Source organism: Dufourea novaeangliae, unplaced genomic scaffold (genome assembly GCF_001272555.1).
Source record: "Dufourea novaeangliae isolate 0120121106 unplaced genomic scaffold, ASM127255v1 scaffold162, whole genome shotgun sequence".
NCBI lineage: Eukaryota > Metazoa > Arthropoda > Insecta > Hymenoptera > Halictidae > Dufourea > Dufourea novaeangliae.
Genome location: NW_015374046.1, coordinates 1,298,917 through 1,441,893, shown reverse-complemented (window position 1 = coordinate 1,441,893; position 142,977 = coordinate 1,298,917). Strand labels below are relative to the sequence as shown.

Here is a 142,977-nt window from a genome sequence, read left to right as displayed (position 1 = left end):
TGCATAGTATATGTGCAATATGTATGCAAAATATATACTGGATGAATTTGATAAATACACACTTATGTAGAAACTCAAAAATTCGTATAATTGTGTTTAATCAATGTATTTAACACCTCTGCATTACACAAATTTTAAAAAACTAATTGTGTTATACTTGTCATATTATACCATTAAATTGTTAAATTTTTTAACATACACAACACAAGGTAACATCAAAATTAAACTATTAAACTGTATTACCATTAAATTATACATATATAGTATAATATTTTATTGGTAATACAGTTTAATAGTTTAATAATTGAAATGCTTAATATTGATGTTATATTGTGTTTTGTATGTTACAAAATTTAATAATTTAATGTTTTCAGATATAATGCTAAATACATTAATTAAACACTATTGTACAATTTTTCTAGTCATTACACAAACGTATATTTATCAAATTTATCCTGCATATTTACTCCATATTGTAATTGCAGCAATTCCCACAGTTTAAATTAATGAGATTGAGCATGTTTTGACAATTACTCAAAGTAATTTGTAAACAAATTCTGTATATGTAAGAAATATGTGCAATATGTAAAATATAAAAATATATTTTGTAAATCCTCTAATAATGAAACATATTTCTGCCAAAGTCCCATTTTATTAATCCATTTCTTTAAAATATGCATTCGCATAAACGTACGCAGTCTACTTGTTACTTGTACTTGTTACTTTGTACTATTAGCAAAAGTTAATAATCCATGCAGATGTTTAAAAATTAAATATTTGTAAAAATTTAATTCTGCAAATATTGCTGACTATAACGTTAGAGATATGATAATACTAATACGTTAATTTATACCACCATATACCATTTGCAAATTAAGTACACACTTACTTATTTTATAGAATTGATAAAAATTAATAGGTACCTTCTACGCTTGGTAGACAATGGATCCAAACTTGCTGACTCAATAGGTATATTTAAGAATCCATCATTAGCATGTGAAAATCCATGATTTATATTCGAAGGAGTTGGAATATCCATAATTTGCGTTCTTTAAAACAAGCAGGTTAACTTAACGTAAACAAATGATTATGACTATGTATAAATAAATTACGTCATTGTAGATATAAAACTATTATATTAACAACTGAGCGCATAACTTGGTAATGCAAGTATTATTTCTATTATTATTTGATATTCCTTTCAATAAAAGAATTTTTACATTCATGTATTCTATATAAGTATTTATGTTTCGACTGCAAAAACAACACAAGCAAACACAAATGGGCACAAGGACTATGTGCATACATTGTATGTACACTCACGAGCAAATTCGATATCCGTTGGGGGAAAAGCGGCGTAGGGAAGGGCCTCCCACCACTTGGCCACAAAAGTCACTAAACTTGTGCCACATTTACATGAGAGACCCACTTCGGTTAGGGTTGAATTGATACCGCCAAGGTATCGATACTTTTACCACCGAATAGGTGTAGGATAGACCTATCATCTTATGGGACTTCGTGTCTCATGTTCTGAAATACCGTTAGTGTAAAAAGTCAGGGATTTTCTGCTGCCCTCTACGTTATGAGATGGTGAATTTGTAAATTACGTTAAATCTAAGAAGGGACCATGGTCGTGAACGGATTCTCTTCCGTCCGTTCGCTATAAAGTAGACGTATTAGAAAGGAGTCTTGGGTTCTGATCCCGACGGACCTATATTAGTTTTTCTTCGCGTACAAAAAAGTTATTGCGCTTAATATTGTTTTTATGGATATGTATATGTATTATTATGTACATTTGAGTAAATTATTTTATTATTCCATTGTTATTACAACAGTTTAACAGCGACAACGAACGCATGCATATTTTCAAATATCGGACTAATAGTATATTTTTATTCTATATTATTACATATAAGTGAGTAATACGTATCAAGAACGTAATAGAATTTCTTATCTTGAGTGAATTTGCTCACTGCGATCGTAAGTCCTTGATCTTTAAACAGAAAAACGTATTCAATATGATTTTATGATGAATTACATTACTATTCGTGTTTGTAAAAATCAGTAGAAAAAACAAGAAATTCTAAAAGAATGATTTGCTAGGTAACATATAGATTATAATTTATAATTATTAATTTATTCATTATTCTTCATTGTTTCTAATTATTCCTTCACTGTATACGATATAACTCGAATTTTTATTTTGATGTTGTTAATATAAAATATACAGATTATGTGTCGCGTGTAAAGAACTGTTAGGTTTCTCCACCAATCAGAAACGATCACGAGAAATTACGAATCACTGTGAAAAATCACCGTGATTGGGAACGAACGTGATCGAATCACGAGTGATTCACAAGTAGCAGATCACGCCATATCTAATTGCTAGTATGAAAGTATCGATACCTACTCGGTATCGAAACAAAACTATCGATACCTACTTGTATTGAATTATATTTTCCTAACCTTGATACCTGACACAAAAGTTGTTTATAGCTTGTGAGGAAATAAAATAGAATACTATACTTTATAAATTTATTTAAATATTTAATATGAAACATACATATGTTTAAACCAGAGGTGGGCACATTCGCGAATTTTTTATTTTATACGTGACGCGTGCCTTAACCGTTGTAAATGTGTCGTAATGTCGTATATCTGGAATGAAAATATCTGTAACTTGTTTTTAACCTATAAAACGTTTTTCGTATCGGTTATAATGTGTCAATATTAACAATCATAATTCTGATTAAAAACAATTGAATTAAATTCGATTATATTGATGAAGAATTGATATTGAAAGGTTCCAAAAAAAATGGGTATAGAATAATTAATATAATTTGTTTAGATTTAAAATTATGTTAATAAAAGCTTTGCTTTATTTTGGACGGAATCAGATTGATCAGTTACTAGAAAATTCCTTTTGTTTTGATATAATATATACACTTATGGACGGGTGGCGGGAAGAACTAAGGGGAGCCGCAGGAAGCTGTTCAGCCGCCATGAGAGGGACGACTAGTAGTGCCATCTATGCCGTACCAATTTCTTGCGGAACATAGTTTAAATTTGATCATTCGTGCTTACATTTTTATAACAATTTTTCGCCTTCAAATATAATATTTTCATTACTTTACTTGGAACTACAATAATATACATAACTATACACGTGAGTTTCTGTCCAATGGTTTCACACAATAGCGTCACCAGGATCATTACAAAGGACGCCACTCTGAATAATTATACTCTGCTGTAGAGGACACCATCAGTAGTCCCTCTCATAGTGGCCGAAAGCCGATCCTCCTTTCGTCTTTCGGCCTGCCCCCACAGAACTATGCACCGTCCTTCAGGTCCATGGGTTCGACGCCCAAAATTGGTGCCTAAAGTAAATGTCCCAGTGGTTGGATGTTTAAGGCGAAGATTGTGGTTATGACTTTTACATATTAAAATAATATAGATTGGCAAAAAAGTACATTCAATCGATAGAGCAGAACTTCTTCTTCCAGACAAGTCGTTATTAACAAAAATTCATGATAGTGTCCAATCGCCAGGACGTGTCCAACCACTGGGACATTTACCTTAGTCCAACAACTCGGTGCTCGGTTCGCTGTCCATATCAGCGGCATGTTCATTTCTTCGACGCGTGTCCGGCGCTCGTTCGGTGCTTATTCGGGACCGAGTGCTCAGATAAATACGCGGCTTAACTTGGATACAATTTTCTGACCGTTTCATTCGTTGGCATCTTGTTTATTCTGCAGACTGACAAAGAGAGATAATGTTTGGATGTGATAGAACTGTCGATACCGTTATAATTTATTATTAGCAAGTTCCCAGTCAGCCAAACCTGCACAGTCAAATTTTGCCCAATGCCTGTTATAAAGTTATGGCTACAGGTTTTATGCAAGATTTGCTATAAACACCTTGCGCGCACATTGGCAGCAACATAGGCAACAACATATGCAGCAAATTGGTTTCCGCAAACCTTGTTTCGGTTTTGCCCTCAATTTGATATAGATCATGTTGCAAGACTTTTCGCCATTTTGCTTTGCTATGTTGTTAGCTAGCGTTGCTTACAAAACCCAAGTCAAATGCGGAAATAGATGGCTATGGTTTTTTAGACAACTTTTGTACTTTATTCCTGGCAATTTGCTCGGAATTTGTACACAACTGGTTATCAGTGTTTTTAGTTCATTCAATATAATCCGCCAACATTAAGTCTGCTTTTCAATTAAAATTAAGCTTTTTAAACTGGTATTTTAAAATTCCTGTTGATGGGATAAACAACAATTGAGCCCTTGAAAGTATTAATAGTATATGTACAATTTTTTTTTTAATTTTAGTTAACATGATATGTCTGGTATCATTAATAATTCAGCAGGGGACGTTGAGTATATTATCGTAACACGAGATTTTTTTAAATCCCTAAATGTGCCAATTGTTTCATTTATTGCCTCCTATAGAATTTGTTTTATATTATGTCTACCAATAATAGCACTTTTATAACCGCAAGATTAATAAATTCGAGAAAAATTAGAACCACGTTATTCTTCTTTCCCTTTCTTTATAAAAAAATATTTGAACCTTTTCATGTAGCAAACATTTTTAACTATTCTAAATAACGCTCCATACGTAGATAGAACATATTATACTCGGATAAACGAATAAAGTGGAAAAATGGAAAAAACGGTCTGCGATATTGCAGACAAATTACTTTTGTTTAAAAGTTATTTAATAATTGTGGAGAGACACGATATTACAAAAGTAGCAGTAGTTTACTGATTTTGGAATTTCCATAAGTGAATTTGGAAACTAGTTGCGTGTTCACCACCAACCACCTCTTCCATACCATCCTCTTCCTCCCCAACCACCTCCTCGCCAACCGCCCCATCCACCCCAGCCGCCGCTTTTCCAGCCATAGCGCCACGGTCTGGAATATCTTAAAACAGCATCAAGAAAGTGTAATTAATTAATAAATTAAAATATGCAATTTTCGTACTACATTCGACAAAATTGTTCTACAGAGGATGAGTCATTTAAATCGATCACCTCGAATATTTTCAAAATTGTTTAAAATAAAAGATATCTAAAATAAAAGTTGAATGGTTTTGGGGGGGAAAGTAATTTGATGTGAGTTTGTTTTTTGTAGGTGGGCGCGTGGATGATATCTATATGGAATGTTATATTTTTTAATGCAGTAGTCGATGGGGCTCGTCATTTCCTAGAAAAAGTATTAAACTATTTACGCTGAAAAACCATTGGTTCAGGAGATACATTAATTTCATAATTGTAAAGTGGTACTAGTAATACGACGTTAACCATTCAACATTTTGACCGAAACATTTTTCGATATCACCAACGGTTTCGTAGATATTCGAGGGGATCGATTTAAATGACTCATCCTGTATAAGCAACAAACATACACCCACATTCTGAGTCATCATATTTTTTAACTAAACAGGTTTTTATTTGTTATTGGGTTTATTCATATGTGTATATGTGTTTTACAATACAATTTCAAAAAGTTTTTTCAACAATATTTGATTCACCTTCATTTCTAAAACATGAGATGCACCATTATGCAAAAGAATCAACTCGCAAGTCAACCTTCCAGAGTTTTTTCGTTGATTTTAAATTTCTTTACTAAACGACACTCCTTTCTAGTCCAAAAAGTTGTAAAAAAGTAGAATTGAACGTGGTTAAACTAGTTTTTGTCACATCATAAATATTATATAAGACATACGACATTTCATATGCAACAATAGTAATAGTAGAAAACATATTCGTTTAAAAAACACGAAACTGTCTGAAATATATTGTTTTATATGTACATTGTTTCAAGTAGAAATATTTGGCATAAGATTTTTTAGAACATTTATCGAAAATTTACTGTACATAAAATGCAACTATCTACGTCCATACGGATAGATCGGCGGTTGTCGCGTCGTAGCTTTTGTCGTTCGTCTCCGTTGCACGAATGTCAACCGCGAACATATTAAGGACAATTTATATTATCCGCATAAACACGGAACATATCCGATCAGACAAGTATTCGTCAATGCATTTGAATATAGGTGTTTATAGGTACCGTATCGCATCGGCACAAATATGTACCGACATAACATAATAGAAACTATTTTTTTTTGTAACTGAAGTATAATGAACCTCCGTTAGGTGGTGCTGTAATTGTGGCATATTTACCGTCGAGTGACTTTCTGTTGATTGACTAATCAGATGTCACCGTCCGACGAACGTATAACATAAATACTCGTGTCTGTGTAGATGTTGCCGATACGGAACCGTTAAGGCAGGTCCAGCCACGTGTTTGCCCCGCGGGCGCGCGAGTTTTTGGGGTCACTGCCGAGGTGCCCCCTCGCGCTGCCCGTGGGGCAACCAGGGCCGAGGGGTGGTACCTGGAGACTGGTACTGGCCCATATGGAGGCAGTGTCGAGTGGTGACCCCTCGACGCTGTAGGTAGGAGGAGGAGTGACGGCAAGAAAGTCGTCCCAGGGGGGTGGGGGCAATCGCCACAGAAGAGCCCCTCCCTCATTTGAGGGGGGTGGGGCATGGGCGGGGTAGATCGCGGAAGTGTGCTTCGGCGTTCCCGCGGTAACGTTGCCTACGCGCTGCGATTGGTAACCAACGTTACCGCGGGAACTTAGCCGGCAGACTCGCGCTCAGATTGGTCGATGTTTTCCGTTAATATCTCGTTAACAAAGCCTCGAATAACAGTTTTGTCAAGGAAAAACTTGTTCCAAATCGCCTCACGAGTGTCCCATTTCAAGGACCTGCAACTTTTTTGTTACACCTTGTATACCTCGGCATTTTCTCCAAGTTTCCCGGCATTTTCAGTATCTTCCCCTATGTCGTGTATCTTTTTCTTTACACTGTCTATCCTTTTCTTTTTCGCCCTTCCTCAAGCTGACGCGAACCAACGGAACGGTCTTGTAAAACTTTTTCTAGATGAATAATTTGAGTGTTGTCAAAACGCATGGATTATTATTACACCCCAGTCACCTCATCATCAATCAACACCTCTTTAATGCCTTTCTTTACGAGAACAGATTAAAAATTTTCTACATTAAGTTTCAGCCACGCTGTGTTAGCCTTCACCAATAATTGCAGGGGAACGACTTCATGAATCGCGATGAATTTTGTCGATGGGCTAAACATCAGATCCAAAACAATTACTTATTTCTTAATACCGTATTATTTACTAATGAGGCAACATTCACAAATCACGGTAATGTTAATTTGCATAATATGCATTTATGGGCAGCAGAAAAGCAGGTTGAACACCAGAGACAATGGTCTGTGAATGTATGGTGCGGTATCACAGGTGATAAAATTATTGATCCTCGTGTTATCAATAGAAATTCGAATGGCAACATCTACGCTAATTTTATTAAGGATACATTGGGTCCTTTGTTAGAATAATTGCCTTTATTTACACGACAAACCATGTGGTATCAACATGATGGATGCCCAGCACATTATTCATTGATTGTGCAATATCGCGGCCAGCTCGTTCACCAGACTGTACACCTCTAGATTTCTTTCTATGGGGAACATTAACACGTTCACGCCGGCGCGGGCCACCGGTGGCCCGTATATACCCGTATTATAATCGGCCCCGGCGTGAACGTGTTAAAAGATAAAGTGTACAAAGAAGTACCAACTACACCACAATACATGCAACAGCGAATTATTGCAGCCTGTATGTCAATAAGTTATGACGTTATAAGACTTGCACGTCAATCAGTCATAAAAAGAATCTTGTGTTGCATTGATAGTGATGGTCATCATTTCGAACACCTACTATGATCTTATGTAATAGGTCGTTGAACTCGTTTTAAGCTCCTCTATTATTCTACGGAAACAAAAACATACCGATCCACTTTAAAAACAATAGAGGTGACCTTGAAATATCCAAAGTTCCTCCACCTGCAAAAAAACTATTCGCGCCCTCTGATGGCTTTCTTCGTACTGTGCAATTGTGGTTAAACAAATGTTTCTGTGAACCTTATAGTTTCGAAGATATCTGATATGGGAGTACTTATTGCCCCACTCTGCATAAGTGAATGACGAATATAGTAGCATAAATACTTAAAATTTTGTCTCTTTCTATTGTTCGGTATTTAAACAAATATAAATTGGCTTTCATATTCGGTGCCGTTACCCTATGCTTAATTATACATATTAATATGTAACATAATTCTGACACAAAATATTAAAGATAATAAATATTATTCATTGAAGCTAACTAAATAAGTAGCAAGTAACTAAGAAGTTTGGTCATTATTTCTGAATTTTATTATAACAAAAGTCTCCTTAAAACGAAGAAATAGGATGTAATAAAATAAGTATAACGAGCAATGTTAAACAATTTTCTCTTTGGGTTCGTAATATTGAACAATCATAAATTTAAAATCATTTTTTGGAATTCAAATAACTGGAGTTATAATAATTAAATTTTTTTATTTATCTGTCTCTCTCGTGTCGACTTCAGCCCTACCATAAGACTGTGTAGTCTATTGTATATGTCTATGTTGTCATTACTTTACTTTCCCCCGCTAGCATGATAGTACAATCCGCCATTTTTTATCGTTGAGGGATTTTGCTGATAATACCCAAAGACACTTAAATCCTAATGATCGTTAAAGAGTAATGATTTAACCGTAATATATTTCTTAATTTAAATTTAAAAACGTACACTATTATACATATTATAACTTAGCTCTTGTACGTCTCCTCTGCATTACAACAAAAATGTTCGGCAAATGCAATGTTTATATTATATGTTAAAACAATTACAATTGTACAAGGTGCAGCATTATTTGTGATAAAACTGAGAAAGAGGTAATTTTACGTGCAAAAACATATGGAAATAAACAATTCTGTGAAATTCGGACATGAAATGTATCGAATACGCTTGCAACCGAATGCAATTGTCTACTGTTAGTTCATCAGTGATTATTCCTGTTCGTATCGTTGCATACGAATATTCGCAGCGATATTGTATTACTTATTTCTCAGAATAATTTAATATAAATATATAAGTAAAATATATTAAAATCATTCCAGAACAGACAGCTTCTGTGTTCTTTACTAACAGTAGAAATAATGAATAGCAAGCCGACACATTAAGTAGTTATTAAATTGTACGTATAATTACCATATTTTCGAATACATTTTCTTAAAAATTATTCCATATATTCAATTTGTTTTTCGATTAAATCACGAATATGATTCACCTTGTACACAAAGAAATTTTCTTTCTTTACAATATTTAGATTCCTTTTCTACAAATTACCTATGAAGAGTTCGATTTTTGTAAAGTTTTATTTTCTTTTCATGATATCTTTCCATACGAGTTTTTGTAATTTATTAATTATTTTAGTAAGACGTACCCCCAAGAAGACGCATCAGCTTCTAAATCGTTGACATTGTCTGGGGACTGTTCGATTTCCATTTGAGCAGCATCTGGTGGACCTTCCAAAGATGCCACCAAAACGACCATCAACAGAAAAATAGCCTAAGCGTAAAAAAGTATACATTATTTTATTTGACTGAAAATTTTTATGTCAATCATCAGTATTATATAAAATTATACAATAAATATTTACATGTAGTATTAAACCAAAGAAATTTGATAGTGGTTAACTAAGTATTTAATTTAGGAAGTTTCCGAAAACACCTTTTCAGTCGCATGTGACTAAGAGACAAAAATTAATGATATATCAATCGATTGTTTAAAACCACTTCATGCAATTAATTTATTAATGGCTTTTTCCAAGCAACTAGGATTATTCTTTTATTAACTCAGTCATTATTAAGCGTGTAATAGAATAATTACTGGTAGTAACAATTTCTTAGAACTTAACAATGCGAAAAGTACGATTTTTCTGCTCTAAAGTTCAATTGACATTTGTACGCTTCGTAAAGATACAACACATTGACGTATAATTGCAACATTCTTCCGGAAAAATGAAAATTCGACAAAATTATGTGATTTCTCGCGAAAGTTTGTGAATACAAATCTTCAATCGTATTTTGTCAAGGAACCATGTTTTAGAAGTTAGGAGACACGAAATCTAAAAAATGTTTGCACTTCTTTAAACTTGGACAATATATTTTCCAAACAATTGGTATTGATTTAAATTTAACTATAATTTATGGTTGCATGAAATTTCTCAAGGATTGATAGTACACTCCATGAAGGCTAGTTTTTCAACATCAAAGTGTACAAAGTATTTCAGGTCGAGTAGTAAACCCACGCAGGAAGTGAGTAGAATATATAAGTCGAAAAACGGAATAAATTTCCTTTGTTTGAGGTTTCGTTGATGAGAAAATTGGATTTGAAAATATTTGTACTGCAATGAACAGACGCATTCGCAAAGTCTTATTCCAATGGTACTTTTCGAAATCACGACAAATTTTGAATATAAGAAAAATTCAGAGAACACCAAAATCACTAAGCCTTATGCTAAGCTTCATCCAGGCGAAGACATTCAGTTTCATAATTTCGCGGGACACTAGTGTTCTAAGGAACCTTGGTTAAGAACCACTGTCTTATTCTATTGCTTGCGTATCCAACAAATCTTCAAATTCGACATCACCCGAAAAAATTTTATTCCATTTTTTGACGTATTTTTTCTTATAAAATCACCTCCTGCCCGGTTACGTACACTACCCGACCAAAGACACCCTGTATAAACGTCGTTATACACCAATTTTATAATTATAAACATTAAAAAACGTAATTATATATAACTAAGTAGAAATATTTGTAATACAATCTTTTGAAAAATAGACCACTTTTGCAAAGCCTAAACATAGGGAAATCCTTTGGTACTCAAAGATAAGGGGATTTCAAACCTCCAACGCATACATGCGCAAATGATTGTTCTTGAAGAAATCATTGCAGATTGTTAACTCACCAAGTGCACTGGTCGCAGCATGTTGAGTGTGAGAACTGACTGAGATCTGATCGGTCAGAACAGGGCTTATATATGTCTTCAAGCACAAAAAATTACAAGGATACGCTGGGTTGGGACCACGCATCAACTTACGAATACATTAAAAAAACAGCATCAATAAATGCCAATTAATGTCAGTCGATAGTTGATATATAATATTAACATTTTAAAAAGTGGCTGCATCTTTAGTAATTAATTAGTATTGTTTTATTATTATTATTATTTGTAATTTTTTTCTTTATTATTTATACATAATTACTTGTCGTAGTATTACTTATTAGTAGATTGTCCAATTTATTTAACTTGAAGCCTCCCAGAAACCTTCAATTTTTATTTAATTCCAGTTTCTTTAAATTAGTCCACAAAAAGTTATATAGTTGGATGCGTAATATTTATTCAATTAGTCCTCTTAAATTTCGATGTTCTATTGAATACGTGTCTATGTATCGTATATACGTACCTATATACCAGAAGTTTTTGCCTATCTTAATCATGTCAAATCAGCCAGAAATAATTCATCTTATAAAAAAATTGGTTCAAATGAAAGTTACATAATTTCAAGAACGTCTTACGCGTCCGTAGATATGTACTTCATGTCTTTTATGCCATTTACGATGTAAAAGAAAAAGTATATTTACACACGCAGATCACTTATACTAAATACATTGAACAGAATAGCAAGTATGTAACGATAAATAATATATTGTTTGAATGTTATATATAATTGAAAAGAGGTAGAGTAATACTAATTTTTGTAACCCAATCTAAGAATCTATAAAATCACACTATCCATCAAATTAAAATTTTTTCTCTAATCTGGAATGTCCACTAAGTGATTATTGTACAGTTTCTCGACCCAAACACGAATCCGCAAGCAAAATTGCATCATCACCCTCAGTTTTTGAAAAACATGAATATTCGTAAAAATCCACGATTATAGGTAAAAATGAGTTATTACAGAAAACTAAAACGCTAGAAAGTTTAGTTTAGTCTTAAAAGACAGAGCAGTGTGTCCTCAATGTATCAGTGGATATAGTGATTACATTTCGCCGTTTTGGATAATTGTAAGTTCTCGTGGTATGTACTCAGACGTATCGAGTTTTCGAATAATTTGAAACTGAAGAATTTTAAACAAAGGCAGGGTCAATATATTAAGCGAGTACGCATGAGTTTTCAAGGCAGGCTGGTTACATTCCGGTTCTCTTGAAGCACAACACGTTTTCTTTTTAAGGGGTAGGTGTAAGGTTATAGGTATAACTATATTTATAGTATATATGCTCTTTTTCAATAGCGACTAAACATTATATTGTGAACCCCAGTGATTTGATTATCTAGGGATGCTTAGCCTCGTTCTACCAAATCGACAAGAAATAAACAAAACACTCGAAATGAGAAAGCAAAAATAATTACTATTCATATAATAAATATTATAAAAGAAGTTTTCTCCGTCTGTTTAATCATTTCTGAATATCATTGTATGTGATACACCCCAGTCAGTCAAACCTGCATAGCCAAATTTTATCCAATGCCTATTATAAAGTTATGGCCCACAAGTTTGATGCAAGATTTGCTATAACCAACTTTCGCGCACATTGGCAGCAACATAGGCAGCAAATGGGCAGCCCACATATGCAGCAAATTGCCTCACGCAGATTCTGTTCCGCTTTTGGCCCCAATTTGACACAGGTCATGTTGCAAGACTTGCTGCCAATTTGCTTTACCATTTTGTCAACTGGCGTTGCTTGCAAAACCCAAGCAAAATACGGATAACAGATGGCTATAGGATTTTAGACAACTTTTGTCATTATTTGCTGGCAATTTGATCAAAACTTGTACACAACTGGTTATCAGGGAATATTTATACAGGTATCCAAGAAATTATTATTCCAACAGACTTTTCAAATAGGTATATCGTTGAATTCGTCGTGAAATACTTAATAACCTGGCAATAATAAAAATAAGTAGTCCCATTTATAAAAATTACATTGCCATTACAATGTCTGTAAATAACAATTAAAAAAAATTCAAATATTCTATTAAGTTTGCTCCATGAAATCAAACAACTTTCATGTGAACCATTTTTTCGCATTTCTAATAGTTAGAGTTAGACAATGATAGCGTGTATACACTTAAACCGGGCATACTGTACATCATGATGTGCGCAAAAGCGGCTTCGAGGGAAAAATAAACGAAGACCTCAAGGTTGGACACTTTTCCTCATTGGAATTTATTACAAAGTATATTCGCATCAATTTTTAACCGTTTTAAAACGTAGTTTACGGTAAACATATTGGAATGTACCTATTAAAAAATGTACATCTTATTACTACTTAATGTTTCATTTAATTAAGTGTTATACTGAATATCTTATTAACACCTATTAATCTTATAACTTATTTATGTACAACTTATAATTATAATTCAGTAGTTTTTTCTATCATAAAGGATTCAATTTTGATGATCAATTAAAGCAAGACATCAATCAGTTTAACTGAAACATGTATACATATTTGTGTGATAAATAAAAAGCACTGAAAGTTTTGTCTAAAGTTTTCAGTTTTATCACTTAAATTATTTATTTTATAAAGAAGTTGTCACAATTTTTCTTCAACACTTTGAATATTTAATTTATGAAGTAACTGAACGCATATAATGCACGTACATACAACGCACTAGTTCGTAAATCCTTAACTGTTATACAGAAATCGAAACACAGTCTGGTATTTTCAAACAAATACAACACTCTAAGGAGACATCCTAAAGTGTATAGTGTGTATTTGGAAATTGGAATAAAAGATACAAATTCCGAATACATATTTACTGTAAAAAAAGGTACAAATAAATGATTCTTTCATCCAATTTATTAAATATTTTTTGCCAATTTCTATGATAATTTCTATTTACAATTTTATTACAAATTGATTTTTATTATATCAATATAATTTATTTTAAATGATATAATTACAATTATAATTGTAGTCCTATGGTTCCTTAGACAACTTTTGTCATTTATTGCTGAGAATTTGCTCGAAACCTGTACACAATTGGTTATCAAGGTTGATCAAAATAAAATAAAATATAATTCAGGGAAAATTACTAAATTATTATGGTAGATATTTTTATATAGAGATATATGAACAGAAGTACAACCTAAAAAAGGTACATTAAAAATTAGGAAGGTAAGGTAAATAAGGAAAAGTAAAATGTTCGATGAAGCGTAAAAACAAAACAGAAAAATCTTTCCTCTTCTGAGAAAACTGTTCCGATGAAATGGACAAAATCAAGAACTGAAAAACGACGAAGAAAACATGGGAAAAGAGAAAAAGTTAGAAGCTCTGAATAACAGCAGTTTGCTGGGAACGAAATAGTTTTAGAAACATGAAATAATGATGAAATCTGCACATTTTGTTAATTAAAAAATCCCTCGTTTAAATCAATAAATTTATTTATCTTAAAATATCATTTTTTAAATCCTAATTCTTAATACAAATAGGCACAAAGATTTATCATTCCATGTTTACAAGCGGATTGTTTACATAGCTTACAGTCACTATAAATGAATGAAAAAACAATTTGCAGTTAATAAGTAATTAGGAAATAAATATATATGGATATAAAACAAAGACTGTAAAGAATTTCAAAGTAATTGATAAATTCTTCTTTATGTATTTATTTATAAATAAGTAGCATATAATCTAAAAATAGTTATTGTACATTTTTCTAAAAATCATGATATTAATAAGATAAGGTATACAGGTAGCTATAACTATTCATGGGAGTATTTATGGGCATACCCCAAAATATAGAAATGTGTTTCAGGAACTTATTTTTAATTTATATGGTATTAATATTAGTTTTAAAACAGTTTTTTATAATAATATAAGTATTTTTATAATAAATAAAAATGTATAACACTAGTAATTTAGAAAACTGTAACATGAAAGTTCAGGATTAACAAGAACTACTCACTTGGCACTACGCGTTGGCGAATTAATACCGTCGAGCTCGTTGAAAGATGGTGTATAGTGATATGGTGTGATTTGAATAATTTAACACTGCTTTAAACACACCTAAAATTTAAGAGGGCCTCTTAGTGTGACGGGTGCAAAAACCTTACTCTTTCGGGAATTTAAAAAAAGAAAAATGTGCTTAAAGTTTCAATTACAGTTTAAGGCTATATAAAAAGCGAAATATCACACTTACAGCTACTCAGTTATTCTGAGATAATAGAGTACTCCTTCCACTTATTCGTAAAAAAGAATTAAAAGCCAAATTTTCTTTTCTGCGAGATATCCTTGCCTCCTTTAGCGCTACATGGTGCCTTATCTCGGTGACCAAAATCCGGTTGGTGTCACGTTCCATTGCGAAATTCGAAGCAACAAGACCAATCAGTAGCCTTTATTAAAAATACCCACAGCTAAGAAATTAGCAATTTATACACATGCTTTGGTGCGAAGTGTCATAGTAAGCCGTTGTAACTCAAAAACCAAGGTACATAGGACATATATTCGTATGACGTTTTTTTACTTATATTGGTGCGCAGACTTACTCCCTGAAGGGTTGACATGTATGTGTACGTAAAGAACAATATGTATAATATAATATAATACATGTATGTGGGATCGGACCTCCATACCCAACAAAAAGAGCATTAACATCAAGGAACAGTAGGAGGGCTACGTGGAGAAGGGTGTAGAGTCTCGGCTTTCAGCGCCGGGGGTCGTGGTTTCTCGAATCCCACTTGGGCCATCATTTTTTCGAACGCTCCTACATATAATATAATATAAAGTTGCTCTAACTGTTCAATTTACTAGAATGAAGATCAAATTTTCGAAAAAGAATACTCAAATGAAGTCAATTGAGTATTTACTTTGAGATAATGCAAAGAGAGTAATAATGATAGAAAAAAAATTGAGAGAAAGGCAACGAAATGTAAAGAAGAGACAAAAATGAAAGTGGGTTATTGAATAAGAAAACTAACATGTAAATTAAGTATATGTTTAATTTAACATTCTAACAGATTCAAATAAACATATTCGTTAAATAGATAATATGTCCCTACTTTTAAGAGATGAATGATGTGGTTGGAAAAATAAAATATGGTAAACAGTGTAAAACAGAAAAGATAAACTTTTATTGCATAGATATAAATCTATATACAATAATTAATATTGTTCTAAGGATATTCTCTACCTAATAAAATACAACATAATAGTTTACATAACTGGTATGTGGATTTAACATATACAAATTACAAATTTATATTAAGAATTTATGTAACTGTACTACTAAGAAACAATGCACAATTGAAAATAAAATAAATTCAAATTAAACTGAAGTATTAAACATCACTGTAAAACTCAGGCCAGTTTTGAATTTGTCCGAAAAGTTCATTTCCTGGACTTGTAGTACTTACAACTTGTCGCGCTCCAATTACACGAACATCGTCCCTAAGTATTCCTTGTGATTTGCCACAAAGAATTAATTTATGTGCTACTTCAAGCATTTTGTCACTTGCAAGTTTGTCTACAATTTAAGAAATTATAAAATAAAATAATAATATGAAAATAAATTATTTAACAGAAAAAAGGTATGATTATAAAATATACAGAATGCTTGCTCTAAAATATTTTCGGGAACTAAAGAAAATAATAAAACTTGTTCTTCTACGAATTTATGATACGTTTTAGTATCCTTAGGACAGATGAAGCATTATACGTGGACTGCCAAATACAATAAAAAGGTTGTCTATGTCATTCGAATTGGTTTAACAATGCGCGCCAATAGTTTACGAGCCACAAACGTATTCATTTCATTTCTACTGACCTTCCGAACAATTTCATGCAAAAACATAGCTAATTAGAATTATTTTTTAAAATGGAGGTTTCGAAGTCTAATTCGACTGGTCTATCGGCAACGAGCGGTCCGCCGAGGCGTTGGCAACGAGTGAAGGTGTGATGAGGATAAGGAAAAGCGAGGGAAGGGCTTTTCTTTAAAAAAGGAGTCGTTGGGATAGACCGGGATTGTTGTGATAGGGCCGAGGGGTGGTACTGGGGTTAGCATCCCTATCGCGGTCGACCCAAACCAGTCGTCCCAGGTTGGAAGCAGCCCCCTCTCCAAAGAGAAAATCCCCTCCCCCAAAGAAGAGAGGGGGGGCAAGGGCGGGGCTGGTCGCGGAAGTATGCTTCGGCGTTCCCGTAACCAGCCCTCACGCCTGAGAGCACCTGAGACGGCCACAGGGGAGTTTTTAGTACCATTAAAAAAAAAAAAAAAGGTTAAGGAGTAGGATAAGGAATAGATGAATATATAAGTTAAGATTGATGAAAAAAGGTAAGTTGAACATAAGAAAAAGATGCTTCAAAAGCATCATTAACTACCTTGAAAATTTCCTATGAAGGCAATACCAACAGATTTTGTATTATATCCGAATGTATGAGCTCCTTCTCGATTCCACCCACAGCCCTCATATACAGTTCCATCACCACCAATTAAAAAGCTGTTAATAGAACATAAATTAATAAATTAATTTTTTTACCAATTACTACCATGTACAATAGGGTGGCCGTTGTTTATACGTGACGAAAATCTTTTTTTTGTATTTCTTTGCTCTCATCCCCTAGAATGTTTCCATTTTATAAGAAAATAATCCCTAAAAAAGTTTATTGTAATCAGACTACAGAAAAGGGTGCCGCCCAGGCTGTTAACTTTAAGTTATCCATGTTTTTGGAGTTTTTAAAGAATTTCTCAAAACTATTAAGTCGTATCAAAATTTTGTTCAAACAATATTACAAGAGCATTCAGTTTTCTATAATTTCTGCTTATACAATTTTGTTGTGTTTCCAACTACTTTTTAGATAATAGCATTTGAATATTGAGAGGTCCGCACTATGCGCGTGTAGACAATACGCCACGCCAATACCTTAAGTGGAGATAAAGGTTCTTTTACCAATATCATTTTCGTTGCCAATCATGGTTATTCGCAACTAAAAAAAATTTCCGTCATCGATAATTATTATTGGTAACCACCAAAAATTTTGATCATCTATAATAGTTATTCGTAACCAGAATAGTTAAAAATCCATGTTTTTTAATCACGTTATTTTTTGAAAAATTTCTTCGAGATATTTATTAATATCTGGTTTTCATTTAAATAAACATTACTTTTTGCTTAATGATTTTTTTCCAAAAAATGTTTCAAATAACTGTTATTTTTGGTCTCTGTAATAAATTATAGTGAAACAAAGAAGTAATAAAAGTTTATTGTTTATACATTACAGTTATTTATGTAAAACTTTTTAATGGATTTCAATTACCACAAATTATGATTTTATTTTGCAAATTATACAATTATATAAGTTTTGCATAAAGAAGATACTTACGAATATCCTATGTCATGCCATTGCAAAATATCCATATGGTAAGAGCGAATACTTTCAACTCTGGTACTACACTGTGCCTTAGTGTTACATTCAGGAGTAACTGTATGTACAATTACAACATAAGGAATAGGAACAATCAAGTAATTCACACTACTTGCTTTTTTACCACCCCATTGACTTCGTTTGATGATTGTGGGACAATCTTCATCTCCATCTATAAAATATAAAAGTAATTATAATTTCCACATACAAATCATAATAATCTATTAAACTGATTACAATGAATCTGTTATAAATTGAAATATCATTCTTCCTATTTCTAATGAATACAAAAGCAAAAATTGCATTTTATTATATTTGATTATTTTAATAATATATTAGTACATATGTAGAAGCAAAAATAAAATCTTCTATTAAGAAAGTACAATGAATAGAAATACTTTTAAAAGCTTTAAGATCAGTTATATTTTTCTCTTTAAACTGAAATGTATGTTTTTGTTAATATATATATATTGTTTTAAATGTTTTCTAAGCTAACATTAAATCTCAAAATGATTCGTTAGTTCCTTCATTCATAATTTAATAGTTTGTTTCTACTTCAAATATTAAAGTAGGTACTGTACATTAAGAGATCATACACTGGCTAATGTATAACAAAAATGTAGTTTCTCCATATAAACATAAATAGTTTTAAAATCTACAAAATCATAAATTATTACAATACATTTCTCCTAAAAGTGCAAAATATTTCTTCCTCTCACATTTTTTATATAAACTGTATTTATATAAACTGTTTCTATATGATAGAACGAACATTCTTATCATTTGTTAGAACACATAAATTATAACACTTTACAAGGTAACACATGCTAATGTATTTCAATTAATATAATACAATAATATAATTTCATTATATTAACCCTTTGCACCCTACTGGCGCTACTACGAGAACAAACATATATAATACATACACCGTGCACTCAACAATACACTGTGTACATCACCGTAAACTGCAAAACTCGGAGTGCAAAGGGTTAAGTAAAAAACATACCTACATTACAAACACGAAAAATTAGAAAAATAATCGTCACTATTTTGCCTAACATTTTTTTAAACTTCGGATAAATTTGATTCAATTATTTGTAAAAATAGAAAACTATATTATTTCTCTTTCAAAATACTAATGTATGAAATAAATCAATTCAGATATAAATAAAACTGTTCAATAATTATACATGCTACAAACTACAAGTAACTTGATTATATAAGTTCACGGTGCCAAAGAGCCTTGACCTTTTCATTTATTCTTGTCTTTTTAATCATTTTGAATGCACACAGCATATTATCTTATGAGCAAACTGACGGCAGATGAGTATTAAGCTGCGTCTCCATTATGCCGATCGATAAAACCCAAGAAAACCGAACATATGGGGATAATGTCATCAGCACGTAGGGATGAATCGATACAAGGAAATACGAGTACATTACTCCATACTTTTGTTTCGATACCGAGTACTTTTGGTCGGTACCTGCGGTTGCGATAGCAAGTAGGTATCAAACAAAAGTACTCGTATCGAACAATATCGAACGGAGTGAGTATCGATCACGGTCGTATATACAGGTCTGAAAACTCCCGTGATGGGGGTGATCGTGGGTGATCCCTTAAGGAAGACCGAAAGTTTTATGAATATTCCGCTAGCCACACAGCGCTGCAATCGATGTGTCCGTACAAGAACGCATGCTGATGCAGCGCACGGTCGTATACACAGTCGTATACACCGTGTGCATGCGGACCATGGGCATACATGCTATAATGCGGAACACAAGTATGCCGTATTCTATTACATTCGTTTAAGAATGCGGCAGTTCACGTACCAAGAAAACAAAAAAGTTCAAAAAGTATCATGTATTAGGAGAAAATGATCAAAATTGACCAATGTGTGAATTTCACTAATCTATAAATGTAAATAAATACTTTATATTTATCTATTATTTTATTTTATTCTATATATTGCAAAGTACTGTTTTTAAATAACATGTATAGAGAACTAATTAAAAAAGTGTTCCAAAGTAAACTGTAATAATGTTTTTTATTTCGAGTAATATGTTAATCTTAATTTAATTCGTTGCAATATTATTTTAACTTTCATTCAAAATATACAAATATTTTTCATTAGAATGTTTGACTTATATCCCTCAGATATTATTTTCTTTAATTAAAAGTTAAGAATGTCCTACTGTCAAAGCGTTTAGTTGTCATTTATTCGTCATTCATGTTTTAAAAGCAAGAATAAGCGCATGCGCCACAAGGAATGTATACCACAACTGAACCCATGAACCCCTGCGAGCAAACTCTGCTTCCGCTAGGGGAAAAAGTTGACGTAGGAGAAGGACCTCCTACCGCGCTACTACCTGTTGGTATTTGGAATTACTGAAATTTATGCCTAATTAACATTCGATTTAACATTAATTTCAGTACCTGGAATAAATTTACCAAGTGGTAGGAGACTTTTCTTCTACGCCGCTTTTTCCCTTAGTGGAAGCCGAGTTTGCTCGCGGGTGGACAAAGGAATTAGAAAACGGAGCGCAAGGTCCCATTCCTAGATCCATGCTGGTCCATGCCATGACTGGATGGAAAGACTGTAGTGCGGCACTACAGTGCCCTCGCTTCGTGACAAAGTTCGAAAGTACACTTTGTTTCCTTAAGGGATCACCCCCACCACGGGAGTTTTCGGACCTGTGTATACTGGTATATACGACCGTGTCCTAAAGTAACCCGTCTCTTTCTAAAGTTGGGATGCCGGCCCAGCTTGATGCGCAGTTTATATTTCTATGTCTACGCTCTTATCTGAATATATAATAAATAAAAAAATACAAAATGCAATCTAGGGGATTTCTGATAATGAATTGGCAATTGCATATTCCTAAATAACGTAGTTGATGGTGCAGCCATCTGGAAATGTCGGCTACCGACGTCCGCCGCAGCGGCGACAGAGTCAACATCCGGCGACGCAGAGATGCGCACGTTTCGGCGCTCGCCGAGGGAAAAGGGACGCCGCGATCGTGACTTTGGGACATGAGAGCGACGATGAAGCCCGCCAGCCTGCAAAGCAGCACCTGAGAAGCACGCTAGCGTGTAACAGTACGCACAACACCGGATTCGGCTAGTTCGCGCATATTTTACATAGGATCAATCTCTGATTATAACGTTGATCCTGAAACGATTGGAAAGCTACTCTTTCTATCATCGAGGTAACACACCTCTTCCTCTCGATCGTGTACAGTTCTATAGTCGCCTTTTTAAAACAGAAATGATTGATAATTATCAATTACTCAATCCTTTTTTTCGTTAGAGATAACATCTTCCAAGAAACTTGTATGGATTATTATTATTTTTCACATTTTCATTTTAAATGTGTCATGTTATTTCAATAAAATAAGTCATTATAAATCTTCCTTAATTTTTTGTATTGGAAATTGTCTGTTGTCCATGTTTGACATCAATTAAATTGTTCCAGACCGATTTCTTTTTGTTTAATTTACTTAATTATTTCAGTTTTTATTTTGAGAAATGAAGTTAATTTATATATGTGTGCATGATTATTTGGTTGACTTCAAGTTTATATAGGTGTTGTGTATATTGTTCTGTGTATTGATATCAACAATCTAACTTTTACTATCAATAAATATTTGTAATAAATAATATAACCATATTGTATATATACTTTTGTAAATATAGAGGTTTCAGTAACATTGATTTGTTATCAACAACTTTCTGAATATAAAAGACAAACATTAAGTGTTGATTATTCTGTGTATATACCTACTATGTGTTTTTGTCAATAGCATGTTAAAGTTTATTATTTTCTGTTGAAAGCAACAAATATATATTATTATATCGGAAACGCAGTTCTATTATTTTCACAAATCCACCATCTTTTATATTTTGATTCTAGGGGAGTGAATTGTGCATTTATTAGTCCCTGTTGGGAATACTCTATCACTACCTGTAATAGCACTTCTTGTGCAGCGCCCTAAGAGGTTCTCGAGGTCCATAATATAGGACACGAGGTATGTTCAAATCTTTCATGTTTTATTTATGTATTAACGTTTCATTGAATTCTTACTAATAACATGTGCTTTACAATCGTATTTCATAGATATAGCTTATTATTTTAAAATTCATATTTAATTTTGTAATATCATGTAAATTGTGATAGGGCCATGTCATCGGGCGCAGGTTCAAGTGGAACTGGCCGAGGGCGTGGTTCATCAGTAGCAGATAATAAACCAGAAAACAAGGAACCGAAGCCAAATCCAAAGATGTCAAAAGCTTTAGGAACATCTGCCAAAAGGTATCACAATTACAATAGAAACTAAAAAAGCTGTTATAGAGATTTGTAATTGCATGATTACTGTTTTGATTGCAGGATACAGAAAGAGTTGGCAGAGATCACATTAGACCCTCCACCAAACTGCAGGTTTATAGTTTTTAATTAACTTGTAATTAATGTTCATTTTATTATGCTTAGAAATAATGAGCAATTCTTAGAAAATTTGAGAATCTAGTTGATGTGCATCCTAATAGTTTATAGTAACACTCATAATAAGTAGCTCCATAATTTCCAAGATACATCATGTCTCATGTTATATTATGTTGAAGTTTTAGTAGTTCTAGAAGACTAGTGCTTAAATTATTGTAGTCAATTGCTTTATATTAAGAATCATAGGAGAAAAGAAATTTCTGAATAAGTTATATTGTTTGCTTCTAAATTATCACTATTCATTTACCTCTCTTTTTATATATTTTATTTTATTTTTTTATAAAAATAGTACAATTAAAGTAATACGAAGTTTGAAGTTCTGGTTGTTATAAATTCCTCAATTGCTAAAAATTGTATACTATTTGGTTTTTCTTATTGCTATATAATAAACAGTTCTATTTTATGTTTTACAGTGCAGGACCTAAGGGAGATAATTTATACGAATGGGTATCCACTATACTTGGACCTCCTGGTTCAGTTTACGAAGGAGGAGTATTCTTCTTAGACATACATTTTTCTCCGGAATATCCTTTTAAACCGCCAAAGGTACCGTACTAGCATAATTTTTACAATTATGTATAAAGTCTTACTTTATAATGAAAATACAAATTAAACTTTACAAAAATGTTATTGATTTTTATAGACACAGCATTGTGTACATTTATATATAACTCTGTTTGCACTACATGGGATATCAATTATTATAGCTAGTAAATTATAAAAGTTAGCAATATATAATTTTTAAACTTCATAATATTATATATTGCTATTATTAAAGAAGAAAAGAGATTTTAAAATGTTACTTCATACTTAAGTATTATTATTTTAAAACAACAACTAAAAAAGGAGAAAAGATCCGTGTTAATTCTTAGAGAGCATGTTGGACTTAAGTGTGCACCATTTTCTACTTACATCTTCCTGTCTCACCTTGAAAAAAGTAGTGAAAAAGTTTCCACTTATATTTTCTAGATTATTGCTTTCCCACTTAACTATGCTTCAAGTCCGTCATAATATTCTCACTTGAAGTTTTTGATAATTGCAGTACCAATTGTTCTGAAATTATGAACTTTGAGTTCATTTTTTAAGATGATCCCGTCTGGTTAGTGGGTTAAAATTGTGTGTGTGCATGCGTACGTGCGTTTTCAATTTGTCATAATCGAAGCTTTCTGTTGTTTCTATACAGACTGTTCACGCTATTAGTTCACTGCGTTTTTCTCGTGAGTGATAGATTTGTGAGAAAAATGGAACAGAACAAGGTTTAACCATTTTTTATGCGCAACACGATGGCTTGAATAGGTTCTTTAAATGTGTAATGATTTTTGCGTAATAGCGATACTAAAAAGTCTTAAATTGACAGTTATCTTTCTTGTATTAAATGAAAACGGTTGTCAAGACGAATTCAATGACCTACAGTCATTGAACTTTACATACCTGGAACGATAACAGAGTACGGTAAGCTAGGGTTTTTATCTAGGGATGAGCCGAGGCCGAGGAAGATAGTTGTTTCGAAAGTATCTTTCAGTACCTTTCCTTTCCTCTACTTATTATCTTGTAGCAAATTTGGGTATAGGCAAATATAGATGCGACTGTACGTCCAGGAAAGATCTGTGTAAGAGTGAAATAAGGATACCTCTGACACAGTATTCTCTGTCTAACAAGCCGACGACATCTCCAATACTCATAGTTATCATTTCAGGTATAGAGTTCAATGCTTACAACACAATAGTATTCAAGGTTATTACCTTGATATACATAGTATATTCAATATAATTCCCTTTTGTTTTAAAACGTTTTTTGACCGAAACAAACTGTTTTTCGCTTGGGTGCGCTTTGTCGGGATATCTTTCTTTATACAATAATACATTTGTTCTGTTATCACATTCGTAATAAATATCTAACATGCCTACTTTTTCTTCAATCGAATAATGATACATACATTGTTCAACGGTATTATTTTAATAAATAAGCAAAAATACAATTAAATTGACACAACTTATCACATTGTTTTTTCTACAGACATCTTTCCAGTCGTGAATATTCGCGATGTGTTAACCATCACAGGCGGTACTCCGATATGAAATTAACTTTGGTCTTTAAAGTGAATGGGCAGGCAGTTCTCCATAAAGGTAATAGTAAATAAGTAGTAGCGTTATAAATTTTCCAAAATACTGCATCCATTTTTGTATTTCAGTGACCATGAACACTATTATGTTGTACGTCATTGAACTCATTTCGACAACTATTTTTATATAATACAAAGGCCATGCCGCTCTAAAGAACTGCGCTGTGAAAGCAGTGTCGGCGCGTGTAAATCTGTCAACGGGCCCTCACTATCGATGTCGCAGGGGCGATAATATAGTCGTCTCCGCTACAGCGGTTCTTTAGAGCGGCCACGGCCATTGATTTACGCAGCGAAGGGATCACCCCGTATAAAAGATTGATAGCTACCGATTTAAAAAAAATTCACGATATTACCATTCCGTGAAAACTACAGTAAATTAAAAATATCTAACCAGAAGTATTATATTACGTATAAAAAATAGTGAAACTGTGTCTTCTTCTAGTTTACTCACAAATCTACTACTTACGAGAAAAATACAGGGAACTAAGGAATTAATAGCGTGAACACCATGTAGATACCTTTTAACAAAAGGAATTTCTCAAGTGTAACCCTCATTTTATAATACACTATCGAGTGGTCATTTAAAATTAGTTGTGATAATTGCCGTATACGACCGCTTGTCTCGAAATAGATGTTTTGAACTCACGGACGGTCTATCTGTAGTAAAATTATCTTAAACGTGAACCCGACAAACTTTCTGAACATTATTAAACGTATTTAATAGTATAAACAATTATAAATATATAATACTTGTGTAACATTTTTCCCCAAAATGGAAAGTCATAAACACAACAGTTTGCACAGAGAGTAGCAGACCGGGTATAGCAGTCTACGCATAGTAGTCCCCGCCCGATAGTGTGTTAATGAGCTTTTGCCAGTTTGTAGTACTCGTCGAGTTGAACACGCTAATACCCTATATTGGACGAAGACTGCTAATGGTTTACGAAATATTAACAGTTAAAGTTAATTCGTGTGCGTTATATACTTAATTACGGGCAACGCTTTCGACAACATGTTTGGCGCAACGGTTAAGTGTCGGATAGTGATACGTGTGTTCGAATACCGGTGTGTTTAATTGTTTATGTTTATTATCTATGTATATTTTTTAATTCCTACTTTACTTACAATTAACAATATTTGTTTGTTGTATAGATAATAAGTATTGAAAATATTTTTGCTTAAAATATATTTGAAAATTTACGATTCTAGGATTATATGCGGTAGGATATTTATTCTATCTGTAATTTACGTGCAGATATAGTCAAAATTCATGCATATATACTCTGACCTCTATTAAATTATTGCTACGAAGCCTGACCCATCTTTGAAACACCACAAACATCTTATGAAGGTTCTATAAAACTGGCAAAACCTCATTAAACAACAACGGTTACATTTGCAGGGGTTCCCCTCGTAAGAGTTAGCATAATTCTTTTTTAATGCAATCATTAGTGTCCTAATTTGTTATAATTTTTTTTTTGTATTCAAGCACCTTATTTCTTGAATTTCTTTATAACCCAGTATTTTAACCCCTTCGATACGGTCACATCTGCCGCGAAATGTGTCGCAGGATACGGCTGTACGGTCCGCATCTATACTTTTTCGGAGCAATACAAAAACCGGTAATGCTTCTAAATAGTTATCCATAGTACATGGAGGTCGCTTCGTGTCGGGCGACTATAGTTAGTGATGGATCCGTGAACAAACAGCCCAAACGTATTTGGATATTTTCACAGACAAGATGTTCGAACAGTGTCCGGTCTTTTGAAACGTTTCAAACAGTTCGAACGTATCAAGCCTTCGGTCGGTCAAACCGTTCGTCGCCGATTATCGACCCAATCCTTGCCCGGCGACCTACTCTCGACCTGCAATATGAACATACAGAATGAATCACGTATGATTTAAACGCAGATTTAAGCTTTTACTCTTCTTATTGTACGCTAATGCTCCTCTAAACGGCCCATAGACGATGCGATTTATCGTACAACTGATTGTATAACATTTAGTGGACCCTTGATATATTGCCGCGGCTGGGGCTGTAGGAGAGTGGTACTACTAGAGTACTACAGGGTGAATCGCTCGCTGCTAGGATCAAGAGGCAGAGATGGGCACAATTTTATTCGAATAATACACAGTGAAAAACAGCAATATCTAAGGGTGTTGTTCTGAGCTTTGAACAATTAATAAGATTGCATAATTGTTTGACAAATGTCGATTCATTCACAAAGAAGTATTATTTTATTATAAAAATTGAAATTTCCATGTTTAAACAATTAAAAATGACAAAATACTTTTTTTTTTATCTTTTATTCGTTATTCAAAACTTTTTATCTAGATAATTAGTTTGCCTATCTCTATTTACTACTCTGACACCATTGTAATTCGAATCGTAACACTACGTACTTGTAAAAATTATTCGATTACATTCGAGTTTAAACTTATTTCCACCGGGAAAAACTCCTCAATGTATTTATAACACTTTTATGAAAGTACATTGAAAAGAAAAAAAGTTTAAATTATCGTTCTGTCATTTTACATTGTGGTATCCATCTAAGCTCGAGCGATTTTGCCGTCCAGGTGCTTGAAATGTTTCCAGCTGTTTCAAATATTGAGTTTTCAATGCTAACTGGAAAGTGAACTCCTGTGGGAAGGAGTAAAGGCGACAGCGATCCGAAAGAAATGGAAAATACAAGTAGACATTCAATTCACGCACGACTCGAGGCTGTAAGGGCCAAATTTCCAGGAACTGTGCGTGAACAGGAGGCTAATTACATGCGCGCTTTCCCCACTGATCGTCTGTTCACTTTTGCGGTGTAGTTTTATACAGGGTGGGCTGGATATACGCACTTTACGGTCATCTTAATTATCTCCGTTATTTTTAGAGATATCAGAAAAATTTATTCAGAAAATTTGTTTAGTATGAATTGAGCTATTACTTAGCAGTAACAATTTTTTCGTAGGCGGAGGATCTTCTGAGATTTCAAGGTTAATTTTTTTTTTTTTAATAGTACTGAAATATTACGAATGAAAATATTTTTTTTTTTACACAAATCGATTCTTTTAAACATTTTGTATAATAAAGTATTAAGGTATTATGTGAAAAAGGTAATAATTCGTGACACATTTTGTATAAAAAGTTTGAAAAATGTCACGAATTGTTCATTTTTTCTCGACTTACAAGAAAATGATTACTGTTATGTTATAGCCTGTCTGATAGCATATAACTTATAATAATATTAATGTATAGCTCGATTAGCGCCTTTTACCCAGTACTATGATCCGTAAGACAAGAAACAATGAAATTGTTAACAATATTCATACAGTTAATCGAAAAATTGTTGTTCAAATAGAAATAATAGAGTGTATACAGCAGAGATGGTCATTATCTAGATAAAAAATTATTTAAATAACTGTTTGAATAAAGGATACTTTATCTTTATTCGTTATTCGAAGCTCGAATAAAATTTGCATCTTTTATCTATATCTTTTATTCGAAGGCTTCAATAAACCTTCGAATAACTTTGGCCAGCCAGGCCAGCTCAAATAAATGCGCTGGTGGGGGTCGAGCGTCGAACGTCGAATGTCGGCGACTGACCACCCGTCAGAGATGGGTAAATTCATTATCTAAATAAAAAGTTTCGAATAACGAATAAAAGATGAAAAAAATATTTCGTCATTTTTACTTGATTGAACGGGGTAATTCCAATTATTATCATAAAATAATATTTCTTCCTGAATTAGTAGACACTTTGCAAACAATTATTTATTCTCATGAACTGTTTAAAGGTCAGGATGACGATCTTAACTACTGCTGTTTCTCACTATGTATTATTCGAATAAAATTGTGCCCATCTCTGCCCCTCACTAATTACAGTCGCCCATAGTATCGAAAAGGTTAAACATTTCCTTTTTTCATTAACATTTAATAAATTTACATTTCGCTTTATATAAATAATTATCTCTTCCGAATTATTGGGTTAAATAAAATGTTTTTGGTAAAAATATTGTTTATTTAAGTTTAGTCATATTTTATTGGGACTAACAAAGAACTAAATCCTTAAATACCAAAAGGAACCGACTGTGTTCGTATCTTTTTTTAAAACAATTGGAAATCTAATTTAGAGAAGCAGTGTAAAAATATAGTTTCAACTTTTTTCTACTTTTCCAGTATCATGCCCCTAATAATAATATAGTTTACTTGAAAACCGTAGTAGTGATTTTTTAGTTGCTTGCAGCATTTTTTTCAGGAATTATCCCATTATGTGGTGCAAACGAAAAATTTATTGTGGGTTTTCTATGATCCATGTTGTACTACAAAAATAACGAACGTTTCATTACTAATACATAATTAATTGTTAACGTGACGTTTTTAGGTCATATTCCGAACTCGCATCTATCATTGTAATATAAACAGTCAAGGAGTCATTTGCTTGGACATACTAAAGGACAATTGGTCGCCTGCACTCACTATTTCCAAGGTCTTACTGTCTATTTGTTCACTTTTGACAGACTGCAATCCAGGTAAAGTAAAATATATAATTGGAATGCTGCTAATCTCTGAATAATACTAAACAGCATTATAAGTACTTTTAACGCTAAAAAGGTGGCTTCGAGCCGTCGCATCTAAAGCTATCTACACCCACGAGCAAACTCGGCTTCCACTAGAAGAAAGAGTGACATAGGGGAAGGACCTTCTGCTATTTGGTTTTCAGAAATTATTGAAATATATCAAATTAATATTCAATTTAACGTTTATTTCAGAAAAAGCGGAGTAGAAGAAAAGTCTTTTACCACTTGGTAAATTTATTCCAGGTAGTGAAATAAATGTTAAATCGAATGTTAATTTGGCATACGTATCAGTAATTCCAAATACCAAATGGTAGGAGGCTCTTCCCCTACGTTACTTTTTCCCCTAGTGGAAGCTGAGTTTGCTCGTCGGTGTATAAAACGCCCGTGTAATCCTGGCCTTAGAGATTGTGAAATAAGTATTAATGAGAATAAACGCTCCGGTAAAATCGAACCATTCGGTCATACCCAGAGTTGGGCACAATTTTATTTGAATAATACATAGTGAAAGGTAACAGTATCCAAAAGTATCATCCTGACCTTTAAACAGATAATGAGATTAAATAATTGTTTACCAAGTGTCTACTCGTAGAAGAAGAAGTATAATTTCAGTATAAAAATTGCAATTACCACGTTTTATCAATTACAAATGGCGAAATACTCTTCTTTTTATCTTTTATTCGTTATTCGAGACTCCTTATTTAGAATCTATATAATGAATGTGTCCATCCCTGGTCTTTCTTCAAGCGTTTCTTGAACTTCACTGCTGACCTGAACGTATAAACCATTGCTCTTATAAGTACAGGGACCTTGCGATTATTGTCCAGGCGTCAACCCCACCACTGGGGGGGGGGGGGTGAAACCTGTCAAGCGCATACTTTGTTGCCCCGACGCACGGAGGCGGCTTCCCGTTCACGAGCCGACGACTGAACGTTGGGAGCCCACAAAAAGGTTACATTCCCGGGTGTCGGCGAGACAATACTAATGCACCGATAAAACTTTTTTATTTTTAGTTCTTTATTAATGAAAGTTTTATAAACATATTGGTGAGATTTTTCTGATTAAAATGATACCAAACACGACACAATTTGGGTCATATTTACTTATGATTTAGCAGAATCGATAATGGACTGATATGAACTATTAACAGTTTCTATATGAGGAACTATGATCGAAATTATGACATATTTGGTATCATTTTAAAAATGAAAAATTTCATCGTTCCATTAGCGTTGCCTCGCGCGCCGGGCAACAATGTATGCGACCGATTGACTCGACGGACGAAGCGGTGGAATATACGATGATTAGTCGAAGCGGGGGAGTGTACGACGATTAGTCGAAGCGTTCAATCGTCGGCGACTGCCCAGAGGGCTGCCGACGAATTAAATATAGCTGAATCACCTCCAGTCACACGTATTTTTATTATTAGCCGAAACGTTACACGCACAATCGAACTGTGTGGTTGGCTATAATGTAACCATTTGTCGGTGAGAGCGTCGCAAACGGGCCACGCAGTCGAGTCGAGTGGAAATAGAAGCTTTCTCTCTGTTTTTCAATCGCTTGTCCTTTTCTATATTCGGAATACTACAAAGGCGAGTTGCCGAGGCTCGAGCTTCGGGCAAAAAACGTATTCACAAGGGTCAGAAACGTTTCGCGTAGTCCACGATTATTGTCCCGGCGCGGACCCGAGTTCGGGACAATAATCGCGAGACCCCTGTACAGGCTTCTCTTGATTATTGTCTGGCTTGTTCTACACGATTATTGTCCAGGCGTTATCCCCACCACTTTGTTGCCACCCCCCCCCCCCCCCGCTTTTGTTTGCCGAGGCTCGGGCTTCGGGCAGAAAACGAATTCACAAGGGTCTGAAGAATTTCTCCCTATAAGATTATTGTCCTGGTGCGGACCCGAATTCGGGACGATAATCGAGAGGTGTCTGTACATAGAAACTCGCATTATATATTTTTAAAAGCCGAAGACTATAGGGGAAAATAAGGATTAGTCGCCGTTGTAGTCTGAAGTAGGTTTTATTCTACGAAATCTTAGCTCCTAAATGTTTCAAATAAATAAATAAATAGGTGTATACCACAAAGGAAATATGTATAAAAGAAATTCGTTGTTGCATGTTTCAGCGGATCCCCTTGTGGGAAGTATAGCAACACAGTATCTTCAGAATAGAGAAGAGCACGATCGTATAGCACGGCTTTGGACTAAGCGTTATGCAACATGAACGACTTTTCAAAAAGAGCTGCCCTTTTCATTCCTTCGAAACGAAGAACGGCCACTTAAGGGAGCCCATCTAACTATATTCAAATTCTGATTATTCGAATCAATCAGTTGTTTCTAATAAATTACTTGTGTGATCAACTTTTTTTCTCTCGATGAATTAATCGTTACTTCTTAAATGTTACATTTAGGAAAATTTTTTATTTCAAACTAGTAACGATGAAAATTAAAAAAAATCTTAATTTTTAGAATTTACTAATGAAGACAACTAAATCGGAAAGTAGTTGTTAGCTTCATCCTTTTGTACGATCAACAATAATATTTGTTTCATTGGACGCCCTCCTTGAAAAGTATAAATGTCTATAATGTGTTTCGTTATTTAAAACAATACCATCAATTAATGTCTTATTAACATTAAATCACACGTCACACAGCAACTATACTTAATTCAGTAAAATTGTTCATTCGAATAGTCACAATTTTGGCTCTCCGCACCTTCGCGAAACTTATTGTATGTATATGTATATCGATCGAAGGATCGCTTTAAACGAAAGACTCTTCAAGATCGTCGATTCGATCATTGTGATGTGCTTTTATATCGAGTATGTAAATGTGCCTAAGATGAATGAATGTGCGTGTATGTGCAACCAATACTCTGGTTTTCATTCTATGACTCTTGAGACAGAATATAAATCTTTCAGAATTTATTTTTACGTATGTTGAATTGCCTCCTCGCTTTATCGGTTGTGTTATCATAGATTCCATGCGACATATATTTATTGTTTAATGATAAATGTACATTCTTTAAATTATTGGAAAGGCTACAGAAGGAAGATTCTCATATTTACTTATTTTTTTTAGCGATAGATCCAAATCTGTGTACGATAAATTCAAAATATTGAAAAAATATGTCACAAATTTTGGTAAACAATGTATCTTAAAGGAATTAACTGTGTTTACTATAGATGTTAATTCATTTCACGTTAATGATACGTATAATTGGGAAGAAATATTTTTTACGTTAAGATAAAACTTTATCAACTAGTAACACTTTGACGCTCTTTAAGCAAAAATTATTACAGAACGTCTTCCAAAAACAGAAATAGTTTGATTTTCAAATTTTCCTTAAATCATAAGTGCTGATTTTACGTGTTATCAATTATGCTGTTGATGATACTAAGTAACTTTTAGTTTTTTTCTACTCTAAAAAATCTGACTCGAGAGTAAAAGGGTGAAAAGCGAGGGTCCTCGGTTTTTTCTTTTGTCCTTTGTTTGATTTGTTCATCTGGTTGTTTTAAGAACTCGTGATGAAATAGTATTTGAAGGGTATGTCCTTCGACAGTACCAGATAATATTGATAGTTTAGGCAATACTACGATCAATATGAATAATCCGAATGTAAGTAATTAGGCTGCTAACTAAAGAGCCCAAATCAGTTTTAAATTTTTTATAAATTTACTTTCGCATAGTATATAAATCGTAAATTTTTATCACAAAATAATATTTATTCTACTTAAAAAAATAACAAAATAAAAAAGAAACTGAATTCTTCGCATAAATTGTTCATGTGGACCTGAATTCGTTTGATACATACAAGCTAACCGTAGTTACATTTATTCAATAATAATAGTAATGATAATAATAATAAATTACTTTCTACTGATCTATTACGAATTTAGTGTTAAATAATACACGAGTGATCATTGTAATTAATTAGATGTAGCCCTTTTGACTAATCAAACAAAATTGGAATTCTATTCACTTGGAATTCCTTTTCCGTATCATGTGTTTATCGGGCCCATAATATATAAATTGCTGCGATTGTAAATAAACATAACTTTCTATATATTAGTAAGAAGTCATAAACCACGATTGTCATCAAATTTGTATCGACCACAATATTGACAAAGTAACTAAGAAAACAGAAACGATGTCTTCTGAAAGTCTTCTTACAGAATAATCCCTTCTGTTAAAAACACGTTACATGAAGAAATTATCTATTTAAATTAAAAAGCTAATGAAATTCTATGCTAATTCTTAATTTAGATGTTTTTAGAAGATTACGAAACATCAATGATGGTTCCTTCTGGTGAAAAATAAATCACCGGGACAAAGTGTTTGTCGATCAATATAATACTGTATCACAAACAGAATTAATAATTATAAAAGTTATAAAAATCCAGGATTACCTAAGCATCGAGAAGGATTTACGATTTTAATTAATAAATTACTTGTACAGTTCATGTCGCGCAAAAAACATTAAACTTTTATTTGATTTCAATTACTATCGTTAAGATTATTGTAAATATATTCTGTGAAGTTCTCGAAGAAACGATCTATAGATCTTTTGGACACCTGGAACTGTATATAAATTGCACGTAGAATCTGTTCTTTTGTAATTAAACGTATAAAACAAAAAAAAAAGAAGTTTTTTAACCAGACGGCGTTTCATCGAAATATTTATGTGAGGGAAATTGTTTAAACGATTCTTCGAATCGCTCTAACAGTCAAAACATTACCTAATTATAATAGTATCAGAAATATTACAAATTTGGACAAAATATTAATGTTGGCAAACAAAAGTAATGTAAACGAAATATTTTGTAATTGTAAAAACTGGTTCAAAAATTATTCAAAAGTATTTTTAAATAATGCGTTATGATGTACTAAAGATCGTTTAAACGAAGTCCTACCCTCTTATTTTTGCGAATTTATTTCTGTTCTGATTCCTTTCATCGACGAATAGTTGTAGGACTGTGCAAGAGAGCATCCTAATATGATTAATGAATGTTAGTCTGCTAATCCTATAAGTGAATATAGAGCGAAATAAAAAAAAACTGATTGTACAGAGTTTGTACTGTTCTTTTTTACTTCCAATTCAATTTTGCTCACATCAAACATATTTTCGATTAAAAACTTGAAACTATTTCTTCAATGATGATTGTTTGAAATATTACACCATAATATTAATACAGTATAATATTTACACAGTACCACTAATTTAAATCCATAAAACAGAATATTTACATTAAATTACAGAATTCATGTACCAGTGCTTAGAAGCTTCTTGTAAATAGTAGATGCATAAAAGAATGTTTTCTTACTCATTGTTACCAACAGAATGGCATAAACTATTTCTAAATCCTTCCTATAAATTTTTGGAGAATGTGACAGTTACTTTAATTATTCTTTGAAATACAAAATGTTGAAAGTACTTTTTCCCATCATGGACCGTGTGTGACTTTTAAAATCGTTGTATCCCATACACTAATCATCTCAATAAACTGTTGTGTAATAAAACAAACTGTAGCTGTTTATATATTTCAAATTATCGTTACCTTGATTCCTTACAATTTATCACAAGAAAAAAATTTTGCCACCACTATGTTATCTGTAAAAAAAAAGGGAATGAAATCTTTTGCTCGATTTCTTTCATACATTTGCAATTTACAAGAAAACTACTGAAAATATTAATATGAATAGTTTACATGCAAATGTAAATAAAAGAAGGCGAAGGAGTTTTGTTATGAATGTAAAACTTTTAAGATCCGAATTAGTGCAACAACATAAGTGATCAATACAACTTTAAATTGGCAATTGATACTGCAGGTCTTTCAAGTTAGTTGAACAAAGTATATAAATAAACCAGATACACTGGAAAAGATCTAGTTATGAGCAAATAATACATAAAGTAAAACCGTTACACTAATTCGGTCTTTACTGATATTAACTTAAACCACGGCCATGGCCAAATTTAAACAAATGCAATATTTACTTAATATATTTTATTAATATAGATAAAAGCTATACGACAAGATGTGCTAAAGTGATCAGCTCCTAAAGGACGTTAATAATATATTCATTAATTAATTAAATTACAAGTAGAAAAATATCGTAATAGACTAAACGCCACAAAAGCAATTGTTTCTTTCTCATTTAATACTGATTCCGTTTTTTCTTTTTCTTACGTTATCATCAGTCTTTTCTTATTAGCCGATTATCAAAAGTAACATTCGTACAAGATTTTTGTTTCCCTTACTCTTCGCATTGTATAAAATTTCTTCCACAAAATTACATAAATTAACATTGGTCAGATTTTTCCCATTAAATGAGAATATTCGCTATCACATATAAAAATTCTATAATTTAACAATGTGTAAAATCTGATATAGTTTAAAATTAAATGCATGTACATCAAAATTAATTTTACATAGACATCCTATATGTGTATAAGTTTATATGACTTAAGACTACACTGTAAAATATTATATTAGATTAGAAAGGAGAGAGAACGCTCGAGAGGTATATAAAAACAACAAAAATTACGGAACAATGGGAGACGTAACCGCGTGAATGGTTGGAAAGAAATTCAAAAAACTAAACGATATTACAAGTTACAAAAATTATACTAATTTTCTAGTAATTTCGTAACTAAAGAATGAATATACTGGAAACAAAATAATTTAAAGGAACGAATACTTTCAAGAGCCAGACTTTAAATAAATTAATTGTTCAGATCTTTACTAACTGATCAATGCTTCTAATTGTTGATTAACAATTAAGACACATCGCTAAACATTAGGCATACTTTAATGTCTCGGTATTATCTATTGAGTATATTCATACAAATTATGTTTCCTCTTGCAAATTATTATCCTTAAATCATTGAAACCTCGCTTATTTCTTCGTATACTGCACAAGAATTACCCTTCTAAACTGGTTATATTTATTCATTAAATACTATTGAATTATCACATTTGAAATTTTTCGTCTTACCAATCATTACTCTCAGCTATTAACCACCAGTTAAATTAAATATGTACATAAAAATTGCCTGATTAATTACAAATAGAAAACCTAATCATAGTATGACTATTTCTGCAAATATTAAATATGGAAAACTAAACGAAATTTTGAATATTAGTCCAATAGAATGTAAATCTGCAACTACTGTATTATAACCAATAAAAAGAGTAATCAGTGATTACTAAACACTGTTCCCGTTAAAGATTCGAATTACATTCAACGTAGATATACGGTAAATAACATTTTTATTCGTTCCTAAGTAATTTGGTGGATCAAAATATGCGAGATTTCAAAACAAGAGTCCAATAAGATAGTCCAACTATAATTGCAATCGTTACAATAAAATTCATTAAATCGACGCAATGCCATAAGCTTGAAATTTTATATTGTGTGTTTTGGGAAACTGTTACGCATGAATGATAACGAAAATCTGTCGTCGCAAAATTTCGGTTCTTTCGTGCCAGTCGATTGCTCGATAAATTTTCCAAGTAACCTTCTTTGCAAACATGTAAACAATGTTTGGCCCCAACATATTTTACTAAAGGATATTTCCTGTGTACCTTACAATGTCTGCGCGTGAAATTATAATAATTCATTCTATTAAAAATATCGTACATCGTAAAATTCTTTCTTTTGTAACACTTTATCGAATTTTTAAATGCTTTCAGAGAATGAAAAGCAATCTCTCTGACTTAATACCCAATTAATATATATTGTATGCAGTATATCTCTAAAATGATAATTAGAACTACCATGAGGAATTTACTTGAACATGTTTTAATATATCTTTTGTTATGTGCAACGAATTCGTAAACCTTTCTTATGATTATTGTGCAAGGTATGAATTAATTTGTAATAGAAACTGTTTACATTAACTTTTAAATTACCAGTATCCAACTAGGGTTGGATAACAGTATTGTTAACACTAGAACTACCGGACCCGTCGAAATGATGGATGCCAAATTTTTTATTTTGCAATTATTGAAATCCTAGAGATACTTTCATCGGAATTTATGTTAACCTCTAATTTCTTATACACTTTATATTATATTATATACTATGCTAAGCTATTTTCCATTGTATATTACACGTATTAATATATTACACTATTGAACTTTGAATACATTCAATGCTGGTAGTTCTGGCGTTAATACAAGCTTATGTGAACTGTGAGTAAGTATGAAGAAATATTTAACTGTCGCAATTAATCTATGTTTAGCACCTCAGTATTGAAATGCATTACTTGTGTTTACGATTTATTTCGAAATCAAATTCATATTATAGATAGATACAGGTTGTTTAACAGTGATCCTCACGATTGTTCAGCCGGTTCCGACAATATTATTTAAAAAAGTCATTAACCGAGAGTTGTTTGTCTTAAGTGGACAATATAAGTACAACGATAACAAATACATTTTTCTCCTAGTCAACTCCAGGTCATAATGATCCTTTCTTAAATAGAACCATACATTGTTTTCCATTATATTGTAAGGTACATTAAGACGAAATCAACCAATACAAAATATGACAATTTTGTACAGAAATTACTAAATTTAGAGAAGTAAATTTCCAGTTTAAGTGTCATATTCCTACATAATCAGTACATATTTTTTACTGGTTGAATTCGTCTTAATGTCCCCCACAATATTATAGAAAAAAATATACGGTTCTATTTAAAACAAAAACTCAAGATAGCTGTTATGCATACTCGAAATGTATGTTACATAGTGTTGTATGTTGTCCACTGAAAACAGATAAATTTTGGTTAATAACTTGTTCTTATTACATTGTTGCAAAAGCCTGACAGATCGTGCGACCCGCCAGTGTAAACACCCTGTATATTCCACTTATAATACAGATGAATATCATTTATAATTTCAGAAAAGGACGGAATAATATTTCATTTTTGTTTAGGTACTGGCCATACAAGAAAGAATCTCGTTGTATATTGTAACACTAATGAAATTTGTTCGTAAAACAAAACGAATGCTAAAGACACATTGCACTGTTCGACAAATTGTAACCTTTTTTTTCGATTTTGTAACCTTCATATTTGTTATAGATCTTTATGAGCCGAATAGGAATCTGCAAACAGTTTTTTCTCTGCAACGCACCATTTTTGAACAGAATCAATTTTTTTTAAACGATTAAATTGCAAATTTTTGAACTTTCACGATGGTTTGTGTTTTTACAGCAACAGTTATACAGGTGCTTTTGACAGAAAATAATTCCGTAGGCTCTCTTGAATAAAATAATGTAAATTGTTAATATATTATAAACATCTGAATATGTTTAAATAATAATCAAAGTGAAAAAGACACCTAAAACGCACCAACTTTTGCTGACATTTTTCAATTTATTTTAAAAACTAAGGGACTAGAATCAAAATCTAACTATAGCATGCAAAAGAGCAAACCCTTCTACTAAGGAAGGCGTCACAGAAAGCTCCAAAATTACGTTCTGTTTTCAACATAGAAGCGAAATAGTTTAGCAAAGTGGTTCCCAAACTTTTCGAATCCGCGGCCTCATTTTGGACAAATCTTTTGCTCAGAAAATCGAAAACAATGATAATTTTATTCAAACCAGTGGATAACATCATAAAAACGACCAGAAATAGAAGTTTCTTGCAAAAATGACACGAAATTATCCGTCTTTATTCAAATTGACGCACTTATATTTCGCAAGTTGACAATATTGTTTCGTAGTACGAACACGAATTTTTGACCTTCTGTATCTTCTGACATTGTTTACATTATATGGGATCAATATCTCATTATTCCAGTAAGTATCGAAGCGAAAGCACTCCGTACATTAAAATAATAGTGAGTTTGTGAAATTACATCCGAAATTTGCCCGGACGGAAAGTAAGTTGACATGAATAATTTCTCATTTTATAAATATGAATTTCCAATTAAACTACTTAGTAATGTACCTAGTCGCTTATGGCATGTTTTCTAGTTATTGTTACGAATTGTTTACTTGCAGAATGCCGAAAATACGACACATCAATGGAAGGGATACGAAAAATTTGTCAAAAATAGATACTCAAAACTGGGAAGCCCGAAACTTCAATTGAAACGGATGGAAAAATAAAAACGTCGTTACGTCAGGATAGTGAAATTACCAAATTAATCAAAAACGAACCATTTATCCAATACTAAACAGATAAAAGAAGAGTTAAAACTGCCAATAGGGATCACTCAAATAAAATCACGGTTATATGAAGCTGGATTATATGATAGAATATCTAGGAAGAAACTACAAATTTCAGAAACAAATGCTCGGAAACGCTTAAATTTTGCTAAACAATACTATACTAAACCGACTCCATTCTGGGAGTCTATAATTTGGAGTGATGGGTCCAAGTTCGAATGACAATCAAACAAACGAAGGAAGTATGTATGGAAAAAGGAGGGATACGCTTTTAAGGTAGTTCTTAGCCAACTGTGTTAGTCAAATTCGAGTTCGTTGATAAATAATAAATATAAACGTGGTATGATACTATGAGAATGATGATAATAATTTTCAACATTATGTATATATATTTTAAAAAGTTAAATATTAATATAAAGAATTGAAATACGAAAATAGAATATTACATTGATTAGCGTAGTTAATTGAACAGCAGATCTGACAACGTCGACGCTACAGCTTATAAAGGTAAGTTACTTATTATTATTATACTAGCTTATAAAGGTAAATTTGTTAAAAAGAAAGTGTTGAATAAGAACGTAAAATGTCAAGTTGGAATTGCTAAAAAAATACAGGGCAATGTGAACAATTTGTTCATGTCAAATGTGGAATACGTTCGGGAAATCGAATTCTGGATTTGGAGTATCTCGGTGAACAATTATGGTGTAAGATACGATACCGAAAATGGTGTTACAGAAGATATTTTATTTTGTAAACCGCTAGAAACCAACACTAGCGGAAAATATCTACTCGACACTTTTATTGAAAGTGCTAGTTACGATATTGACTGGACGAAGTATATTGGAATATCCATCGATGGCGCCAAGGTAATGATGGGACATCGAAGTGGTTTCATTGTGAAAGTACAAGAGATTATGCCCTATGATACATGGCTACACTATTTTTAGTGTTTCCCGGAAGAAACTCAAAACAATTACGACAGTCACAGATGGGTACTGAATCCGTTTTTAGGCAGTTGCGTTTAATTGACGGAAATTCCAACAAATATGAAGGAAAATCTCATTGGACTCATTGCTGACGGAATGTTGAAACAAGAACTTTTTCCCAGTGTGCAGATCAGTTTTGGATAAAAAGAAAGCAAGAGTACCCCGAGCTTGTAAGTCTGTGTGTTTCGAATACAGAGCCCAGATTTGAGAAACTTGTTTCTGAAAAGCAAGCACATGTTACACATTAATTAATTTATTTTGTAAAACTTTCAGACCCCCCCTCCTGGCTCTTCTCGCGACCGTCCAGGAGACACACACTTTGGGAACCCTAATTTAGCAGAACACGCTAAACGCAAACGGCTGTCTTTATCTTGTCACAGCACAAAACATCGTGAAAGTTGAAAATTTGCAAATATTGTTAATTGATTTTGTCGGAAACTGTACGTTCTTGAAAAAAAAAAAATTGTTTGCAGATTCGTATTCCATTCATAAAGATCTATCAGAGTTCCCTATTGAAGGTTACAAAATTAAGTACGTGTCGAACCAATTGGTTACTGATTAAATAAAAATATCCAAAATAGCATACACTTATCCCAGTACTGCTATGGAAAATGTTTCACGGTTTGAAATTGTAAGAAATAATTAATATTCTTTGGAATAAATCGGGGCACTAAAAGAACCGTTTGGACTGCGACAAACATTCAAAGCCAAATCTACAATCGTCCAATCTCCTAGGCAAACATTATTGTACCACAAGCTTGAATAATTCCACATAAAGCGCAGTCTAATAACGAAAGGTTTGGTTTCAACCATTTGGCAGATAATGGCAGTAAATTGAATTAGATTCCCCAATGGTTTGCTTTCTTCTTAAGCTAGACTGCAGATGAATGTCGATTAGTCTGCGGCCAGGTTCTAAGTAAATGGTCTTGCGACGACTCTAGAATTATTCTCTTAATGAATTCACGACGAACAATACTTATAATGCCTCCTAACTGGTGTCACATCAGTGCGCTGCGGTCTCGCTGGAAGTATAAATTAATTAAATCGCCCGTAACAGATCACCGTGACAGTTTCTGATACATACACCAAGTGTCGCATATGGCAAAGCAAGGAGGTGCATACAGTTTACGCTTTCCATAATAAGACAATGTCACATAGAATCATTAACATCACATCAAGAATAGTGCATCGTTCGTATTTTCGTTCTTCTGTTAATAGTAAAAGTTGTACATACGTGATTGTATGTAATTAAATTTGAAACTGACTACATGGTATAAGTGTATCTTACAAGGGAAGGTTCCGAACCCGAAAATTCTGATTTTAATGAAACTTCGCAAGACTATGCTGCATATTGAACTTTTTACTCTGAAGGGGTGAAATCAGCCCTTAAAATTTTCGCGTTTTTTTGTTTTCTTGATACAACTTTGAAAGAGAATTTTCTACGATGTGTAATTTATGAAGAAAATGATTTTTTTGTTATTTTACGTATAAATTATTAATCGTGAGAGACAGGGGTAGTCATTGCATGCTAAGAATGTGCATTTATCAATGATTTCTTGAATTATGAAAGCATGTAATTTTTATACAATTTTTTTATTTGCAAAAACAGTTTTCCACTTTTGTACTTATATGCTTATGCATATATGTGATATCTTGTTATTCATATTTTGTAACTTACAGAAAGTTTTACATGTAGGCTTCTATTAACCGACTTATAAAATAATTACAAAAAAATATAAACGTCATGACAGTGGAGCCTTCTCTCGCGACGGCATGATCAACATGCTAACGGAAAATTCAGTAAAGATATTTTTGCATCTGTGACTGACTTATGCATATATAAGTGTCATGAGCATAATTTACAATTGGAATACATTGGAATAGTATTTCTGCAATATGTTTCACGCTTCTGAAAATTCTTCGTGACAGTAAATAAAACTTATAGATCATAAAAACTTGTTGCACCATGAACCACGAATTAAAATTACCAATAATAATGGCGTTTTTGTTCAAAAATTCATGTTGCTAACTTTAATGTTTTAATTAAAACTGTATTTGTAATTTTTAGCCTCCTCAGGTTTATAAGGCACCCACGTTCTTCGTTCTTTGTTGTCCTGATTTGACACTAATGGGAGTGTGTATTAAAATATCTTTACTTAATTTTCCATTAGCACGTTTGTAATTACTTTATAAGTCGATTAATAGAACCCCACATGTAAAACTTTCGGTAAGTTACAAAATATGAATGACACAAGATATCACATATATGCATAAGCATATGAATACAGAAGTGGAAAACTGGTTTTGCAAATAAAAAAATTTATAAAAATTATATGCTTTCATAATTCAATAAACCATTGATAAATACACATTTTTTACATGCAATGACTACCTCTGTCCCTTACGGTTAATAATTTATATGTAAATTAACAAAAAAATTATTTTCTTTATAAATAACACATCGTAGAAAATTCTTCTTCAAAGTTATATCAAGAAAACGAAAAAACGCGAAAACTTTAAGGGCCGATTTCACTCCTTCAAAGTAAAAACGGGACCGAAAAAAAAATTGCTCCAAGCATAGTGTTCAATATGCTCTATATTCATTAAAATCAGAATTTTCGGGTTCGGAACCTTCCCTTGTTAGAAATACAGATATGATGTACAGCATGTTTCATGTCACTATGTTACTTTAAATATTCAGATTCTTTAATTAACATAAAAAACTTTATATTTTTTTTACTTTTCCATAATGTGATATGAAAAGATGTATATGTATGTATAACTGCTCATACATTTAAATCAAAGATTTATACTTATTACAGATTCCACTATATAATTGGTAAATTCAAATAGAACGCTTTGGATATTAAAGTTACACAAAACATGTTCTACAATCTATATGTATATTTCAACTGAGCAATTTTTTACTGAATTTAAAATTAAATGTAATTAGTAAAGTATATGATCACATTTTATAAATTCTCACAAATTTTTAACTAATCAAATTGTATTAAATCATACCGTTTATAGTTTGTTAACGACGTTTAAACGACGAAAATCTTTGAAAAATATTATAGTAACTGAACATGTTGCCACAGTTACTCATGAAATTGAGCGTACGCTTACGTAAGCAGTAGAAATTCTCGGGAGAATGAATAGAAACATCCCTAAATACATATTCGAGAGTAAAAATATGACACATATTGTATTCGCATACGTATTTATACATATTTTGGCAATTGAGCATTAGCAGCGTAATGGCTAACAAAAGGAAAGAAACAAATATTTCAACGTGAAATGAATCAACATTTCTCAAACAATTATTTAATCTCATTAACTGTTTAAAGCTCAGGACGACACCTTTAATACTACTGTTTTTCACTGTGTATTATTCGAATAAAATTCTGCCGAACTCTGCCATAGACATTTAAAGAAAATGGAAATTGTACCGAAGCTGTAAGTATGACGTAGAAGAACAACTGTTAAATCATTTGGTGGCCGAGGACGAAAGGTAAATTCCATATGACAACCCCCAAAGGAAACGATACTGGACCAAAAAAAGAAGATCCACCACAACAATGGCTGTGTTCAACGGACTCAACTGTTGAGTGATTTCACTAGATTTTACGCTAAAGCGTAGCCCGCTCACTTACTAATTTCTCAACATATTTAGTGATCGGTCACCATGTTTTGTAACGGAAATAAACTATGCTACCTCTGCTCAACGTGTTGTGATTCAATATGGCGAAACCTAGTGAACCTTTAAATGTAAACAACATAACGCATATACGAGACTCAATACAGCCGCAACGGCATTTTACGTACAAAACAAGATACTGTATTTTCTACATCTGTTTATTAGTATCTATGATTCACAAATTTCTGTTCTTTATTTAATCTTCTTTTACAATGAAATGTCCAATAATACATATAATTTATACATGTATTTTATTCATTGTATGCACTTTGAAGCTATCACTGTATAAAGAAATTTATACTTCAATACTTATGAGTAACATCCGAAAATGTTCTTTAAAGAAATTATTAGTGTATAACGGAATTATACTTTCAGCACAGTTTTCATTTTTTGATGTAATTCTGCGCTTTGTTGTTAAATGATTTATAGGTTGCCCTAAATCGTCCAATAATATTTTCATTACATCTACATCCAACCCATCCGAGCAATTAGCAAAGCTGCATTCATTTTTTTATATTTTATTATTATTTTGTTAGAAGACAATATTGTTCACGTATGTTGTAACAACTGTTTAAATTTAGTGCCACAAGCTGCTACAAATGTATCACACTCACACTACCCCAACCCCAAATATTGTTCAAGAAAATAGAAGGACTGATCAGTGATGGATTCGCAACGATTGAGTCCGCTGAACGCAGCTAATGTGCAAAAGCAGCTGTACACCCTCGCAAAATTATTCCGTATATTTGGTGAAATTATTAAAGAATTTTGTATTTCGAGTTAGTCCCAAAAAGTGAAAACATTAATTTCGACGTGTATTGTACTCGGATGCAATAGCAGTAAAACGTCCTGGACACTTGCAATTAGAAGAAAGCGATCATTCATCACAGTAATGCTAGACCATTTATATACAGCGCGGTTTCAATTAAGCTAATTCGATTTCTACAATAATTTATATACTGTTTTACTGCGTATGGAAATACTTGAAACCGTATAATATACTTACTTAATAAAGGAAATATAAATATTCAAAGTATAGGTTACTTTTTCACGGAAAAAACGTTCAAAACAATCGGTTTTTGATTTTTAAAACCGCGGCGCACTCTACTAAAAAGATCTTCAAAAAATTAAGGACACTACTTATGATAATATGTCGCTACTGTGAAATGATAAATGTGGTGCCTTTGAAACTTCAATAAGAGAAAAACCTTTTTTAGCGTTTTATACTATCTATCAGAGTTTTTACAGAATTTTTGCACGTCATTAAGCAGAAAAAATAGAGGAAAAACGGAAAATCCAAATTGTCCTTATTACTACCATCCTGGTCGAGATACAGGGTTGAGACTTGGCACAAACTGTTTTTTCTTGACAAGTTATCGAATGGTACATCACAAGTTCAAATCAGTCTAAGAGCACTTGAATACCTTATCCTGCTATACGCTTTTGATTGAGGAATTTCACCACACCCGCCACTCTTCAGACAAGGCCCCATCAGACTACAACCTATTTCGTGTGTTACAGCATTTCTTAATACGCAAAAAATGTAACAGTATCGACTCTATAAAAAGCAGCATTGAAATATATTTTAATAAAAAGAACCGAAGTTTTATAGTGACGGCATAATGTTTTTACGAAGAAAGTGGTAAGAAGTTGTGGAACGAAGGGGTGATTACGTTTTTTCATAGCACTCGAAAGTATGTTTGAAATTATGATCAAATATCACTACAATAATCAGCACATTAGGATATAATATATTAAATCATATATTATAATCCTGTAAATATCGACATGTACGCTCAATTTTGTGTACGTAAAATACTGGTACTTTTATATTTCCACTTAAATATAAACACATATTTCACTTTATTTTTTAATCTTTTTACTAATTGTTCATTAAAGTATACGAATATAATATGTATTGTGTTTTTACTTCCAAATATGTATATTTGTATTCATTCTCTCGATAATTTCTACTGCTTATGTAAGTGTATGCTCAATTTTGTAAATATGTAACTGTGTATACATCCACTTATGATATTCTATATTTTAATTTTGACAGCAAAATTTTGTAAATCGAGTCAAAATATGATTGTTTCATTCAATATTCACTTTTAGATCACTGTCCAAATTAAGGAAAACGTAGATATAAAAGTTAAGTTTTCAAAGAATTAAACAGAATTATTGTTAATCGAACACAATTATTTAATAATTATGTTGAACTTGCACAGTGCAAAAGACACATTGTTCCACATGGGTATGTAGAATACAGAACTGACTTTGAAAATTTTCCAACATAAAATCGTGCAATCTTGTAGTCATGTTATGAAATTTACAAATTTAATAATAATTTATTGTATCAACACTATGTAAAATTTGTATGAACAATAGAACGCTTTCTTATTTCTTAGATAAATAGAGACTTCTCAAAGTATCTTTATGCGTTGATTATTTGTCTACATTTTTCAAACAAAATTCATTACCTGAATTAAAGGCATAATGGTATATAAGCATCATTTTAAAAATATTAATAATATTCTAAATGGATTGAAAAATATTACAGACAAAGTACAAATATATTACAACTATTTTATTCCAAATACTTTTAATTTATCTGATGATTATACCATAATGCCCTACAAATATATTATGTTTATTTACGTTTAAATCTTCATTTCATTGTAATCTTTGTATGGTACTTTTTTCTAATTGTATGTGTAATTTATAAAACAGTAGTATAAAAAAATACCATACAAAATCTGAAAAACATAACACTCGATCATTTTTAAAAAAATTGCAAAGAAGCTTGTAAGCTAAGCTCAATAAAGAAAGCTAAAATATTAAATATTGAAAGCATAATACTTTTAACAATTACAATTATTCTTTGTTTGAACTGAAATAAAATGTGAATGAAATAACATACGTTGACATTAAAGATCATTTTTCACAAAACGAAGCTACGATAAAACGTAGTTATAATGAAGTAGGTGTTAATGTTTTTGTATATAACAGTGAAATCTTAACATAAATGTATTACTTTCGCTTTATAATTCTTGTATCTCCGCGTGCAGTTGATTAACAAAGTACAAAATCTGTTTCCATTAATATAGTATAAAAGTGATCAGTCTTAAAGAAACAGTCATAAAGACATCATACTGCACAAAAATACTGTGTGTTGTTATACTAAATTTTTAATACCAAATTAGAAAGTATTCAAATAAAATCCAAAATGTGTAATATTAATACTACAGTTTCTTTACTGTTGCTCCTAGAACTAACAATAACAATATCGAAAGTACTAATAGTAAAAGTACAGATAAAAGAGAAAGCATATATTTATACGAGTATCATAAGATAAAAAATAATTTTATCACTCATCTGTTGATAGTTTTATAGAGGTGTAGATTTTTATATCGTACCATTTTTGTGCAGTATGCTAAATAAAGTATACAATGTGCAGTTTGTGCAATATTCTGTTACTTAAAGAAGAAGATAAGGAAATTGATATATGAATGTGTAACAGCGAAAGACAGAGAGTACATTTTTGAATTTGAGTGCAATTTTTAGGCATTAAAATTGTAGGTAACTGTCTGCTTACACAGTCTCGTACTCGCGGCGAATCGAACGTGCCAGACAACATGCAAAGATTACTCCAATTAACTGAAATCAGAAAATTTTATCATGTTGTTTAGGTTTAGATAAGGCTTTTAATAATGTCTTCATTAAATATAATATTATTTTTCTTTCCAATTTAATATCAAATTTTAAAAACAATTTATTTGAAGTTCAATTAATTATTCAAGTGTAGATAAAATTTTTATTCTACGCTTTCTATTTGTTTCTACAAATAGAATCATCTCCTTTTCGATTGTACTTTCAATGAAAGTCTATTTTAATGACAGTAACATAGTAAATAGAGTTCATTCTATCCCTTTGCGCCCCAACTTCCAGTGTAGCTGGCACAGCAAGTAATGACGATCTACTGAAACTATCAAGCGCTTTAATAGAAAATGATTAGTCGAAAAACTGGTCCATTTTCTGTAAAGTATTGTAATTTACAAAATATCATCTAAAAATCCCTGGAGTAGACTACTTACCGGCACAAAAACTGCATGGAGCGCAAAGGGTTAATGTTCAGACATCTCATTATTTTTTCCTTTGTTACTTTATACAGGGAAAGATTGCTAATGATGTAAAATCTTTCTTGAAAAAAATATCTTTACTCTGGTTATAACAGCATAATCAATTTTCTTTCACGAAATTAACAAATGTTTTTGTAAAACATTAGAAAGAGTATATTATGTAAATAATACATAATTATATAAAAAAATACTTAATCAAGAAGTTACTTCGTATATTTTACACGAGTTGCTACCAATTAAAAAGAACAATTATATGAACCAGAGGAAATTCAGATCTAACAATAAACAAAAAGTATACAAGTATGAATTACCTGAATAATAGCAATGCCAATGCCTACACCACCCAAAATCAATGCATTACGCTCAATAGCACCTTGAAGACTGTTCATACATCCCTCTTCATAGATATGAATTGAGTTTAAGTCGCATTTACTTCCTTTTGGTACTTCTTTACAACAGGAATTGGGTACAGTATTATCTGAGAAGCCTACATGAACCCAATCATTTGGACCAACCATTCCACAACATTGCAACTGTAATTTAATAGTAGTTTTTTTTATTACATACATGTATTATATATTCAATTAAATAGTAATCGTTAATTAGCTCTTCAGTGGTATTTGTGCACTATATTAATCCATATGTATGTTTTGTTAATTTATAGAAACATTATTCCCACATACATATAACTTATGAACCACTGATTAAGTTGATAGAAAATTTGTTTCTACAAAAAAGAAAAGTGTAAAATGTATGCTTACATCATGTTGCATAATATCCCAAGACCTACGGACATTTGCATCGCTCGAATATTGCTCCACAGTGCTAGTCATTCTATTTTCTAACATTTGCCGAACTTCACCTCGCATCATATATCCAGAGATACCAGCACCAAGTTCCAATGCAAAGATTAGAAGAAGTAATACTGAAAACTATATAGCAAAAATATTAAATGTTATGTATTCTTTAAAGTTATATTTAATCAACATATTATATTGAAACATTAAAAGTTTCATAAATTTGTATTGAATAAAAGTTCTTCAATGTAAGTTTGTTAAATATAATTAACCCAGCAGCACACACATGGGAGTCTAGTGCAACCCCCATCTTGTATTTCTTTAGCTATCGTTTTACCACTCAGTATAACTTCTTAATACATTGTTAGCATTCAATTTCGATTGAGGTTTCTCCACAGCTATATCGAATTTCCGTGTGTCTGCACAGTGTTGTCAGTTGTTTGTGTTTTATATATTAATCCTCATTGTATTTTCCTCATACTTTTGTAAGAATTTCTTTCATATTAGATTGTGTGTGTGTATGTGTGTGTGTGTGTGTGTGTGTTGTTTATTTTATTTTTTTTCTATGAGCATTATGAAAATTGTGTTCTATTAGGCTGTTACGTATTGTCTGAAGAAAATGAATAATTGTATGAGAGAACAGATTAGAAAAATTCTTCAGGATCAGTCCACAGATGAAATTATTAGACATGAAATTTCAAATTCAGAGTTTTTTGAAGTTTTGGACAACGATAGTACATCAGCTACATTTGATTTTTCAGTATCCAATAATGAAGACTCTCGAGGCTGATTCTGCCAGTTATTATACAGGGAAGGATATAGTCACCAAATAGTGAAAAGAACCAATCAACAGGAGGATCAGAAGATCCAGGCAAAATATTGTTAGTTAATTGGCAGGGGTAAAAACTGAATTATATATTGCGAAACAATATGTGCGAAACATGTTTTGTGTATGATCCAGCAGAAGAAATGGATGACTGGTTCAATTATTAGATTTTAAGTTGTTTAACTATTTATATTTTTTCTTGTATTCTATGAGGTAATGTTAATGTCTGTCCTATAGGTCTGTATATATGTTATTTTAATAAAAAAAAACAAAACATATAGATATTCATATATTATGGACAATAAATGTTACTTTTTAGATAGGGGGCTGTGAGTACCCCATGTGGGTATTTGTGTTTCACAAGTCCACCTGTGTGCTGTCAGGTTAAAAGAACAACTTACAGCTACTTAGTACTTGTATTTCAAAATTAAATTGGAAGCATTATTTTTATTTTAGATTAAAACAAGGATTATTTTAAAATATCTTGGAAGCAATTTTTTTAGGCATTTTAAAATATTTAAAGAAGTATTGTAAAGCATACTTATTCAACTAGAAAGTAAAATAAAACATATTTTATTATTAGCTAAGTAAAAAATAAAATCAAAAATAAACTATTTGTTTTATGAAATAATTTGAAAATTATTTGCAATTATATAAGTTAATGTTTCAAGTAAATCATTCTTTTTTTTTAAAGTATTTCTTTTCTCATAATGCCCAAGTTGGGGTATACTACATTTAAATAAAATCAATATATGCATTGCCCTATAATTGTAAAGTGATTCTTACTGTTATTATCATGCAATGGTTCTCTTTTACTGCCCCACAGCAGCCGAAGAATGATACAATAAACACTACAGCACCTACTACGATCATTAACACTGGTGCTGCGAAGAACCAACTGTCCATAAAATTATTATAACCACTGTAAACTATAAGGATTACAGTGCCAACTGTAACGAATATAATTCCTGTTATCTGCAAACAAAAAGAAATTTGATAGCTTTTTTTATAAATTATAATTTATATAAAAAACACTTACAGTAAATGAGAATAACATTTAATACTTAATAATCTTCTGTTATTATTAAATCTACCAACAAGTAATTAACCACTTTCTATAATAAAATGTATACTAGCTTAAATTTACAATATTTTTTTAATATTCTGATTCATAAAAATGATACGACTCGTCAGAGAACACTCAACAAATGATCCTACAACAAAGTACGATCTTCATTTCCCAAGAGATAAAAAATAGTGCATTACTTATTGATACATCTAATCTAATGACACAAATACAGTAACACATTTATAGTTAAGTAAATACTTTATTTCTTATAAAATCACATTATTTAAGAAAAATATGTGACGGTCACAGGGGAAACATATATGGTATGTCCATTTTTGTTGATTTTCTAAAAATAAAATAAAACAACTTAAAAGCTTTTATATTATTTTTAATCTAATACAATTTTTAATACGCCGAAAAGTATTCTGTTTAATATTCGCTTTGGTAAATTAATTCGTAACAATGTGATTTTACATAAATACCCAGTCTGTGAATAACATACTTCGATAAACAGGAACATTAAGACAAATTTTTAATACATACTCGTTACTAATTTATTTACAATACTTTCTAAAAACTGACAAAATAAATATTTGAAATTATTTCTATTCTAAATAGTAATTAAATTGTACAATAATATATGTAAACAAGAAAGAGCGACGTACGATATTCAATTTTTTCTACCCATCCAGAAACACAAAGGAAGAATTTGATTATAAAATACAGATGAATATGAAGGTGTAATTCACGGATTGTGAATAGAGAGACACGAATTGACGTATATACGTATTACACATGTAAAGTATGACATACACATGAAGCACTACCCACGCAGTCTACGCTGCTTTCGTAATCCGCACGTACGATATGCATATGTAATCTAATACATATCAATGAAAATAGCGATTGTTTACCTTAACAATTCTAATTTAACGATTGACTGACAGCGAAACGAAAAGTGACGATATATATTTTATTTCGATTAAAAAGGACATAGACTCAATATAAAATTGACTATATTACTCCTACCTATGCCAAGTTTGGTTTAATTATTTTCGTCAACATGGTCAAAGGGAATTAAACACAAAATTACATGTGAGACTTTTTAATTCAAAAAGTAGCATAAAACGTGCAATTTCTTTGTAAACATGATTTTTACAAAAATGTTTGTAATTAAGAAACAAATTTACAATTTTATTAATGTACCGAACAAAATTTTAATTCGAATAAATAAACTGGTATAATGTTTGACGTACCCTGTAATGGCTACATTCAGTCGTATTTTTTGAACATTTTTTTTATTTCTAGTTACTCGAATATGTACAGCAACGAATGGAAAGCAATACCATATAAAATTAAGATTGCGGAAGGCGCGAACACAACATGGAGTACTTACTGCGAATATCAAGTTGAAGAGAAACGTCAGGTATTTGACGCAAGTCATTTTACCGGACACCATTTTTCCACTCACTGTTCACTACTTTCAAAAAAGTCGAAATAGAATACAAAAGGTATCGTATCGAAAAAGGAGGAGTTAAACGATAATTGTACGCGTCGTTTCAATGATCGAAGAAGCTTCTTACGCTTGGAGGGCTTGCTAAGGAATAGTCGTATTTTCATCGGTCCTCCCAGGCTGACTTGACTGCGTGCGCACCTTTCCCGTACTTTACGCAGAACCGAACATATGTATCATGGAACCATGGGGTTTCACATTTTTTTATACTGTATAGAGCATTTTTTATATTCTTGATTAGAATGTTTAGACACATTTATTGTACAATGGTCAAAAAATGTATTTACTGGATTAATATTTCCTCAATTTAATCAATACTTATACCCTGTACATGTGATTAAAACATATGAATAAAACAGATACGTGCGTGAATAAAAACGGTAAAAGGGTAAAAAAATATAAAATTTTTAGTATAATCTAGAATTTATCAAATTATTTTTCAGTTCTCTTAAAATGTATTTTACTCGCTGTACGTTTATTCTCACTAACTTATACATTACAGGAATAAAACTAGAAATATGTGCAATGTATTGTTTTGTCAAGAATTTTACTATTTTACAAAAAAAATAAATCGAAGGCTCAGTGAAATATCATTAAAGCTTTTTTTTTACTTTGTTTTGCTAGTGTATATAATGTATACCATAAATGTCGGATTGCGGATGATTCGTCTAAGAACAATTTTTTTAATACCCTAATATTGTAGTTTATAATACAATCTGTGAGGTATGTCTGATATATTGACGTTTAATTGTTCTCGAGTAAAGCAAATTATATGCAAGGGAGAAAAAAATCATAGACCCTTCTATATACACCCATGAGCAAACTCGGCTACCACTAAGGGAGAAAGTGGCGTAGGTGAAGGGCCTCCGACCACTTGGTAAATTTATTTCAAGTATTGAAATGAATGTTAAACTGAATGTTAATTTGGCATAAATTCTAATAACTCCCGAGACCAAGTTGTAGGAGGCCCTTCCTCTACGTCGTTTATTCCCATAGCGGAAGCCGAGTTTGCTCGTGAGGGTATTTCTGTGTGTAAAATGCATATCCGAATGGACATTTATTTTATATTTAAATAACTAAAATAAACTTTGTAGTTGACTTTCAAAGACAAATATTTTGGAAACTAATTTCATATATGCTTAATTTTACATTATCAGTTTACGATTTTACTTCTTTGATATAAGGATTCCAGAATTACGTATTTTTGTAATGAACAATCAGTAATAGAAAAGGAAGTTAGGAAGAAAGGAATAGTAATAGAAAATATCAAATCAATAAAAACAATTTCCTTTATTTGCAATCACATTTTAGCAACTATTTTAAAAAATGATAATTCTTATAAATCGTACAATACGAATAAGTTAAAATGTTATTATTTTGTATGACAGATAATTTATAATTTGTTTTAATAAAGGCAATATTTAGTCTACACTATTAGAATAAACATAAGCTTACTACATTCTCGTTGTTCTATTAAAAATATTCTCCGATTTTACACAATTGAAACAATCAAATATTTTTCTTATTTTCTGGAAGCACAAAATAAATAAAATGTAATTGCAGAACTATATTGAAAAGGTTTAAAAACGAAGTGATTTTGAATGAGATGCATTGCATGTGTAAATAAAGTTTTTGAACTAAAAAGAAGTTTGAGACTGTGTATCGGGCATATTTAGTATATTCTTTCGAAATGTAAATAAAATATGTAATAAGAATTCTTTAACAAGACAGAATGCTTTTTCGGATAGTATTTCTCTATGTTGGCGTTGCATCATGGTAAACAATAATGTAATTTAACCAACAGTCGCTTCATCATTATTATATAAACTTTTATTGTGCATTGAAATCTGTAATATATTGTAAAAGTAGATATTATGTCAATGTGAAGGGAAACGAGCTCTAATTCTTTAAAATTATTGCAATTTCCATGGTACATCTATAATATTCATAATCAACATATTATATTTATACTATAAAAATATATAGTCAATGAAATGATCAGTAGAATTTCGATTTATTAAAAGTTTCACCTTTATACTTTTATAATTTGAAATACATTGAAAACTAATTATATACTACTTCATTTTTTTCGTATAAATATTCCATTGCAATCTGAATTTTTCGACAAGAAAACGAGGAAGTCTTTTAAAACCGCTTTACTTTAATTCTGAAATCGAACGCTGAAAAGAAATGTTTTCGTAGGTATGGTATACTGTTCTATATTTAGGTTTGTCCTTATATGATCTGTTAACATTGATTCTCTACGTTGTAATAGGGACGATGCACTGCACGTCACCTGTTCCAGTTCAACACATCGCTTGTCTTATATCTGTTAACGATTCAAAATTATTTTATTTTTATTGTTTATGTTACCCGTAAACCATTAATTATTACAAAAATTATGTAAATGAAATGAATATTTTTTTGTTGTATACATTATTACTATAAACTGTCAATTTCATACGTTTATGGGAATGTGCAGAATGTAATGAAATAAATATTTGTTTGCATATAGTTTAATAAATACCTATGTATTTATAAATATAAATATTTCATAAAGATTTCAATTTACAAAAATATCTACTAATCTAGTTCTTACTACTCGATTATTACTTTATTTCTGTATAATTATTGTATGAGAGCTATACAAACATGAACGCAAATCATATTGAAAAGTAAAAGAAACAAACAGTGGCTGTCTGTACATTCAAATCCATACCTGTTGTGGATTTTATCAAGATCAAAATACAAAACGCATTTCATTATACTGTATTTTACACATTCCCATAAATATGCATATACTATTATCATATGTATAGTATCATTAACGGTTTGGAAGATATTCATACATATATCCTGTATACAGGGTGTCCCAAAATAGCTTCGACTCACGGAAATTAGGGGTTCCTGGGATGTTTTGAAACAATTTTTTCCTTAGCGCAAATGGTATTCGAGGCTTTATTAACGAGATATTAACGAAACACCCCGACCAATCAAAGCGCGAGTTATAATATTGTATAATAATACTAATATTAGTATTTTCTGATCGAATTAAACAACACATGCAAAGCTCTTCTTATAGACCTTTATAAACTGATTACGAATCTGCGAACCATTTTTTCCAGAACGCACAGTTTTTGAAAAAACCGATTTTTAAAAAAATTCAAAATTTTCAACGTTCACGATGGGTTGTGTTTATATAGTAACAGTTATTCAATTGTTTTCGATACGAAATAATTCCGTGGACTCTCTCGTTTGTTATATCATAAACATCTGAATATGTTTAAATAATGCTCAAAGTCAAAAGGACACCAAAAACGCGCCAAATTTTTCTAATAGTATACAATTTATTTCAAAAACTAAGGATCTAGAAAAAAATTTAACTATACTATGCGATAGATCAAACCCTTCTGCTAAGAAAGGAGTCCACGAAAGCTTCAAAATTATGTTCTGTTTTCAATATAGAGACGAAATAGTTGAGCAAAGCACGTTGCGGCGGCAGTGGTATACATACATATACCTATAATACCTACTCAATAATGGCGCGCGTCTCCTTGCCGACCGTTCAGCGTAACGGAATTCCTAAACGCGGACGGCTATGTTCTCTTATTGCTTCAATACTATATTTAAATTACATATGTATTTATTTGAAAATATTATGTAATTACTCATGAACTGTTATTTAACTAACGTGAAAACACTGATGTTGATATACACACCTAAATGTACTTTTTGCTTGATGACGTTTATATAATAATTCTTTTGCTTGTGAAAATGTGGACAAATATTATTGTGTGATAGGAGATATTATACTCCAATTCATGGTTTCACTACTGTTTACGAATAACAAATACAATATTGGAGCAAGATACATAGTCATGTGCGTTTTGCGATTCGATTACACTGAGCAGCAGGTAAGGCGACCGCCGTCATTGAGTACCACTGCCGTCGTCGCGTGTTCTGCTAAATTATTTCGCTTCTATATTGAAAACAGAACGTGATTTTGTAGTTTCCCGCGACGCTTTCCGTAGCAGAAGGGTTTGCTCTATCGCATGCTATAGTTAGATTATTTTCCTAGACTCTTAGTTTTTAAAATAAATTGAAAAATATCAGCAAAAGTTGGTACCTTTTGGGTGTCCTTTTCCCTTTGATTATCATTTAAGTATATTCAAATGTTTTTAATATAATAACAATTTACATCATTTTATTCAGGAGAGTGCACGAAATTATTGCGTGTTAAAAGCAATTGAATAACCGTTACTGTAAAGGCACAAACCGATAATTATTTACAAAACGGACATCATCGATTTTAACGCTTTGGAAATATGTTATAGAGGACAACATTGTAAATAAATTTTCCCTGTATGTATACATAAACGTAGTCAGGTTATCAGTCAGGAAGGGGGGAATTTACTTCTTTTCCTTTGAGAAGGGGAGGGGAGCAGGGAGCAAAATCCAATTCCTTTCTTCTACGGTAGGCCAAAGCCACTTTTCTCCGTCCAGGGGGGGGGGGCATTTGCTGTTGCTACGCTCATGCCTATATACATATGTATGTATGTTACCGTTGCTTGGGTTTAGTTTGCGAGATATTTAATAAAAACCGAAATCTAGGAAGTTCTCTCACTACTGACATCCTTTCTAATTGTAAGTGCTAAACGCTCACGCGACCTGAGCATTTAGAATATAATAATACAACATCCCCAGACGACTGAACCACCTCAAGTTGATATCACTTTCTATGTTGACAGTGTTCCAAGTTATACACATTGGGTGGTGTGCGTGGAATAACAATAATGTTTGTAGCTCAAACTAATTTGTTACTTGGAATATGAGGAACATTTATAATGTACATGTTAGAAGTATTAGTCCGAGGTCTTTGATGTTTAAAAGAACTACGCTCTTCGAGATTCTGGGGTAAGTGCCGTACGGTCAATCACAGTCCTCTTACCAAAAGGCATTTGGTCGAAATGATTACACATACAGTATAAAAATTTCTAGAACTATCGTGTCCTTATAAGGGTTCGCTGAATGTGCTTAAGCTGTTAAGTATTTTTTGTTGTACGATATTGCTTGGGCGTTTGAACAAACTTCACTTATAGAATTACATAAATAATTAATATAACATTACAATCACGTTTCATAACTCCAAGTGATAAGAGTTGAAATAATGACGAATCGAGAGCAGATTTTACTATGTACGACTGAAAACTGGAAATCCTATTTTAAAGGATTGGCTTGAAATTCAGACAAAATCTCTTTCTAGGGTTCATTGGAACCGCGGATAGAATATTGGAATAGGTAGTCTTACATGATTACAATAGGAACGCAATGCAGTTTTAAACGCTGAAGCATGAAAAATCATAGGATAAACAAGGAATTTGTTTTATCGAGCCAGTGATAGAGACGCTGTTGCGCTTAAGAACAGGAGACACGCTATTGTTTCACAATCTGACAACGTCGCATGAAATACCGACGCAGCGCGCGTTGGGTCCCCCCTACAGTACGCGCCTGCCAGCGAGTATCTTCTTTGGACAAACGGACTTTATTTAATACATATATGTACGGAAATATACCTTGTTTAACTTTTTCCTTTGTTATTTTCGTTTTAAGCATGATCAATAATATGGCTAACATAAAAAATGCGCAACGTTTAATATTAACAGTTTTATATTATCATGATAATATTAAAGATTATCGAGTATGTAACTTCTGCTTCATAATTTCTAATAAAATAAGTATTAAGATTTAGAAGAATAAGAATTGTGATACAAAAAAATGAAAATAAATTTGCAGTTGGTAATCTTTGAAGTTTCGTAACCTTGATGGAGAATTTGGTGCCGCGCATGCGCGCGATCACGCAGCCACGCGATAACTGTCTGCAAGCAGTGAATCGTCGCTCCAATGTTCTCGGCCGGTCTCTGAGTTTTCTGTTAACGTTCGGAAAGCGCGAAAAAGCTCAACACATCGTCACGTTTTTGTATCTTTTTTACGATCAGTAAATAGTATCTTGTTTGCTCGCTAATAAAAGATGGTTAACGTCATGAAATTGTCTCTCGGTTCGAAATGTGTTAAATATTTAATGTTCGTGTTCAATCTACTCTTTGTTGTAAGTAATTTTTATTTATTTCCACAATTTGTCTTTCCGGTCATTTTTAAAAATTAGTCATATATTTTTATACGCAGATCTAGAAAATTGTGAATACATATGTCAGTCAAGTTTCTGTTTTGCACTTACTTTTATAAACAAGAGAACGTCACTCTTGTCAAATTTTTTATTTTATGTGTCTTCTAATTGGAAATCCACGTGGAAAGATAATGAATGTCTTATAATGATTCACGAATGCTGCTTAAATAATACAATATAACTTTTTCCGATTTTTTTTCGTTTTGTTCAAGTTTTTCCGAAATGAACGTGTGCCAATTTAATTTACGTAGAAGTTGCTTTTATAATATAACGCAATCAATGAGTTTCAAATTAGATTCATAATAGTTAGACGAGTTTATTGATTTAAACTTCAGACAATTCAACATTACACTAACCAGTGTATAACCTAAATATCGAAGCAAATATCATGTTATGGTACATTTTGTCGTTTCTGCTGAATCGATTTATATATACTATTATACAAAATAAACAGCCGAATGCAAATTTAACCACTGACAGATGTTCGATGTGGTGAAATAATCCATTTGCCACCACAGATCACTCGATGCGTCATACATTTTCCGATATATCGATGCAAGTTACATACATATATACATATATGCATGTGTAGGTATGGATTTGCGTCTTGTTTTCATGTTCTTCAGTTACAGAAAGATGTTTCTGACACAAATAAACGGCAAACGTATTACATATAGACAATAATAATTACTGGAATATGAGTAGATAATAGATTATATTTTTTTGTAATGTCTGTCGCTTAGGTACATTTTCTTCTATACTTGAGAAAACTATAAAACATATGTAAAATTAATTTTGTGTCTGTATAAGTGTTTATTGCGTCGCATTTTAACAAGCAAGTAGAGAGCACGCTTATACAACCATTAATTAATAGGGTAAATAAAAAATAATAGCGACTAAAAAAGATGTCAAATCTATGTCATATATTTAAGATATTACTACTTCTTTTTTTTTTTTTTTAATTGAAATCTGTCACCCTAAAGGAAAAAACAATGATACGCAATAACAATTGAAGAATCTATAATGTATTTATTCAATGTATTTTCTTTGTATTGTATGTACGTTATTATTAGAATAATGTTAAATGAGATGGATGTAAAAAAAAAAGTACATCTTATAACAGTAGTATGCATACGTTAGTAAGGTTATTGTGGATTGGTGAAAGTTACATTTGTTACGATAAAAAAATTAAATCGCTGCGGACAGGATTCGAACCTGCGCGGGTAGAACCCAATGGATTTCAAATCCATCTCCTTAACCGCTCGGACACCGCAGCAGTTGCAGTTCTATATTCTTTTTTAGGTATATGTACTGTTCATTTGAAATTCGATTTCAATATTCAAGCATTATATTACGTTGCTATATAAATTTGTATTATTTCACCCTCGCAGAAAATAATAATCTTTTTTTGATGTGAACGGTTCATATAATGACCGAATATTCTTCTTAACAAAGTAGAAAATTAAGGGTTTATGTATGAAATGAGTTTATACATAATTCCTGTCCTTTTTAATTATACTGTGAAATTCTAAATTTGCGTAAACATTCACAGTTTACTAACAATTGAAGAATGTATAAAGTAATGCTAAATGTACATTCTTCATTCAGGAATAATTAATATTTCAAATGTTTTGTTATTTGTATTTTAAAAATATAAAGGAAGGAAAAGTTGTTTTAGAAATAAGTACTTATTTCAGATATTATAATAGGTATTTAAGAATTCTAGACATCTATAAAAAAAATTACAAATTTGAACGTGTATGTCGCATAAATTTCTTTTTGGTTTAAGACAAAAACACGAAAAATTATTTGCAAAATTATTATAGAAAGGTAAAATCTAAATAACAAAATAGTTCAAGATGAAATCGTTTACTTTATCGAATGAATTAACGTATAGTACTACTTATAATTATTTGTTATCAAATTAACCGTTTAATCTTCGTATATTCGCTTTAACATAATTACGTTTAATTAATGCTAAGTTCGAATTTGTAGTAACCTTATTTTCTTTCACATACCTCCGTTTCAGCCTCATTTTTGCCGTTAGTAATTGGATTTAAAGAACTTGCAATCTCATTTCCCATCGATCCAATTTGCGATGTAAGCTCTACTGGGAACATTTTAGAATAAAACGATCAAAATAGTTTTCCACTTAAATTGACATAAATAAATGTCAACTCAGAGCGGAGAGGGGATAGAGATATTTAATCGGGCGGCATATAATTCTATCCCAAACTACTCTTTAATGATTTTAGATTTTACAATCTTTTCCTAATAACATAAATTAAAAGAAGTCTTAGGCTGAACTTTGGCAGAGCCGACCCACCTAAGCTTTTTGCACGTAATGCACATCATTCCAGAAATGGGACTTTTATCTAGATAAAACCGAATAAAAAATAATTTACTTTTATTCGAAACATCGAATAACTCGATTTATCTTTATTCAAACACCATGGATAAATAAATGTTTCGAAGTGAATTTATTCGACCACGAAAGATAATTTTTTTATTCAAAAGAAAGGTTATAGCCGAATAAGGGGGTCAAATGTGCCCCTAAACCAAATTCAACTTCCGATGGCTCATTCGATTGCTTATAAAAGAAGCCATGTGTGCCAAGTTTCAGCTTTGTATCGAAGCAAATGGAGAACTATAATGCCATATTTACAGTAAGTACGTATTGTTATTACTATAGTCCTGGAATTACTTAAATTTTTCGGTTCGGTGCGCCATAAGTAAAAAAAATTTTAAATCAATTTCATCGACATTTTTTCTCTTGAAATGGTATCTTATACTTTGAATTTTGTGTATTTTCGTCATTAAATTATTTTATCATACAATCGTAAATATTTATACATTCAGCAAAACAACATAGAAATTACAGAAAATAAATAGACTCAATCAATTGAAACTATGTCGTGCGCATTGTATTTTAAATTATCGACCGTTTTCTCATCAGCGCCGATAGCGTAGCGAGTACATAGGATATAGAGTATATGTAGAGTCATAGAGCGTCTCGGACTCGTAACCGCTGCGAACTTTTTGAACGTTGGTTTCAAGCCCCCCTCGAGCTCATTTTTTTTTCTTTACTAAATATATATTTTTTCAGTTCCTAACTATGTGACAATGATTAATATATATTTACAAATGTTTTAAGAATATTTAAAAAATATTTTAACCTGAAATATTTGTACAAATGATTTTGGAGCGCTTTTTATTTATTATTATTGCTTATTGATTCGACATTTTTTACGTCATATTAATATATCAAACTGGTTTCTAAATCTCGTACTTTTGACAGTTGTTGATAAATTGCAGTAAAAATCTAGTATAATGTCTTCAATCTTCGTCATTGTTTTCGTTAATTATTGGTGTCACCTGTTTGGCATTCAATTAGGCTTACTGAGAGTTTCTGCAGGCCTAAAATTTTTGAAAAATACCGAGCATGCAATAATTAATACATTATTGCATTTACGTGTGAACAGCACCCGACGGCACTAAATAATAGCGTTTAATTCCGGAATAATCTTTTGAATTTGGTGTACAATAAATATAACATTATTTTCTGTAATTCCTATATTGTTTTGCTGAATCTATAAACATTTGCGATGGTATAATAAAGTCATTTAATGAAGAAAATACAGAAAATTCAAAGTATAAAATATCTTCACGGAAAATAACGTCGACAAAATCGGTTTTTAATTTTTTAACTATGGCGCACCAAACCGAAAAATCTGAAATAATTCCAGGATAATAGTAATAACAATACCTACTTACTGTAAAAATGGCATTATGGTTATGTATCATTTAATCGATGAGAATTATCTGACGAATAAAACATACTTTTTTCATTCGAAGCGTTTTATTCATAGCGGCGAATAAAATGTTCATCTTTTATCTTTATCTTTTATTCGAAAGCTTCGAATAACTTCGGCCAGCTCGAATAAACGCGCTGACGAGCGTCGAGTATCAAACGTCAGACACCAGCGACAAGGGGAAAAGGAGCACCTGGACCCTTAAACACTTAAATAATTGCTTAAACGCATGCAAAGTCAATTTTATTCGATTATTGATTATATCAGAAAACATATCAGACAAAACTTGTAGATCTAGACAAGGAGTATCTTGTACATTCTGCTACTCTTTTCGTGCGATGCCTGGTTTTCGAAAAAAAATAAGAAAAATCCTGGAAAAAATTGTAAAAGTTTTTGTATATTTTAAAAATTCAATGCGCAAGTAGAACATAAAAGATGCTCATTGTCTAGATCTACAACTTTTGCCTGATTTGTTTTCTGATATAATCAATACATAGGTACTTTAGAAGAGGATAATCGAGTAAAATCGACTTTGTGTGCGTTTAAGTAATTACTCAAATGTTTAAGGGCCAGGGACTCCTTTTCCCCTTATCCGATCGATTTTAAATTTCATACAGATTATTTTCTTTAAAAATCTATGAAAAATGGCTAATATTGTTAGAAGTCCATGCGGCTGTTGGACAGTGTTATACACGGTGGAGCGAGCTTGGTGGTCCAACCGTGCTGGGGGCAATTCTACGTGTAAAAAAACCCCGAAGAGACAGTAATATTTTTTCATTCAATGTTTCGTTTTCGAAGCAGTTGAATTAAAAGATTCGTTGAGCACACGAGTATTCGACTATCTCTCGGCTTTATGTTTGCGCTAATAAGCGATACCAATGTCATGGAAAATACTGATAATACATTTATTAACGAAATGTGACATTATCACTATTTATCAGCGTAAAATTATGAACGGAAGCAACAGTTTGTAGCTATATCTATTAAGTGGAAAAATAGTCAAGTACACGCGTACCCAACGAATCTTTAAACTCAAATTCCTTGGAAGCTAAGTTTCGTATGAAAAAATTATATTGGATAATAAATTCAGTTTTGCTAATAACGAAATGCTAACAGTAATATTTAAATACTACGAAAATATCCACGATGAAATTTTTCATGTGAAGTCATGTGAAGTAACAAAGCATAAAGTAATAAATATGAATTAAATATTCAAAATGAACAATTTTATAAAATAATAATACAATAGTAATATTACCAGAATTAGTTTCAGCCGTAATCAAATGACGTAAGGGTATTGTAATTTTTTTACAACCTTAACACTATAATGTCGCCAAACACAACGTGTCCAAGCTGCCAGACTACGATTTTCTCATTTCTGATTAAGTTAACTAAAGCCTCACAAATTTTCAGCATTAATCAAATAACGTAAGAAAAAAGTTCACGAGGGGGCTCCAAACTCATTGCGATTTTACTCCCCTACAGCCCCGACTATGGCAATATACAGACTCCTCTCGATTATCGTCTGGCTTGTTCTACACGATTATTGTCCAGGCGTTATCCCTCCACTGCAGGGGGGAGGCAGTGGAATCTCTCAAGCGCATACTTTGTTGCCCCTCCGCTTTTATTCAGGGTTTGGTAAAAGAACGAATTTACGAGGGTCTGAAGCATTTACTATTATTGTACCGGCGCGGACCCGAGTTTGGGACGATAATCGAGAGGAGTCTGTAGTTAGAGTCCACTGTATATGTAAAATGGTTGTCGCATTCAAGTTGGTGTTGGGATTATATTTTATCGACGCGTAATTCAACCCAAACAATAATTGGAACGGTAGAAATGGTTGAAATGGTGTGAAGTGTACAAAAGAGGTTGGAACTATTTTGCCTAACAAATATTGTAGCGATTCATCAATACGTATTAATAAATATTTTTTACGAAAAAACAGCCAGTAATTTTGCGTACACTTAATACTTTAACGATTTACGATGTATTACAATAGCGTATAATATTACATCAGTATTGCATGCATCTACGCTTGTTGGCCAAGAATTTGGAATCGTGTGCGGAATTTTGTTATCACATCATATGGCATATTCTCTTAATAATACAACAGTCGCTTTTGCTCTTTTAAGAATACAATTATAAATATAATACCGAATTATGTATTAAAATGGAATTAATTATATAAAATGATATTGATGCATGTGTTAGAATGAAAACCGGAGAATACTCTGGGCCGCAAAAGGGTGTAATATTGAACGCTTATATGTTGTATTTTCAACACGAAGAGGGGCTTTCAGTTTTACTTACAAGACCGAATATTGTTGATTTCAGATAACGGGAGTAATTTTGTTATCCATTGGCCTGGTAATTCACGGAGTTTACCACAGTTATCAACATTTCTTGGACAATAAGTTCTTGTCAGTACCGTCACTCCTCATTGCAATTGGGGCGATTATTTTCTTCATCGCCTTTTTCGGATGTTGCGGTGCCGTTCGTGAAAACTATTGCATGATAATTACGGTAACGTATCACTTAATAACATTAATTATCGTTACTACTTAATTCTTGGTATAATTGGAAGTGTGTTAATTAGTCGTGGGAATCGAATCTGTAGAGCAAAATCACATACGAGACATTGATCATAGGATGAACAAGAAAAACCACTTTGTTCTTATCGGAAAATTGTTACAATTTCAATGTTTATCACAAGAAAATTATTCAAGAATACAATACTGAACAAATCACATAGTTGTGGCGACTGATAACTTCTGTTTCATTGAAGATAATTCATCAATTGTTTTTGTGCCCTTAAAAGTTGCGTACGTTTTGATGATGTATCTGGTAAATATAACTGCACTTCCTTCAACATAATTCGATTCATTACTCTACAAACACGAGTATTTGAGCAGGATTAAAAGAAACAAGTACTTTAAATTCAATATGAGAAATATGAACCAATAGCTTTGAAAATATTTTTTATGGAATGGCGGCACACTCGAATTGTCTTGAGATCGAAACGTGTGTTATCATCGAAGTATAACATAAGGTATGAGTACAACTAAAAATACAAATAACCAAAATTACAGCAGTAAGAGTTCAACTAGCTATGTACAGGTCAGTTACGCTAGACAAATCAAATAAATAGTACTAAGTATATAAATAAAAAAATAAAGAATTAATAGCGTCTGAATGAGAAAAATAAGAACTACAAGTATAAATAATAATAAATAACTAATGGGACAAAAAAATGTATTTGAGAGCAGAACGTAAAATGAACAAGATGTGTACATAAATGTTACGAGCCAGGGCTAAGCGGCTGCAAGAGCCGAGGAAATGGTGAGTTTATTTTTTAGAGTTTGTTATGTGGACGAACCTGTGCCTATTTCATCACAGGGAGCCATTGGGATAGGTTGTCGTGGACGAACCTGAGCCTATTTCATCTCAGGGAGCCACTAGGATGGTTTAGACGTCGTGGACGAACCTGATGCTATTTCATCTCACGCGTCCCTTTTTATACCCCAAAAATTCAGTTTAAAAGTAGTGGGGGACACGCTTGTTCCTCAAAGGAAACTGTTTTCCAAGAAAATCTGGTCATGCCATAACACCCCGTGGGCACTTACGTAATCTGGCCGGATGCATTCCAACTCCCGATAGGGTTAACCCCTTGTCCTACCAGCTAACTCCCGATTGCTCGGGCCACAATAAACAAGACGGTCGGTCATGCGTCGAGCCATTTAGCTGTTTAGCCGAATTTTCCCGAACGAAGTACCACGAGTCAGGCTCGTGCTTATTGTTTTTGGCCCAAATTTCTTACCACGAGTCTCACTCGTTGTTACAGGACAAGGGGTTAAGAGGTCACGAGAGTGTCTTCGTACGTAACATAAATAAGAAATAATTACCGTACAATTAAAACTAAACGAGTAAACTAGTAACGTAATAGGATATGTTATTTATGACAGAAACGTTTTATGTATGACAAGGAACATGTTTAACTTCCAACTTTTTAGAAGAAACACAGGTTTGTTCAACTTTTATTTTTGTAAGTTTGTGTAGAAAAATATGAATTTAGAAATATCTGCAATTGTAGTTATTAGTTAGAAATACCTATGATATTTATTAACTTTTATACGAGATATTAATTTTCAATTGTACCACGAATTATGTACGCTGTATACGTCTTTTGATTTGAAACGAATCAAATATTTGCATACAAATCAACAATTTTATGATAGTTTAAAAGCACTTTAAAATTAAAAGTAATTTTAAACTGAACTACAAAAATGTATCAGATATTCATGTTGCATAAAACAATAACTACAAAAATATTTGATCAATCGATTAAGTGATCCTTGAATTCACGTGTTTATGAATTATACCGGTGTTTATAAAAATGGTGTATGTCATGTATTTTTTGTTTTAAAAATTCTTTCGTAATATTAAAATATAAATCGACGTAACATAAAATAAGGGAAAAACTCCATTTTTTTGTTTCTTTGACTAACACCACTTTCATAATCAAGGGTACTTTTTCATTGTGCTTTCAGATCTTTCATTTATGAACATTTTTAACTTTCTAATGATTTTCAATCGAAAAAGGTTTTTTCGGTAGAATATCTAATTTTTACACAATATAGCTAAATTCTCTCTGAAAGTAATTTTAATATCCGATTATACCTAACACTCTACACAAACGAATTTTCGAATTTGTACATTTTATTTACTTTGTTTTTTGTTCATAGTTTACCTCCTTGTTGGTCATTGTTTTTATTTTGGAACTGTCAGGCGGTATTTCTGGATATGTTTTGAGAGCCAGGGCATCGACGATCATTCAGGACAAAATGATTGATACGATGAAGATGTACCGAAACAGTACAGAAATTGCTCTCGTTTGGGATAAGCTTCAACGTGAGGTAAAGTTTTTTGTCTTACACATTGCATTTTGTAGCACTGTAGGGACCCCGTTCACAGACCGCCGACTCGTGTCCGCCAACAATTGTCGTAGGTGTAGACGGTCCTTAAGGGGTTATGCCTACCTGCGAGCTCGAAAAAAGACATGTACTTTCGGAATTTATTTTTAAAAAACTTGAAGACTTTTTGTAAACATACGTCATTGTATTTGAAAGTGTACATGTTAAAGTGCTTATAGTAATTTCTTCAATGCAAAATATGAATAAATAGGGGAAATATCAGCGATCTCCCGGCGGCGTTTTTATTTCAGGCGTTTTGCGGTGATCACTGTAACGTTTTTAGTTAATATAGTAATTTATCTAGTGCCGGATCATTCATTATCCTGAAAAATTAATTTACGACAAAATGGCGGCTGTTCAAAATCGAAGTATCGATTTTCGCCAAAAAAATCGTTCATTTTTTATCTATAAAATAAAAACTACGCAATGAAATACAAAAAGCCATGATCAGACATTAGATTTTTACGTATATGTAGAATGAGTCCACCAAAGCTAAATCAGAATGATTTTTTAATATATATCCATAACTTTTGGACGGGGGGGGGGGGCAGTCCATATTCTACCTAGTTACGCCAATGTAGGAATTATGGCTCTTTTTGTCTCGACATTTTTACTATACGAATACATTTTTCTCTCGTTGTACGTTAACATATTATTAATAAGTGTTAAATAAAACATCAATTGTTTTAGTTTGATTGTTGCGGAACCGTTAACGCGACTGACTGGAACGACAGTTTGAATGCTATGCCGGTTTCGTGCTGTGATAATCAAGTGGGTGCCATAGGAACGACAAATTGTACCCTTTCCTCATCGACTCTACATCACGAGGGCTGTTACCACAAGTTCCTTTCTTTCATCGGCTCTCACGCTTTACAACTCGGTGGTGTTGGCATTGGCATTGCCATTGTTCAGGTAATTCGCCTGACATATTTATTCGGAATGAAATTTCAGATAAACATAAAATATATACGTTTCTCTCCATTTTTGTTTTCTTTGTAATTACACTTTTTCTTTAGCATCATTAACTTCAATAAGTGCGTTATTAAATCTGATTTATTTCTGTTTCTTTTGCAGGCAGTCGGAATTTGGTTCTCGATTTACTTGGCGCGGTCGATTAAAAACAGTTACGAAAGCGTTTAAAATTTTCAATGAGTTTTACGAATAATCTGTTCACCAAACAAATATAATTGGACAATATTGAGGGGATTTGAAAAATTACTATCCGCGAAGGATAACTTGGAGAAGTGATATGAATATGTTTAGTTACGAAACATTGTATATTACGAATAAGAGATTTTGTATTTCGAAATAAAGGAAATGGCAATCGTGGGTCGTCCGTATAATAAAATATGAAAGACAAATGTTTTTTTTGTCGGAGCAAAGTGTGGTAAAAGAATTTGTATCTAATAAAAGATTTGAAACTTATTCGATACGTTTTGTCAGAGAAATGCATCTTGTGTGAAATTGAGTGAATATGAATGACTATCATCAATACTTTCTTCTCTATTTTCCATTCATCAATAAAAACAGAAATGTTATATCTATTTATTTATCTTCACAACTATTTTGACTAATTGATGAGACATTTCTGATGAAAATAAGTGAAAGCATTTCAACAATTTACTAGGCACCGTGAAAAGGTTTTGTATTGTTTACTAAAGTGCAATAAAGAAATTTATTATAACAAAATAATTGTAATGGTTAAAATAGTTTATATTGTACTAAAAAAATTAAAGAGGATATGAAGAATGCTTTAAAAATTATTATTCGTAGCTTTCCTCAATTGCCATATTGGTAGTAGTTTTTATGAAATAACCCTTCAAAATATTTCAATTATTTCTTTCAATTATGCATATAATTGATAAACTATAATTCAAACACCCTCAGATATATAGATATAATATTAGTCTAAAAACCTTTTACAGCTGCGATTCGGCTATTGAAGTAGTTTACTTTATTCTAGTACTGTAAGGAATGACTAAGTTACTGAATTTTTATTATTAGATAAATACAAAACAGATTAGACTCTTGATACATGTATTGCCGCGGCCGGAGTGGTAGGTCCGGCCCCAGTGTCTGCGCAAGACCTCGATCCTGTTGGTGGGCATGCTGCCCGTACGGGCAAATGGCGGGTAGCCGCGGATTCCTGTGCAGGCAATGCGAGGCAGAAAACGTCAGGATATATGATTTCTTGATACTTCCCGCACATTTTAATCTAAACTAGAGTATTACTCGTATAGATTAATAATCATTTATGTTTCTTTTTATTCAAAAAAGATAGAGGCAACCTGATCGTGTGTCAGCCACGCAAAAACAGTGCCTTGATATTAAAAAATATTATATGTAAGTGGTATTTAAGGGAATTGTTATTAAATTTATAGAAATACCATTGTAACTTGTATGTTTTTCTACGATCTTTCAGTAAAAAACAGTTAATTATCTACACTCCTATTCCTAATTTTAATTTACCAAAAAAATAATAATAAACAATAAATAATAGCAAAATAATACATTCTCAAAATTGTTAAAAAAGTGCGGGAGACTTGAAAAATCGATTTTTGCCAAAATTACGGTAGCTACCCGGTGGCAGAAATTGAAACTACTTTTAGAATTTTAACAAAAAGGTCGGGAAACTGCAAAAACTAACATGTGGTGCCGTTTGGTGGCGATTTCGGGAACTAAACTAAGAAGTTTTGGATTTAGTTCCAATTTCCGCCACCAGGTGACTACCATAATTTTAGTAAATCCCCGATTTTGTAGTTTTCCCACGCTTTTTCAAACTCAAATTTCGCGCTAAATTCAACATCAAATTTGTTGTAATGCCATTTTAACTAAGTTTACCAATTCCTATTTATTTATTTATGGAAAATATGAGATAGTCGTAGTGATAGGCTTAATAAACAACACATATGTACCACTTAACTGTTTCTTATGGAAAAAATCTGAAGAAAATACATAATTTACAATAGTATTTGAATAAATTTCACAGCAATTGCCATAAATACTACTTATATATACGCGTTTACAATATATTTGTAACAAGATGTGCATAAATTCCGTAAAACATGGCTTAAATATTATTCAGACTTATAACAATAAAAATAATCCCTTTTTGGTAACTTGTAAATCTTCCGTACAATGTTCAGAGCTTCATATGTAATAGTTTCATACGTTTGTCGTTTAAATTTTCATTCTTTGAGACATACGATAGATGTCGGACTCCTGTGGAGGGGTTACGAGGCAGGACACATCACGAGTTGTGATTCACGACATATTTGTCTGCGAAGTAAATGATAGATCACTCCACATTTCACTCACCACTGCCATATGCCCGCACGCTGCATGCCGTTGCCCGCCAGTCAGTTTAGTGGGCGCTGAGTTGCCCACCACTGCTCTACGCAATCAATATGTATACATATATGAATTAGAAAGATTCAACATACCCAGCAAGAAATAATATTTTTGAGAAATGTAAAATACGTAAAAATAAAGAATGGAACGAATAATTACACACACTGCTTCTGCCGCTTGGTTTTTTCCCGCTTACTTATTTCATACCATTTAATACTCTTTGAGTAGCCGTTATTTGACGTCACTTTACTGCCAATCCTTTTTCTGTCCCTAAAATATCTTCAACCATCTCTACGAGGGAGCAGAGGTGTTATTTAACACGTATCTGACATTATCCGAATGATATCCCTTTAGTAACTTTTTTCGGATATCTTTTCAATTACTTTTTTCAGATGTCTTACGGATATCTGCAGATAACTCTGGTTAACTGGGTAAACGATCTATCAGCCTTTTCTAGAATTTTATTCAAAATTTGTTGACATGCCATACATATAAGCATAAGATGTCAGATGTTACGCGTACTAGTTGTATTGAAATTGAGTACCACCTCAAAATATTAAAATTGAAATATCTTCCAAACTGATGGTTCTTTGGTACAGAAAGCTTCATATTTTTTTATAGGAATTTTTTAAAGGAGACATGATTCCATTCGAAAATATATAATGGAATCGATTTAAATGACTCACACTATATAACGCTCAATACTTGAATAACACTGTTCAACACGTAAAAAATTTTGTAACTTTCAATATGTGTTTCTGAAATATGAATACGAATCTGTAAAGCGTTATTTCCAAAATGCATAGTTATAGAAAAAATTAATTTAAAAAAATTACAATTGGAGATGTTTCGTGGTTTCACAGTACAGTGGACTCTAACTATATTGCCACTAAACATATTGCCGCGCGAGGCACTTCCCCCTCACACGTACTTTCGACCACGTAAATACGCTCTCCCCCCGCGTTCCGTACGCCATTTATAAGAATCTGTACTTTAATCAAGCCTCGTTTGTCTAAAATCTAATAACATTCCAAAAAACTAAGCGTCAGTTTCGATTTCAATTGACACTTCTAATTTGACTTAACAAATAATACTTTAAAATTGTTGAGCGCAATAAATAATTAACAAAGTAATCGTAATTTTTAGTTGCTGTTTGGACGAAATTTTGAAGAACGCAAAGAGAAAAACAATGCGTCTTTTGTAGAAATACGTAATCAGTCGAGCGTTACGTGTACTGTTGGTGTGTGTCGTCTTTATCAGTAGATAATGCGATATATCGAATCGCGTTTAGGTGTTTTCCACGTTCAGTCGGTTCTTCCTCGCGGCTCGAGAGAGAGAAGGAGCAGTGTTGTTCAGTAGTGCACCTGCGTACAAGAGGATTCCCGGAGAACGTGCACCAAAATGGCTGCCACTCACCTCGACGTTGGCCTACGTTGCATCAAATACCTACTATGCGCAGTCAACTCTCTCTTTGCGGTCTGTAGTCGCATTCGTTAATTTTCTTTCCGCTTGTCTTTCATATTTCATCACGTGTTATTTCTTACCAACGTCTTTTTTGCAATATATTCGTACATGGAAACAAGCGTTGCTTCGTTCGACAATTTTGATATTCACGTACATTGTCAGTCTTATTGTAAATCAATTTTTGACAAAGCTCATGTATTCTATTACCGATTTATTGAGTTTTATTGTACCATAGAATATAGAACATCGAATCGTTTCGTCGACGTTACATCGTCATCAGTCTTGTCGATTGTCACCGTATCAAGATAACAGCTCCTACGTATGACTAATAATCAAAGTTCAATTTTCGTGCATGCAACAGTCGGTTGCACCTATCATTTTCTTGGCCGTTTCCTAATACATTACCTTTCATATATTCACAACATATAGTGATGGTCGAGGGAAATTACGAAATAGATATTTTTAGATATAAATTACTTAACTACTATTTATAAGGCTACAATTGCCGCATTGGTCCAGCTGATTTTATCCGAGGAGTTCCATTCTCATTCACATTCACGAACACTTATTTCTAAAACATTTGTAAAATACAAAACTACGTTCAAATTAAGAAATAAATAAATAATAAATATTAATATATTATCTTTCTCAGATCTGGTATCCTCTCGAGCAAACTGGACTTCCACTAGAGGAAAAAGTGGCGTAGAAGAAAAGTTTCCTACCACTTAGTAAATTTATTTCACGTACTGAAATAAATGTTAAACCGAATGTTAATTTGGCATAAAATTCAGTAACTCCGAAAGCTAAATGGTAGGAGGCCCTTCACCTACCTTACTTTTCCCTCAGCGGAAACCGAGTTTGCTTGTCGATGTACAATAGTGTATCTAATGTAAGTGTTGCAAGTTGCAATAGGAAATACAGAAATCATAATAACGAAAAATAATTAAAAATGAATAAATCGTTTATATCCGTTCTTATCGTTTCCATCATTTCGTATAATGTACATCTTCACGATAAATTGATTACACTTTCAAATAACATTTGCTTTTCTTACTGCGTTCATGTTACAAGCATCATTTTGACAACCACTGTGTTTTTTACTTCCGTTACTCCTTGCATTTATTTACAGACGTCTACTATATATACTGTCGTGATGTTTATTCGATTTACGTGTTCGTAGTGTACTTACCTACGAGAGACTCGAGGTCAAACAATACAAACACACGATTGAACGATTATTACACGAGTACAATGACTCGACATACATACTATACGACATACGTACTATGTAGCTCGTAAGTACGTCGCAATATATTTACAATACTCGTGAAATGTCTCATTTGAACAGATAAATGTATTGATAAGAGGTAGATAAACGTGCTATTTGATAAACGATAAGCCCGCGTACCTATAAATGAATGCATCCGTAGATGGGTCTATGACAGTGCAGGTGAATGTACGCACATATATTTCCAGACACGCATGAAAATGATTTTAAAAACTTTAATTCCACGCAACAAACGAACGTACAGTCGATGTCAAAAGTATTCGTACACACTTTAAAACGAAACAACTTTTTTCAGATTGGTCCAAAAGTTCTTTTGTGAAGTTGGAGACATTAGTTTACTAAATGATGTGTAAAAAAAATTGAAAAGGTTACAATTGGTTGAAATCGCGAAGAAAATAGTGAAGGTCATTTTTTACAACCTTTTAATCTGAGGCTATAATGACAATTTAATAAATACGTATCGAAGATTTATGTTAGTTATATACATACCGAAACTTTCAATGAAATCGGTTAGTACGAAAACGAGTAACAGGCATCGAAAGATGCAAAAATATTTAGATATGCTAGTTGTAGGTCAAAAGTCGCGAAAAACTACGATTTTCAACATTTTTAATCGTTTGTATCTCCTAGCAATGTTAACCGATTTTTATGAAATTTTCACTCACTTTTGTTTGTGAGTGTAATAAAGAGTGCTTTCTCAGAGTGCCCGCAGTAGTGAATTTTTGTCGAGCATTAACCGAGACATAATCTGGTTTATATAGATTTGTCTAATTATTCAAGATATTTCTGATTGTGTTGTACGTTTTCAGAATGACTGGTTTTAATATTGTGTTTTATACTGTTTGGTAGAAATGGAGTTGTTTTAGATTTCACAATAGCTATATCTATTAGATATGTTATTACTTCTGCTTTATGTTGAAGTCTGTTACCTTGGTTCAAATCTTCAAATGCAGGTGGTCTGTCATTTGCTATTGTTTCATCTATATGTAAAGGTAAATCCCAATATAGTTTATATTCCGGATTTTCTAATATGCTTGTGGGCGTGTGTGTATAGTATGGTGTGTTGTCTGGTGCATAAGGCGACGATTACGTGCTATTTCTTGCATAATTTTGACTACAGTCTAGTAGAGTATTTTGCATCCCCCTGTTGTTTGTATTTGTGGCACATTCGTTTCGCACATTGATATCTATAAGAATATATTTTTTTGTAATTTCTGGTTGCTACAATTTGATCTGGGATTGCTATTGTAAAGCTTTGCGCTTTAGGAAACAAGTGTCCGTTCTTTAACCAATTGTATGTGTATTTTTTGTTTATGCATTCACTATTGACTTTATTGTGTAGTTGTTTTTGAGCCCATGCATTTTCCGATTGACATAGACGGTTTATCCGAAAAGTTTCCAAATTGTAGTTCGAACAGCAATTTTTTTGTATGGTATGCATGCTTTTCATCAACAATTATTCGAAGTAATTTTCTTCTCAAGTGGTATATGGTTCATGATAATTGTACAAACACTCGAAGTAGTTTTGGTAATTCTTCTTTAGTATGCTGGAAAAAGTAGTCATCGAAGAAGCCCTATGAATTTCAAAATGATTTTAGATTGTTGTTTCTTTGTCTTCGTTTCCAATTTAAGAGTTTGCTGTAGTTGTATTAGACCAGCCGTCGGCAACCTATGACCCGCGGGGTCAATGTTAATCTATTATTTATATTTTCCCAAAGTGTTTGTTTCATGTTTATGTTTTATAATTCATTTTTATATATTATACATACTTTATTTGCGGAACTCAACTGAGTCATTTGAAATTATCAAATGGATCATTTGGTGACCCGCAGGTCATAGGTTGCCGACGCCTGTATTAGGTGAACACGATGGATAATCAAACTATGAGATACCTTTTGCGTGTTGGATAAACTCATGACTCGTGATACAAAAAGTTTCGACCGTGGTCGGTTTCACCATCTCGAAGAAGAGTGATCAGTGCGATTTCTAGAATATCTATCGTTATTGCGAACAGTATATATTTTTAAAAGAAAATTATTTTTTGATTTTAATGTTGAATAGCATCATCATTTTACCGAAAACTGCTGTTTTAATTTCAATTCGGAAACTTTTGGAACAGCCTGTAAGTATAGTAAAAGAAACGACAACGATCTGCAATTAAAAACAGCTTTGGCTTATTTCTTTTCAAAATTGGACTTACGCCACATTCGAGAAAAAAACGAACGACTTGATACATTGTTCAAGTGTAACAAAGAAAACGAGGACAATAAATGCGGTCGAGGTCGACGGCGACGATAACCTAAACAACGTGAATTTTTTCTGCTGGCCGAATGCAGAAAGGTGACGAGAATAACCACACTCGCCCCTGAGATTCAACAAGTTAGGTCAACCCTCAATATGGACGTGGATCATAGTTCTACGGCGTCGTTCGGACAACCGGTAGGATCGATATCGGCTGGGCGAGGTCGACCCCGTTGAATTATTACCGTGCAGATTATTACAGCTTGCAACGTCGCAACTCATCGATACCTTCCACCCGTTTTACCCACATTTTCATTCTTTCCTATTTCCAATCGTTTCGAAGAAAACAGGCGGCCAATTAACCCATTCCTATCGCGAGTTTTCGTTGTGAGCCCAAGCAAATTTTTTCGAAATCGCCCTCAGGGGTGCCAAAGTGGAACACTCACAAGATCTTAGTTAACACGGTCGACTACCAAAATTCTCATAATCGCCACGGTATAAATCATCATCTTTCGAAGCTATACTGATTCTGAACATTTGCATTGGTTAATATGCGTACCAATTCCTAAAGGTATTTCTTCTGCCATCTACTAGATATTGAGGAATTCGTATAGCTTGTGGGTTTTAACACCTGAGAATAAGAGCAATAACTTTAGAAAAATACCGTTTCGAAATGTCTGAATCACTATTTCTGCTATTTAACTGGACTTTTTTCGCAAATTGTCGATTCTGGGGACTCTGTGATTACGTTGGTTATGAGTGTAATATGATAAAGAAAGGAGTTTAACGCGTTTCGCACACAAAGTGCAGTTTTATCGAGGAAGGTGTGATTTCCCGTGAACAACATAAATCGAAAATTAAGAATTTTTGTATTATTCACTTCCTTCTTGTGCAACCTATCAAGGGAAAATATTAAACATCAAGCGTCACAAAGCGATGCCGATTTACATATTAATCTGTTACATTAAGTCATTAAGTGAACCTAGTTGGTAGATATAAAAAGTGATATCCACGCAGTTTGTATTCTTCGTTAGAATGGTGTGTCAGATTCGTTGCTAGACAGTTTTTGTGGGTTTCAAGTCTTTTGTGATATCAATTGCTGATATGTGCTATTTCTTCTCTAACAGGTAATATTCCGGTTTCTTTAAGGGGTTATGCCTACCTGCAACCACGAAAAAAGACATGTACTTTCGGAATTTATTTTTAAAAAACTTGAAGACTTTTTTAAATGTACGTCATTGTATTCGAAAATGTACATTTTAAAGTGCTTATAGTAATTTCGTCAATGCAAAATATGTATAAATAGGGTAAATATCAGCGATCTCCCGGCAGCGTTTTTATTTTAGGCGTTTTGCGGTGACCACTGCAACTTCGAGTTCGTTTATCTAAAATAAACAATCCGTGCAAATTTAGTTAGTTATTAAATTATCTAATGCCCGATCGTTCATTATCCTGAAAAATTAATTACGACAAAATGGTGGCTGTTCAAGTATCGATTTTCGCCTAAAAAATCGTTCATTTTTTATCTATAAAATAAAAACTACGCAATGAAATACAAAAAGCCACGATCAGGCATTAGATTTTTATACATTTGTATACATTTTGTATATAAAATGAGTCTACCAAAGCTGAATCAGTTCGGTGCAGCCGTTCTGGAGATATTTTGGTCACCGATTTTGAAAATGTGGTTTTGAGAAAAACACGTTTAAATTTTCAAGTCAGGTTTACAACCGAATCAATACAAATTTTGTATATATAGTTATACTTACAAGGAGTGTATTTTAGGTGTCCGCCTCCGATTGCTTTGGTTTTCGGATATGTTTTAGAGGACCGAAAAATAAGATATACGTATTTTTTTATAGCGGCCCGTTTTCATATTTAGGGGGTGAAACCACCCCTCAAAGTTTCGACCCGGAAGTACTATCTCGAAAACCAGAGGAGATACATGAAAACTTTCAATTGGTGGCTTTCATGGTTTTTTATGTACAATAAACTGGTGTTAACAAATTGTCAAAAATACAATTTGTTTATAACAAAAAAATTTGTTATAACTTTATTTTACAACTTATTGAAATTTGCGTAATGACATAAAATAACGAGCACTTAATTCCAAATCCATTGGTATATTTATTTGTCGAAACTTTGAGGGGTGGTTTCACCCCCTAAATATGAAAACGGGCCGCTATAAAAAAATACATGTCTCTTATTTTTCGGTCCTCTAAAACGTATCCGAAAACCAAAGCAATCGGAGGCGGACACCTAAAATACACTCCTTGTTAGTATTACGGCTTCATATAACACTCGACGCTGTCTTCTTGTGGGCCGACCGCGAAAGGAGGTGGTACCCCCAGTACCACCCCCTCGGCCCGCTTGTCACGCGGGTGACGCGACGGTCATTGCGGCTGTGACCCTATGAATCGCGCCACCCGCGGGGCAACCCCTTGTCTTACAGCGGTGCAACCTGCACCGCTGTATGTAGAAGAGGAATGAGGCGGTTTAGGGTGCCCGAGGGCCCCCCGTTTCGATCCCACCTCCGAGAAGGGGGACAGCCGCGAGGGCAGCAACTTGCCGCCTTCGCGCCCGCCTCACTTTTAAGAAATCTTTACAGCAATTGCTTCAAGCAGAACCTGCTCTTCAAAAAGCTCATCCGTGAGAAATTATTACATGAGCCTATCGAATATTGCCGCGATAGACAAAATAATTGTTCTACTGGTGTGGAAGATGGAAGAGGGGTGTTACTCTTCAGGCAAAAGGCCAATAAACCAAACTCAGACCTAGTCACCTGATATAATTTGGAAGAACAATTTCACAATTATTTCAAATGATTAGAAAATAAAATAACAAGATATTTGAAATAATATTTCGAATAATGTTATTTCAGTCGTGATCACAGGCATGGCAATAATTATGAAATAAAGTAACATGTTATTTGAAATAATATTTCAAATGAAATAGTTTCAGAAGTGCCCAGGTTTGGAATATATACCGAAATTCCCCGTGTGTTTTTACGTGGAATGGCTCGTACTTGTGTATTTCAATACTCGTGTACCCCTGTAATTCAGTACATACCCGTGTACCCATGGATTAGACTACCCGTGTACCCGTGTACTAAAAACTACACGGACTGAAACACGGGTATATTAATTACACGTGTACACATCTTTATAGCCTTACATTGCTTTCTTTTCAAACAGTATTAAGGTATATTGCAACAAATTAAATGAAAAATCTTGAATTTAGCCCAAAGTAGTTGTTACATTGGATTTGCCGTTTTGAATTATGTAATTTTCACCTCAGAATCGTAATCAGCAACCCCAAAAACCTATAGATGGCCTATGATTTTAATGTTTCATTCGGCAGAAAAATGTTTCCCTAAAGAGGGGGTGAACCTTAGGGGTGGTTGGTGTGTGAGAACCACCACAGTCGTTTTTCTAGGATATCGGAGAATATTAATACCAAATTTAATGCGGATAGGTGGAGCGGTATAGAAGCCTTTACGTAACAGACATATACATACATATTTTAACTTAATCTTTTATATACATATATAAATTAAATCGTTTCGAAAGAATTACAGAAGCGATCAAAAAACCGTATCGTCTGAACTGGCTGTTACAGTTTTTAACCGATTCACCTGACGTTTTTGCTGAATACTCTTTGATACATTCTGCTGTGAACTATGTAGGATTTTGCAAAATATTGAAAACTCTTTTTGCAATTAACATTGTTATACGTAAATTTTAGGGAAATATGCTAAGTTTTGTAAGAATTACTTACCTGTAATAAATACTCAAAGTTGAATGATTTTAGGGCCTCAAGGGTGGCCTAACCCCTTAACTATTTCAATTCTTGCTACTCGAAAAGAAACGGTCAACGCACAGTTCACACATACCGAGAATCAGATTTGTAGAACCGCCAGACAGGTGACCAGGATCAAAAACTCCGAAAAACCTCTTCTAGTATCGGATACATTACCGGTTCTAAGATTAGCATTTAAAGGCAGAGCCGGTTCTCACAAACGAACCAACAGTAAGTTCTTAGAGCGGTACTCTTCTGGAAGCGGTTCGGTTCTTTTATCATCCCTGGTTGAAAACTTACTTGTTTACATCATTATTGTTATTATACCATTCACACAAAATACTGATGTTCTTGTATTATATAGATTATTAAAATTTTATGTACCATTTTCTATAAATCTATTATCTCTAAGCTTCATAAAATTCTTATTAAAAAAATAAAAAAATAAAAATGATAACAGTTTTGCATTCATTTAATTGCATAGTTTATATGTAAAATATTCTTTCAAAAAATGTTTATTTTCTTGTTTTACCATTTTCGTTTACCGCTACATTCGCTAAACGAATATGTCATTCATTTTCAAAGTAATGTCGTATGCTCATATAGTTATTAATATTACAGTTGACTGGGATCATGATAATATCAGTTGGAACAACAATTTACGCAGTTTATGAAGACTTCTCTCATTTTCTCGATCCAAAATACTTTTCTCCAGCAACTCTTCTAATCGTAGTAGGAATCCTAGTATTTGTGATAGCTTTTCTAGGATGTTGCGGAGCTCTTAAAGAAAGTACCTGTATGGTTCTTGTGGTAGGTATCCTGCAATTAATTTTAATATCTGATGTATAACTATTGCAAAATATTTTATGTAGAAATTGATTTCAAACGCATATTATTTCTCTACTTCTTATTTAAGTAAATGCATTGTTCCTTTTAATTTGCTATTAAATTGTGTTTTGTGGTGGTAAAATACAACATACCTTGCATGGCTTATTACATAAAAAATCTGTAAAAATAAATACATTTCCAGTTTGCAGTATCGCTTTCTGTAATTCTCATATTGGAGTTAGCTGCTGCAATTGCAGCTTATGCCCTTCAGGATGACATAAAAGGTCTCCTAGCTGAAAATATTAATGCAACCATGCATCAATATGGAACTAATGCAGAAGCCACAGATGCCATTGATTTTCTACAGTCCAGGGTAACATTTAAGATCTAATCAAAACTACTAATAAGAATTTTTTATTTTAGCATACTATTTTATAATATCGACATTATTCATAAAAATTATTGTATTAGTATACATTTTATGTAATTCAATCTCTCATATAATTGTAGCTTTACTGCTGTGGATACAATGGATATACAGACTGGGATGAAATTATGAAGGAGAAAAACATTGACCTACCAAAATCTTGTCGACCTTGGGCGGACGTTAATGAAAACGTTACATGCATTTCTAATAGTTATGATATTACATGTACTCCTCATCAGACTGGCTGTATCAGGCATCTTTCAGTTATCATTCATAGAAGTGCACTTTACATTGCTACTGGAGCTGTGGCCATTGCTCTCATTCAGGTATGATTTCTGTTTTATTCCCTCTTACTGTAACAACACAAGATTTAAGAAAAAAACTCAACGTTTCCATTTTTTGTTCAATAATTTAACATTTAATACACCTATTCTTCAAATTAACAAAATAATTAGTTCCCCTTTTTACCCTTACTTCGTATCTGCTGCTTATTATACTGTTACTTCTTCAAAATATTTTACAAAATTTAATAAATTTCTACTACTTCAAAATTGAAAAATTAATTCTGACCATTCTTACTTTCAGTTGACTGGAATAATGTTTGCCTGCATGTTAGGCAAATCAATTAGAAAACAGAAAACAGAAAGAGAACGACGTAGATGGGAACTAAGAGAAAGTTTAGTTAATGGATATCAACCATTAGGAAAAGCAGACCCTTTTACCACTTTCCCTGTTGTTTATATGTCTTCTGATCCTTTAAAAAATACCGTATAATATTGTCCTTCATATTGTAAATTTTTTACTATTCTGTTATTTAATTATTCCTCATAATCCTACTTTATTGTGTATTTAAATTTCATAAGTATAAACATTATTCTATATATCTTTCTGGACTTCTAAAATACAGTACAGTAAATTCTCTATAAATGTTCGGAAAGATCCCTACGTTAAATGCTTCCGCTTTATCCCTACTACTGAACGGATACCTTCTTGGAAGCAGCCAAGATAGTTTATGTAACACGCTACCGGCTTTTCTTTCACGAACCGATGACGGAAAGTTTAGGAGTCGAAAAAGGATAAATAGCCTTCGTATCGGTAACATAATAATGCCGCAATACAAATTTTTTATTTTTGGTTCTTTCTTAATGATAATTTTATTAAAATATTGATGAGATTTTTCTAGTTAAAATAAGACCAAACGTGACACAATTTGAATTATATTTACTTATTTAATATGTAAGTATAAAAGTATCAGTTTCAGTTCGTTACCGCTTCTCATAAGTTATAATATTAACACGGATTGTTAGACACATTTAAAATAATAACACTGTAGTATCTCTAGTGCGTTATAAATTAGAGTAATATGAAGGAGTACAATATTGTAAATTATTTATAATAGTAATTACTTGAGGTCATGTTCACACTAATATGATATTTACTTATTTTAAACATTACATTTGCATTACAATAATTACACATGTCACAGAAAAATTGTGTGTATTCTTCGTGGGTCCTTCAATTTTAGAAACGCGCTAAATAACAAGTAACTAACGTGCGTATTTTCAAAGAACGTTTTCGAGCGTTCGTTGGTTCCTCGACATGGGAGTTTGATCGATCATTTATAATTTATCAGAAGCAATAATGAAAGAAAATGAGACATGAAATACATAAATGTGATCTAAATTTCTTTGGTATTATTTTAATCAGAAAAATCTCACATACGTGGCAATGAAATTTTCATTAACAAAAAACCAAACATAAAAAAATTTCATCGTTGTATTAACGTTGTTTCACCGATACGCAGGTTTTTAATCTTTGTCGGCTGTCTCGACCATCGTTGCCGGCAAAATATAAAGACAAGCTACCGAGTCTTGGTCCCAAATTTATGAAGTGCAGAACTCGTGTCTCTATACGATAACTACTCCAAAGCGGCCACGAGTTTCGAGCATTTGCGAAGAATGTACTCTACCTATTTTAACCGTTTGAGTGCCAGGGGTCATTGCAGAAACTTTGTTGAAAAGTGCCAAGCGGCGCGATCGCGCTTGTTTCGTTTCGTATAAACTAGTGCTAAGATGTTGTTTTTTTATAATATACCTGCCGAAATCGAAAACAAAAAAATTTAGTGCAGTGGCATTTGTCAACATGGAATCTGACCAACGCGATCACGCTGCGTGGCACTCAAATGTTTTAAGGAAAAATACCTCTTTTATATTTAACTTTTATTTTATCATGTGAAATTAACTTTGACCATATTCTGTTTGTAATTCACGTTCTGTTTATTTTAACTTTTACAAATTTCTTAAAGACCTTTCTACCTCCAAGATTCAAACTTTCAAATTTCAATTTCAGATATGTTATAATTGTATAAATTTATGTTTGTAGATAATGTGCATGAGATTAAATATATTTCTATAATATACAATAGTAAATGTAATTAAATGTCTTTTAATATTCTATCATTGTACATTTCTTTGGAAAAAATTATAATTACATTTTACTTTCCAATTTCATCGAAAGATCGAAACTCTTTGTAAAAGTTTCTTGACTTCTTCGTGATTCGACGAATTATTTAAATAAGGAGGCGTTAGTTCACGATAGGCTAAACAAATTCGCCGAGATTTTACATCTTCCCTCAAGACACAATGTTCCCATTTATACCTATAAAAAGAACTGGAGTTTTAGTATTTATTTAACCAATGTACCAATTACTTACAGATAACAATCAAACAATGAGTTCTCGTCAATTTTTCACTTCATGAATTTTGTAAAATACTTCTTTTAAATTTTCTGCACAGAATTTAAATTAAATACTTATCTGGATATTTATCACTTATACAAGATATTTATTTTAGGTAGTAAGAATAAGTACATAAAACTACCCACATTAAGTTATCACTAGGCAAAGAATTTTATATTATATGCAAATATGTAAAGCACAGGAAAACGTAAACTTAACTGATAATTGTATTGCATATTTAATATAATAAAACGCATAATAGAATAAATAAATTACTATTTAAATATCGTTTCCGTATATTATTCTAAAAGAATAAAAAATTGCATAAATATTTAGTTTAGGTATTTACCTTGAAGCACCACAAAGAACCAAAAGAGATCCCTCTGGCATTGGTAACCTTACAGATATATTTGGCACATCTCCATTTTCACTGTTTTCAATAAATCTCAAGTCATTGTATGCTGTTGAATATTCAGCAACGTATTTTAAATTATATTTTGTATCTGGACCAAGGTAAGGAGTCATTGTTAAAACTGAATCACCCATAACATTGACAGTAACTATTCTTTCACCCCAGATCCAACAATCATCAATATGTGGATCTATTGAGGCTCCTCGTAATGGATCGTACTCTAGAGTACATTGCTCTACTGTTTGAAAATCCTGAAGTATAGCAATTTCTGAGAACTTCTGTTGTACAAAGTGAGTAGATTGTGGAAAACCATTAAAGGAACCCAATCGTAGCTTTTTCCTCTTGAAATTACATTTTGGACCGAAGTTCTAAACTCAGTAAATTAAACAATTGTTTTATCTTCTCTTCTTTAATGCTAATTTCATTAATTTTGTTATGATTTTCAAATTTCATAAATTAATTTAATAATAAATACATGTAAATTACTGTAATAGAAATACCTGTTTCCTACGTCCACTTTGTGAAGCTTCCCAAGGTATATCATCCAGTGCTTTCATCAGTACAGCAATATCATCAGAATTTAAGAAATTCAACTATTTATAAAATTCAAAAAATGGATGTAATAACGTATTAAATATGCCGAAAATAATTCTACACTAATCTCCATATCCTTCCAAATAATGGAATTATTAATGTGCATATTTACTTGAAGATAATTATGAGGATAATTAATAAACACAATAGGAAAAATGAGTAGAAATTGGAATATTACTATTATTGGCATCGGCACTAATACAAAAAAAAGAAAAGAAAGCACTTAAATAATTCTTTGAAAGAAAATTTTATTTTAAGCAGTACCTGAGATTAAAATTTTTATTCAAAAATTTAAATTTTCTTTTTATAATAATCATCTGTTTCTCTATGATATTACCAAGAAATACCATCATACATTATAATTAATAGTATTTTCAGACAATTTTTTGAATTTATAAAAGTGATTAATTACCTTTATATAAACACCAGAAAATTGTATAGAATTTCCCTGGTGATATGGATGCTTTTTATATACATCAATATCCCACCCAGGCCATGCTTTATCACAATGTGGACAGTAGACATAACTTGAATATTTCTAGAATATGATAGAATGTACATTATTAATGATGTCTAGACTACGGATTTTATGCATTTATAGATTCTAGAGCTCTGTGAAATACAATAAAAGACAAAACTTTCATCAAATGCAACAACTTCTATATTTTAATCATCACTAAATAACATACTTAAGCGAAGATACAAATTCCTACTTTTGTTCTTGTCTTCAAGAATTACTTTATAGAATTTTATTTTGCATAAAACTCCGCAGTCTAATGATGTGTATCAACAGCAGCTTTAAAATAATTTCATTCAGTTTTATTAATAAATAAAGAATACATGAAAATATTGAATGTAGTATTGATATTTTAAATTCTTTGGATGATTATGTAAAAAATGCTTGTATTTGACTATATTATTAACTGAATATGTTCATATATGCCTTTTACTCAGGTGAATAAGATAATAATACTTTAGTATTTATATTTTACTGATGAATGTGACTTATTGTTTACTGTTGCCTTAATGTACAACAATGAAACATGAATGGCCTAAAAATAATTTCATATTCGATATATCGTTATATGAAAATTAGATTCAGCTGAACATTAAATGTAAAAATTCTTTGTTACGCAGTCAATAAGAAAATGAATATATTCTAAAGATTCGTTTTTACTCTTAGAAGATATTTTATGTATATATCTTTCTTATAAAATATTTACACACATGAATTATAAATGTTCTACGTCCAATAAAAATAAAGTTTTTAACTGGGAATAAACTTTCTACAATTCATTTAATACAAAAAGTACTGTAAATTCTTAGTTAATTATAACCTCTAACTGAAGTTTCAAATCGGGTTTTGCTATGTTATACTCCTTTTCACAAAGAAGACACGATCTTATTCCTTTGCAACCGCACGGTCGCACAGTATCCATCCTTTGAAATAATTAATCAATAATTCAATTATATTGTCAAAGAAAACTTCACAAAGCCACACAAGTTACCACACTTATCACGGTTATCACAATCATCACGGAATACACCTGAATCGCTGAATATACCTGTGACACTTCCGTGTTAACGAATCGAACAGTGTTCTTGGCGCCGCCACAGTTAATTTGCGAAAATGGGACACTTAAAATTCAATATGGCGTACTATGGCGGGTGTTTTAAATAAAAAATGAATACTTACAAAGTCAATCAATATTCATAGAGAAAATATGAAAAATGTCTTTGTTTTTTCATATTTTCTCAATGAAATCAGATAATATGAGATGTCATGAGAAAATTTTCACCAAAGATATAAGAAAATTTTTATGTATTGGAAAGATCAATGGGTTATGAAAAATCTTATTGTGTAATTAAGGAAATTTATAAAAGGTGAAAGAAAAGATTGTATACCATTTATGTGGGATACTAAATGAATGTGTCATATACAATAACAAAAATTTTCTCATTTCCCATAAGAAATATATTTAAAAAAAGGACTTTACTTATTTTTAATAATTTTTATTAGGTACCCGTATGTCTCCACTGTAAGCACACATCAAGTTAGTTTTCAACAGTTTATTAGTCCAACAGTTATGATTTATTGGAAAAGATTAACACTACAGTAATGTCTCGATGAATGCGACGTACTCTGTTTCCCTTCGGAGCATTCATGGCAAAGCGGGAAGGTTTTCAGCTTCCCTCATAAATTTATTTTTTACCCGAAGCTGAGCCTCTACTTAGCTTTCGCTTACTCTGATTTGATTGATTACCAGTGGCGGGAATAACGCCGTTGCTCGTGTCGTATTCATCGAGGAATCACTGTATATTACACACAACTTTAAAATCAACAATTTAACAAATTTTCAAACATCTTTAATGATGCATTTATATATCACTAAGAAGTGTGTCCGATTTTATATGGAATGACCCGTACTGCTCTGCAAGAATGCCAATCATTGGATTCAATACATATTATGTCAATTTTTTATCCAATATTAATAATCTAAGATTGATAAACTATAAACCATATTAACATAAAAGAGTTACTTGTAAATTTGTATTCAATAATCAATAACTTTTCACTTTCTTTACACTATACAAACAACTGTACATACATAGGATACACGAATGGCACTGTATTTTATTTTTTCTCAAGGTATAAATAACTTTTGTGTTAGGTATCAAGGTTAGAAAAATATAATGCGATACCCGTAGGTATCGATACTTCTCTTTCGATACCTTCATACAATTCCAGCAATGAGTAAAAGTATCGATACCTTGGCGGTATCGATTCAACCCTAGGTATACCAATAACTTTCTATGATACTATGCTACTTGGTAAGATGGGAACGTTGTGATTATAGCTATAAAGGTAGGAGCGGGATTGTTGCGAGTTACTCGTTTGCGCGTTTGTTTGTAAGGATTATAGAATAGTCCGGCGTGTTGTCTGGCACTTAATTTGTGACAATTTTATTATTAATCATTGATACGACAGTATATTTGTCGTAAATTGTGAACATGTCTGACGAGAAAAAGGTAACACTTTATAACCTCACAACCAATGTTGCGATGATGAGTGATAGTTTAAGATTATACTTCTTTACAGGAAACTAAAACAGAGTCAGAGCACATAAATTTAAAAGTATTGGGACAGGATAGTGCAGTGGTTCAATTTAAAATTAAGAAACACACACCACTCAGAAAATTAATGAATGCCTACTGTGATCGGGTGGTAAGTATCATTGTCTGATGTATTTTTATTGTTATATTCTTGGCAACTTGAGATTGTATAATTCTGCACTTAGTAAAAGTAACAACATAACAATTCTTTCTTTGTATGTTTTTTTAAATTTTTATTTTTGTAATGAAGATCTTGCATTTGAATAGGGTTTGGCAATTGCAGCAGTAAGATTTAGATTTGATGGACAACCTATAAATGAATTAGATACCCCAACAACTCTTGAAATGGAAGAAGGAGACACAATAGAAGTTTATCAGCAACAAACAGGAGGATTGTGTTGAGATTTAACATTATCTATCATTAGTTTAAGTAAAAAAATTTCTGTTCCAATACTTACTTCAAAAAAAAAAAAAGAACATGAATTTCTATCTTTTTTGACACAACAAAATACTTTGTTCCATGATATAATGAAGAGAAGTTATTTACACTTTTTATATATATGTCAAACTAAGTTTGCATGCATTTCAATCGATTTCTTTGTTTCATTTGAACAGTAATTTTCATGCACATTTTATACTGTTTTATATTATAGAATTTCTTTACAATTTTTATATTTTTCGCATTATGTCATCACATAGAGTTGATTGAATTTGATTATTTTTGCTTTTGTCCACTTACACATATTGATAAATTCTATTACTATTATAATTTTTTTTTTATTTTGGTAGTTTGGCTGGAAACAAAACTGCAGGGTTACTGTTACATTACTCTTAGCGATACACATTGTAAATTAAGACACATCACTTGTCAATTTTGCATTTTGCCCTACATAGACGAAAAAACATTCACATCATACACGTACATATAGCTTGTGAAATATGAAATTCTGTATAAATGATTTTCACAAAAGGCTACAGTGTAAAGTCTCAGGTTGACTTAATAGACTTCATCCGTTTAGTACTTTCATTTCTTATAATAATGTACAGATAGAAAAGTGACAAATAGCATTGTTAACAAGTTTTGTTGATATTTAATAATGTAGCTACATCTAAAACATTCGTGAAAATTTTACTTCCATTTTATAATTCAACCTTAGTATTAACATTACACTTACTTTTACCTTTCATGAAATTAACGTTACTTTGTATATGAACAAAAATAAATTGTGTCTTATCTTTTCTACAAGAAACTCTTGATTGTTATTACTTTAGATTCTCATGAATTCCAGCATAACAGTATAAATTAAATATCTAGTAACATGATATACTAAATACATGTATTAACATACGAGATATTCATTACTAAATATTTTTATTTAATGCGAAGTAAATGAATTTGCAGTTTGTCGATATAAAAATTACTTGTACATTTATGGTTTGTCGCATATATGAGTAAAAGTATATCGCAAGGCAACTACAATTTTATATGAACAAACAATATAAAATTTCAGTTTCATTATTATAGTTGAACGTCGGTGGTAATAGTTGTCCATCCCACTCCGACTATCAAGTAGACTTTTTGAAATAGTCACTAGCCAAAACGAGAGAACTTTCTGAGTTCATTATACTCTATGATCAGTTTACAGCATAGACTAGGATGACCATTATTTCTGCGGTGCAATCCCGGGACATTGAGCCTGTTAAGAAGGGGGAGCGAAAATTTTACAAAAAAAAAATTACACTTAATGAAACAAATACAACTACAATTAAAAAATGCGTATCTATGCGGAACGTAAAACTGGAATCCGGGACTGTCCCGAAAAATCCAGAACGAATGGTCATCCTAGTATACACATACAGGGTGAATCGCTCGTTGCTAGGGTCAAGAGATAAGCCGCCTGCTTTGTCATTTAAAGAGTCGCTAGCTACTCCTGCTGAGCAATCTATTTAATTGGCTCTATTAGCGAATTCGGCAAATATATACGCACAGACTCCGTGCAGCTCTGTACTTCAGGAGCAAAAGTTATTCAGCTCTGATACTCTGTTATATGTCTATACCCTGTATATGATGGTATATTAGAGGGCATCACCATCGGCTCTATCACGTCCAGAGATTTGTTCAATTTCCAAAGGAAGGATGGGTCATATCCTGTATTTATTTGGGTTACTTAAAGGGAAGTGTACACTTACATAGGACTTTGTAAATACGAGATAATAACTTTTTATTCTAAGTAATAAACATTCGAAAAGTATATTTAACCTATGAATTCTATACTGTGTATATAACATGCTTTTATAAGCATTATAATGTAAATAGACAGTGTTGGTTTAAAAAGGTAGTGAAGCGTGAATAGGTATAATAAAATACCATAATTGTAATAAAACTATAACAAACTGTTACAATTATGACTGAGGAGTGTAACTCTGTTGTGATAGTTAAAGCAAAGTCACTTCGTAAAGTTTTTAAAGCACCAGTTAAAGTAAATAAGATTCCACAGGAAATCTTGAATCATCCATTATTAAACGCAGCTATTGCTGCATTACCTAGTAACTATAATTTTGAAATCCACAAATCAGTATGGAGAATCAAAGAAGCAAAAGCCAGAAGAGTTGCATTACAAATGCCGGAAGGATTGTTAATGTATGCGACAACAATAGCTGATATTATAGAGGAGTTTACAAGTGCTGAAACTGTCATTATGGGCGATGTGACTTATGGTAAAGAATTTCTTATGTTATATGATATGAATATAGTGGTAAATTAGTGATTAGACAAAATATTGCACAGATATATAAATTTTTGTTGATAATAAGAGCATTTTTCACATCTTAAATCTATTGTAAATATTATCTCAATGTTTCACCAGCATTATAGCTAACTCGTTAGGAGTTACATGACACACCGATGCATGTTGCTTGGTACTTCACTATTAAAATATATCCCACTCATATTTCAATTCATAGTCAATAACCAAAAACTTTAACTGGTAAGCCTAACGATTAAGAAATTAAGAATGACTGACCACACCACACAGACCAGTACCAGTGTAGAAACTACCATACCAATAATAATAGAATTGGGCATAATTTTATTCATATAATACATATTGAGAAGCATCAGTATCTAAAAGCGTTATTCTGACCTTTAAACAGTTAATGAGACTAAATAATTGTTTGTTAAGTGACTATTCATGCAAGAAGAAGTTATTACTTCATTATAGAAATTAGAATTTCCACGTTTAAACAATTAAAAATGACTAAGTACTTTTTCATCTTTTATTCGTTATTCAAAACTCTTTATCTACGTAATGAATTTGTCCATCCCTGAATAATAGTATAATGCCATTAAAGACCTCAAATTCAATATTCACAAAAGTTTGAAATGGGAAAATCTGTGAGCCCATTCATAGGACTATAGAGAATGTTTAAAATTAAACTCGATTTTCATTATATTCTCTATGATCAGTGCTTTTAACACTATGCCATCCGGTGGCACCATATTGTTGTCACGAACAAAACCATCGGGTAAATGCCGCTTGCACTAAGTGTTAAGAATGCTACGTAGGCTTGTGTCTTATCCTAATCGTGTATAACGTCTATATAAATCTTACAAGGAATCTTCGTTAACTCAAAAAGTTCAATCTTTTTTTTTAAACTTTGTAGGTTTGTAAGGGACCTCAGTAGAAGTATTAGGTAATTTTCTGGTTACTTTTGGATTCTTTAGGGTAAAAATACCCTTAAAGATTAATATGGTTTTCCTATTTTCCTGCCTTGAAAATAATAGTAGATACAAAGAAATTGTTAGAGGAAATTTAATGGCTTTTAATGCTTCATACACTGTACAATAAAATTATTAAAAATTTCTTCATTTATGTATTTAAACAAGAAATTATTAACAATTTCATTCCACAAACCTGTCAAGTTTCACGAACATCAGAATTTTTGGGTTATCGAAATTCTCTTGTTAGTTCATCAAAGGGTGTTCATCCTCAGGATATTAGTTTTATAATTTTGCTATATCTTGTCCAGCAAGCATGTATAATAACAATGCACTATAATTAAAATGTAATTGTTGATATGTATATAATAAATTGCTATCTTATAGGGGCATGTTGTATAGATGATTACACTGCAAAAGCACTAGATGCAGATTTTTTAATTCACTATGGACATTCTTGTTTGATACCCATTGATCAAACAGTTGGAATTAAAGTACTTTATGTATTTGTAAATATCAAAATTGATACTTCGCATTGTATTGAATGTTTGCAAACTACACTACCAATCACAACAAAAATAGCCCTTGTAAGCACTATTCAGTTTGCTGGAACACTACAAGCAATTGCATTAGAAATGAAGAAAAACGGCTATGAAGTATCTACACCACAAAGTAAACCGTTAAGTCCTGGGGAGGTATTTATGATTTCCTGTGTCACTAAAATGAAGTAAATTGTATACAGTGTTGCAAAACTTATTGTAAATTTGTACATTGAAGATTATTCATACTTTTATGTAGATTTTAGGTTGCACAGCACCACAAATTCGATGCGCTGATGTGGTTATTTATGTTGGGGATGGTCGGTTTCACTTAGAAGCAGTAATGATTGCTAATCCAAAACTAAGGGCGTTTCGATATGATCCATATGAGAAAAAACTAACTGAAGAATTCTATAATCATGAAGGAATGCTGAATACTAGATTAATGGCTATAGACAATGCAAAAGAGTCTGGCACATTTGGACTGATACTTGGCACTTTGGGGAGACAAGGAAATTCTAATGTTTTGAAAAATTTAGAAAATAAAATTAATACATTGGGAAAGAAAAATGTCATTATATTAGTATCAGAAATATTTCCAGATAAAATTAAACTCTTTAACGGTATCGATGCCTTTATACAGGTAATACTATTTTGTATCCATAAACTTTCATTTTTTAACTAAAATTATGACAGTATTTAATATTAAAAATAATCCAATAGGTTGCATGTCCGCGATTAAGTATAGACTGGGGTACAGCTTTTGAAAAACCATTTCTTACACCTTATGAGGGAGCAGTGGCTTTAAACATGATAAAATTCAACATTGATAAACCGTACCCTATGGACTTTTATGCTTCTGCTAGCCTTGGACCATGGACTCCAAATCATAATGAATCTGAATTAGAAAAACAGTCTGGTACTTGTTGTGGCAAATGTAAGGATAAAACATAGACAATAAAGATCAACTTGTACTTAACTTCATATTGTTGAAAAATTTTTTATTAAAAAATTCGTAAGTTTTTTGTTTTAGGTTTTATGACTCTTAATTTTATTGAATATATAAAATTTGAAATATTTTTTTATTATAGTCTAAAAATTAGTCAACAAGGATTTCGAACATTTTTTAAATTATTGATTTTTTTTATGTGTGAATATTTTATGAAATTATTATTAACAAGAAAAAAGATTACTTAAAAATGAAATATATTAAATACATTCTGCTTTACACGTAATGGAATTTAAATGTGATCGGGGGTGAAGAATATGTGCCGAATACTTTGTAGGATATTCTACGCTGCCATGATCGGGGGTTGTGTGATTATAGAAAGATAGAAAGGACCGCGTGGGCGAATTACGTCATACGCCCACCTGTAGCCGCGCATACGTACCAAGCATCGTATGTACTGCATAATAGGTGTGCATTAAAACAAGGAAATCTTTAAGTGTAGTCTGAATCTTGCTGTATGAAAATTTACTAAAAATTGACAAATTTGTATTAAATGTAAGTAAATTCTTTTTATTAAATAGTAAAATTTTTTGTTTGTAAAATTAATGAAATGTTGAATAATACACGTGAATGTTTGAAAAAACGTTATTCAATAATTTTGTTAATGTTATATTTGAGTAAAATTACTTAAACCTATCGACTTCTTCAGTAGAACTATTTACCTGTAAATTCATTTTATTTAGATGAATTGAAATTTGAGATTAATGAAGTACCATGAAAAGATATTAAGAAAAGGTCACAGGGTAGATTGCATAGTTCCCGGGGGTGGAAGGCTGTTTCGGCCGCACCCCGGCAACGCGACGTCAGTCGTCGTTCCAACGTGGCTCAACAAGTACACGCGGCATCGTGCAGTTAGTTCAAATATTCAAAAATGTATTGCAACATTTAAGTTATCATTACTTTATTTTATTTAAGACTACATCGAAATCAGGCGCAACGAAATCTTGCGTTTTGAACTTATTAAGAAATTAACATATACAACTAGATCTGCAACTTATTTATTCATTGATTAGGTGCCAGTTAAAATTATACGAGTAAATTGTAAGTATGTACACAGATCCCACTAATACATTTAACTTTGAGTTATCTGCTTCTCATATGGAATTATTTAAAATTTTTGTGATTTTTTAATGAAATTATTAACTATAATTACAAAGAAAGAAGTAAATTAACAATGATAAAATTTTATATTATAACAAGAATTATAATATCATTAATTGTAAAAGGAATATTTTCGAATGAAATCCAAAGTAATGAACAGCGATAATTGGGAAGGAAACTGGCCTAAACAGCAATCACAAGCTAGAAAAACAGTACGTCGAAATAACAAAAAAACTGAGAAATCAGGCTTAAAATTGTCAAAGCCATCTAGAGGATCTACACCTAGAGAAAGGACTTTAAGAAGATTAGAAAGTAATGAAAGAGAAAGAATGAGAATGCACAGCTTAAATGATGCTTTTCAGGTAAAAATATATGTAATGTTTATTTTTTGGAATTATTTCCTTTGAAAGAGAGAGTTTAAATTATTATATTTTGTAGTCTTTACGTGAAGTAATTCCACATGTAAGCAAGAAAAGACAACTATCGAAAATTGAAACCTTAACTTTAGCAAAGAATTACATAGTTGCCCTCACAGATGCCATATGTGCAATGAGAACTGAAGAAAAAACAATGGATCAACAACATGAAGTTTTGGAATCTCAAGAATCATCAAATAATATGAATATTTGCCTCAATATGAATATACCAATTCCTTCAAAGTCCTGTAGTTAGGGAAGTTTTAATTTATATCTAGAAGATCTTAATAATATATTACAATTCTAAAAAAAAGAATGTGCAGGCCTCTGAAATGACGATAATCACTATTTAACATTTAAATGAGTGTTAGTATTATGATTATTTGAAAGGTATATAACTTAAATTTGTGATGAAATTCTAGTCTGAAGTACCTTATAAATATGCATAAAGTTAATACCAAAGTACTCAAAACTATTAACAAATCAATACTAAATGTCAACATTATTTATCCTAATTTTATTAAAATTGAATGATACTATAGTAACTATTGTGCCAAAAAATAACTCATATTTTCATAAAAAAAAGAAAGAAACAGTATTTTACTATTAAATGATGTCAGTATTATATTACTCATATATATGATATCTGAATTAATTTGTAAATATAAAGTACATGTTATATTCTTCCAAATAACAAAGTAAATATTATTGATACAGTACCTACAATCTATAATGAAATTTTATTGATGTAAAGATATGTTTTATCAGATAATGTTTGTTTATTCATACATACATGTAATAGAAAAATAGTACAGTATTTCTTACTTTTCATTTATAGATCTAGATAAATATCATTAAAGAAACTACTGTTTTGTTATTAAGGAAAGACTATGCGCACAGATAGAGAAGGTATGAAAGAAATGAATCCATTGTTCATTAAAATAAATAATATATTTATATATACAAACTATAATAAAATTATGTAAGGAAATGTTTTAATTGTTACTTTCTTTTGCAAATTAATTATTATATATTATAATTTCATGTGAAAGTTTAAAAATATATTTAATTAATTAATGCTAAAAGAAACAGGCTGACTTCTTAAATCCTGTAAATCAACCAACACTGCTGTTTGTGTTTCGGAAAATTTTGGAATGCAAATTACTCTTATTGTCTGTCCTTCATTTGCTGCGAATAAATAATCTACTTCACCATTTTCTTCACCACATTGTAAAAATTAAAAACACTTAATACGTTGGTACCCGTTGACGCGGATTTGCGTCACGAGTACGGGCTTAAGCCATAGAGAAAGAAAGTCGGGCGCCAACGTGTTAAGAATCTTCTTACCTGTTACTAATTTGGTGTCATACTTGTCCATATTACCAGCAAAGTATATGTCAGGATATTCCGTTATAATGAATGGATCAATCTTGGAATATGGATAAGCTGGTACAGTATCTGGTGCAGTCGGTGCATAATGCTTCCAATCTAATGTACATTCTAGCCATGTTAATGGAGAAGTATTAGCAAGCCCAGACACGTTCATGATGTCCAAAATGGGCTGACCACTGGATCCAGCTATAATACGAGAGTTGATGCGACCACACCATGGATTGGTGACTCCATAAAATCTCTTCAATCTAGACAATATAAATATTAAGAGTACATTTCTATGATATAAAACAAATATATTCTAATACCTGGAGCACTGAGGTAAAATGCAAGGATGAAGTGATTGTTGAGGCAATGCATGACAACTTGGGTCAAATTCACCAGGCATTAATATTATTGGGCAACATTGTGCTATAGAAGCAAGAAAATTGTCAAGTTTATATGTTACCGCTGCAGCCTCTTTAAATATAGCCTCATTGTGTGCTTTAGTTATAAAATATTCTTTATGATTGTATACTTCTATAGATCCTCTTACACTATTTCCTAGATGAATGATATTGTTGTATAGCTTGCTTTATACAAAAATGTTAATAAACATATGAAAAACTTTCCCAGGGTGATTTACACATGCCTTACTAAGAAAAGGTGTTGTTCCCGAGTTGTAAATTGTTAAACATACAAACAAAATGTGTGTGCAATGGGTCTGGCACGTGGGTTATACTATTCGAAGAGTCTATTCTTAGCTGATACACGAGCTCGATCGATGACCTAGTGAAATTATCGATTGAAATTAAATGAAATGAATGAAACCAATTTGTGAAACAGTTGAAGAACGTGCTTCTCAAATAGAATAACCGATCGCGTCAGACGAATTTTACATGTATTTCGTTCAAATTTTCAACAATTAAAAACTCCAAGAAATAAAGCCTCAAACTCAACTTTTGAATCCATCCTGTGAAAATGTCCCACATTTTTATTAACACCCTTATATTTATATGTTCTGAAATAAGTTGATAGATATTAATACCTGCTATAATAATGCATACAATAGATGCCACTTCTCTCTGAACCTCTGTACAGCCAATCATTCCACTTATCCATTCAGAGAAGAGATTTAAACTTAATGACTGTGTATTATTTGCTAAATCCAAACCTGATATTAATAAAATTTTTCCACACTGTTTTAATGGCTTATTGAGTGCAATCGGTTTTAGATTACATCCTGGAAAACACCAATCTACCACCTACAATTAATACACATTATATAATAGAAAGTATTTTAATCAGAACATAAATTATTATAATATTAATATATACTAATTTTTCATTCTAATTTTATTTATATTTATGTGATTATTCTTATATATAATGTGTAATATAATAAAATTGATAGTTACATAAAATTCACCACTATTCAGTTCATGTCCAAGTACAGCACAAACAATACCAGTAACGACATTTTGAATATTCATGTGACTGCCAACCAGTTTAATACGTAAAGTTTCGCCTTCCAAAAAAATGAGGTCCTTAAAGGCTGCATAATTCGTTCTTGGAGTTTGAGTCGTTATTTGAAGTTCTTCGCTGAGTTCACGTAGTATTGATGGTTTTAGTTCTTGATGTTTGTATAATGTGCCTATTATGATATAATCATTACCTTCGTTCTTTTCACATAGTTCTGATAACGTAACAACCTCATACTGGGCTGGAATAAAATATTATTCATTAAAAATCTAACCTAAAACGGTAATGGTGTAACCTATGTAAAAAAATATTACCCCATTTGACCTTTACTTTCTGCAAGAGGTGATATCTTAATGCTGTCAACCTTGCCACATATATACTAGAATACTGTTCCTCAAAATTTTTAGATGAAAGTTCAAATTTTTTAAAATCTTCAAATTCTAGTGATTCGCGATTATATGCTACAGGTGAATGAATTTCCATTACTATTTAAAAGTACTTGTTCATACAGTGGTTTCAATTAATTATATCATAAATAAATGTTTATCGGTTTTTACGATAGTATTTTATGATTTAAACTTAAATTATATAAGTAATTACAACACTTTAAAATATTATTAATAACAAAGAAATATTTACTGCACATTCAAGCATCTCTAATGACATTGCAAATGATAAACTTTATCTAAAAAATTCTGATAAATTGCACTATGCAATGATAAAAAGAGACAATTTGTAAAAATTTTTTAACTTCTTTATTGTCTAAATATATTTTTTAACTATTTACTATTTTACTTTCTTTCACATTTGAATATTTGTAGAAAAATACAATTATCATGAAAAAAATACAAAATGCTTTTGGGGTTATATGTAATTTTATAAATTATGTGTATTTTATGTAATATTATTATATTAACAATGAAACTGAAATATTGCTTTATGAGACCATACTGGTCTATATTACCATAAATAAGAGAATGTAACTTATAAATACATTTTTATTTTTAGCATTATTGTACTGAAATGTCATATGGATGTTATATAATTTTAAAATGTGTATGTGAAATATTAAACATAAGTGATGCATGTAAAATAATTTATTTTGTATTAACATTTGTTTCGACACTTATTTCTTGACTACATTATAAATAAAAAATGTTGCACAACCTTGAATATATAAATATTGCAAAAAAACAATTTAGAAATACAAAGACAATACATATATTAAGTTATATGTTACCCCACAATACTTTACAACACATGATATATTGCCAGTTAATTAAAAAATTATGCCGGATTTGGTGGTAAGCCCATTGACCAAGCATCTATCAATTTTTTATCATGGGGACCAGCACCTAAGCTAAGCATAAGTCCTAAAAGGTCTTCGCTATGACCTCGACCTCGCATGGCGTGGATGACTTTTGCAATACTGTAATCACAATAAGAATCATATTTTTAATTTTTTAAATGTGCGAAAGTAATGTTTTGATATGATTTTAACATTTAACAATAACTATACTTTGCCCATTCTTCCTGTAGTGCTGCAATATGTGCTTTCAGCGTTGAATTTCCAAGTTTCTCATTATCAAGTGATTTTTCAATCTTTGTTAATAACGTTGGAAGTTTCAATGGTAATATACCCATCCATCTAACGATGTGCGAATTTGTGTTTTCAACTTTATGTTCATCAGATATAATATCTAATCTACATACATTTACACATGGCACAGGAACAGCCACTGAAGTATCCACACCTGAAATTAATAGTCCAATCGATTAAATCACTTTTAACAATGAAAGTTTCATGTTAACATTTCAAGACAATATGTAAATACCAATGAAGTTACACTTATTAGGATCCATATATTCTGATGCTTGCACCTTAACTCTTTGACATGCACGTGGAATTAGAGAACAAAGTCCATACAAAGATTCCAACCTTTGAATACTTGGACCCCTTACCAAAATTTGAACACCCGTTAAACTAGAATATAAAAGTTGTCTAAATTGGTCCTTTCCTAATATAGTTCTTAATTCTCTGAGTATCACTGTTGTAGATTTTCCTGAGACTTCTGAAAACTCTGAATTTGTTTCTGATTCGTTCAAATTTAAATTTAAGTTTACAGGTAATTTAGCATTCACTAAAGTAAATCCTTCTTCAGTTTCTGAAAAGAGAATGTTTTTTTATAAAACAAATTCAGATATACATACTTTTTCAAATACAATATTTTTTATGATGCTAACCAATCTGATGCTCCAAATTGTAATTTAATTCATCATCTAACAAGCTCATGGGAAAAATTTCTATGAAATGTCTTGCTCCTGCACTAAGAATCCATACCAGCCACATGTGGATTCTGATTTAATTATAATTTGTTAATATCCTATTTATTAAGATTATTACATAATGTGTAGCATGTATAAAACAAACCTTATAAAAACATGATTCTCGTTTGTTATTTCACGAAAACTTCTTGGTTGTTTATTTAAACTATTATATGACCCTGATCCACTGTTAACAGTTGTGAGACGGACAACTCTCTGTGGGCATTTTGCTTCCTCTGCATTGTATTTTTTCTCTGCAAAGTCTTGTAATTCCCTAATTACTTCCTTCAAATTGTCAACCAAAAAAGGCCACATGTTTAGGAGAAACTGTTTGTCTCTCATAAAAACAATGAAACTGCACCATCTTCGGAAACCTCTTGCCTACAAGGAACATAGACAATTCTTTGTATTGATGAAATTCTTTTTTAGCTTATCTCTAAATCTTAAAACTTATAGTTATTGAGATGATTTGAATAATTTGTTGTAATAGCTACCAAACATGCTTTTTCGTTGCATAATTCACCTGGGCATCTTTTAATGTAAAGGTATGACTTAAAACATGCCCCTTGTATTCATCTCCAAAGTAGCAAACACCTTCCCTCCCAGGATGTACTTCGCAACTTAAACTCCTTAAATAGATAAAATTAAAATATAAGTTTGTACTTTCACATGTGTATTTATCTTGATAAGAATGCATAATAAATAATATTTCACCGATACTATACCTAAAACATGCATGCTTTAACAAACACCAGACATCTTGAGTTAATGATTGTTGGGAAGACAAAAATGATGTTCTAGTTTCATGTTCGTTACTCAAATACTTCATATTACCGATACTTTTACATCCTTCACATTCATATTGTCCATCTTCAACCATGCTTTGACTACGTCTTAATATTTCTTTAGATCCATAAAATTTAAATTTCTCTGTACTTTGATTGTCATAATTACGATACGTTTGCGTTGTGAATATCACTTTAGGCCCGTGTGATTCACAAAAAATACATAATGCAATCACAGCATTCATTTTCTTTGATTGAATGTTACAAATTTATTATGAATTATATATATCTTCATAATTTTATCATCACTATAACTTTAAATGAACATGTTTTGCATGTATAATCATTATGTTTCATAATATTTAAATAAAATATTAAAATCGTATTGCACACATCAAAGGATTTATATATTTATATAAATAGAACTGAAATGTTGACCATAACCTTAGCTTATAGTGTTGGCTATAAGATGTAACGAATCTAACAACACAATTGAAATTTATTATTAATCTATTTACAGTTTAAGTTACTACATAAAGCAATAAATGTAACTTCTTTTTTAGCTTTTCCACGTGATAAGACAAGAACGAAGCAAGCCACGAGCACGTGACATTGGCTGCGTTCAGCGGACTCAACCCAGGGCAGCCTGTTAACTCCTATCAGAATGTATAGTTGTGTATAGTCCAGTATAGTCAGTCATAAGTTACTGAGCACGTCACCAATGGCGCTAATGTCGAACTTTTCGAATGTTTCATGCATGTTTCCACTGATATATGTATATACAACCTGTGTGAAGTTAGCCGGACAACTATGACCTTTTAACTTTTCATTATACCACAACCAACTCTAGTACTAGCCGTGCTGAACAACGTGGCAACACCGCTTATGGCGGATTAGGGAGTCCTATTTTCAAGAATAGAGTTTTGTGCTCAGTGTTATAATTAACGTTATTTTTTACATAAAACCATACTAATACACAGTATTTTTTATATATATTTTTGAAAATATAAGAGTGAAGCATGATAAAACCATCTTGAAACCAAATTGAAGCATGTAAAAATTGATAAAGGCATGTATAAGTTAATAGAAACCCTTTTTCGTAAGGGTGGAGGTGTTGTGAATCTTGCCCTCATCTTGTAGCGGCGTTATTTTTTTTAGAAGGCGTATTTCAAGTAATCAATATTTGATTAGGAACGCATGTTTTAACAGTCGAATTTCGCTTTTACTCTTTCTCCAAAATATATTAAATCATGGCAAATATGTTAAACACTTGAAAATTAGAAAAATCAATAGCTGAGGGAAACGTATTAACAAATCAGAAATTATTTCATAATTTAATAATTATTTTATTGGCTCCTGGTATCTTAGGACATATTGTAATTAAGAAATGTAACAAAAACGATCGTTTTGTAAAAGGAGTCCATTCCAGTATTGACCCTCGATCAGAAAAACATGTTTTTTTACAATCAAAATTGTCTCTTTTAAAGAAGTCTTAAAAGATTTTTAGACAAACATGTTTTTTTACAATCAAAATCGTCTCCTTTAAAGATTTTTCAGTCAAAAAGTAATCCCTGGAAAAGCCCGTAACAAACGTAACACTATACGTTGAGAGTAGCAATACCTCATGTATGGAGAGATTACTCTTCTTAGGTTGGAAACATGTAAGTGTGAATGTGTGCGTGTGTGTGAGAGAGAGAAAGCAGTTTAGAACGATATAATAAACGGTAAAAATCAAAAGCGAACGTGTGGAGTTAATAATCCCTTTATTAAGCTGTAATCGGCAGTCATTTCCACAAAGATCCACGCCAATCCAATCCCATAATAACAGCATTATATAAACATATATTCAAACGCAATATACTCTTTCAGACTCTCTTCGAAACGGTGCGCTTCTCGAAGTTGTTAAGACATCAGTCCTTGGTCTACGAAACAGTAGTACGTGAGGTTCTACAATATAATTTACATTAATTGACATTGATATATTTTAAATATTGTAATTTTTTCAAATATACACAAACAATTTTATCGCAGCATTTATTAGTGATACAATGTATAATTAACGAATTATTATCGCCTAAGAATTAAAGTATATAAACGTTTAAATTCTGTCTGAAATAGGACTACGTTTTACATACATTACAATGCAATAAACAATATTTAGTATTTTTGATATATTCTATACAAAATGTATCCCTGCGGAAATATGTAAAGTTACAGAGGGTACGTTCAGAGATGGGCAAAATTTTTATCTAAATAAAAATTTCGTATAATGAATAAAAGATAAAAAATTTTATTCGGGACATTTTATTCATAGCGTCGAATAAAATGTTCATCTTTTATTTTTATCTTCATTCGAAGGCTTTGAATAAACCTTCAAATAACTTTGGCCAACCAGCCAGTTCAAAAAAACGTGCTGTCGAGCGTCGAACGTCGAAAGCCAGCGAGTGACCATCGGCATACAATGTAAGCAGACGTAAATAAGATAAGGAATCACACGAATAAAAATTTAAACTTTTAAAATTTTCAATATATATTAATGGAAGTGTCATGAATGAAGAGATTTTCCCGATGAAAATGTGTCCAAATTTGAGTGCAATTGAACATTATACTCGCGAGCAAACTCGGCTACCGCTAGGCCCTGCGAGGGGAAAAAGCGGCGTAGAAGAAAAGTTTTCTACCATTTGGTAAATTTATTCCAGGTAGTGAAATAAATGTTAAATTGAATGTTAATTTGGCATAGATTTCAGTAATTCCAAATACTAAATGGTAGGAGGCCCTTCGCCTACCTTACTTTTTCCCCCAGCGAAAGCTGAGTTTGCTCGTCGGTGTACGTGTAAAACGATTGCTCGGAAAAATGACAGAGTCGAAAATGAAAGAAAAGCCAGAGAGTATATTGGTCGCCAAGATGTTGCCGTTACAATGGTTAACTTCTATCTGTCCCTTAAACACCTTCCGCATCACACGTTTAGGACAATCCTCGGGCCATGCGAGGCATTGCGAGGGTGTATTGTAAGGGGTGTAAGTACCAGATGTCGTCACCTAAGTGTCCTTCGGCTCGAACCTCGGCCTTCCCCCGATAGGATCGTTTTCCGACGAATACGTCTTACATATGTTACAAAAATTTTTCAAAAAATGAAATAATTATAAAATGATAATTTATAACTGACTAATCACACGATAAAATTAAATGGTATCGAATGAAGCATACCATAGGACTAAGTGTATGCATTTTTATAGATCGATGCAACTAAAAAATGCAATCGCACCCTTTTTTTAAATGAAACCCTACACTTTTAGCTAGACTAGTCGATACAATTTCTCGGTCCTTGCAAAAAAGTATTAAGATACTTATTAGTCTTAAATCTGTTAGTTTGGAAGTTATGATATTTGTTGCTCCGTCCCATTGATTCATAACAAATAACTTTCGGCAATGTGCTTATTCGAGCTGTCGAACGGTGAGCGTCAACGATCTGAGGTCGACACTGGGCATTTAAAATGAAACAGAGTATCTGTCAACGGGTCCGATAGCTGAGTCTGAATCGAATCGAGACAGAACGTCGGCCGTATACATAGTATCGCTTTAAATGTCCAGTATTAAACGCGTTGTCGAAAGTTATTTAAAAGTTTATAACGATAAATGCACACGACATCTATTTAAAATAAAGTGTGCAAATAAAAGAAAAGGTAGACAAAAAGATAATGAAAAAGGAAAGATAATATAAATAGATATATGAATATTGTATTGAAACTGTTAATAAATATGTGGAAAATAATATTGTCTTTGTAGTGTAACGCGAGTGCTAATTGTAAGTGGCGCAGTGTTCGCGGCTGTTGTCTGTTGGTGAGGACTTCTGACGGTATTCATATACTTATGTATATTGCCATATCTTCTACAAATATTTATTAATCAATGTGAAACTTGGCGAAAAACTTTCTTGTATATTAAGGAACAACTTCCTCGCTTCAAGTTACATGTACCTCAAAATTGCCTTAATACTTTTTATCGGCGAATGTTGGAAAGCATAGGTTCAGCCCAGGATTACTTTGTAATTAAATATTATTATATTTGTTAATATAAAGGTTTTTTGCATACACTTTACGGCTTCGCTAGAGTTTTCTGAACTTATTGTTTCAAGTCTTATTACGATATAAAGTTATCACAATGTATGTTTCAGAAAATACTGACTTTAGACGAAGACAAACTTTTCGTTTATAATTTTCATCTGGAAAAATAATGATTGGATAACAAAACTGTAAATAGAATAAATGTGTGTCATGAAGAGCTTTACAATACTATATTTTTTAAAGTTCAGTTTAACAACATTTAATTTTCCAATCTTTTGTAACGTGTGAACAATACTTTTTCGCATTTTCGAGCGCTAGTCTTATTGCATCCAGCACGTCAATTTATTACTGCCCAGATTGTCATTTAAAATCGGATCTATGATAACTCCATGTTTCAGGGGGTATCATATAGTTATGACATAGTGAATTATTTTTCTGTTATAAGATTTTGGAAAATTTATACAATTTATAAAACTAAAAGAAACTGACAAGGCATATTAAAATTGATTTTCAGTGTGTATAATGTTTTACTTCTTTTTAATACTTATTGAAAAAATCTTCCTTCATTCAACTCTATGTTAATTTTATTCAAATAAATTCTCATATATTTTAAGGTATGCAATAGAAATCTAAACTATAACTAACTAAGTGCATAAGAAATTTTTTGTATTGCTTACCTGGTACATGCATCATATAATGAACCCAACCAGGACTTTGTTGAACACCCAAATTTCTCCATTCTGTTTCTGACATAAGATGAGTTTTTGGAACATGTCTCGCTAAATCAGCTGGCAGAATTACATGTCTAAAGAAACAAACAATAATTTTAAAGAAAGCTTTAATTCCAATATAAATGGACTGAGAATTCTATACATTTATAATGGAAACAGTTGAGTTCTTGACAATAAGTATTTTTAAAACAAACTTCATACATGTATTTAGTGTTGAAGAAGATAAATAATCCTATAATTAACAGGGTATGTGGAAAGAGAAACGGCGAAACAGCAAAACAGCCTCAGGACGTTATGCATCATCTTTACCACAATTCACCCAAGATGATTAAAGATAAGGAATTTTTAAATTAAATTCCTATATTCATTTACTATAAAAAATGTAAAACAGTGGTGTAATTGAAAGGATACACCACTGGAGACACGGTGCAATACCAAGTGTTCCAAAATTAGTCTTGTGAATATTTTTAATCTGTTTTCAAATAAATACAATCCATTGTCATATAATTAGAAATTAAACAAATATAGTTATTGAAAAAAAATGCTCTTGGCAAAAATGTAAATATTTTCGCATGTAATGTGCGCAGCATAGTTTTAATTAAGTGAATTTAATTTCGATAATTTGTGTACCGCGTTGCTGAATGTAGCCATATTAAAATTGTATAATATACTCATTTAATAAAAGAAATACAAATATTCAAAATATAAGTCATTGTTTCACGAAAAAAACGCCGAAAAAATTGGTTTTTGATTTTTAAAAGTACGGCGCACGCTACTGAAGTCTCCAAAAAATTGAGAAGAATACTTATGATAATATATCGCTACTATGATTATATAAAAATAGTCGCTCTAAGAGTTATATAAGAAAAAAAATTTGTTCGGTATTTTTTTGCATTTTTGATTTTTTACAACTAGGATTCTCAACCACAAAATTACGAAAAAATATTAATTACGTGCCCCAATGAGCACTATCTATCACATTTTTTGCAGAAATTTTGCATGTGATTAAATAGCAGAAATAGACGAAAAACCGAATTATCCGAATTTTTCCTGTTACTACCCTTCTGGTTGAGATAGAGGGTTGAAACTTGTTACAAGTTATTTTTTTTGATAAGTTATCGAATGGTATATCGTACATCCAAATCAGTCTAAGGGCACTTTTGACACCCTTATCCTGCTATACCCTTTCTATATTTTACATTGTAATTACTCATTTTAGAGTTATATTGATTAAGCATTTTTCTTTAGTTTAAAATTAAACTACTTTTATTTGAAATATTACTTACTGAAATATAAATAAAGCTTATTTCAGAATAGTATTTCTATATATTGTTGTTAACGGTACAGAAGTATGGGGATGGAAGGAGCAATGAAAGATGGAAAACATAAAGATTAAGTATTTGAAATGGACATTGGAATTGGTTAGATGGACACTAATGTACAAAGTAAGAGGAGAGACAAAGTTGGAAAAAGTTAAAATAGGGGCAACAAGGAGGGCAAGGAAACATGAGGAAGAAATGATGGCAGGAAAGGAATGCAAATTAGTAAAGGAAGCATGGCAGAAATAAGAAAAAGGAAGAGAAAAAAATTAAAATGAAAAAAGAATACAAAAATGACTGGAATGGCACCAAAGAAAAAAAAACTTTAGAGGAATAACATTTCAAATACCATTTTAAATAATTGATTCCACATAATTTATCATAAATAAAGTATTACTTTAAATGAAAAATGAAGTTTTAGTAAAAAAAATATATTTACTTAAAGAACTTGAAATATAAAATAAAATTTTGATGTTTATATTGTAAATACAAATGTATTTCAAATATTTTTTGGCAGTATAAATAGCTGTAGAAAAGAAGTAGTATCATAACACAAAAACTGTAGTAGAGGTTTACTTAAGTATAACTAGTTACACTTAACAAAATCCATCAATAAAAATATTCATTTTTCCTTCATCGATGCAAGAACAGTTCAAGACAACTAAACAGATTTTCTATTATTCTATTTCAGAACCAGTTATTTTGCATGTTTATATTTGATAACACTTTGAATTAGCTAATTGCTACTGCTTAATACCACAGAAATTATAATCTATAATATTACTGTTACTAAAAGCAATGTTGTCAAATGGGTTTCTTAGTAAAGAATAGGAAATGGACTTATAACATTTGAAACAAATGAAATATTTAAAAATTTTTAAATGAAACTATTAGTTTGTGTATTATTCAACAAATTACTAATTTTAAATACTACTTTAAAAGCTTATACATTTTATTTTCTATTGCTATTTTATTTTCATACTTTTACTCATGTTTGAAAATAAAATTCGTTATTTCCTACTTAGAAGATACGTACATATATCTGTATTAATTAACCCTGATTTTTATATGAATTGAGAAAATTTGGATACGAACCTATATTCATATTTGTCATCGCTGTATTTTTCAGAATATTGTATTTGATCGATTGGCATTTTGAATATCAGATTTTACAGGTTCGATAACGCTGCTAGGTTTTGTTTTTCACGGAAATATAACAGTTTTCATAGTAATATAGACGCACAGTAATGAAGTATACTTTTTCCTCGATTTTGAGGGATACACTTAGGCACAGACAAATTTATTACTGGATATTTCGGAAAGCAACAACAGGTAATAGCAGGTATTCGCGCCCTTTCAGAAACTGTTGCGCCCTCTTAATATTTTATTTAACTTACTTGGACTTACTACAAACGAAATGATCAACAGGTCAACAAGTTCTTGTAAAATTAAATTATAAACACTATAATGTCATTTTACAAGTAAATTAACGGGACTTTGATATTGATTAAGTTTCATAAAATGCAAGATTTATGTCCATTGTGTTTAAAGAAAGGTGTAAAGAGGAGAGTAAAATTATTGCAAATTAATTTACAAGAAGGTGTATGGATTTGTGAAGAAGAGAAGGTAAATTTGTACTATCTAGAATATTAGTTTCTTTAAATATTTTACCATATCAATGTGATTTCCTCATTTTCTATTATAATCAACATACGTACACATTTTTACAAAAATATTTTTGAAGGTTACATATGGCTCTATTTAGTATTTAGTGTATTTGTTTTGTATTTTAGTGTATCTGGCCCTTCGGTTACGAGGGCTTTGTATTTTGTCCACGAATAGTGGGTAAAATATGGTCTTGCTACTGGGATGACCATAAATCAACACCCAAATTAAAATTATGTAGTTCATCTGCGTTACCCATTATTAGTCCTAACTTAATGACTAATCATTCAAAAAGTATTAATACTGCAAACCCAATAAAGATAAATAATGATACTGATGTTTTACAAAATATGTGTCAAGAGTCACAAATATTGCCATCTGAAAACAAAGGGGAATATAATGTAAATACAGAAGCTATTAGTAACCCGGATAGAAGTAATGATAGTTTATTATTAATTGATGATTGTACAGAGGGTACAAAAATTAAAAATGAATTTATAAATTCAATAGCTAAAGAGTTTAAAAGGGAAGATGATTCTTGTACACAAAGAAATCATCAAAATACGAACAGCTTGAGAGGAATTCCTAAAATAACAAGTATAGAAAAAACAAATATTGATATTTCCAATGTAACAGAGAATGAAATTTCAGGTCACCAAGATTTAGATGAAAAACCTTTATGTATTAATAAATGTGCCGATATGAGAGTTAAGAACCTAGCTTCCAATTCTTTACCTATATCTGAGAAATTGGTGAATTCAGAATCACATGAAACTAATCCAGTTAATAACAAAGTGACAGAACCAAAATCTCATTTTAACATAACCAAAATGGAAATAGATGGTTTACCACCAATAACAATATCTTTTGAAGTTCCTGTATGCACAACGCTTCCAAAAACTATTAATACTAATGTAGGAGAATGTAGTAATGGTGGTACAGTGGGTAGTGATACAAAGTCAAATGCTTTAGTCATGAAAAATGTATCTGTAAGACGAACTGTAACCAGCGGTAGACACTACGAAAAATTCAGTTTTAGTGCCATTAAGAAAAAGTTGGAGCCAAATAAATCAGTTGACGCTGATAATAGAAATGACGAAAACATTAGTAATAATATAAAGAAAGACAATTCTGATAAAATCTTTCATAATAATAAAACAGTTACAAGTTGTAAAAACGAATGCGAACAATTTACTTCACCAACTAATGTTACTTGTGATTATACATCAGGTCAAGAAAATATATCACAGGATATTTCACTAATGAATACTAGTGTAAACATAGATACAGTTTTAGATGATTTTCTAAGCAATGATTATAGCGTCACAGAAGATATAAATGATGATTGGATAAATTCCTTATTAACTTAAGATCAAATTGATAATCTAAAACATTATATGGGTACTGAAAATATTTCATAAAAGTTAATTATTTTGTAAAATAAATGTGAATAATTTGCTTTAATATGATTGATTATTCATTCATAAAGAACACTTGTATATAAATTTATATTAATTATAGAAATAAGATAGCTCAGGTATAAATTATAGCCACTTGATTTAGGTATTTTGAAAATTCCATTGGAAGATTAATTTGTTTTTTACATGTTTTTAAAATAAAATAAATAGAGCATTATATTAGTTCCCTCAAGTTTGTTGACAGTCAGATAATTTTGAATTATTATACACCGAAATATAGTATTATGCATAATTTTCATGTTATGCACTTCCTTAAAAAGTAAATTAATACAAATATTATAAGGATTTATTAATGTATCTTGCCATGGAGTAAAACGTGTTTACAAATTATATACATTACGATATTATACAGCTTATAAATAAATTATCATGACAGTACAAATCATTTTACTATCACTATTAGTACTATAGTCATACGAAGTTACTTAGTCATTAGAACTCAGTAATACAGTTATTTAGTTATATAGTAATTAGAAGTAATCATTTTAAGGTATTACAGCTGTATACCACACATTCTTAAAACTATCAAAAACAATCGCTATTAAGTTTGTATTTTTTACAACTCTTTTAAAAGTACTAATGTCTTACAAGCAGTAGCCGTAAACTAATAAAGAACTGTAATTTAATTTTCAGAACTATCATGGCTTAACATAAATCCTCCCATGCAGAATATGCACAAGTAAAACAAGTTAAATTCGTTACAAAACAAAATTATTGTACTACAAAAGATGGTTGATGAAAAAAAGCTTTATAAGATTAATTGCTGTAATAATCACCTAGAATATTAAAAAAAAACAAAGAATGTTCAAAAAATGATCGAAAAAAATATACATATTTATATTTCACAATTACAGTGAATTGTAAAACAAAATGTTGTTTTATATATTAATAAAGAATCACATAAAAGCATTCCATATTCAGCTTTTTTCTTTAACAATTTCCTCCTTCACAATTTTTATTTCTCTACCTAGAAGATCATATTTGGAATGTTTCGGTTCCGGATCTTGGTCTGTATCGGAACTGCAATCGCTATCACTAGAATCATCGTAAGAGCCAAGTCCAGGTAAGATGCCAATGCATTTCATACCACCCATATTACTCACTACCGTTTCATTTTGCAAAGAAACATCCTGAAGCGTACTAGTCTCACACTCTAAATTTTCATTTACTTTCTGATCATTTTCTTGGCAGTCTTCGTTTTTGGGTGAATCTTTGCTTTCATCAGATGATGATAATTTCCTCTTAACACCTCGTGTAATCTCTACAGACACATTTAAATTAATTTTAATTTAATTTGACTGATATTAAAGAATACAAAATTCTAATATACCCCTTTCAAACACTATTCAATAATATGTATTTCACAGTATCACGTAAGATTTTATATAATAAAAATATTATCTTGTCTTACCCTGCTTTTGCTTTTCAGATCGTTTAACTACAACACCAGCTAATAATTTTAGTTGTGATGTGCGACTACTGAAAAGTATAACACGTTCTTTTAATATCATTAAGTAAAATGAATAAAATTAATTCATTACCTCCCAGAAGAAAGATTTTTATTTGCAGTTTGAGGATTTTTTAATTCTTGCTTTAATTTTTCATTTAATGACTTTTCTTGTAAGGAAGCAACAGCTGCTTTAAAGTCACGCATTTCTTTTTCTTCTTCAAGATTTTTTTTACGTTCTTCTTCTAATTTAGTTCTATCCACTAAATCCAAAAATTCCACCTCGTCATCATCTAAACCTTTTATCATATTTTCTGTAACAAAAAAATGAAAGGAAATTTTTGCAAAATATTGTCAATGTAAAAATTATATTTTATTTGTGTATTTCTATATTGCAATTTATTAACTTACTCAGCTTGTGTGCTTCTTCATATTCAGTATCTCGCTTAGTTTTTTGTTCCTGTAGTCGTTCATATAATGATCTTGAGTCGTATGGCTCTTCTGGAGCTTCTATAAACATTGAACAATTTATGTAATATATGAGTAATTAAATAAAGTATAGCTATTAGATAAATAATTATAATAACCTAATGGTTGGTCTGCAGTTCTTACACGTTCCCACTCTTGCTGTCTTAATCTTCGCTGTTCTGTAATCTCAGCTTCTGATATGAATCCAGAACTCATTTTGGACTAAAAGAAAAAATTAAATAATACATAGAATACATAATAACAGTCAACTACTAAAATCCATTTAGAAAATACTCATTACTGACAGTTTAAAAATGATGATTTTGATAAATATTAATAAATTTTTAATACCCTGCTATTATACATAGTAATGGTAATATAATAATATATATTTAAAATAAAAAAAAATTATTAAGTAATATGAACTAATTTCAGAACATATTTAATAATGTAATTTTATGCTTCTGGTGAATGACTTTGCAAAAACATAACTGTATAATTCGTTCAATGAAAATAACATACTATTATGCAATCTGTGGGAGCCATTATAAAGTTATATTAAACTGACTTAAAAATGTTTACACTCTAGAAGCCATATATGTATATTTATGATCATTATGAGACTTTGAAACTCGTGGCTGCTTCAAAACTTTATAGGATACCTCTGTTAATCCTATGAACAGCATCAATGCATTGTACCGAATTGAAACGAAAAACTGGAAAATTTTTTATAAAGCTTTCCATCACAACTTACTTTGGTAAAATTAAATTCATTTATAAGGACAATTTATTAGACTGGCTCTGACCAATAATAATGTTCTTTAATAAATTTTAAATATAATTTTTTATTGTGTTCACATAGAGACTGTTTTTTGCAAGTTATGTGACTCATTAGATTAAATTCATATCTTTTTTGCAGATTGTTTCAGGAACATGTAGTTCAGTAAAATACTTTGTAATAGTAAGTAAACAATCAGTCTTAAGTATTTGTTTAGTGTTACAATGCTATGATATCAAAAATTGATAACAAGGTTGCATTAGTAGTATCATATGTACAATATTCAATGTTTATTATGTATTAGTACAACTTAAGGAAAAAGAAATTTATAAAATGTGAAATATGCTTGTATCTTAACAGGCTCTGTCTGCTGGCTTACATGTGGTTCAAAATATATTTCCACATTTGCATTTACATGTGTATTAACCCATATATGTAAACAATTAACATATTATGATATATTGACCCTTGTAATTTGTTTAATAAAATGTAACAAAAAATTAATTCTTAACTGATACCCATTCAGCTGGTATTGCCTGCAAAACCCAAGTTAAATGCGGAAACGAATGGCTATGGTTTTTTAGACAATTTTTGTCATATGCTGCCAATTTACTTGAAACGTGTACACAAATGGTTATCAGAGTAGCTAAAAATTTAATTGCTCAACAAAAAGCTACGAATACAAAAAACAATTTGTACACAGGATATGCTTATCACTTCTATAATTTGAAAATTAAAAATATGTTCTTGCTCTGCACAAGAAACACGTTAATTATGCATTAATTGTAAGTAGTTGGCTGTTAACGTAAATAAATAAATAAATTCTAATGATTATTTACATTTTAGAAAAATACAGTGATTAATTTCAAACAATTTATATGAATTCTTAAAATTGAATTTATATTTGGATTACTGGGAAAATATAAAGACAAAAGTTAATATTTAAAGCTTGCATAATAATGAGTAGTACATATTGGATCAAAAATACTATGTATATATGTATGTACATTTACACACATATACAACATGGTATTTGAATAAAAACTTACCAATGTTATCTATAGGAAGAAATGGTATAACAGACGATATGAGTTCACAATTGCACAATGGTATGCTCAAACAGTTTTTTGATTTCGGAAATGTTAAACATTTATAACAAACTAGTCATTTCTGGTCAACATATATGTATACAGGTGTGTGTGTGTGTATATGCATATATATATATTTTTTTTTTCCAAACGTGTTTTAAAGTTTACACCTGGTACCTTAAGAGTATAAATATTAAAATTTTAATTATGTACATAGCATCAACATTACGCTATAATAGTAACGTTTGTCTCTTCGAACATTAAAATTTAATAAACAATTTTTCTCTAAATCTGTTAGAGGACAATAAATAGTTAAGATGTTCTATTTCATTTAAACTCTCTTCGATACAAAAACAAATTTAATGTTTTTTTCATTATCAGTAGACAAGTATTTCATATCTTCTAAATGGTTGCGACATCAATTTGTAGGTACAAATTTGAATAATTGCGATAATATGTAATTACAATAAAGCACTTGCTCTACGCTTTCGTACTTAGAACCACTTAAAATTAAATAACTTTTTACCACTTTTTACTATGAAGTTACATCAATCTACATCACGGAAACAACACTCGAGGCACCTTAAAAATTGTTAGTACAGTCATAGATGACATAAAAAAGTAGATTTGTCGTCCAGTGTATTTTTATGGACCGATATTCTGACGCCTTAGAATGCCCTAGATTCTAGGGCCCAGAATCTCATTACCATTTTATTGTCACGCCCGACGTTACCGATCAACTTGACCACAGAAGTCACTGAAACTTATGCCATACTTACATGAAAGAACCACATTCAGTTTAACATTTATTTCAATACTCGACAAGCAACCAATTTTGCGCATTTGAACGTTGGAGGGTAAAATCGATGTATTTTATTGCGAGTGAAATGAGTAATAAACACAACTGGTCAGCAGTCTGTCAACAGCCAGCGTGTATCGGCCATTGTTCAGTGGCGCCATCGTCGCCCATTGAACGATTGGCGAAACAATCTCCCTACTATAATAGCAACGTAGGGAAGCCGACTCTGCTCGACTGCGTGGAAACCGTCGCATAAGTCTGTCCTTTTCGCACTTGCGGTTGTCCTTTTTTACAGCGCATCCTCGTCTTGACGATGTTTCAAGGGTTCCTGTTTTCGGTCGGCAGGACACAGATTACGGTAAATGGGATACCACATGAACCGTATACCGAATTATTCATTGATCTAATACATAATTTACAGATTAAAAATTAATTTCTTCTCCTAAACTGGTTAGTATATTCATCAGTACCCCAAAATACATTTCAGGTTAATGGAACTGCGAGAATTGTAGAATATGTGAGATGGTCGGATAAATCTTTGAACCCTTTATACAGTATCATGTTTTAATTGTTATCATTAGTTGTTGATTATTTCGGAAGTAATAAACCATTCTTCACAATTATGGTTTTAATAACGATTTCTGTTATTTGGAGAACCGTTGCTTTAGCTGTGCATTTTACTTGATCCTATAAAAGAGCTTTATAACAAATTAATCTTTCTGGAGAATAGTTTACGAAAAAATAGTAGATACCTTAAAGTCGGAGCTGGAATATCTAATATTATGTTGCAATCAAATCAGTGTCATGTTGGAAACATGACGTAAAGTATCAAGAGGTACGGTTTTGACAACTGTCCCGTAAATTATAAAAAGTGATTTTATTACGTCGACTCGATGGGAACTTTTAACTTTCTCGTTTAAACTTGAAAACTGGTGTTATCCAATTCGGTCATTCTTTAAACTAAAAGTTGAGCCTATTCTTCTTTTATTTCAATGCTCCCTGGCACCATCCTTGCTTATCCCTCGCGTCTCGGCGGAGTGATACGCTACCTCCAAAAACAAATGAAGTCTACCACAGCTCAGGTGCCAGCATTCTATTAGGACAGATCATTCTTCCTTGCTCTTCAGTACAAAGCAATTGTTTAATATCATGTGCGTCGTGTGTTTAGAGTTTCGTGATGGCCCCTAATTTATCACCGGTTGATAGGGGCCGTATATCCGCGTTTTTTGTAAGTTTCACCCACTAAAAACCCACCGGTGACCCTCGGGCCTAGGGTTGGCAACGGGAACGCTCGGCATGACCGCGGTCAGCCCCGCCCATTGCCCTCCCCTATAGATGTTTAAGCCTTTAAGGGAAGGGCTCTTCTCTGTATATACAGATTATCTAGTGCTCCATGGATTATCCTCTCACTCTACTGCCAACCTCGTCCCGCTCACGCTCATCTCTGCCATAAGACCGCGCAGTCTATTATATAATATGTCTATGGGTTAGAACCTCCTACTGCTTGATAAATTTATTTCAAATACTGAAATAAATGTTAAACCGAATGTTAATTTGGCATAATTTTTAATAACTCTGAGACCAAGTGGTAGGAGGTCTTTCCCTTACATCACTTTTTCCCCTAGTGTAAGCAGAGTTTGCTCGCGAGGGTAGGAGTGCAATAAGGTCAGACTTTTTTACTAAAAATTTAACGCCCTTTGATATTGTGGCATAAAAAATATAACATTTCGTTTAAAAAAATGAAGTTGACATTTAAATCTCCGAAACGCCTCCACTTAAAAAAAAAATATATGCATTACATAAGCTATCCCTCCAAACCATATCATTTTTCTATGAAAAGTTTTTTCATACAGTGCATACTTTAGAAATTATGTAGGGTGAACGAATTGCGTGGATCATCCTGTACAGTGCAACGGATTGATCATTATAAGGTGCAACACGTAGCGTAATTCAAATGTCGGTTAGTTTTTTTCTCATAGACTGTAACACATTCAATTGTATGTAGCATTCTTACCGATGCACATAACGAAATTATTATTTTTACTGCATTTTTATTAAAAACATTTACATAAATTATGAAAATATAAAATTTTACAAAAACTTATTTTGCAATATGATTTAGTAATTTTAACTTGATACCTTCATATGCACCTCTTAACCAAATGCCCACTGCATGCGCTTCAGGATGGAGATATTTAAATTTCTGTAATATATTTTTAACAAATCATTTACATTGTTATGTGAATAAATTATTCTTTTTAATTAAAAGTTGTCATGTAAAATTAATACAAGTGACAAAAAAAAATAAAATACTATACTTTATTAGTTTTTGCATCAGAAGATCGCATATGTATAGCATTTAATGTAAAGTTTTCAGCAGCTGTCACAGCAATACCAAATGCAGCAATGGGATCTACATTTTCATTTAATGCATTCATCAAACTGAACTGCACTTTCATTAAAACAGCTACCAGAACTTGGTCATCTAGATAGGATATATGAAGTTCTTTTATTGCATCATTTGCTGTAATTAATGCATTTAACCACATGTCTACTGTAATTTGTTTATTATTCTCATATTTTGAGAAAACCTACAAACGATATAAAATTCTTAAAATAATAGTCTATAGCATAATAATTTATATCTTACTTTAGCAATATTATTAAAAAACAAAGAATAAAGTCCTCCTTGTACACCATCCACTGTTCTTTCAATGATATGACTAATTTGTGTAAATGTTACACATGGATACGTAGCTAACATTTTATTTTCCTGTAAAAATTTATTTTATTAATAGTAGTGTCAGTTTTTATGTGATCGGCTTTTAACTGATTACCTGAATAGCATCTTTTATAGCTTGAGCTCCACGAGCAAGGCTTGTACCATACATTCCATTTCCAAATTCTTGATCTAATGTATTTAATTGCTTCGTACATGCTATTACTGCTTCACATGCAATTGATATAATGGATAAAAATGTTTGACCAGTTTCGTACCCCATTAGTGGTCCTTGCAATTTTTCATCAACTATGTTCTTATGCTATAGTAAAATTCAATTTACTTTTTTATAGTAATATCATTCAATAAATAAGATTTAATTACCTTGCAGTATTTTCCTTGTGTACTTAAATTTATTTCACTGTCCTGAAAGTTGATCAAACTTTAATATTTTATATAATACATAATACAAATTAATCTCATAAAATTTATATTACCTCTTTTAATTCTAATATATCTGAAGTTAATATCTTTGGCCAAGCAGGTGCAGAAGTAGGAAAGTCTAAATATTTAAGTAATCCTGGTATAATTAACAAGTTTAAAACACAAATATCAAAACTTTTAGTATTTGAACTTGATATTAATGGCTTTACATATATTCTTTTCACTTGCAAGCTGTACATTTTCATTTGTTTTAAAATATCTAAAATAAAAGTGTATGTCTCCAGTTCTCTGAAACCTATGGAATAAAAAAAAAAAAAATATCAAATAAAACTGACATAATTAAAATTGTTATTGTAACTAATAAATATTTAAAATCAAAATATTCGGAATTCACAATACCAAAGCTGTTTATCATAATTGCAATCTCATGATCATCATAAATTTTATTTGTATTTCTCGAATTTTTGTTATGTTCATTTGGAGGTACTGTACTTAATGTATTTGCCAACAGTTCAGACATGTGTTCAGCTGAATCTGAAAAAATTTCCATTTCACACCTTTTTGTGAATTTTGCTTCCATGTTCTATAAAGTATATATAAATTATATACAAATCATTCTATAACATGCTTCAATTTTCTGAACATCATGGCACCTGATTTTAGATGATGAAGTATTCCATTACTTGTAATGTGATTGCAAACGGAATATATTTCATCTATATCTTTCCCTTCTTCTGACATAGCTCCTGCTATTTTATACAAAAACTGTGCAGATAAAAAGCTTTGTTCCTGTGTAGCAGGTTGAAGATTGGCTGTTACTCGAAATATTTTGACATTATATCCTCTTTCCATTGCACGTAATTTAGCCCAAGTAAAGTTTATAAGGCATGCAGCATAATCAGGTACAATTAACAATATTCCTGCAAATAAACATTTTAATACATAAAAATTATAATTAATGTCTTATAAAAATTTGTTTATATAAATAGAATGTTTCATCACCAGAAGGATCATCTGATTTAATTTCTTCAATAACTCTCAGTACATTATTTTTTGAAGGTGCACAAAAAATATTCCCTAAAACTGCAGCTGTTAACATACCAGGACCCACAAATTCTGTACATAATAATTCATTTCCTGCTATGCCTCCAGATATTAACTTGACCTGTTATACCATATTAATTTGTGATTAAAAGCATTTTCTTTAGGCATAATGAAATATTTACCTTCCCTCTCATGTTCACATAATCTCTACGTAAAATTGCTTGACAACTTTCTAATACAATTAAACCATTGTGTACTACTGCCATTCCCAAAAGACTTTTATCTATTGTAACTTCAGACATTTTTTTAGAGAAAACTATCGTTCTTTCAGAAAGTGCGATTTCGTAAAAATATGTATTTCATGTAAGTCTTAAGTATGTATGTATATATATGATATTTGGGCCCTACAAAGGGTATATAAGAAAGTAACGTAATTACTTATATATAAATATAGTAAATGCCAAATAAGACTATATCTGTTTCGCGCATCTGGAACGAGCATGAGAGGTCTCTCGAACCACCTATTCCCTGAGGGAATAGGGAATTTCCCTCCCTTTTGCGCTTTCTGTAACGTGGGCACTGCACTCATCTGTGCTCATCTGTATATGTACAGTTAGTGAACGTGAGCGATAGAATTTGTCATATGTATGTAAGTTACTAATTACACCGGGTGACATATAGAGGTGTATAATTATCGATGGTTTCTGTTATCGAAAACTATCGATATTTTAGTGATGGGTACTATCGACTAATTACTATTTAGTTGCAACATACTATCGATTATTTAGTCGATAGTTTCTAGTCGACTGAAATTTTGCTTTAGTGGTTATGTATAGGTTATATCATCAAAATTTTTAGCATTATTGGTGTATTTACTTTTTGGAAATTTATTAGTTCATAGATAGAATTCCAAAAACATAAGTGGTAAACAAGTTTTTTAAAACAATTACTAATATTCGATTTTTCGTAAGTTATTTAATATTGGCACTTAACAAATTAACCGCCCTAAATTTTTTGTGAAAATCAATTAGGTTATAAGCAATAATTTGCAGTTCTTAGAAAAATTCTTTAAAATTAAATAAGTGTTGCCACAATAGCAGGTATTTGAAATTATGGTATTGTTTAATTTTTCATATACCAAATTTTATTCCATAGTTGTTGATGTTGTCATTTCTTCTTTCTCCTGGGATGGATATAAATATTGCTATATTAGGAATTCAAAAGTAAAAGAATTTCATCTAAGAAAATATACGATTATCTGCTATTTTGACCTATGTTATTCCATATTGAAATTTAAGAAAATGAGTTAATTTAAATTTTTTGGTGATAATTTGTTTCTTCTCTCTGACATAATTTGTCCAGGTTTACAAATATCCATTCTGATGAAACAAATGTTGCGGGTGCACATAAATATTTTTCATTTATGTATTTTTTGTAGTTCAGACTTGTGTGGCCATGTGTATTCCAAAATGCAGTAGGATCATTTTTTATATTTTCATAAGGCAGATTTAAGTATTGCCTTGTTATATTTGTTGCACTTTCTAAGGGTGTAGAGCACTACCTGGTTAAATGGGAAACTATCAAGATAAAAATTCCAAAATCTTGTATCCTGATTAACTGTTTCTTCTTCTTCTGGATTTGTAGGTCTATTTTTATGAATTTGCACATTGGTTAATAAAGTCTGAACTTCTGATGTTAAAGTTTCTATTGCTCTTTGTGCATTTCTTTTGTTTTGAAAAATTGCTGTTTCAAATCTAGGGTCTATTGTTGTAGCTATTGATATAATTTTATTTGTTCCTATGTAGTCAAATCTAATTTCAATATTGTTTAATGTTATTTGTCCGTGAAATTTTTTTATTGTTAATAATTTATCATTATTTTAACGTTGTCAGTACTGTACAATACTATAGGACAGGATAAATGTAATTATAAAATACTGTTTTTATAGGATGTAATTAATTTATTAACATAAGCACAATGTAAAAATTATTATTTATTCTTTAATAGTAATGCAATATAAATACGAAGTGTTAATAAACTTCTGACAGAAATAATATACGTATCAACATATTATTAAAATAATATTACCAATATTAATATGAAATATTGATAGATGTAATTATAAAGTACTATTTTTCCTATAACTTGTAAGTAATATTTTATGAACATAATTAAAATGTATGAATTATTATTTTTGCCTTAATAGTAATACAATATTAATGAACTCTTGAAAAAATGTTAGACAATTACAGCAAATATCAACGAGCGATCACATATTGAGATTAGAAAGAATAGTAAAACGCCACGACCGACATAAATTACTTCAAACACTTGAAAAGCAAACGTCGATGAAAAGAAAGGAGCTTTTCCGGATAGAAGAATCGTTTTCTCAGCTGGCGAGCGTCGAAACCTTTTTTTAAAATTATCGATTCAACATTAGAAATAGTTACGTCTTATTCATTTGCGTTTTTATCGTTGTTTCTTACAATAATATTACTAATATTAATATATCAATATTAATAATAAACGTATTAATATTATTTATAATAAACAATAAAATATAAAAAGAATAAATATAAAATATATAAATCTTCATAAAAGAATTAAAGAACGAATCTTTTATTTTCGTTAGTAATACTGGACCACCCCTGCTTTCCGTAATAATGTTTAGATTTTTAGATGTTTATATTATCAAGTGACAGAGACGAATTCTGAGATAATACGTAATAGTTGGTTCGTCTTCTTTCTTACTACATTAAAATTTGTGATTAATGTAAAAGAGGAACGAAAGTATTCGTGTACTCTAAACGATTAAATGAAATTTTTTAAATTAACGTTCTGACTTTTTCGGAGAAATTTAAAAGATTAGTTTACAAGATAATGCATAAGAAAATATATGGAAAAATTACAATTGGTTTACATCGCGAAGAAAATAATTAAGATCCAGTCATATAGCTCGATAGTTCGAGCGAGTTGCTTGAAGCGGCTTTTTCAGTCAACTGAATTAGTCGATGGTTTAAGTTTAAAAAATTAGTCGACTGAAAGTAGTAATTGGTTACTATTGACTTAGACTTAGTCGATGGTGCCCATTATTAGTCTCCCATTTTCGGGTCATCCAACATTTTTGTTCCACCCTGTATAAATGTTGTACAGAAGTATATTATATAGCTATTTGAATTAATAGTAGGCATATATGTATTAAAGAAATGAACAATTTGAAGTTGATAATTATAAGTAAAAATAGATAAAATAAGAAAAGAAGAAGAATGAGAAGGGAAACATTAAATAGATGGTAGATTTAAAATTTTATATTTCAAAGTACAAAATATTAAGATAAAGCAATAACAAAAGATTACAATGAAAAGTTTATCGAAAAAGTATAAAGCTAAATGATGTTTAAATATAATAATTTTGGAAAATAGATAAATAATAAAGAGATTAGAAAGGTTAAAAGGAAAATCGTAACGTGTATAAACATGTATTTATTTATAACAGTGTGATTCAGCCTTAAATGGCCAAATACTGCACTACATGTCGACTACTTTTGCAAACTGTGCTTTTCAAAATTAAATTATGCTTCACACCTAGATCTTAAATAACAAATTTGTGAAGTGTGAATAAAAACTAAACCAATTCAATATACTTAGAGGAGATTATTTCAGATCAGTGTGAAACAAAAATTTTGAAAGCAAAGTTTCCAGTTACATTAGGGACAAGTTTTACCTTGTCTGGTACTCGTATGACAATCTTAAACATTATCAGTCTACAAAGTTATACTAAACAATTGCTTACATAGAAGTATTTAGACACAATTGTCATAACAATATCAGCAATGTATCATGCATTCACACAAACAATGCGTTTAATATGTACATCATTCTATGGTTAAAAATCCACTGTTTTCACACTGCATTCGTACCACGCAGGGATTACTGTATGTACTTAACCCTATTTGGTATGCATTTGGGAGCTATATTTTCACCTTCATTATTTTAAAAACTTATAAATGTTTTTAATAACGGAATTGGCAATCCCATTTCGTATTTCATTAAATTTCTTTAATTGGCATTTCACAGTTCTTTTTTATACTTAAGTCCTGTACACTTTTATGCTTTTTCAAGTTGAAACATCCTTAAAAATATGAAATAATTTACCAAGTGTCTAATTTGTATGTGATGTTGCATCATGTACTTTGTATAATTGGTAATGGAAATGCATATCAGACTGATGCAAATTATTTTTAATGCGAATGCTTACCACACATATATACGTATTTACATGAATTCATAGAAAATTACCAATGATTAAATGAGATTGATGCCACACATACGCAAAAAAGTTCATATATAGTTTCGTGAAAAAGTGTATAATTCATTGCAACATACACATTATGTATTATATGAGACTGTAGGTTCACCAATTACGATTCTGTGGTAACTAGCAAACCAAGTTCATCTCTACACTTTCAATTCAGCACTATGCAACAATTCAGTGATTCTTAACTTGCATTTAAAACTTGAGATAGACTAATCCTCAGCACTGTTCTCCATTCTGTACTACTTCAAGATTTATCTTTAGAAGTTTCCTTTTTTCTCAAAGTGACTTTGTAATGTTGTTAAATAATCGTTTGCCCCACCAAGATTCCAAATCAAACGGTTTAAAGTCTAAAATATTATAATTGAATTAAATGAATAACTTTGTATAATATTGAAATAAATATATTTAGTGAAAAGCAAAAGAGACAATAAATATTTTTTAAAAATAATATTGATTTCTAATCACTTTTATTTATATATGTTTAAAATAAATAAGTATAAGTTACCTTGAAGACTGTCATTTGGTTCACCATCATTATAATATACTATAGAATTAGGGCCTGAAATATAAAAAGCATAAATTAATAAATACTTAAAACAATTCTAGAAGAAATTTATAATATGTTCAATCATTTACATAGATAAGGTAACAAAAATCACTAAATGTATGAAGTTTTCTGTGTGATATTAAAGATAACTTACTGAAAGGTTCTGAACAATCTGAACCATCAGAAGATTCACTTCTTTGCCTTGTATTCACCTGATTCCACGCTAAAAAATCAAACAATGAATACAATTATATTTATATATATATATACACATATATGTAAGATTAGATGTTATGCAATGTATACTGCACATATACAACAGATTGCACAAAACTGCATTCTATTTTAGATTACCAAATAAAAACGTACATTATAAAATTATACATATAATGTACAATAATATATTAATTCATAAAATTCTTTCAACTTACATTCATAAACAAATTTAATAAGCTCTTCATGTTGAGGTGTAATAACTTCTTGCATTTGATGCCTATGTGAATTGAGTTTAGATTTTCCATTCATGTGAAAGACTGGCTTTGGCACATGGCTGTAAATTCAATTTTTGACCACATGTATTAGCAGAAAGAGATATTCTATATAAGCTGTGTTACATAAACTCTAGTAAAATAAATGACATTTATGTGTTAAACTGAATGTGTTATAATGTATATTTTTCGAAACATATAATATAGAGATTAAGTGTGATTGTTTTTGATGAAGAATTATGAATTGCGTAATGCTTAAAGTACAAAGACAGATGGAGAAATATAACGAAGTAGGGATAAGATGGGTTAGGGCATTACTTACCGGGTGGTCTCGTGGTCATCGTCAGGATCTGCCTTTCTTGTTAAATCGCGCAAAGTTTCCAGCCTCTCAAGATTCTGACTGATTCCTAAAAAATGATGACGTTAATTGACCTTGATGTCACAATCGTTTACACTTTGAAACATACAGAAAATACAATAATATTCCTTATACATGTACCTCTTCGTGTCTTTGCGACAATTTTGCTAGGCCCTTTTGATACAGTATACATGTTCTACGTAAGAAGAGCACAATAATGACTGTCTACTCAATTTGAGATAACAGACCATCCGAGAATTATCTTAAATTCTTAGTTCCAAACCAAGTAATTTACGCAAAACTCCAAACACTATTAAATGGATCAACTGCACGGGTCAGCACGGGTTGAAATGATCAGCGTGAAATACACGATGGTGAACCACGTGACCTTAGCTCGTGGTATCGCTCGGCACTATGTAATTATATTCATGTGTGTATATAATACACACATGCATTCAGTGCACAATTTGAAAAATTCCAATGCAAGTACATACTTAAATACCGCAAGTATCTGAAATAATTAATCGTGGATTATCGTCTTCAGCATGAATATACTTATTTAAATATACTTCAAGTATAAAATTGTTTAAAATTATTCAAATTTATTTTGTCTATAAACATTATTAGCGAGTATCGGAACAGTTTATATAAGCTACAAAAATATAATTAGGATACAGACACTAAGTAAATAAATATCTGTAATTTTTTTTAAAAGAACGTACAAATATTTGCATTTTATAATTTTCGGAATTATTAAACATATATCCTATAAAATAATAATTCAAACAAATGTTAACCCCTGTGATGACAAAGCCTTATTATTTGTAGATTTTTTAACATTACGTTTATAATAATTTTTTATTTATGAACGGTAAAAAGTTAAGTATAAGATTAGAGTTTTCAGAATAAACAATTGTGACTGTATTGGTACATTAGGAAAGGTTTATTACAAATAAAATAATGATTTTATAAACACTCGTATGAACATATTTAACAAACTTGTAATTTTAAAAGTACAAAGAAATTTATCAAGATGTAAATTAAGCACAATTCTTGTAGTAAAATATGGTAATAAAATGATTATATAAAATGGAACAATAATTCCTTAGATTTATTACTTACAAAATTCATTAAAACTAATTACATATGAACCATCAATTTAGTTTACACAAGTAAGGAAATTTTCATTCCTTTAGGTTTAGATTTACATATGTATCTGAAATGTAACAAAAATAAAAAAAAAAGTGACCTCTTTTGTACATTCTACTGTAATAAAACTCAGTATATATGTAACTCAATGTTATGGTGATTTGTACAATTTTTTAAAGTAATACATTTTTAGCAAAAATATTTTGCTATTTCATTTTAAAATAATATGTTCATTAGTTAAACAGATACAATTTAATTAATAATTTTGTAAAAATAAACATAGGAACATAATTTTCTACAATTGCTGTTTTGGATTTTTTCTATCACATACATAAGTTGTTTAAAGAATCTTGATTTCGTTTATGATGTTGAATATTTTACTGACATAAAACAGTACTTTTAAAATCACAAACATAAAATTACTTATTATCAATGGTATATCTCTATATTATAATTTCAGAATATATTAATTGTTTGTAATACCAGTACATAATTATAACAATACTAGTAATAATAAATTTATATTACTCTATGATAAAATATTCTTATCAATAATAAAAATTACTACAATAGTAAATACATACCATGTTTATACATAATATCAAATAAATGAGACAGTTTAATTTAACATAGAAAAATACTTTCGTTTATAGCTCGATTAAAGTCAATTATTTAATGAAATCTTCACCCCTTTGCATTTGAATCTGCAAAATTTATAAAATGCAGTTGTATGAATTAATAGTTTCCATGTAACTTCAAGGCATGAGATGTAACACATCGCAATATAAATGTTATTTTGGATACAATGTGTTCTTTATATACATATAACATAAATTAGTGTTTCTATTTCCATATTACATAATGTTTATACGTAAAGATCGTTTCTAAATGGTAAAATAAGTTACTTATTCTTATTCAATTTTTACATCATACAGAAATGCTAATCAACGGTTGCATAGTATCAATTACATTTTTAAGTACATAGAAGCGCAAAAAGCACATTCCCTTTCTTTAACCTTTCCTTTTATTCCAGATTCATTTTGTCAATGTTTCTAATACCGAAAGTGTTATTAGAAACACTGATTTATCAGAAAGAGATCTCTGATTATTGAATCATTTCAAAATTAATTTCTACCTTCTGTAAGAAACTTAAACGTTAAAGCAGCATTTAAAGAGCAAATAAAGATTTATCTTGATCTTTATTAATTTGACGTTGAATGTTTGAGTTGCCAGAAGTAGTTGTATTTCCTGTAGTAGCAGTAGTCGTCGGCAGAGTTGGTAGAGCTTCAGCTGCAGCTGCTCTTTCTGCTAAGAAGCGTTCAAATTCGGACGATGTTAGAGATTCCTGATCACCATGCGCTCCTGGCTATAAAAATAAATACTTTTAAAATTATACATGGCACGATGTGGAATAATCGAGACATTTTTTTTAAATTATCTGAAGGCAGTACAATAGCATTATATAAGTTTTAAGTAATTAAAATAAGAGAATTATACTTTCAAAAAGGAAGTAACTTTATTATTACACAACTTACCGTATGATCTAACCAGGCTGCCATTTCGTTAAATTCAGATTCCCGGTTCAGCTGAATATTAAAACAAAGAAAAAAAAATAAAAACGAACATGTTCAACAAAACAAAATAAATATATAAACATCTGTACGTATGTAGGCAAAAATAAAGCATAAGGGAACATAAGAAAAAAAAACATTTCATGCTCTAAAAAGCTGTGCAGCAAAAGAAAGCAACAACTTTTTATTAGATTTACTGAACTAAAAAGAATGAGATAAATATTATAGGTATCAGTCAGTTTCTTACCTCTTGTTACAGCAGATAATTTTAAAGCTCATTGTACAAATTCATAACTGAATAATTTAAAAATATATAATATTGCAATAATAAAGTTCAATCAAAATTTGTGGGATATATTTAGTGCTTGTAGTAACCATTCTTTTTGTAAATAAATGAAAAATAAATATTTATAATAGCTATATGTTTTGCAATAATCAGTATAGTAAGGATAAGGATTACGCACAGAAGTAGCAGTAGTAGAAGCAACTGTAGAAGCATTCTGCTGAGGATATTTAGGATTATTGCGATTGAGAATTGCTGTACTGAGGCTTCCTCCGCTCACCTGCTCCAAATTATCCTCATATTTGCTACCACTATAATAAGTATTAATTAGCAATATAATGCACAAAATTGTTATGAAATTCAAGAATGAATTTAATACTAGAAACCTGTTCTTTGTAGTTTCGTACGTGGCAGTGCGTGACTGTGCAAACATATCAAATTCATCATTGTCCCCTTCTTTCTTCTCCTTTCGTTCTGTTCTATTTTTATCACTATTTTCAGATATGCCTATAGTTCGATGCAAAACAATTGAATATTATTCTTCGAGTCACTATAAATATAATATAGATACTTACCCATTCCTGTCATCTGCTTTTCCAGAGCATCAGGTTCATCAGACAAGTCTATAAGAGAATCAGCTTCTTGCTTAGTAGCTGTTGTAATGGAATCCATATTTGGTGGCTGACCAATTGTTTGTGCTAAAATAGTACTTGCAGCCACTGCTTTATTTTTTGTATATCGCGAATACCGTAAAAACAGATTATTTAATTCGTCATTGATACGCAATAATTCTGCTGTCATTTCATCGTGTGCTAACTTTCCAATTAAATCGACAACTCGTGCTTGCATATCTTTACATGTTACATGCAATTCCTATAACATTGAATTGTTTCAATATACCTTGTAAACATTCATCATCGATCAAACAGTATATCAAAAAATATATTAATTATATAAATACCGTTAAAAGTTCAAGGTCTGCAGCATCTGGTTGTTGGCTATTACTTTGATCTGAACTTGTAAAGTAGGCTAACATTTCTGACAAAACATGCATATTCCCCTGTACAACATCAAGTTCGCTTTGTAATTTAGCCATCTGTTGCTCGTTCAACTGAGTTACTTGTCCCAATGGTTGAATCTGAGCTTGTGGAGTTTGTGTCGTTAAAGAGGTTACAGTCTGCTGTTCAACTGTGGAAACATTATTAATACTTTGCTCTGATTCAGGTACACTCTGTAACATTAATTACATAAGAATTGTAAGAGATCATTTATTATTTCATGTGATATTTACTATATTATGATCATCTTACTCTCTCTGGAGTAATAATGGGTGCCATGGCATCCAAATCTGTCATTGGAAACTGTATGCCTTTTATTTTTAGTTCTTGATACACTTGCACAACTCCTTGAGTATGAGGTTGATGGCGGAATGTTTCTGCCCATGTTTGAATCAAACTTAAAACCTTCTCTTGTACTGCCGTGGGAGGTTCATTTTTTGGCCCGATTAATTTAAACAATTCTTGTACAAAGTCTCGCGAACAAGCAAGGGAATGAAAACGTTTCCCACAATTTTTCACGCATGTTTCCAATACCTAGATTCATCAATATTATTTCATGTAAATTCATGTTTACATTATCATGAATATTCATAAAAAAATGTATTAATATGCAATTGATAAGCTATGTTTCATGTAATTTCACTGTGTTTAATGTAATTTTGATAATTAATGAAATCAAATAATAAATACCTTGAACAATTATTTAACAGTATAAAGTAATTTTCACACATTGTACATATATTGTCTAAAATATAAATGTTACCATATATTTAAATACTAACGGTAAGAGTGTACATGACTATAGTATAATTTTTTCCTGCAGCTTGATTGAGCCTACGCTTAATTGCTTTAATTGCATCTCTTGGCCCATCCTCTGTTTCATTTATAATATCACATATTTCTATGTTAAGTGTCCAATTCTCACTTGGCAAACTACCATCGGTAGCTTGCTCTGGAATAAAAATGTAACAATTATGTGTACAATCAATTATAGTTTTCTTTTGTAGAAAATATTTCACAAGGTATGATTTATGACATCATAGGTGTCTAAAGTCATATATACGTAGATGGAAGAAATTCATACTGCACAAACATTTACGTTTATTGATATGCCAGCAACAATTTATAAATGTAGAACTAGTAAATTAATTACTCATTTATACTTAACTGATCAGCATGATATACTTTACAAAAGTAAATAAGAACTATACTTAACTTACCTATCTTCTGGCCTACTAGTGTTGAAAATGGACTGACATTTACTCCAAAAAATGACATTGTTGCACGATATACGAAACTGTTTTAATATTCGGCAACGTTACTCTAACTCACTGGTGCATATATAAGGCACGTAACAAATTTTGACAGGAACAATATTTGATAATAATTTACAAATTTCTTGTTCCGCTGAATGACAGTATCATATGACCAACACCACGATAAAGGCAGACGTCAAAGTGTCAAGAACACCAGCCAATCGCATACTGTTTTTCATATATTGTATTATGATTGGTTTTAGTTTTCTCTAGAACGTAGTTATTTAGATTGTGCATTTATCTTTGTAAACGATTAAAATTTGAATTTCAATTAAACATATTAATGAATTAGAAGGTTAAAAACTAATCCGGGATTTATAAATCCGATATATTTTAAAAAGTGAAAGGTATGAAATTAATAGTACTTAAACTAATTCCTAATCTGTATATAGAAACAACAACGTTTTATAGAATTAAAATATTTATTTACATTTTATATTTGTCTATTGTGTTATTATCAGGTTTGATGATAAAGTAACTACCCAGTCAGCTAAACCTGTAATGACAAATTTTGTCCAATGCCTGTTATAAAGTTAAGGCTTAAGTTTGATGCAATATTGGCAGCAATATAGGCAGCAAATTGACAACACCATATGCAGCAAACTGGTTTGCGCAAGACTTGTTCCGGTTTTGCTCTCAATTTGACATAGGTCATATTGCAAGACTTTCTGCCAATTTGCTTTACCATTTTATTAGCTGGCGTTGTCTACAAAACCTAAGTCAAATGCAGAAACAGATGGCTATGGTTTTTTAGACAACTTTTATCATTTATTGCTGGTTATTTGCTCGAAACTTGTACACAACTGGTTATCAGGGTAACAGTTATAGCAAATTAGGAAACCACCAGCAAACACGTACTGACTGTACTACGCGCTCGCCGTGACGACGCTGGCTTTTCGGCGCGCATGACGTCATGCCGCGGCACAGCCAATCCTGAACACGTATAAAGTGAAGGAATAATTATAAACAATGAAGGATTATGAATAAATTAATGATTATAAATTATAATCTACATGTTACTTAGCAAATCATTCTTTTAGAATTTCTTGTTTTTTTCTACTGATTTTTAAAAACACAAATAGTAATGTAATTCATTGTAAAATCATATTGAATACGTTTTTCTATTTAAAGATCAAGGATTTATTACGATTGCAGTGAGCAAATTCACTCAAGATAAAAAAATCACAATCACGATCGTGAATGAAGTTAAATCACGACCGTGATAAATCACCGTTAGTGATTTTGCACGTCATGATCATCTATATTCTATAATACAAATCAGTGGTGTGATGCCACGGCCGTCATAAATTACTTAAAACTCTTGAAAAGTAGACGGTGAAGAAAAGAAAGGGGCTTTTCTGGACAGAAAAATCGTTCTTATCAGCTGGCGAGATCGAATTTTTTTTTAAAATATTGATTCAACATTAGAAATAGTTACGCCTTATTCATTTGCGTTTTTATCCTTTCCTCATACAATAATATTACTAATATCAATATTAATGATAAACGTATTAATATTATTTATAATAAATAATAAAATATAAAATATATAAATCTTTTCATATTTCGTTAGAAATACTAGCCTACCCCTATGCTTTTCACAATGTTCATATTTTTAGATGTTTACTATATATCAAGTGACAGAGCCGAATTCTGAGATATGTAATACGGTATACCACTTATACCTATTAGTTGGTTCTTTTGTTTTACTATTACTTAAAATTTCTTATTAATGTAAAAAAGGAACGAATAAATTCGTGCACTCCAAAAAATTAAATGACCTTTTTAAAATTGAACGGAACGATCTGATTTTTTCGGAAAAGTTTAAAGGATTAGTTTAAAAGACAATGCATAAAAAAATATATGGGAAAATTACAATTGGTTTGCATCGCGAAGAAAATAATTAAGATCCAGTCAATATCTCGATAATTCAAGTCTAGCCATGGATCTGAGTCAAGCGACCATATACTTCAGTCAACTGAATTTAGTCGATAGTTCAGAAAATCAGTGGTTTGAATAGTACACAGTTGGCTACAGTTGGCTACTATCGACTTAGTCGATAGTTTCCAGTCGATGGTGCCATCACTAGTGGAAACGTACATTGACGTGTAAACTCGGTTTCCGCTAGGGGAAAAAGTGATGTAGAAGAAAAGTCTTCTACCACTTGGTATTGGGAATTATTGAAATTCATGCCAAATTAACATTGGATATAACATTTATTTCACTACCTGGAATAAATTTAACACATGGTAGAAGACTTTTCTTCTACGCCGCTTTTTCCCTTAGCGGAAGCCGAGTTTGCACGCGAGGAGGGTACATACATATTGGATATCTAGTATTTATCGTATTTACCAGTTTTACCATGTGCTGACTTGCGGAGGCACGAGGCGGGCAGTTCGAACTTTTTCTTTAAGCATCCATAATACGAAAACTAAGGTATATGGGACATACCTATATTCATATGATGTTTTTTATTTACATCAGTGTGTAAGTCAGTGTAAGTTTACCCCCTGAAGTATTGACATCCATTTATGAATCACCCATAGTCACAATGAACTTCTATTTTGTAAATTGTATACTTCAAGAATAAAAATATATTCATGTTTTGTAATTGCATTTTATGCATTTGATAATGAATATATGTTACTAGTTAAATTCACTATTTTAAATATTACAATTTAATTTCATCTATCGATTCATATATATTTGACGTGAAAATGATTTTTTGTTTCATTTTCTTATTTACAGATTTAATTTAGCACCTACATATATGCATATCGTAAAATAAACTGTAAAACGAAATTTTATTAGTAGAATGTGAACATAAATGTATTTTTGAAGATTTATTTCATAATCAAAATACGATATCAATTGTGTATGTATTATAATACATATAATTATAATAAAAATTACATAATTACATTTGATCTTAAAATAAATGAAGTACGCGTAGAAGTCATAAACCAGTTGCCTTGAAATGTGATTACTAATTTAAGAATCCAACTATAAAATAAAATAAGTTTTTACATGCCCAGTGAAATCTCGAGTTTAAAAGTAAAATGTGTTATACGAAGAAATTTCAAAATCAGATCCTACTCAAACAATATCGTGTCTGAATTGATTTTAAATATTCGGAAGTTTATATAGAGTGTAGTATTTCCGTTACCTTGCTACATCAAAACTGTTTCTTCCAACTTATATTAATGTCATGTAATTTAATCCTTTTGGACACAATCAAATCTACAAGAAATTGAATTTACTGTTATTTAAGAAGTGATTTCTATTTAATTCGTTACGTCGGTCATAGGAATTGGTTTTCAATGTTTTCTTTTCAATCTCATAATCAGGTTCGTATTATCAGTTTATTATGGTATCTGTAATCGCAAGTTTTTCAAAATGTTCGTCAACAATTTCCCATATAATTATATCAGATGTTTTTAATCTTTATTTCAAATCTCCGAATTCAATATTTTTAGTTATATTCTTATACAAATTTATAACATAACCTTATATCACTTTGTTATGAAATTATGAAATCTTTTAGTATTTCATGTTATCAATATGGTGAAACTTAATTTTTTCCACTGTAGTGTACATTTGAACCTACACATTTTTCGTTTATCTTTTAAAATAATGTAAAGCAAGTTGGTTTGTTCATGAATAAACAATTATAATTAACATTACATATTTTTAGGTGTTGTATCACCTGACACAGTTAACTTCAGCAGTTAATCCGAAAACTAAACCATTTCAAGTTAAAGGTAAAAAACAAAATGAGTTTAAAAAAGCTGTGGATGACACTTCATATGACAGCGTGCCAAAAGTAAGAAAATGTCATTATGTAATTTAATATCTTACTTTACACACTTTTGATAATAATTCATTATATCTGTATTTTATTTTAGATAGAAAAAAGTCACATGGACATGTTAATAGGCAAATTAAACTTGCATACTGGAATTACAACACTCGGTATAAAAAAGAATAATGTTTGTATAACGTTAGATCAAATTTCCACAAAAATTTCTAAGAGAAATTTAGAAAAAAATAATAAGTGGAAAGTATCTTATGTATCAGGATCAACTTTTACAGAAAACAAACATGGGTTTCCCTCTGCACAATTTACAGAACCACTTCATGTACCGATTATATACTTACCATCAAAATGGAATTATAGAACATTGTGTGCTCTTTGTATAAAAAATCCATTTACTAATCATGTACAAATTCGTAGTTTTAAAACGAAACATAGCATAAATGTAGAATTAAAAAAACCAACGTTCATAAGCAAATTCAAAAAATATTTTAGTGATACAGAACAGGTAAGGTAATATTTTATTTAACATGTATCTATTAATACGTTGGCGCCCGATTTTTTTTCTCTATTATTTAAACCATTACCTGTGACACAGATCCGCAACAGGCGCCAATGTGTTAATGATAATTTATATTTTTGTGCCAATTAGGCAGACATAAGGCAATTTACATACTTATTGTGAATTTGTTATATAAAAATAAATCTTTTATTCTATAGAGTTCACATGACCACAGGGAACCAGATTTAGAGAAAATAAAACTTATATTTCGTAATAGCAATGTATCGGCAGAGGAGCAGGGCAAACTCAAATCAGCTTTCATAGAAGGATATGAAGCAGGACTTCAACGCCAAACACGTGTACGTTCTATATGGTCAAGGGCAGTATCTACTTTAATTTTTGGATTTTTCGTCACAGTAATAGTTTTGATCTCAGGTATGTAGATTTAATGCTTTGGAAAGATTTCATTCTTGTTTAACAGTTCTATTTAGTAATTCCACCTCATACTTGCTCTAAAATATTATACTACATATTTTTACCGTGTGTAAAGTTTAATTGTCATAGCATAGCAATATGTTTGTTTTCATTTATTCTTAATGGTGGAAAACATCCTTTTCATAGTCCTTATCTTCATATAATAAAATTTATGTTTAATTTTCCTTATTTGTATTGCCGGCTTGGACTAATGACTAATTTCTATGAAATTATACATGAGTGAAGTATTTCTATTAGTATTTGATGAAAGATAGTTTACTTTTGGTGTTATAGTTGCTTCCCAAGGAGGTGTATTTCGGTTCACGATTGGTCGAAGATCTGAAATTGATCCAGAAGCAATTAGTGTGACTCTCAATGATGTAAAGGGAGTAAGTATTATAGCTGAAATTAACGTATTAGCTTCAGATTGCATTACAGAAGACAGTTTGTATCTTTTTATTTGTGTATGATTAGGTCCCAGAAGCTAAACAGGAATTGAAAGATGTGGTTGAATTTTTGAGGAGTCCCGAAAAGTTCTCTGCACTTGGTGGAAAATTACCTAAAGGTGTATTATTAGTAGGACCACCAGGAACAGGAAAAACATTGTTAGCTCGGGCAGTAGCTGGTGAAGCTGGTGTACCATTTTTCCATGCATCTGGATCAGAATTTGATGAAGTTTTAGTGGGACAAGGAGCACGCAGAGTGAGAGATTTATTTAGTAAGTTGAGTACACTTATTTATGTTATATTATGTTTAGTACATTTTAACTTTAAATTAATGATGCATTATATTGAAACAAGTTACCATTTCAATAGATATGTTTAAACATTTTTGTATACAAAAGTACTACTACATACGAAACTACTGTTAAGAACATGGTGCAATTAATAATATGAACACAATCATTTTGGTAGAAAATTTTAAATATAATTTCTTCATCAGTAGCATTACTTTTGGGAATATGTCAGTAAAAGTTCCATTTTATGTAAAAACGTAATTACTAATTGAGCACACAAGACCTTGATTGCATTTCTACCTAACAAATTTTATTATAAACTATCATTACCAATATGAGACCTTGTTTTATATTAATAATAAATTTACATTTTAAAGATAACTTTCAGGAATAATACAATTACTATACAATACACAATAAGATAATTTATAGTAAAATATTTTTCTTTATTCACTTACAATATAAGACAAACAATTGACATTTGTATATACACTAAAAGTTATTACATTATTTCATAATAAAGTAACCTAGACCTTTATTAAAAATATACATTAGTTTATATGCAGTTAATTATTTTTTTTTTCAGAGACAGCAAAAGAAAGAGCACCTGCTGTAATATTTATTGATGAAATTGACTCTGTTGGTGCAAGACGAACAAATTCAGTTCTTCATCCATATGCAAATCAAACGATAAATCAGTTGCTATCGGAGATGGATGGGTAATGTATAAATATTTATCTCTAATTGTTACAAAAATTGCTAGATAATTTTAGATTGTAGCTTCTATTTGCAACACTTTCTTGAATGAAGATTGAAAGAATAAGTAGAGAAAAATTAATATCTATCTTTTTGGATTGCAATTTTTTCTTTAATTGCACCAGTATGAAAAATTTAGTTGTTTTTCTTTTTAAAAAGTATAGAGGATGGGCCGAAAATCAGGTCGTGATATGACTTTTAGATAAAACAATTACAGTGTGGTTCGCATTAGTGGAAATTCATCAGATCTAATGTCCTGCAAATATCAATTGCAAGTTTCGTTTTTCACATGCGAGAAACCTTCACTCGATCTGCGTACAGAGTCTGCTACTACAGGTAACGGTATAAACACGTGCGATAAGTTATTTGCCAGCGAAAATGGAATTTTTAAAAATGAATGTAAGTTAACTACAAGGGCTTTGTCTATGTTGAGAAAATTCGTGCATAGTTGGGCAACAGTTTTTGTGAAATTCAGGAAATGTGACAGATCTACTTTATCCGATGTATCCGCATACTACATAATCATCTGATTTGGTACACATGCTATATTTGATTTTCGTAGTGACATTGTTAATCATAAGGAAAATTGTAGTTTTTTGGTAAATGCTTACTGTTAGGAAAAAATAAATTTCACTGTGTTTCACAATTTAAATATAAAAGTATGACGAATCAATTGCTGACAATTTTTTGATGATACAACATGAGTCAGTTGATGTTTTGGACGAAGTATATACAGCCACTACCAAATGGAGCGTATAGATAATATAGAAACCTTATTAGTTCAAGAAACAAAAGACAAAAAGTTTTCAAATCTTGTTAATCAAGTCTGTCATACGGTAATGTATGCATTCTCAGTAAATAATTAATCATCTGATAAAAACACGAACAACAACAAAAATGAAAAGGTATAAACATTTCGTCATCACAAAAGTGAGCGTACAAATAGAGAGATGAAAAATTGTGTTTTTAACCCTTCGACGACGGTGTCTGGGTCCATTCTGACCCAGGATTTCGGAAACTTCACACACTAGCTTGCGGAAACTAACTATAACGTATAGTTGTTTATTTTAACGTTTTATAAGAAGACCAGTATATTCTAAAGAAATTTGTTTCAAAACACATCAAAAGATGATCATCAAAAACGTTTGTCTTCCAAGTGTTAATATTAATTTACGGTATCACAGTTTGGATATCTTTGAACGATGTCTAATCGAATTGTATACTTAAAAATTCTCTATAGGGACTAGAATCTGATCATGTAGTTTTTCATTCTTTATCCGAAATGAACCGGGTTGCTCGTCGTCGTTGTTCCTTTTATGTTCGAAAATCGAGAATCTTAGTACATAGTACGGAAATTTTAGAATTTTGCGGGGAGTAAATTATTCGGAAAACTCTAATGTCATTTCACTGTGTGCATTCTGATTGGATTATGAAATAGTGATGTAGTCTAAAACACTGACGGTCTAACACTATAAAGGGGTTACAAAGTCATGAGAGAATATTTGAATGTAACAGAATAAACAATTCAATTTTAAAAAAAAATTGTTGATCCTAGAGCAGAGACTGATTAATATGTTTTATTCATTATAAGTTTCCATTTGCATGCAGAAACAATGTTGAATCATGAATCAGAAAGGATCTCCCAGGCGAAGTATAATAAAAAAGTGGCAGGGCTGTCTCTGTTCACACATCTATATATATGGGTTTAATTATTCGTGCTAATTCGAACCAGACTGTACATTTGAAAAGGAATCACCACAAAACTATTCTAGTCTTTTATCTACATATAAATTTCATTTCATTTTTACTTAGAAACTGTGTTTTGCCTCAGTTTTAACATTTTAAACTATAATTATAGTAATTATGTATAATTTATAAATGTTGATTCTAATTGTAACTGTTAATTACTTACTGATTATTTAATTTCCCTTGTTTTATTGCAGATTTTTACAGAACGAAGGCGTTATAGTACTCGGTGCAACTAACAGACGAGATGATTTGGATAAAGCACTGTTACGACCTGGTCGTTTTGACCTTCAAATTTATGTAAATAAACCAGATGTTCTTGGTAGGAAAGAAATTTTAGATTTATACTTATCAAGGATATTAACGCGAGATATCGATGTAGATTATTTAGCTCGATGTACTACTGGATTTACTGGTGCTGATATAGAGAATATGGTATTTATTTTTTACATATTTCTAATATAATTGATCTCATTCCAATCAATACTATTTGTTATTTATTTAATTTTAAAAGGTAAATCAAGCAGCCTTAAGAGCAGCTATAAAGAACGCGGATTTTGTAACTATGCAACATTTGGAATATGCTAGAGATAAAGTAATAATGGGTCCAGAAGGAAGAGTAAGATCGTTTGACGAGGAAGGCAATATTATTACAGCCTACCATGAAGCAGGACATGCATTAGTTTCATATTATACTAAAGACGCTGCCCCAATACATAAAGTTACTATTATACCTCATGGACTTTCTCTGGGATATGTAAATATTGAAAGATAGTAATACGTTTCATTAACATTATTAAAATTAAAATTTCATATTTCCATTGATGTACAGTGGCGACCATATACTTACGTACAAATCAAATATTAATTTTGAAATGGCACATGGCTTTCTGTGAAATATGCAAAAATATTTGATATATGTTTTTAAAGTCTTTGAACCTTCTGTTATAAAGTCTCAGTAAAGTTTTTTTCATTCCCAGAATTCAAGGTGATTTATGTTTACATACTTGTAAGCTACCGATTTTAGGGCGGACAATTACTTACATACTGTGGTAGTAGCGGCGTAAGTCGAAATATCAACGGTGTAAACAACTTTCGTCAGTGTCTGTCGTACTGTTGAATTAGTAAGAAGTGTACTGTAAGTGATTACTATAAGTAGAGGAAAGAAAGTGACACCAGAGCAATGACGTTAAGTAGAATCTCTTCGTAATGCTGGGAAAACATTCTGTGAGATAGCTACAGAGCTAGGAATATGTGCAATGGCTTGTTGACAAGCATTGCAACATATTAAGCGTCATGGAACCGTAGATGATATTTCTCGGAAAATTAGAACACGAAAAACGGACGCTAGAATCGATCGGATTATTCATCGCTCATCCGAAGGGAACAGATTTAAGACAACCGTTGACATTCATAAAGAAATAATGCCAAATCATGACAGAAATATTAGCGTGGGAACAGTCCGACGTGGATTGAATGAATTTGGATTAAAAAGAAGAGTTGCAAGAAAGAAGCCCTTTACTTCAGAAAAAAAACCGTCGAGCCAGAATTGGTTTGGCGAAGGAGCACTTGAATTAGACACGGGGGCAGTGGTCCAATGTAATTTTCACAGACGAATCGAAATTTAACAGATTCAGTCCGATGGCAAACTTATGTTAGGCGTCGTATCGGAGAGGAATACCGAAAAAATTGTACAATATCAACGATCAACGAAGGTGGTAGGTCAGTACTTGTTTGGGGCGCAATATCCATGAATGGTGTGGGTCCCATTCATCGAATACAGGGAATCATGGGCCATTATGTTTATTTAAATATAGTAAAAGAGGTATTCCTACTATATACAGAAAGATTCCTGACAAATGATTGGATTTATCAAGTAGATAACGAACCGAAACATACAGCACGTGTCGTGAAAACGTTTTTATTTTATCAAAATATTAATTGTTTAAAATGGCTGGCACAATCTCCCGACCTCAACCCCATCGAGATGTTGTGGATTGATGTGGAGAAATACATGCAACAATGAAAACCGAAAAATTTAGAAGAATTGCACACTTTAGTTGAAGAAAAATGGAAGTCAATGCCCGTGGATAGTTGTATCAGATTAATTGATTCCATGATACGGAGATATGCAGCTGTGTTACGGCAAAAAGGACTAGCTCCGAGATATTAAGTATTAACATTTGTAAGTTAACATGTGATACAGGAATATATCAATATTTCATTGGTACGTAAGTAATTGTCCGTTCAGCAAACTACTGTTAAACATAAAATATTTACAAATTTGTTGAATTTTAGAAATAAATAAAAATTTTAGTGGTATTTAATAAAAGAAGGTTCAAATTTTATAAAAACATGATTTTCATACCTTTATGAACTTTCCAACAGAATGCAGGTAGTTTAAAAATTATCATTCAATTTGTACGTAAGTATATGACTGCCACTGTATTTGCAATATTATTTTCTTACATATATTAAAAAAACAATCTAAATATTTTTTTTAGACGTCATTTTTACCGGATAAAGACACATATCACGTAACGAAATCGCAATTATTGGCTACGATGGACTCAATGATGGGTGGTCGTGCTGCAGAGGAATTAATTTTTGGCCCAGACAAAGTAACAACTGGAGCAGCTAATGATTTAGAAGTATTTTTACATTTTTCATTTACATCTAAAATATAATACATTTATGAAACGTATACAACACTTAAATATTAAGAACAAATATGTTCCTAATACATTTTTGTTTCCACAAAAAAGCTTTAGTAACCTACAATTCACAGATTTTAAGTATCTTGTGATTAATTAACTTATAATGTAAGTAAGTCATTTAATTAGTTTGTTCTGTTCGAAGCGATGTATGTTGTATGATCAGTCGTACGACAACTCGTATCGTCTATGGGTCGCTTAAATAGTTAATATACAGATTTAATAGTATGTATAATAGATGGGTAAAATTATAAATAGATCATGATTTGCTAATGATGGGAATAGGAACAAACTAATTGAGTAAAGCTTTTTATAATTTTGTTATGACGTGTAACGTATCTCAAAATTAACACATAGGTTTATGCGTCATGCTAATTATTATAAAATCTGTAACATAAGTAGTAACAGTTTATCTTTTGCAGCAAGCAACCGTAGTTGCTGAAGAGATGGTAAAAAGCTATGGTATGTCAGAAAAAGTTGGATTTCGGGCACATGCGCAGCGGAATAAATACTTAGAGACAAAGTCTGAGTATGGTCCTAGTACCAATGAACTTATTGACATTGAAGTGAAACGTCTTCTACAAGTAAATATTCTTCATTATACAATATATTTATATATTTTTCTGAAAGTTTTCAGTATTAAATTTCATAATTTTTTTTAAGGAATCGTATGATCGCGCAAAAACAATATTGAAAGCTCATGCAAAAGAGCACAAACAAATAGCAGATGCTCTACTTAAATATGAAACTTTAGACGCTGACGATATAAAAGCAATAGTAAATGGAAAAAAAGCTCGAATTGAAACGTTAAATAAGCAACCACCAATTGTAGATCCATCTAAACATGTATTATAACTAGCATACAGAAAATCAATTTAAGATAGAAACTAAAATAAATTATTTGGTATACTATCCCACGCTTTAGACTTTTTTTTTTATTAAAGTGATTATGTTTTACAAGTTTACATATACGAAGAACGACTGGAATTTTATTGAAATATGTCGTAAATTATAATTTATATCTTACTATAGATTTTGTTTCATTAAAATACTTATATGCGTAAAATGCTTATATGCGAAGTAAAATGATGAAGAATTATTTAACATTAGAAATTAAAACATTGTTTCATGTAATATTGGGAAAGTCAGAATTTCGATACGCCAACTAGTGACAGAAAATGAAACTACTGTTTTATACTTAAACCAGTGTTTTTATATTTGTTGTTGTATTATTTAATGCTTTTAAATTAATCGGTATAATAACAGTCATAGTTATTTACACAGTTATAAAAATGTACACGGAATTTATTCCTAGAAAAATGAAAGTAAAGTATATTGCTGTGTGTACGACAGTCGTACAGTCATGCATCTAAAAATAATACTATCGCTTTTATCGTTTTCTCCGGCAGAAAGTAAATTTGGTGATATTAAAAAATAAATTAAATGAAATAGAAATTATTGACCGCTTCAAGCCATGCGTAGTAGTATGTTCATTGCACTTTACAAAAGACAATTTTATCTTATCAAGTAATTACTATTGTAATCAGAAATAGAGTTGCACATAAAATTTATGACTTTAGGAAGTCGTGTCGCAAATTTACCTAAGTTATAAGTAAACAATAATTCGTCTAGCCTTTAAGATATCTTTAAATTATTTATTAAAAATATTTCACCACTAATTTCATATGGATCATCTTTTAAATTTGAGGTCTGAAGACAAAACGCAATGATTTCAATAGTGTTATTATTGTCATCTTCATTTAATATTCTCCAATTTAACAGCGGTGACCACGATTAATTATATTTTCACGACCAATAAAGTTTTTTCATTGGGGTGTTGCACGTGCGAACTTACAAATTTCGTTGATCGAAACTCGCATTGTTCTTTCAATTGAACTCACACGTTTCTGATTCAATTTTAAATCTGTTAAAACATGGACATATATAATAGACTGCGAGATAAAGTCGGCACTGAAAGAAAGGACAATAACTGGAGTGACTTTCCTCTCTTTCTAATGGGGCTGTTGGTGGAGGATTCTCCTACGACACAGCCGACTCTATATAGTACTACGTAGCACAGCCGAGTCGGCTGAGCCGGCTGAGCCGAGTCTAGTACTTGTCGTGCTGAAGGTAAAAATAGCAACAACGCGGGAGTTCGGCTTGAAAACCTTTTTTTTTTACGTGAGGAAATGCATTTACGCACACCCCCTCCCTCCCCCCAATGTGGGAGGAGTGGGCGGAGGTAGTGTGGGACTCACCCCCAATAGGGCGAAGCCCAGGGGGAATACCCACTAAAACCTCACGATGGCCGGGCTCGGCGCTCTGCGGGGAGGCACCGGGATCT

At 31.4% G+C, this 142,977-nt stretch overlaps 20 protein-coding genes and 1 non-coding gene across 25 annotated transcripts in view; 8 read left to right on the top strand and 13 right to left on the bottom strand.

Annotated features, from left to right (window-relative positions):
- LOC107189725 (microspherule protein 1) overlaps nt 1-1,079 on the bottom strand; it is a 4,590-nt gene extending 3,511 nt beyond the window's left edge. Inside the window, exon 1 of the mRNA XM_015578327.1 lies at nt 924-1,079. Coding sequence (XP_015433813.1) covers nt 924-1,039 — 116 coding nt within the window. The 5' untranslated portion in view covers nt 1,040-1,079. The remainder of the gene's footprint in view (nt 1-923) is intronic.
- A 3,739-nt stretch (nt 1,080-4,818) lies between these two features.
- On the bottom strand, nt 4,819-10,955 carry LOC107189675 (neuropeptide-like protein 32). Its single transcript, XM_015578259.1, has 3 exons — nt 10,935-10,955; nt 9,405-9,529; nt 4,819-4,933 (listed from the first exon to the last, which is right to left on the bottom strand). The coding sequence occupies exons 1-3, from the start codon at nt 10,953-10,955 to the stop codon at nt 4,819-4,821; spliced, it is 261 nt and encodes an 86-aa protein (XP_015433745.1).
- A 5,359-nt stretch (nt 10,956-16,314) lies between these two features.
- LOC107189674 (peptidoglycan-recognition protein 2-like) lies at nt 16,315-19,458 on the bottom strand. Its single transcript, XM_015578258.1, has 4 exons — nt 19,404-19,458; nt 18,353-18,566; nt 17,351-17,469; nt 16,315-16,499 (listed from the first exon to the last, which is right to left on the bottom strand). Exons 1-4 carry the CDS (start codon nt 19,456-19,458, stop codon nt 16,315-16,317), a joined length of 573 nt encoding a protein of 190 aa, XP_015433744.1.
- Nucleotides 19,459-21,368: 1,910 nt separating this feature from the next.
- On the top strand, nt 21,369-31,872 carry LOC107189729 (ubiquitin-conjugating enzyme E2-24 kDa). The gene is made up of 7 exons (XM_015578334.1): nt 21,369-21,604; nt 22,309-22,423; nt 22,573-22,707; nt 22,783-22,833; nt 23,310-23,442; nt 29,392-29,539; nt 31,714-31,872. Exons 3-7 carry the CDS (start codon nt 22,577-22,579, stop codon nt 31,809-31,811), a joined length of 561 nt encoding a protein of 186 aa, XP_015433820.1. The 5' UTR covers nt 21,369-21,604; nt 22,309-22,423; nt 22,573-22,576; the 3' UTR covers nt 31,812-31,872.
- Nucleotides 31,873-47,852: 15,980 nt separating this feature from the next.
- LOC107189714 (CD63 antigen-like) lies at nt 47,853-52,859 on the bottom strand. Its single transcript, XM_015578308.1, has 5 exons — nt 52,677-52,859; nt 50,998-51,186; nt 49,350-49,520; nt 48,900-49,121; nt 47,853-48,106 (listed from the first exon to the last, which is right to left on the bottom strand). The coding sequence occupies exons 1-5, from the start codon at nt 52,737-52,739 to the stop codon at nt 48,041-48,043; spliced, it is 711 nt and encodes a 236-aa protein (XP_015433794.1). The 5' UTR covers nt 52,740-52,859; the 3' UTR covers nt 47,853-48,040.
- Nucleotides 52,860-58,721: 5,862 nt separating this feature from the next.
- LOC107189716 (CD63 antigen-like) lies at nt 58,722-69,332 on the top strand. Its single transcript, XM_015578313.1, has 5 exons — nt 58,722-58,899; nt 65,124-65,312; nt 67,532-67,702; nt 68,450-68,671; nt 68,834-69,332. Exons 1-5 carry the CDS (start codon nt 58,822-58,824, stop codon nt 68,897-68,899), a joined length of 726 nt encoding a protein of 241 aa, XP_015433799.1. The 5' UTR covers nt 58,722-58,821; the 3' UTR covers nt 68,900-69,332.
- Trnas-uga lies at nt 60,172-60,253 on the bottom strand. Its single transcript has one exon. It is a non-coding gene; the product is annotated as a tRNA-Ser (tRNA).
- Nucleotides 69,333-72,476: 3,144 nt separating the features above from the next.
- LOC107189673 (CD63 antigen-like) lies at nt 72,477-81,930 on the top strand. The gene is made up of 5 exons (XM_015578257.1): nt 72,477-72,586; nt 80,523-80,711; nt 80,932-81,102; nt 81,240-81,482; nt 81,742-81,930. The coding sequence occupies exons 1-5, from the start codon at nt 72,512-72,514 to the stop codon at nt 81,928-81,930; spliced, it is 867 nt and encodes a 288-aa protein (XP_015433743.1). The 5' UTR covers nt 72,477-72,511.
- Nucleotides 81,931-83,594: 1,664 nt separating this feature from the next.
- LOC107189755 (alpha-ketoglutarate-dependent dioxygenase alkB homolog 4) lies at nt 83,595-86,342 on the bottom strand. The gene is made up of 5 exons (XM_015578368.1): nt 86,237-86,342; nt 85,312-85,437; nt 84,806-84,898; nt 84,243-84,673; nt 83,595-83,814 (listed from the first exon to the last, which is right to left on the bottom strand). The coding sequence occupies exons 1-5, from the start codon at nt 86,336-86,338 to the stop codon at nt 83,664-83,666; spliced, it is 903 nt and encodes a 300-aa protein (XP_015433854.1). The 5' UTR covers nt 86,339-86,342; the 3' UTR covers nt 83,595-83,663.
- Nucleotides 86,343-87,745: 1,403 nt separating this feature from the next.
- Nucleotides 87,746-88,512, top strand: LOC107189752 (small ubiquitin-related modifier 3). The gene is made up of 3 exons (XM_015578365.1): nt 87,746-87,929; nt 88,000-88,125; nt 88,281-88,512. The coding sequence occupies exons 1-3, from the start codon at nt 87,912-87,914 to the stop codon at nt 88,413-88,415; spliced, it is 279 nt and encodes a 92-aa protein (XP_015433851.1). The 5' UTR covers nt 87,746-87,911; the 3' UTR covers nt 88,416-88,512.
- A 1,890-nt stretch (nt 88,513-90,402) lies between these two features.
- Nucleotides 90,403-93,224, top strand: LOC107189672 (diphthamide biosynthesis protein 1). The gene is made up of 4 exons (XM_015578256.1): nt 90,403-90,731; nt 92,119-92,426; nt 92,530-92,913; nt 92,994-93,224. The coding sequence occupies exons 1-4, from the start codon at nt 90,419-90,421 to the stop codon at nt 93,222-93,224; spliced, it is 1,236 nt and encodes a 411-aa protein (XP_015433742.1). The 5' UTR covers nt 90,403-90,418.
- A 1,293-nt stretch (nt 93,225-94,517) lies between these two features.
- Nucleotides 94,518-95,116, top strand: LOC107189774 (class A basic helix-loop-helix protein 15-like). The gene is made up of 2 exons (XM_015578388.1): nt 94,518-94,742; nt 94,819-95,116. Exons 1-2 carry the CDS (start codon nt 94,518-94,520, stop codon nt 95,050-95,052), a joined length of 459 nt encoding a protein of 152 aa, XP_015433874.1. The 3' UTR covers nt 95,053-95,116.
- A 749-nt stretch (nt 95,117-95,865) lies between these two features.
- Nucleotides 95,866-98,132, bottom strand: LOC107189671 (DNA polymerase delta small subunit-like). Its single transcript, XM_015578255.1, has 6 exons — nt 97,964-98,132; nt 97,586-97,890; nt 97,216-97,432; nt 96,497-96,731; nt 96,144-96,436; nt 95,866-95,984 (listed from the first exon to the last, which is right to left on the bottom strand). Exons 1-6 carry the CDS (start codon nt 98,130-98,132, stop codon nt 95,866-95,868), a joined length of 1,338 nt encoding a protein of 445 aa, XP_015433741.1.
- A 756-nt stretch (nt 98,133-98,888) lies between these two features.
- On the bottom strand, nt 98,889-101,089 carry LOC107189760 (folliculin). Its single transcript, XM_015578375.1, has 7 exons — nt 100,700-101,089; nt 100,498-100,603; nt 100,081-100,355; nt 99,894-100,006; nt 99,485-99,814; nt 99,169-99,403; nt 98,889-99,078 (listed from the first exon to the last, which is right to left on the bottom strand). The coding sequence occupies exons 1-7, from the start codon at nt 101,002-101,004 to the stop codon at nt 98,937-98,939; spliced, it is 1,506 nt and encodes a 501-aa protein (XP_015433861.1). The 5' UTR covers nt 101,005-101,089; the 3' UTR covers nt 98,889-98,936.
- Nucleotides 101,090-102,511: 1,422 nt separating this feature from the next.
- On the bottom strand, nt 102,512-108,193 carry LOC107189748 (cyclin-dependent kinases regulatory subunit-like). The gene is made up of 3 exons (XM_015578360.1): nt 107,970-108,193; nt 105,502-105,629; nt 102,512-102,706 (listed from the first exon to the last, which is right to left on the bottom strand). Exons 1-3 carry the CDS (start codon nt 108,026-108,028, stop codon nt 102,606-102,608), a joined length of 288 nt encoding a protein of 95 aa, XP_015433846.1. The 5' UTR covers nt 108,029-108,193; the 3' UTR covers nt 102,512-102,605.
- A 94-nt stretch (nt 108,194-108,287) lies between these two features.
- On the top strand, nt 108,288-109,909 carry LOC107189670. The gene is made up of 2 exons (XM_015578254.1): nt 108,288-108,500; nt 108,668-109,909. The coding sequence occupies exons 1-2, from the start codon at nt 108,396-108,398 to the stop codon at nt 109,907-109,909; spliced, it is 1,347 nt and encodes a 448-aa protein (XP_015433740.1). The 5' UTR covers nt 108,288-108,395.
- A 1,025-nt stretch (nt 109,910-110,934) lies between these two features.
- LOC107189759 (protein FAM192A) lies at nt 110,935-114,393 on the bottom strand. 4 transcript variants are annotated; one of them, XM_015578371.1, is made up of 7 exons: nt 114,264-114,375; nt 113,760-113,975; nt 112,052-112,154; nt 111,876-111,974; nt 111,559-111,778; nt 111,429-111,496; nt 110,935-111,278 (listed from the first exon to the last, which is right to left on the bottom strand). In XM_015578371.1, the coding sequence occupies exons 3-7, from the start codon at nt 112,146-112,148 to the stop codon at nt 110,935-110,937; spliced, it is 828 nt and encodes a 275-aa protein (XP_015433857.1). In that variant the 5' UTR covers nt 112,149-112,154; nt 113,760-113,975; nt 114,264-114,375. The 4 variants fall into 4 exon arrangements, with proteins under 4 accessions (XP_015433857.1, XP_015433858.1, XP_015433860.1 ...); XM_015578372.1 differs by having other exon boundaries at nt 114,325-114,374; XM_015578374.1 differs by lacking the exon at nt 113,760-113,975 and having other exon boundaries at nt 114,325-114,393.
- A 2,305-nt stretch (nt 114,394-116,698) lies between these two features.
- LOC107189669 (probable dihydroxyacetone kinase) lies at nt 116,699-119,106 on the bottom strand. The gene is made up of 10 exons (XM_015578253.1): nt 118,987-119,106; nt 118,763-118,925; nt 118,385-118,680; nt 118,160-118,343; nt 117,814-118,055; nt 117,701-117,742; nt 117,435-117,638; nt 117,248-117,370; nt 116,931-117,188; nt 116,699-116,800 (listed from the first exon to the last, which is right to left on the bottom strand). Exons 1-10 carry the CDS (start codon nt 119,104-119,106, stop codon nt 116,699-116,701), a joined length of 1,734 nt encoding a protein of 577 aa, XP_015433739.1.
- A 4,248-nt stretch (nt 119,107-123,354) lies between these two features.
- Nucleotides 123,355-124,861, bottom strand: LOC107189768 (protein FAM195A-like). Its single transcript, XM_015578383.1, has 6 exons — nt 124,656-124,861; nt 124,479-124,563; nt 124,100-124,218; nt 123,823-123,891; nt 123,627-123,680; nt 123,355-123,468 (listed from the first exon to the last, which is right to left on the bottom strand). The coding sequence occupies exons 1-6, from the start codon at nt 124,705-124,707 to the stop codon at nt 123,398-123,400; spliced, it is 450 nt and encodes a 149-aa protein (XP_015433869.1). The 5' UTR covers nt 124,708-124,861; the 3' UTR covers nt 123,355-123,397.
- A 1,489-nt stretch (nt 124,862-126,350) lies between these two features.
- LOC107189720 (TOM1-like protein 2) lies at nt 126,351-130,005 on the bottom strand. 2 transcript variants are annotated; one of them, XM_015578318.1, is made up of 10 exons: nt 129,796-130,005; nt 129,358-129,527; nt 128,828-129,109; nt 128,479-128,748; nt 128,093-128,390; nt 127,904-128,024; nt 127,699-127,828; nt 127,199-127,249; nt 126,799-127,029; nt 126,351-126,367 (listed from the first exon to the last, which is right to left on the bottom strand). In XM_015578318.1, the coding sequence occupies exons 1-9, from the start codon at nt 129,851-129,853 to the stop codon at nt 126,832-126,834; spliced, it is 1,578 nt and encodes a 525-aa protein (XP_015433804.1). In that variant the 5' UTR covers nt 129,854-130,005; the 3' UTR covers nt 126,351-126,367; nt 126,799-126,831. The 2 variants fall into 2 exon arrangements, with proteins under 2 accessions (XP_015433804.1, XP_015433805.1); XM_015578319.1 differs by lacking the exon at nt 127,199-127,249.
- Nucleotides 130,006-133,452: 3,447 nt separating this feature from the next.
- On the top strand, nt 133,453-141,488 carry LOC107189668 (ATP-dependent zinc metalloprotease YME1 homolog). The gene is made up of 12 exons (XM_015578251.1): nt 133,453-133,482; nt 133,586-133,714; nt 133,797-134,213; nt 134,426-134,642; nt 134,976-135,070; nt 135,156-135,399; nt 136,004-136,136; nt 138,117-138,354; nt 138,434-138,676; nt 140,424-140,570; nt 141,056-141,217; nt 141,297-141,488. Exons 1-12 carry the CDS (start codon nt 133,453-133,455, stop codon nt 141,486-141,488), a joined length of 2,247 nt encoding a protein of 748 aa, XP_015433737.1.
- The last annotated feature ends 1,489 nt before the right edge of the window (nt 141,489-142,977 follow it).

Coding starts and splice junctions, on each gene's coding strand:
- LOC107189672 (XM_015578256.1), top strand. CDS start 90,419: ATGACTGAGGAGTGTAACTCTGTTGTGATAGTTAAAGCAAAGTCACTT. Junction 92,427..92,529: donor AACCGTTAAGTCCTGGGGAG/GTATTTATGATT, acceptor ACTTTTATGTAG/ATTTTAGGTTGCACAGCACC. Junction 92,914..92,993: donor GTATCGATGCCTTTATACAG/GTAATACTATTT, acceptor ATAATCCAATAG/GTTGCATGTCCGCGATTAAG.
- LOC107189720 (XM_015578318.1), bottom strand. CDS start 129,853: ATGTCATTTTTTGGAGTAAATGTCAGTCCATTTTCAACACTAGTAGGC. Junction 129,528..129,795: donor ACTAGTAGGCCAGAAGATAG/GTAAGTTAAGTA, acceptor TTTTTATTCCAG/AGCAAGCTACCGATGGTAGT. Junction 127,829..127,903: donor TACGAAACTACAAAGAACAG/GTTTCTAGTATT, acceptor TACTTATTATAG/TGGTAGCAAATATGAGGATA.
- LOC107189671 (XM_015578255.1), bottom strand. CDS start 98,132: ATGGAAATTCATTCACCTGTAGCATATAATCGCGAATCACTAGAATTT. Junction 97,891..97,963: donor GAAAGTAAAGGTCAAATGGG/GTAATATTTTTT, acceptor ATTTTATTCCAG/CCCAGTATGAGGTTGTTACG. Junction 97,433..97,585: donor TGAATAGTGGTGAATTTTAT/GTAACTATCAAT, acceptor TATTAATTGTAG/GTGGTAGATTGGTGTTTTCC.
- LOC107189668 (XM_015578251.1), top strand. CDS start 133,453: ATGGTGAAACTTAATTTTTTCCACTGTAGT. Junction 138,355..138,433: donor GTGCTGATATAGAGAATATG/GTATTTATTTTT, acceptor TAATTTTAAAAG/GTAAATCAAGCAGCCTTAAG. Junction 138,677..140,423: donor ATGGACTTTCTCTGGGATAT/GTAAATATTGAA, acceptor TATTTTTTTTAG/ACGTCATTTTTACCGGATAA.
- LOC107189760 (XM_015578375.1), bottom strand. CDS start 101,004: ATGAATGCTGTGATTGCATTATGTATTTTTTGTGAATCACACGGGCCT. Junction 100,604..100,699: donor TTAAAGCATGCATGTTTTAG/GTATAGTATCGG, acceptor TATCTATTTAAG/GAGTTTAAGTTGCGAAGTAC. Junction 99,404..99,484: donor TAATAAGTGTAACTTCATTG/GTATTTACATAT, acceptor TATTAATTTCAG/GTGTGGATACTTCAGTGGCT.
- LOC107189669 (XM_015578253.1), bottom strand. CDS start 119,106: ATGTCTGAAGTTACAATAGATAAAAGTCTTTTGGGAATGGCAGTAGTA. Junction 118,681..118,762: donor TAAATCAGATGATCCTTCTG/GTGATGAAACAT, acceptor GTTTATTTGCAG/GAATATTGTTAATTGTACCT. Junction 117,743..117,813: donor ATATATTAGAATTAAAAGAG/GTAATATAAATT, acceptor ATCAACTTTCAG/GACAGTGAAATAAATTTAAG.
- LOC107189674 (XM_015578258.1), bottom strand. CDS start 19,458: ATGTTAGGCAAAATAGTGACGATTATTTTTCTAATTTTTCGTGTTTGT. Junction 18,567..19,403: donor TTTTCGTGTTTGTAATGTAG/GTATGTTTTTTA, acceptor TATATTTTATAG/ATGGAGATGAAGATTGTCCC. Junction 16,500..17,350: donor CTTCATAGGAAATTTTCAAG/GTAGTTAATGAT, acceptor CTTAAATTGTAG/ACAAACTTGCAAGTGACAAA.
- LOC107189714 (XM_015578308.1), bottom strand. CDS start 52,739: ATGGTGTCCGGTAAAATGACTTGCGTCAAATACCTGACGTTTCTCTTC. Junction 49,521..50,997: donor ACCATTGCATGATAATAACA/GTAAGAATCACT, acceptor TTTGCTATATAG/TTTTCAGTATTACTTCTTCT. Junction 48,107..48,899: donor TTGGCATTGCTATTATTCAG/GTAATTCATACT, acceptor TTCTGATTTCAG/TTAATTGGAGTAATCTTTGC.
- LOC107189716 (XM_015578313.1), top strand. CDS start 58,822: ATGGTTAACGTCATGAAATTGTCTCTCGGTTCGAAATGTGTTAAATAT. Junction 58,900..65,123: donor TGTTCAATCTACTCTTTGTT/GTAAGTAATTTT, acceptor TGTTGATTTCAG/ATAACGGGAGTAATTTTGTT. Junction 65,313..67,531: donor ACTATTGCATGATAATTACG/GTAACGTATCAC, acceptor TTTTGTTCATAG/TTTACCTCCTTGTTGGTCAT.
- LOC107189752 (XM_015578365.1), top strand. Junction 88,126..88,280: donor ATGCCTACTGTGATCGGGTG/GTAAGTATCATT, acceptor GCATTTGAATAG/GGTTTGGCAATTGCAGCAGT.
- LOC107189729 (XM_015578334.1), top strand. CDS start 22,577: ATGTCATCGGGCGCAGGTTCAAGTGGAACTGGCCGAGGGCGTGGTTCA. Junction 22,834..23,309: donor GACCCTCCACCAAACTGCAG/GTTTATAGTTTT, acceptor TATGTTTTACAG/TGCAGGACCTAAGGGAGATA. Junction 29,540..31,713: donor TTTGACAGACTGCAATCCAG/GTAAAGTAAAAT, acceptor TGCATGTTTCAG/CGGATCCCCTTGTGGGAAGT.
- LOC107189755 (XM_015578368.1), bottom strand. CDS start 86,338: ATGGATACTGTGCGACCGTGCGGTTGCAAAGGAATAAGATCGTGTCTT. Junction 85,438..86,236: donor ATTTGAAACTTCAGTTAGAG/GTTATAATTAAC, acceptor ATCATATTCTAG/AAATATTCAAGTTATGTCTA. Junction 84,674..84,805: donor AAAGTGGACGTAGGAAACAG/GTATTTCTATTA, acceptor TACTGAGTTTAG/AACTTCGGTCCAAAATGTAA.
- LOC107189748 (XM_015578360.1), bottom strand. CDS start 108,028: ATGCCAATCGATCAAATACAATATTCTGAAAAATACAGCGATGACAAA. Junction 105,630..107,969: donor GATGACAAATATGAATATAG/GTTCGTATCCAA, acceptor TTGTTTCTTTAG/ACATGTAATTCTGCCAGCTG. Junction 102,707..105,501: donor TTATATGATGCATGTACCAG/GTAAGCAATACA, acceptor ATTATATTGTAG/AACCTCACGTACTACTGTTT.
- LOC107189768 (XM_015578383.1), bottom strand. CDS start 124,707: ATGTATACTGTATCAAAAGGGCCTAGCAAAATTGTCGCAAAGACACGA. Junction 124,564..124,655: donor TGTCGCAAAGACACGAAGAG/GTACATGTATAA, acceptor ATCATTTTTTAG/GAATCAGTCAGAATCTTGAG. Junction 123,681..123,822: donor AGATTGTTCAGAACCTTTCA/GTAAGTTATCTT, acceptor TTTATATTTCAG/GCCCTAATTCTATAGTATAT.
- LOC107189774 (XM_015578388.1), top strand. CDS start 94,518: ATGAAATCCAAAGTAATGAACAGCGATAATTGGGAAGGAAACTGGCCT. Junction 94,743..94,818: donor GCTTAAATGATGCTTTTCAG/GTAAAAATATAT, acceptor TATATTTTGTAG/TCTTTACGTGAAGTAATTCC.
- LOC107189673 (XM_015578257.1), top strand. CDS start 72,512: ATGGCTGCCACTCACCTCGACGTTGGCCTACGTTGCATCAAATACCTA. Junction 81,103..81,239: donor TTGATTTTCTACAGTCCAGG/GTAACATTTAAG, acceptor ATATAATTGTAG/CTTTACTGCTGTGGATACAA. Junction 81,483..81,741: donor TGGCCATTGCTCTCATTCAG/GTATGATTTCTG, acceptor TCTTACTTTCAG/TTGACTGGAATAATGTTTGC.
- LOC107189670 (XM_015578254.1), top strand. CDS start 108,396: ATGCAAGATTTATGTCCATTGTGTTTAAAGAAAGGTGTAAAGAGGAGA. Junction 108,501..108,667: donor GGATTTGTGAAGAAGAGAAG/GTAAATTTGTAC, acceptor TTTGTATTTTAG/TGTATCTGGCCCTTCGGTTA.
- LOC107189675 (XM_015578259.1), bottom strand. CDS start 10,955: ATGCTGCGACCAGTGCACTTG. Junction 9,530..10,934: donor TGCTGCGACCAGTGCACTTG/GTGAGTTAACAA, acceptor TTTTACGCTTAG/GCTATTTTTCTGTTGATGGT. Junction 4,934..9,404: donor GCTGATGCGTCTTCTTGGGG/GTACGTCTTACT, acceptor TGCTGTTTTAAG/ATATTCCAGACCGTGGCGCT.
- LOC107189759 (XM_015578374.1), bottom strand. CDS start 112,148: ATGAGTTCTGGATTCATATCAGAAGCTGAGATTACAGAACAGCGAAGA. Junction 111,975..112,051: donor AACTGCAGACCAACCATTAG/GTTATTATAATT, acceptor CAATGTTTATAG/AAGCTCCAGAAGAGCCATAC. Junction 111,779..111,875: donor TGAAGAAGCACACAAGCTGA/GTAAGTTAATAA, acceptor TTTTTGTTACAG/AAAATATGATAAAAGGTTTA.